This window comes from Haliotis rufescens, unplaced genomic scaffold, assembly GCF_023055435.1.
Source record: "Haliotis rufescens isolate VD_foot unplaced genomic scaffold, xgHalRufe1.0.p SCAF_52, whole genome shotgun sequence".
Taxonomy (NCBI): Eukaryota; Metazoa; Mollusca; class Gastropoda; order Lepetellida; family Haliotidae; genus Haliotis; species Haliotis rufescens.
The window spans coordinates 139,807-283,985 of record NW_025964246.1 but is presented as its reverse complement, the minus strand read 5'-3'; the positions used below and the strand labels follow the sequence as shown (position 1 = coordinate 283,985).

General features: G+C 41.4%; 5 protein-coding genes across 8 annotated transcripts; 3 read left to right on the top strand and 2 right to left on the bottom strand.

Annotated features, from left to right (window-relative positions):
* Positions 1–32,464: 32,464 nt before the first annotated feature.
* Positions 32,465–51,196, bottom strand: LOC124144035 (ribonuclease H2 subunit B-like). Of its 2 annotated transcripts, none has more exons than XM_046513250.2 (11): positions 51,059–51,196; positions 48,923–48,997; positions 43,552–43,659; positions 42,999–43,072; positions 40,426–40,540; positions 38,868–38,932; positions 38,068–38,176; positions 36,092–36,173; positions 34,964–35,018; positions 34,585–34,659; positions 32,465–33,519 (listed from the first exon to the last, which is right to left on the bottom strand). In XM_046513250.2, the coding sequence occupies exons 1-11, from the start codon at positions 51,165–51,167 to the stop codon at positions 33,421–33,423; spliced, it is 966 nt and encodes a 321-aa protein (XP_046369206.2). In that variant the 5' UTR covers positions 51,168–51,196; the 3' UTR covers positions 32,465–33,420. The 2 variants fall into 2 exon arrangements, with proteins under 2 accessions (XP_046369206.2, XP_048240887.1); XM_048384930.1 differs by having other exon boundaries at positions 43,008–43,072.
* Positions 51,197–51,252: 56 nt separating this feature from the next.
* Positions 51,253–70,275, top strand: LOC125374135. Its single transcript, XM_048384929.1, has 5 exons — positions 51,253–51,403; positions 52,423–52,473; positions 54,322–54,453; positions 54,994–55,213; positions 69,143–70,275. Exons 1-5 carry the CDS (start codon positions 51,279–51,281, stop codon positions 70,229–70,231), a joined length of 1,617 nt encoding a protein of 538 aa, XP_048240886.1. The 5' UTR covers positions 51,253–51,278; the 3' UTR covers positions 70,232–70,275.
* Positions 70,276–77,966: 7,691 nt separating this feature from the next.
* Positions 77,967–112,595, bottom strand: LOC124144034 (integrator complex subunit 6-like). The gene is made up of 19 exons (XM_048384948.1): positions 112,345–112,595; positions 112,161–112,238; positions 106,789–106,938; positions 102,421–102,510; positions 101,790–101,973; positions 100,874–101,005; positions 98,658–98,702; positions 96,293–96,516; positions 95,555–95,707; positions 93,684–93,816; positions 92,485–92,579; positions 91,484–91,594; positions 90,277–90,356; positions 87,144–87,293; positions 86,491–86,594; positions 86,021–86,160; positions 85,387–85,621; positions 82,376–82,621; positions 77,967–79,986 (listed from the first exon to the last, which is right to left on the bottom strand). The coding sequence occupies exons 1-19, from the start codon at positions 112,453–112,455 to the stop codon at positions 79,781–79,783; spliced, it is 2,667 nt and encodes an 888-aa protein (XP_048240905.1). The 5' UTR covers positions 112,456–112,595; the 3' UTR covers positions 77,967–79,780.
* Positions 112,578–131,096, top strand: LOC124144032 (GPI mannosyltransferase 4-like). 2 transcript variants are annotated; one of them, XM_046513245.2, is made up of 3 exons: positions 112,578–112,714; positions 124,831–124,970; positions 128,409–131,096. In XM_046513245.2, the coding sequence occupies exons 2-3, from the start codon at positions 124,835–124,837 to the stop codon at positions 130,037–130,039; spliced, it is 1,767 nt and encodes a 588-aa protein (XP_046369201.2). In that variant the 5' UTR covers positions 112,578–112,714; positions 124,831–124,834; the 3' UTR covers positions 130,040–131,096. The 2 variants fall into 2 exon arrangements, with proteins under 2 accessions (XP_046369201.2, XP_046369202.2); XM_046513246.2 differs by lacking the exon at positions 112,578–112,714 and adding an exon at positions 112,746–112,951.
* Positions 112,881–115,329, top strand: LOC124144033 (nyctalopin-like). 2 transcript variants are annotated; one of them, XM_046513248.2, is made up of 2 exons: positions 112,881–113,044; positions 113,613–115,329. In XM_046513248.2, the coding sequence occupies exon 2, from the start codon at positions 113,722–113,724 to the stop codon at positions 115,267–115,269; it is 1,548 nt and encodes a 515-aa protein (XP_046369204.2). In that variant the 5' UTR covers positions 112,881–113,044; positions 113,613–113,721; the 3' UTR covers positions 115,270–115,329. The 2 variants fall into 2 exon arrangements, with proteins under 2 accessions (XP_046369204.2, XP_046369203.2); XM_046513247.2 differs by having other exon boundaries at positions 112,945–113,157.
* Positions 131,097–144,179: the final 13,083 nt, after the last annotated feature.

The window sequence follows — 144,179 nt, the reverse complement described above, 5'->3', positions numbered from 1 at the left end:
TATAACGAACTAAAATTAGTAGTCCCTTTGAGTTCGTTATAACCGTATTTTACTGTATAAGATATAGTGATCTTCTTGTTCCTCTTTGTTTGTGTCGTCGCGTCCCTTAAGTTACATGTCTGATGGATAGGGTGTTTACTGTATGACTTGGTTCACAGCAGGGAAACAAGGCCGGGATTATAAAGGGGTAGAACATTAATATGCCTTTCTAAATCAGCTGTGAATTGGCCATGCATGGCACTCCTATTCAAGCTACGCTTAATAAAATTCTCTTTTTCAGACGGTAATATGTCTGCATTTGTATGCACATAGATTTTATGAACACGCTAATGTATATATCAGTATCCAATGAAACTACACAGGCCATGCACCTCGTCTTTTATCTAGTCCAATATGAGGACATCAACCAGTCAAGGTGACCCAGTCGTCTAAGGCGCCGCGATTCGCTGTGCAGAGTTGCGTCCCTTGGGCACGCCAGAAACCGATGATTGTTGGTTCGAATCCCGGTTCGCCCCGATTATGTTTCTAGGTTTGTCAGCACCATACCCGTGCTCATGGGTTTCACCGAAGTGGTAAACGTCCGAGACCTGCATCACTTCGGGCTTTCCTCCCACATTAAGCTGACACGCAGTGATATAACTGGAATACTGTTAAAAGCGGCGTTTTATTACTTGCCCGTGAAGAGATCACCCGTTTAATAAACATACAGCTGTATTACACTTTGTGTAATACCAAAACGCGTGCTTATGTAATCCCGGAACACGTTTCACGAACAAATATTGAAAGCTCTCAACAAATCTTGGCTTATTCAACGACATTGCGTGTGGGGATGATAAATCACTGAGAGGAGCTTATGCACACTCGATGACCCCAGCAACCTTGTTGCTAGGCTGACGTCACATGGCATTGTTTCGCCGATGGATCTTGCAACAAAATTCCACAAATTACGTCATCGGCTATTGTGACGTGATTGTAAACTTTGAGGTGCAAGGCCCCGTTCCACAAGGCGATCGTACTGTAGGGCAACGACAGTCGTTAGTCTAAGTTAAAGTATGTGAGTTGCGATTACCTGAGCGCCATGATAATTTTGTGGAACGGACGCCTGAATTCTAAAGGTGGACCGTTGTATGGTATTAAAATACGTTTCAACTTTTGACGTGTTTGAAGTATTATTCTGTTAAACTCAATTAGATTATGCCGTGGACCGTGTAGGTGTCAGCCTATTCACACTTAACAGTATATTTCTAAAAATGTTATAAATGACACGTAATTAATAAAACATAAACTCGCCCCCGTGTAAAACCAATTTTATGAAACTCGTGAATAGATCTGGGCCCACTTGCACAAAGCGATCTTCACTCGTTTCATAAAATTGGTATTACACGGGAGCTCGTTTAGTATTCTATATAAAACTCACTCACTCACTCACTCACTCACTCACTCACTCACTCACTCACTCACTCACTCACTCACTCACTCACTCACTCACTCACTCACTCACTCACTCACTCACTCACTCACTCACTCACTCACTCACTCACTCACTCACTCACTCACTCACTCACTCACTCACTCACTCACTCACTCACTCACTCACTCACTCACTCACTCACTCACTCACTCACTCACTCACTCACTCACTCACTCACTCACTCACTCACTCACTCACTCACTCACTCACTCACTCACTCACTCACTCACTCACTCACTCACTCACTCACTCACTCACTCACTCACTCACTCACTCACTCACTCACTCACTCACTCACTCACTCACTCACTCACTCACTCACTCACTCACTCACTCACTCACTCACTCACTCACTCACTCACTGAAGCAGGGCACGTACACCTGTCACTCTGGGCCCCGTTATTTAACGCTTTAATGAAGTGTCAGTTTTACTACCGACTGGTATCACGCTGTTTATGTATGGCCGTTACTGATTTGCGGCCTATACATATTTTTTTAAATATTTCCAATTTCAAATATTTGTTTATCATTTCCACAAAATGTTATGTAGGTAGGAACACATCTATAGGGGGGAACAGCTAAAGAAACAAGTGTCTAGATTCGATTGATAGATAATTGTTGTATTTCAATATTTTTATGTATATCTTGATAGCCTGATGAAGGAGTAAGCATAAACTCCGAAACGTTGTGTTCCTCAAAATAAAGTTGTATTCTCTTTCTATTGAAAGCGATAGTATATGAGTTTTTAAACATTTTACTTATTTCTGATCCTTGAAATTGTCTGGGGTTTTTTTGCCTTTCATTATATGGCGTATAACAGGCACACCACAACCTCTGCTGTACGCCATACATAATACCGACTACTTGTTTGAGTCAACGCACGCACAGTCAAGCGTGCATGAGATGTAAATTGAGCAATCGGTACATCCCACATGTAAACTAGTGCAGCCGTACAATTCCACATGGTGACTCTATCAAGCGTTTCGTCACGTGCTTCATGCGTGGTTCACAAACATACTCAATGAGTTAGTTAGTGTCGTTTTCGCCGCATTCCGTGATAAATAATTTAGGTCAAGGTGACTTGGATTCAGATCAACATAAACCCGAGAGCCTAAAAACCTGCTGTTTGAGTAGAGGAAAATAGGGTGACACTGTTGTATAAATAGAGGATCATAGTGTGAAACTGTTGTATAAATAGAGGACAACATTGTGACACTGTTGAATAACTAGAGAACAATAGTGTGACACTGTTGTATAAATAGAGGATCATAGTGTGACACTGTTGTATAAATAGAAGATCATAGTATGAAACTGTTGTATAAATAGAGGATAATAGTGTGACACTGTTGTATAAGTAGAGGATAATAGTGTGACACTGTTGTATAAATAGAGGATCATAGTGTGACACTGTTGTATAAATAGAGGATAATAGTGTGACACTGTTGTATAAATAGAAGATCATAGTATGAAACTGTTGTATAAATAGAGGACAACATTGTGACACTGTTATATAAATAGAGGATCATAGTGTGACACTGTTGTATAAATAGAGGACAATATTGTGACACTGTTGTATAATAACAGAACAATAGTGTGTCACTGCTGTATAAATAGAGGATCATAGTGTGACACTGTTGTATAATTAAAGGAGAATAGTGTAACACTGTTGTATAAATAGAGGACCGTGGTGTGACACTGTTGTATAAATAGAGGACAATAGTGTGACACTGTTGTATAAATAGAGGAAAATAGCATGACACTGTTGTAGAAATAGAGGAAAATAGGGTGACACTGTTGTATAAATAGAGGATCATAGCGTGACACTGTTGTATAAATAGAGGACAACATTGTGACACTGTTGAATAACTAGAGAACAATAGTGTGACACTGTTGTATAAATAGAGGATCATAGCGTGACACTGTTGTATAAATAGAGGATCATAGTGTGACACTGTTGTATAAATAGAAGATCATAGTATGAAACTGTTGTATAAATAGAGGACAACATTGTGACACTGTTAATTAAATAGAGGATCATAGAGTGACACTGTTGTATAAATAGAGGACAATATTGTGACATTGTTGTATAATAACAGGACAATAGTGTGTCACTGCTGTATAAATTGAGGATCATAGTGTGACACTGTTGTATAATTAAAGGAGAATAGTGTAACACTGTTGTATAAATAGTGTGACACTGTTGTATAATTAAAGGAGAATAGTGTGACACTGTTGTATAAATAGAGGACAAGTGTGACACTGTTGTATAAATAGAGGACAATAGTGTGTCACTGTTGTATAAACAGAGGACAATAGTGTGACGCTGTATAAGTAGGGAGGACAGTAGTGTGACGCTGTATAAGTACATAGGACATTAGTGTGACGCTGTATAAGTAGGGAGGACATTAGTGTGACGCTGTATAAGTAGGGAGGACGATAGCGTGACGCTGTATAAGTAAGGAGGACAATAGTGTGACGCTGTATAAGTAGGGAGGACAGTAGTGTGACGCTGTATAAGTAAGGAGGACAGGAGTGTGACGCTGTATAAGTAGGGAGGACAATAGTGTGACGCTGTATAAGTAGGGAGGACGATAGCGTGACGCTGTATAAGTACATAGGACAATAGTGTGACGCTGTATAAGTAGGGAGGACAGTAGTGTGACGCTGTATAAGTAGGGAGGACAGTAGTGTGACGCTGTATAAGTAGGGAGGACAGTAGTGTGACGCTGTATAAGTAGGGAGGACGATAGTGTGACGCTGTATAAGTACATACGACATTAGTGTGACGCTGTATAAGTAGGGAGGACATTAGTGTGACGCTGTATAAGTAGGGAGGACATTAGCGTGACGCTGTATAAGTAGGGAGGACAATAGTGTGACGCTGTATAAGTAGGGAGGACAGAAGCGTGACGCTGTATAAGTAAGGAGGACAGTAGTGTGACGCTGTATAAGTAGGGAGGACAGTAGCGTGACGCTGTATAAGTAGGGAGGACAGGAGTGTGACGCTGTATAAGTAGGGAGGACAGTAGTGTGACGCTGTATAAGTAAGGAGGACAGTAGTGTGACGCTGTATAAGTAGGGAGGACAATAGCGTGACGCTGTATAAGTAGGGAGGACAGTAGTGTGACGCTTTATAAGTAGGGAGGACAGGAGTGTGACGCCGTATAAGTAGGGAGGACATTAGCGTGACGCTGTATAAGTAGGGAGGACAATAGTGTGACGCTGTATAAGTAGGGAGGACAGAAGCGTGACGCTGTATAAGTAAGGAGGACAGTAGTGTGACGCTGTATAAGTAGGGAGGACAGTAGCGTGACGCTGTATAAGTAGGGAGGACAGTAGTGTGACGCTGTATAAGTAGGGAGGACAGGAGTGTGACGCTGTATAAGTAGGGAGGACAATAGTGTGACGCTGTATAAGTAGGGAGGACAGGAGTGTGACGCTGTATAAGTAGGGAGGACAATAGTGTGACGCTGTATAAGTAGGGAGGACAGTAGTGTGACGCTGTATAAGTAGGGAGGACAATAGTGTGACGCTGTATAAGTAGGGAGGACAGTAGTGTGACGCTGTATAAGTAGGGAGGACAGTTGTGTGACGCTGTATAAGTAGGGAGGACAGTAGTGTGACGCTGTATAAGTAAGGAGGACAATAGCGTGACGCTGTATAAGTAGGGAGGACGATTAATATATTGTATTCTCAAACCTTTTGTTATTTTTATTTGGTTACTGTTTTAATGCATACCTTATTGTGAATATTTAGTGAAGTTACCTGTTGGGTATTGAGAATTTGGAATGTGAAGCGCAACGTTCCGGGCTGTGTTTTCTTTGTTGGTTACCGTGTTGAGTAAATTTTCCCGACAGATCACATGTCAGAAGAATGGGAATTAAAGCACTAACTTTTTTGAAAACATTTTTCTCCGCCATTTAATCAGTTGTATGAGTAATTCAAGGTTGAACAAGGACGTGGAGGCACACGTACAAATGTGTTTTAGGATGTAAACACATTCCAAACTTGTTTCGACGGACAGACAGTCGGGGCGTCGTTTATATCACGCATTATATGCCGGGGGATGATGATGATGATGATGATGATGATGATGATGATGATGATGATGACGACGACCACGACAATGATGGTGATGATGATGATGATGATGATGATGACGACAACAACGACGACCACGACACTGATGATGATGATGATGATGATGATGATGATGATGATGACGACGACCACGACAATGATGGTGATGATGATGTTGATAATAATGATGATACAGCAGCGACAAAACCCTTTCCATATCCAATAGAGTCGATTTTACGATTCCGACTTTATCATTAGCATGTGTTTATAAAACACTATCAAATAGTGATTATACCAGGCGAGGAATGTGTGTAAATCGTAAAAGGAAAACACATTTGGTGTTTTCTATCTAAGGCCAGGTTCACACCATGCCGATTATAGCTCCCGTTTGAGATCAGACAGCTCTACGACACGAAAAGTCGGAGTACTATCCTCAATGATCTGGAATGTCCTATCATTGTCTGAACGCAGTCGTATGCGTTCGTAACAGAGTCCTACGGGTCGGGAAAGGTCCAGAGAGGTCGGCCAAGCACTCCCGACAGCATGGTGCGTCCCGTAACATTCGGGAAACCCAGCCGATTTTGTCTAGTCGGATTTCAATCGTGACTATGTCGTGACAGATTCTGCTGTATCGGATCACAATCGTAACAATGTCCTGTGTTGTCTGGACGGTGCCCTGTGGATCGGGACGCTGTCGTTAGGAAAGGGCATGAATTTCAAGGTCGTTTCTTGTCGATTGAGTCCAGACTGCGTCGAGATCTTGCCGAATGCGAACCGTCTTTGTCGGTTCACTGTCCGGTCACTGATTGATCTCTGTCGGATCGCATTCGGGAGAATCGGGACGCTGTCGGAACAGATTCGGGCGTTTTTTACCATGCGGAAGATACAAATCGGATCAGATTCGGATTGAGAACGGGAAAATCGGGACGAAATCGCCTGGAAATTCGCCTGGCTGAATCGGGACGCTTCCTAAACAATATCTGATTGTGTGTGAATTTCCCGCCACGAATCCAAGATCTTGATCAGACTTTTCACAAATTTTAATCGGGAATGGTCCTGTCAAGGACGGCAGTAAAAATCCTGAATGTGTGACCGAGCCCTTACATGTCAACGCTAGAGAACAACAAGCTCACTGGCGTGAAGGGGCGGTCGGGTAGCCTAGTGGTTAAAGCGTCCGCTCGTCACGCCGACCGAAGACCCGGGTTCGATTCCCGACATGGGTACAATGTGTGAAGCCCATTGCTGCTGTCCCCCGCCGGGATATTGCTGAAATATTGCGAAAAGCGGTGTCAAAACATAGCCACTCACTGGACGTGAAAGGCAAAAATAAAAAAATAAAAAAATAATTTTTTAATTTATCCCTCTTTATTCATCTCAGCAGGTACAGCATTTTTTTGTGCATTTTAACATTTTTCTGTGTTGAGTATTTCTCTATGTATACACTTTCAATAAAGTGGTCCAATAAAAAAAGGAAACAAAAAAGGTACAGCATTTTTATATGCATGTCTTGTGAATACAATTGTGGTACATGGTTTTCAAAAAATGTACATCTTTCCATACAATAAATTCTTGCCTGTAAAGTCCGTGTACTGTATCAGTTATCACTGTTCAGTTTTTAACAAAGTGTGGAAGGAAGACCAAAAACTAAAAAAGTATAATATAAAATATAAAAGGCAAAAATAATGATGAAAATCCCATGAATGGATCATTGGAAATAAGTGATGACACCAGGTGTTCGCGAAAAGGGTAAGCATTTCCTGCCCTGCCCTAAATATGTGATAAATCATGTATAAAGAAGATATTGAATCGCTGAAAGGTGAAGCGAAAATGTCAAAAACTAAAACGAAAATGTCAAAAACAAAAGCGAAAATGTCAAAAACTAAAATGAAAATACAGAAAACTATTTCCACCGCGGTTGGAATATTATCACCGCGGTGGAAATAGTTTTCTGTATTTTCATTTTAGTTTTGGACATTTTCGCTTTTGTTGTTGACATTTTCGTTTTAGTTTTTGACATTTTCATTTTAGTTTTTTGACATTTTCGTTTTTGTTTTTGACATTTTCATATTAGTTTTTGATATTTTCGCTTCACATTTCATCGATTCAATAGCTACTTGAAAGTACATTTTCCATGTTTTCGGTTGTTTTTATACATGATTTATTACATATTTATATGACAAATTGTGTTAATTTGCAAAAGGCTAGATAAAAGTAAGTGAAATATCAAAATATTGAAAAACAGACTCCATGTCCCTTATGGGCCACCGTACACACGATATTGCACTTACTGATTTTGTTGAAACTAAAAACGATGCTAATTTTGAATTACGTCTGCTGTGTCCAGTGCATTTGGGCTGGGACGAGTCCAAATTTACTACCCGGGTACCCACCCCCCTATTACCCGACCCTACACGGGTACCCACTGTAGGTCTCAGGAGATGTCTCAAATTGTCCGATTGGGAACATTTTTAGAATAGCCCTGGCAAAACGTATTTAGATATTTGTATTAAACAACCTGGTCATTCATACACTGAAGTTGAATTAAGTTATATCTTTATTCAACAATATGAAAAATCAGAAAGAATGGGTGCATAGTCAGAAAGAAATGCGAACATTAGTGACTTGTAGTGTAACCATAGAGTTCTTGATAATTTTTGTCAATAAACAATATATCACGTGATTAACCACGGGTCCGGGTAACCTGTGGGTACCCGGGTCCTATTCAGTACCCACCCGACCCGGGTACCCGAGTTACCCGTCCCAGCCCTACAGTGCAGGGATTCTGCTGCTTATGAGCAAAGTGAGTGAGTGAGTGAGTTTGGTTTTACGCCGCTTTTAGCAATATTCCAGCAATATCACGGCTGGGGACACCAGAAATGGGCTTCACACATTGTACCCATGTCGGGATTCGAACCCGGGTCTTCGGCGTGACGAGCGAACGCTTTAACCACTAGGCTACCCGACCGCCCTTATGAGCAAAGAAAAACGTTTAAGAATAAGTTCATTTTGCAACGCGGTAGGGGCAGGTTTAATGTCTCAGACAAAAGATTTATGTTGTAGTTGAATAAGCATGATTCATTAATGCTGCTGAGCTAATGACGAAACTCGGGGACTTCAGCCATGAAATGAGCTATCGTCTCAAAGCCTAAACACCACCTAAACACACATCCCAAAAATCTGAACATGTTTACGACCAAATGCATATCATTGTGTATTATCATCCGTGAGTGAGTGAGTATGATTTTACCCGCTTTTAGCAATATTCCAGCAATATCACGGCGGGGGACACCAGAAATGGGCTTCACACATTGTCCCATGTCGGGAATCGAACCCGGGTCTTCGGCGTGACGAGCGAACGCTTTAACCACTAGGCTACCCGACCGCCCGTATTATCATCTAATAATGTTTCGAAATTTTGTCATGTTTACATATAGTACATATAATTGGGAATTAATTTATTGATAAGATGTGTGATATATATTGAAAAGGGGTGTGCAAAGTGGATTCACAGTCAAATATTTCACCAGGGCCCCGTTCAACAAAGCGATCTTAGCGCTAAGTCGATCGTAACTCCCATTCTTTATCACTGACTTACGACAATCGTAGCGCTAAGATCGCTTTGTGGAACGGGTCCCAGGCCTTGCAACGAACTTAGTATGATATTAATAATGTACAAATAAACCAAGCTAGGATAATGGTCACTAGATACGGGTCTTTCACATATTTAGGCCCCAAAAACGTTTAGCTGTAAAACGCAATCATAAACATGTTTAGACCTTAAACACGTCAAACTTATGGTGAGGTGAGGTGAAATTGGGTTTAACGTCGCGTCCAAGATTATTGCACTTATATAGCGACGTGCATGTACGTGTATGTGTGTGTGGCTGCTTGTACTAGTCCGGACTGATGCCGATTTATAGTGCCAGCACACTGAGATACCATGCCGCAGTTTAACATGACTACCCCACTCAGACACAGTATACTGACTCCGAGCCGACCAGTCCTTGTTTTAGCCCCTTAATGCCGAGCGCCAGACAGGGTAACAACAAGTACCATCTTTTAACGTATTTTGGTATGACGCGGCTGGGGATCGAACCCCGGACTTTCCGCTCTCCGGGCGGACGCTCTACCATTAGACCACGGAGGCGGTCGTTAAACTTTTGGAACAAGGAACGCGGTTATGTTTGTATGAAGGATCTAAACACACTTTTTATAGTGTAGCTTGAAAAAGCACAAGGCAGCGACGAGAGACTGGAAGGCCAGCGGAGTTAGTGAGTTGGGTTTAACGCCGCTTTTAACAGGGACGCAACTCTGCGGCACATCAGACTGGACCACTCGTGCCCCAGGAGGCCAGAGGAAGAACACGTTAAGGAAATGCCAGTGGGAATTCTGAACGCCGACTGGTGAAGTGGCTCCACGTTATTAAGATTACATATCTACAAGGTCGCTCGTTAAATTCGTTAAGACAAAACAATCAGACAAAAAAAAGATGGACGCTCATCCGATGCCGTTTGTTAAATTACCTATAGTATAATGGTTTTTTAATACATTTTCAGCTATAAGTAGAGATGAGTGTGTCATCACGCAGTGTGCTGCCATGAAGGATGATTGTTGATGGCAATGGCTAGAGGTAGTTATTCCGAACTAACAACTGCTACACTGACAGTATGGGGTTTGGCATTCTTTGAGTGAGTGAGTTGGGTTTAACGCCGCTTTTAACACTATTCCAGTTAATGTGGGAGGAAAGCCCGAAGTGATGCAGGTCTCAGACGGGTATGGTGCTAACAAACCTAGAAACATAATCGGGGCGAACCGGAATTCGAACCCACAATCATAGGTTTCTGGCGTGCGCAAGGGACACAACTCTGCACAGCGAATCGCGGCGCCTTAAGGGGCATTCACACGGTACAACTAGTTGTATACAATTTGTTGCATGCAACACATTGCATCGTGTGAACGGGCAAGTCGGTCCAACTTTTGACGTATGCAACTTGTTGGACGCGAGTTGTACCAAATAGGACATGCTCTATTTTCATGCGACAAGTTGTATGAACGCAGCCAATCAAAACGCGTATGAAAATCATGTGACATTTACACGTCAATTTGTAAACAAAAATGGCGACTCCGATTCACGTCGGTAACCTCTGTTTTCGGTATCCTAAGTGTCACCACTCAATAAAGGACCTATGAAAAGTAGGTACGTAGAATACCACTGTACCAAATTATATATTTTGACATTTGCATCGATCTAATTCTCCTGGTTAACTGTTCATGGTGTTATCTGAAACGACGATGGCTATGTGACTGTTCGCTGTAGTGTAGACCAAGATGAGATCAGGTCCATAATACGTTTCTAAAACTTAAAATACATCATACACACAAATACACGTCACAGTTTTAGATTCTGTGGGAAAGTATCTATAATATGATGCCATTAACAACTATTTTAGCCAAAGCATATGTATTACTAACGACATCTGAAAATAGTGTACAACGAAAAAAATGCCATTTTCGCATTTTACCAATTCACTGTTCTAAATGTGATTATTTATTCAAATAACGTATAGCTACATGAGAAGTTCCATTACAAAACCATTGGGTGTCTGCTCTTTGTCAAAACACCAATCTGCATTCCGAAAAGACTCCAATAACCCTATATATTTGTTTTCGAAATATAAAAACTCTGGACCGAACCTCCATGTTGGATAGCGTTGCAAAATCACGGTTCTTTTCGCGTCAGGCGAGATGCCTGTCACATCACATGTATTTCACACTCAGCTACCATACATACATCTCTGAATTCATCATACCATTAAGAATCAATTGACATTTTGTCTAAGTCACTAATACAAACGGTCCAAATGAAATCAACCGCAATATTCAAGTGTGAAACCAAACCCTGCGCTCTGAAACCTACCAGTGGGCCTTCTCATTTAAAAATGTAAACAAAGCAAACTTCTAGTTTTACTTGACATTTTACTATTCCGAGAGATTCGATCGTCAATTTGTTGCATATATTAGCTCAGTTTATTACGAATATGCATGGGTCGATAATCGTTGCAAGAATTGAGGAATTAATAATTAGAGTCAAGATACTTATTTGGAAAAAGTCAACAGAAATCGTTCAACGTGCCGCCATGATTGACGCAAAATCACGCACACTGACGACGGTATTGGTCTGCCTTTCCACGTAGTATCAAGGCGAGAATGGAAACATAAAAACAAACAGAACTTGTTGATTTCAGATTGATTCTGATTACTTAACTTACATGACTCATTTATGTATGTATGTGATCCCAGTTACACGGTAAAACTACTCCAAACATTCCGCGTACTGCTATCAGTGAACTCGCTAAGTTATGACGTGAGGTTACCGGTAGTGATGTCATATTAGTATACGTCAAGCATCAACATCGTTGTACATATTTGTTATTTTCTTTGAGGTGCGGGTGAACTAGTACACAACGCATTCAGTTCATGAAGTAGTTTACTGTTTCAATCTTGAATTATAATTTGAATATCTCTTCAATATCGTTTCACCCAGCAAAATAATGCACTGTATGGAGTACTGTTATTAATATAATCTAAAATGCCATAGAATTTATAAAACTCATAATAATAATCAGCTGTTTGTTTGGTCATAGACATTCATCGTGTTATCCTTCCCATAAGATGCTTTGTAAATGTAACACACTGCAGCATATACATATTTCCTTTGGAGAATTGTGAAATATTCATTGTGGCAAATTTGTATAGATAGGTTAAATAAAACAGGCACTTCATTTCTTTAGTTAAAGTAAATGTATACCTGAAGGAAATTCGCCACGTTATATTTTTATTAATGTATAACTCAAGTGTGGACAACTACTTGTCTTACATTTGGATTTTAACGTTTAATTGGCGGAACATTGACAGCTAAAGATTGCATCAGGTGCGCGTTTCAAAATAGGGGCCGACCATTTGAGATTCATGGGTGGAGGTGGGTCATGGTCTGTTGGGGTTTTGGTGTGCGTTGCTGGGGGGTGGAGGGGTTGTGGAGCTGTTGTAGTGATAAGCCCAACATTCTGTTCTTTTAATCGAAATTTTCCATACTATACCCGAATATAATTGGTAATATACTGTTACTTTTTTGTGTTACCGATTCCAACGTTTCTTATAAATTGGGAAATAAGCTAAGGTATCTGATTTCAACTGGCCAAAGGGCACTTTCAGGATTTTTATAGTTCATTCTTCTATATCATAACAAAATCTGAAATATGTCTTCAGGACATTTTGGATGACAATCATTCAATGTCCCAGAAAAGGAACCGATGTGGTTATTAAAATCGATAGCTGTGTGGGAACTTTGTAGATACACATAAACAAAAAGATACTAGAATATATTGTCCTGAGCCAAAGCAGATGCTCACCACGGACATGACGGATACTGAGTTTTGCAATGACTAGGAATTGCGGGGTTTTTTTTTGTCTTTGTACATGTGGGTATCGCCCTCGTGTTTTGACGTCATGTAACGGAAAATTTGTTTTCGACACAAAACAAGTACGTTTTCGTATCGAATGTGTCACGTTATACATTTAATTTTCCATCATGGGGTTAAAAATTCAATATTATACAAGTCCGTTAAATTGCAAAGTCAGAGGTTGGTCCAGTACCGCGCGACCGCAATTCTCGCACAGCGTTGATTTTTCAAAGCAATGCGTCTGAACATAAACTCGGCAACCAAGATTCCAGCGATAGTGAAGTCAATCACAAGCTTTTTGTCAGAGATCTCGCGAGACCCGAGTTGTATGCAACTCGCCGCCGTGTGAATGCCGAGTTGTATACAACTTTAGTTTGTGCAACTAATTGCATACAACAAGTTGTATACCACTAGTTGTACCGTGTGAATGCCCCTTTAGACGACTGGGCCACCCGTGCCCCCTGGCAGACTGTGAGGGTGTTGTGGTACTAAGTTGATGACAGAAACATTAATACTGAAATCTTCTTCACTCGCAGACAATTGGTCGGCTCGAAGTCTTCAAGCCCTTACTATTTTGTCCTTTACGTCTTATGGAAACTGGGGGCGGTCGGGTAGCCTAATGGTTAAAGCGTTCGCTCGTCACGCCGAAGACCCGGGTTCGATTCCCGACATGGGTACAATGTGTGAAGCCCATTTCTGGTGTCCCCTGCCGTGATATTGCTTGAATATTTCTAAAAGCGGCGTAAAACAATACTCATTCACTTACTCACTCACTCTCAACTGATTCGTCAAACATTCGAGAATATTCTCTGGCGTTGACGTTTTGAATTATCTCAGTAAATCATGACCTCGAGTGAAACATTAACATGCTAGGACAATGGGTGAAACTGGAATGATTGCAAGGCAATATTGTAGCGGCCCGGACCCGAACTTCTGATAAACCTCGAAGTCTGGATGTAACTGAGAGTCAAAACACTTCTTTCCAATGAATAATTAGTTTTTATTCATGTGGGTATAACAATGCCTTATATGGACAACACAATGCTTCCAAATAAGTAGATCCCTCTGAGCTTTAAGGTTTATTTGTAAGGACCAGTGTCAGGGCAAAATAATTATTGCCTGTAACTATAATGGTAGTTTACTGCTATTAATATATATATATGGATGACTTTACAGTTACTCAGATAGCAATTTGTGTCTGTGTTCAAAAATGCAGTCTATTTATAGAAATGATTACATAAGGACAAGGGGAACTTTTGGGCTGAATTATCTGCCCTTTGATTGAAACTGACCTTTAGACTGCCAAAGTCAGAATGACCCAGAATGGATCTCATCGTATTTATAGGTGTGAGAAAATGGTCACATGTCTGTTATTGACCAATCAAATTACGAGAAATTACGTCTCTTTACGTCCTTATTCCTTTGAGGGATCTACTTTCACAATGTAAAATCACTGAAATAAAGAGGAAGGCAAACCATCTCAGGAGGTAATTTGGTATAAAAATGAGTATTTATACCAATCAATGAATTCTGTCTAATTGATTCACTAATTGCCTTCCAATATCACAAGATAAACAATTACGTCCTGCTACGTCGAAGCTACGTCCTTGCTGCCTGCCGAGAGGACGTAATAACAACAAGCAACATCGACTGGGAATTACGATGGACAATTCAAAGAGGAAGATTACAAATGTCAGGAGGCAATTGGAATTTATCTGATGCATAAGACGTTTAATAACACAAATTGGCCACTGGTATGCTTTGACAGAAGCACTGGATGTCATATTTATGAGAAACATGTTCATAAATAGTGACGCTAAATACTGCGCATGAATACATCAGCGAAGATTACATAGTTCCTGATGTCAGAATTAACAGTAACTTTAATACACGTCTTGACATATCATCAAATACGATTCTGGGTTCCTCTGGACATAGTTCATTAGATTAAATAAACTTTATAATGCAAATGCTAAGCATTAGCCAAATTCAGTAACTTCATCGCGACCTAGGCTAGCTGTCACAAAGTTAAAATGGCGGGCGTCGGCGAAACACGTAGCTCAGCCCTGATCACAAATTCACACAAATATGGATAAATATCAAGCTGCCAAGTGATTGTGATCTGTTTGTTGAAGAACAAAGGTATGATTAATCTGTATCTGATGGTTAATTTGCGTAACTGTGTGCTTAGAACGATGAATTCTTCAAAAGTTACGGTCAATGCAAAACTCTTGAAACAAGTAAACAAGATCGTTTTGACAGGCACGTTGTTGACATCGATGCTTATGAGGTACTGGCACATCCTAAACAATATGCGTAACATGATGGCATGGACATATGATTATTTTTACGAGATAACGGTGTGCCATGAAGCTCTATAAAAGCATGCTATGATCCTCTGATAGATTTCTTACCAAAACGGGATTCAAAACATTGAATTACGTGAAAACGAGGTTGGCAAAAGTATACTGATATATACCTGCAAAACTAATTACAGTTTACAGGATAATTATGATATAATTCGTGCACTGTCATATAACCATCAAAAATACAACAGGGAAATATTTAGGAAATATTTCTAATTTTTACAAGCTGTCATAACTTACATATTTTATAATAAAGACACATTAATATTTATATATTCTTCGTGATGGCCATCACAATATCAGACAATTATTCTAAATATTCAACCTTTATCTCAATGAGAACACGTGTTACACAGCAAAAAGACTCCGCGGTCTGGTGGTCAGGGATATTGGTTTAAACATATGTAACCAACCATATGCTAAGGTACGGAAGCCTTTTAGGGCCATTTGTTTATTTATTTTCTTTCAATACTATCTTGAAATTTCAAGATACTAAGTTGAAATTTCAAGAAACAGAAGTTGAAATGTCAAGATACAGAAGTTGAAATTTCAAGACATTAAGTTGAAATTTCAAGATACTTAGTTGAAATTTCAAGATAGTATCGAAAAAAACCAAAACAAAACAAATGGCCCTAAAAGGCCTCCGTACTAAGGGACTATTTGGGTGAAAAATCACATTTTGACTTTTCATTACAGTTTAAAACTACATCATCTTCGGAACACAATTCACAAGCTTCAATTCATATTTATGACAGCGATACTTGGCATCACACATTGAGAATCTCACCCGAGTGTCTTTTGAAATCAAACATATCAACGAGAGTTGATATAGTTGATATCAAAAGACACGAGGGTGAGATTGAATTTATCATCCAACATCATACTTTCAACTTTTTCATTTTGTAGACAGTAATGAGTAGTGTCTTAAGTTTTAAAAGTACTACTAACAGCTTCAGTACCAGAGCCATTATTGATGTCATTTCATTGTGACGTCATGTAACAATGACGTCACAATGGTCTGCAAAGCATTGTGATGCAATTAAGTTGATCTCACCCAAGCGATATCTCCTTTGAGTAAGTTGACGTCACAGCACAATTGTATCCTAGCACCTATAAGGTCCCCTTTCTCCGGGTGGGGATTTATATTTCACGAAGTAAAATAGATTGTGCAGAAATTTAAACAACTTCGAAAGCCATCTCGATATGAATTTAAAAATTATTAATGACATAGCTAGCAATGTTTACAGAAGACTAAATACAGGAAGGAAAAGGTACGGAGGCCCAAAAGGGACATTGAAATGTTTTCGCAATGTCAGTTTATCGATATAACTCCGTGTATTACACCTTTTTTTTTCCGGAATTCTACACTTTTGTAGACTTTTCAGCAATGTATTAGAAATATACTATAAAACCATTAAAACACTCCGTAAAGTCAAATAAAAAAGTAAATTATATAAATAATATTGATAAAATCTATTGAAAACCAAACTTGAAACAGAACAAAATAAAGTGAGAATCACAGAAAATACAATGAAAACACAACATATGCAGAAAACCGGGAAACCGGAAAGTTTCAACAGCATTGTAAACATTCCCACGGAGGTGAAAACATTTTATTTTTCTTCATACGAGGGGTGGTGGAAAAGTTCTGAGTCAAACAATGACGGACTGCGTTGGTGTAGTTGGTTGCTAGTGATGTTTCAACGCAATCCCCTGCGAGGTCAACGCACTTCTGCCAACGATGCGGGAGTGCGTCTATCCCACGCAACAAACCAGATAATCGTATGGATGGAGGGAGTCTATTCCAGCCCCGAATCCCCGGTCGCTTCAACCAAATTCCCCACCACACATAGCCTGATCAAATTAAGTAGTCAGGAATTGATCGCAAGAGATCTCCAATTATTACCCACACCGAAGTGGTGGAGAAACCTGACGTACACAATGAGTGGCGGACATCTGGACACTGGCCTGACTGGGTTAATCTGTAACAGCCGCAACATGACCATCTGAGTCGGCGGCACCGCAGCCCCGTAACAGCCTTGCTCCAAGTCTGTACTGGTTGGTTGGTTGGTTGGTTTGTTGTTTAACGCCGCACTCAGCAATATTCCAGCTATATGACGGCGGTCTGTAAATAATCGAGTCTGGACCAGACAATCCAGTGATTGATATCATGAGCATTGATCCACGCAGTTGGGACCGATGACATACATCAACCAAGTCAGTGAGCCTGACCACCCGATCCCGTTAGTCGCTTCTTACGACAAGCATAGTCGCTTTTACGGCAAGCATGGGTTGCTGAAGACCTATTCTACCCCGGATCTTCACGGGCCCCAAGTCTGTACTCAATAATAAAGGCCATGGATGTACATCCATTCTTTCTTTTTTAATAGCTAAGTTTACATAAGTGGACTTTTTTTAAAGGACCAATTGTCCGTATTATTTATATCTTCTTGGAATTATGATTTAAATATATTTATTTCCTTAGAGACTTGTGAAAGTCGAACTTCAGTACAGGCATGAGACTACGCCATAAGGTACTATTAATACAATGTAGTTCACTGGTCAATGGTATCTGTTTTGGTTTTCTGGTAAACTCCCCGGCTATAAATAACCTTGAATTGGTGCTATGTAATGGTTAATCATACACCATGACTGTGGAATACCTGCATTCAATTTCACATATAACTATAAGACGTCAACGCCAGAGAAGAACCAGTCTCGATTATCCACCGAAACAGATTCCAATAGGCGTAAAGAGGCATAATCGCGGTGAAAATTAAATGAATGGATCACTGAAAAACGGTGATGACACCAGGTGTTCCCGCAAATTTAATTTTGATAAAAATAGCCAAATCTAGCCAGATGTATACAACGGAACTTCCTATCTGCTATGGCAAACTATATATTTATCCCTCGCAATTTCTTGCCTTACGATGTGGAAAGACGCTCTTTCAAGTTTGTGGGCGTTACTTGCAGGGACACCACGATATGATGAGTGTTTGGTTTTTTTTCCGGAGGGGTGGGGTAGCATTGTGGTTAAATTGTTAGCTCGTCATGCCGAAGACCCGGGTTCGATTCCCCCCATGGTACAATGCGTGAAGACCATTTCTGGTGTCCCCCGCCGTGATATTGCTGAAATATTGCTAAACGAGGCGTAAAACCATACTCACTCACTCACTCTTGGTATTTATGTTTTATTTTCATATAAATATTACTAATTTCAGTAAAGATGCATACATTCCTTGCAATTTGAAAAGCATTTGTCCAAATGTTCGGTTCCATCTCGTCACGAGAAGGACAGGACATACTTGTACTGTCCCTACAACTTGTGCCCCAAGTCGTAAGAGGCGACTAACGGGATCGGGTGGTCAGGCTCGCTGACTTGGTTGATGCATGTCATCGTATCCCAATTGCGTAGATCGATCTCATAATGCCACTCACTGAATTGGCTGGTCCACACTCGATTATTTACAGACCGCCGTCATATACCTGGAATATTGCTGAGAGTGGCGTTAACAAAAAAACAAAACTTATCATGTTCGGCCTTAAAGACCTGACAATCAAGGTTAGTGTGAAAAGGTGAACTCTGCACTCCTATTGTGTGCCATTATTGAAGATTTGATTGATGTCGTGCTCTTAGTCATCTTCCCGAAGCAAGGGAGTTAACTGACTTTAAAACACGAACTAGGCTGGAATTCCTGGGCTCGATTATAGCACCACCAGTGGTTATTACGAGTTATGTCCCTTCTAAGCCTCTCCTATGAACCAATCAAATTCCACCTCTCGTACCACTTGCATTTGTTTCAAACAAAATGGCGGCGCCAAGTCAAGACGATCTGACCGATAATCAAGATCTATATTGTGATAAAACGAGTCTTACATCGCGAAGCGCATCAAATCACGTGAGCACCTTGATTAAAAACATGAAAAGATTTTTAAAATATCTGTTGACAACGAGTTGGCGGTGCAAATGATTTGCAAATCCTGCAATCTGCACGACAGTTTACGAACCGGATTCCGATTTGGTTGTGCGATTTTGATTGGACTATGAATAGACTTGTTAGTCCAGCCAAAATGAACTCGCTAATACCAGCCTATTTCGGCAAGGATGGAAACTGGACTTTTATAGTCAGTTAACTCCCTCGTCTCGGGAAGATGGCCCTTAGTGTACAATATGGGAAATATCAAGTTTTAGGGTATCTGTTATATGTCTAGCCTTTGGAGTGAGTGAGTGAGTGAGAGTGGTTTTTCGCCGCTTTTAGTAATATTCCAGCAATATCACGGCGGGGGTCACCAGAAATGGCCTTCACACGTGTGAGGAATCGAACCCAGGTCTTCGGCGTGACGAGAGAACGCTTTAACCACTAGGCTACCCCACTGCCCCCTCACGCCCAGTAGACTTCTTGTTCTCTGGCGTTGACGTGTTTAGATAGAACACCAACTGTGTTTTCCTTTTACGATTTACATACATGTTTAATGAAAGATGGGCCTAACATTATGTCGACACACCTTGTGAAACTATTGTCAGTTGAATGTATTCATGCATGTGCTTGTACTTGCCATGGCTTTTGCTACTGATAATTGATATCAATTTAAAGTCGGTAATAATGCAAGTTCTCTGAAGCAGACACTTCTAATAGTTGTCGAGAGTTTTTTCTCTGCATGAGTGACCAATTATGGTTACCGTGTCCTTTTTTAATAAACTCCACAATACTTTTAGGGACATTAAAAGATGAAGTGAGAACTATTATCACGTGAGAGAGCGATGCAGATTAACTCATCTTAGTCAGTCACAAACATGTCTCCGTTGTACCTATTTATGGTCCCGTGAAGATCCGGGTGGAATAGGTCTTCAGCAACCCATGCTTGTCCCCCGTGAAGATCCGGGTAGAATAGGTCTTCAGCAACCCATGCGTGCCGTAAAAGGCGACTATGCTTGTCGTAAGAGGCGACTAGCAGGATCCGGTGGTCAGGCTCGCTGACTTGGTTGATGCATGTCATCGCGGGGGACACCAGAAATGGGCTTCACACATTGTACCCATGTCGGGAATCGAACCCGGGTCTTCGGCGTGACGAGCGAACGCTTTAACCACTAGGCTACCCGACCGCCCCTTGTCCAAGTGAAACAAGGACCCATGCATGAATGACCCAAAGGTTGCTCCAGTGTATTAACCTTGCAAATCTAAATATCCTGTTTTTTTAGTATCACGTTTATTGACTGTACTGTTGTCGTTCACCTTTGTTTAAGACAAGCGAGCCTTGTTTTAAACTCACATTCACCACATACCAACGCGTACATGCTAGGAGCATCGACCTACCAAAATAGGATACGATTACATACATCAAGCAAGTCAGCGAACCTGCCCACCCGATCCCGCTAGTCACCTCTTACGACAAGCATGGGTTGCTGAAAACCCATCTTCCTGAGGAAAGGGAGTTAACTGACTATAGAAGTCCAGTTTCCAACCTTGTCGAACTAGGCTGGAATTTCGTGGAGCGATCATAGCGCCACCTGTGGCTATAGAGAGGATTTTATATCAGTGTTCATTGTCATACTATGTTTACGATACGAGTGTCTAAATTCAGGTATTTCATAAGCGAGGGAAGCACCGGAATTTAGGCACGAATGTCGTTTTTTTGTTATTTAACGCCGCACTCAGCAATATTCCAGCTATATTACGGCGGTCTGTAAAATAATCAAGGGGGAAATAACACTTATTTGCATTTATTTCATAATTCATTATATTATCTCAAGGCCATCATAGATCTGACAAAAGTTGAGGTCAGTTGAAATGGGTTTTAACATCGCGTTCAATATTATTGCATGGTTAGTAAGTGATTCAGTTATGCGTGTGTGCTTGCGTGGGACGGATTGTACTGGTCCGGACTAATGCACTTTTGATAGTGCTATCCAACTGAGTTTACACGACTCAATTAAGCATGGATACCCCACTCAGTACAGACACAGTATACTGACTCCGAGCCAACTAGTCCTTGTTTTATCCCGTTAATGCCGAGCGCCAGGCAGGGTAACAACAAGTACAATATGTTAACGTTTTTTAGGACGCGGCCAGGGATCGAACCACGACCTTCCACTCTCCGGACAGACGCTCTATCCACTAGACCACGGAAGCGATCATATCTGACATGAGGTCCTTCTTCAGCAGACTCGTGAAGATCCGGGGTAGAATAGGTCTTCAGCAACCTATGCTTGTCCCCCGTGAAGATTCCGGGGTAAAACAGGTCTTCAGCAACCCATGCGTGCCGTAAAAGGCGACTATGCTTGTCGTAAGAGGCGACTAACGGGATCGGGTGGTCAGACTCGCTGACTTGGTTGATGCATGTCATCGTGTCCCAAGTGCGTGGATCGATGCTCATGATGTCAATCACTGAATTTTCTGGTCCAGACTCGATTATTTACAGACCGCCCTCATATAGCTGGAATATTGCTGAGTGCGGCGTTAAACAAACAAACAATAAATCCTACTTCAGCAAGTTTGATAAATGCTTGCATTGCAGCTCATCCTGTCATTTTAATTATTTTCGTTCACGCACTGTCTGAAACTTGACATTGGAACGTGATCCGGCTGTGCCCTGATGATGTTGTTGCCCTGGTTACCGTTATAAAACAGCGCTTCAAGGTTAGACACTGACAATATGTTACAGTGGGATGTGTTACATAGCCGGTAGGGCCCACCAGGATTTATACAATGCAACAGACGGATATATATCAATTACCGTTAATAACTTCCTCACACCTATCCTCAAGTCTCGGGACGAGGTGCCGTTTCAAACCGGACATTGTGCAGCCGGCAGACACAGTCCTGCCAGAAAGCCAAACGACAGTTTTAAGACATAGCGGAGAGAACGATAGCGGCAAAAAGTATACTTCTCAACATTTGCTAAGGATCACATCTTTAAATATTACTATTTCCTTAGCAAATGTTGAGCAGTATAGTTAAGTGATGGGAAAGAGCTACCAGTAATGGTTAAAACCAGCAAACTCTGGCTACAGATCGGCAACCGCCCACGTAGACTGCGCGTTCACAAACACGAGGTTGAAGAATTGATTTTGACGATAACCACAGCTCAATACTGTTCCATTATTGAATTGCTATCTTCCTTGTAGGCACGCGGAAACAGAGGCAGGAAATTGGGTTAAGGTGGTACATTGACGACCTGGTAGTTTTGTCTTCACGGGGACGCTTGATTTAAGGCCTGGGTCCTTGTGTTGTCCGTTTGTGTCATTTCAAGGTCACTACGAAAGAAAGTGAGTGAGTATGGTTTTACGCCTTCACACGTGTGAGGAATCGAACCCAGGTCTTCGGCGTGACGAGAGAACGCTTTAACCACTAGGCTACCCCACTGCCCCCTCACGCCCAGTAGACTTCTTGTTCTCTGGCGTTGACGTGTTTAGATAGAACACCAACTGTGTTTTCCTTTTACGATTTACATACATGTTTAATGAAAGATGGGCCTAACATTATGTCGACACACCTTGTGAAACTATTGTCAGTTGAATGTATTCATGCATGTGCTTGTACTTGCCATGGCTTTTGCTACTGATAATTGATATCAATTTAAAGTCGGTAATAATGCAAGTTCTCTGAAGCAGACACTTCTAATAGTTGTCGAGAGTTTTTTCTCTGCATGAGTGACCAATTATGGTTACCGTGTCCTTTTTTAATAAACTCCACAATACTTTTAGGGACATTAAAAGATGAAGTGAGAACTATTATCACGTGAGAGAGCGATGCAGATTAACTCATCTTAGTCAGTCACAAACATGTCTCCGTTGTACCTATTTATGGTCCCGTGAAGATCCGGGTGGAATAGGTCTTCAGCAACCCATGCTTGTCCCCCGTGAAGATCCGGGTAGAATAGGTCTTCAGCAACCCATGCGTGCCGTAAAAGGCGACTATGCTTGTCGTAAGAGGCGACTAGCAGGATCCGGTGGTCAGGCTCGCTGACTTGGTTGATGCATGTCATCGCGGGGGACACCAGAAATGGGCTTCACACATTGTACCCATGTCGGGAATCGAACCCGGGTCTTCGGCGTGACGAGCGAACGCTTTAACCACTAGGCTACCCGACCGCCCCTTGTCCAAGTGAAACAAGGACCCATGCATGAATGACCCAAAGGTTGCTCCAGTGTATTAACCTTGCAAATCTAAATATCCTGTTTTTTTAGTATCACGTTTATTGACTGTACTGTTGTCGTTCACCTTTGTTTAAGACAAGCGAGCCTTGTTTTAAACTCACATTCACCACATACCAACGCGTACATGCTAGGAGCATCGACCTACCAAAATAGGATACGATTACATACATCAAGCAAGTCAGCGAACCTGCCCACCCGATCCCGCTAGTCACCTCTTACGACAAGCATGGGTTGCTGAAAACCCATCTTCCTGAGGAAAGGGAGTTAACTGACTATAGAAGTCCAGTTTCCAACCTTGTCGAACTAGGCTGGAATTTCGTGGAGCGATCATAGCGCCACCTGTGGCTATAGAGAGGATTTTATATCAGTGTTCATTGTCATACTATGTTTACGATACGAGTGTCTAAATTCAGGTATTTCATAAGCGAGGGAAGCACCGGAATTTAGGCACGAATGTCGTTTTTTTGTTATTTAACGCCGCACTCAGCAATATTCCAGCTATATTACGGCGGTCTGTAAAATAATCAAGGGGGAAATAACACTTATTTGCATTTATTTCATAATTCATTATATTATCTCAAGGCCATCATAGATCTGACAAAAGTTGAGGTCAGTTGAAATGGGTTTTAACATCGCGTTCAATATTATTGCATGGTTAGTAAGTGATTCAGTTATGCGTGTGTGCTTGCGTGGGACGGATTGTACTGGTCCGGACTAATGCACTTTTGATAGTGCTATCCAACTGAGTTTACACGACTCAATTAAGCATGGATACCCCACTCAGTACAGACACAGTATACTGACTCCGAGCCAACTAGTCCTTGTTTTATCCCGTTAATGCCGAGCGCCAGGCAGGGTAACAACAAGTACAATATGTTAACGTTTTTTAGGACGCGGCCAGGGATCGAACCACGACCTTCCACTCTCCGGACAGACGCTCTATCCACTAGACCACGGAAGCGATCATATCTGACATGAGGTCCTTCTTCAGCAGACTCGTGAAGATCCGGGGTAGAATAGGTCTTCAGCAACCTATGCTTGTCCCCCGTGAAGATTCCGGGGTAAAACAGGTCTTCAGCAACCCATGCGTGCCGTAAAAGGCGACTATGCTTGTCGTAAGAGGCGACTAACGGGATCGGGTGGTCAGACTCGCTGACTTGGTTGATGCATGTCATCGTGTCCCAAGTGCGTGGATCGATGCTCATGATGTCAATCACTGAATTTTCTGGTCCAGACTCGATTATTTACAGACCGCCCTCATATAGCTGGAATATTGCTGAGTGCGGCGTTAAACAAACAAACAATAAATCCTACTTCAGCAAGTTTGATAAATGCTTGCATTGCAGCTCATCCTGTCATTTTAATTATTTTCGTTCACGCACTGTCTGAAACTTGACATTGGAACGTGATCCGGCTGTGCCCTGATGATGTTGTTGCCCTGGTTACCGTTATAAAACAGCGCTTCAAGGTTAGACACTGACAATATGTTACAGTGGGATGTGTTACATAGCCGGTAGGGCCCACCAGGATTTATACAATGCAACAGACGGATATATATCAATTACCGTTAATAACTTCCTCACACCTATCCTCAAGTCTCGGGACGAGGTGCCGTTTCAAACCGGACATTGTGCAGCCGGCAGACACAGTCCTGCCAGAAAGCCAAACGACAGTTTTAAGACATAGCGGAGAGAACGATAGCGGCAAAAAGTATACTTCTCAACATTTGCTAAGGATCACATCTTTAAATATTACTATTTCCTTAGCAAATGTTGAGCAGTATAGTTAAGTGATGGGAAAGAGCTACCAGTAATGGTTAAAACCAGCAAACTCTGGCTACAGATCGGCAACCGCCCACGTAGACTGCGCGTTCACAAACACGAGGTTGAAGAATTGATTTTGACGATAACCACAGCTCAATACTGTTCCATTATTGAATTGCTATCTTCCTTGTAGGCACGCGGAAACAGAGGCAGGAAATTGGGTTAAGGTGGTACATTGACGACCTGGTAGTTTTGTCTTCACGGGGACGCTTGATTTAAGGCCTGGGTCCTTGTGTTGTCCGTTTGTGTCATTTCAAGGTCACTACGAAAGAAAGTGAGTGAGTATGGTTTTACGCCGCTTTTAGCAATATTCCAGCAATATCACGGCGGGGGACACCAGAAATGGGCTTCACACATTGTACCCATGTCGGGAATCGAACCCGGGTCTTCGGCGTGACGAGCGAACGCTTTAACCACTAGGCTACCCGACCGCCCCTACGAAAGAAAGGTCAGCTGGAGAAGCTGCTTACGTCGGAGGGAGCCTATGCGTGTGTTCGGGTGATTGTGTGAATGTTGTTTTAAGCCGTTGGCTGTGTACATTGGAAACCAGTGGCCGATGGCATGAGCTGCGATAAACGCCGACGGTGACGTAGTCAGCTACGTATTTGAATCGGCGAGACAAACTTTACGTAATGTTTTGTATATGATTTTATTTTTGGCGTAAATCTGAATCTGTAGACAAGTGAGTGAGTAGGTATGGTTTTACGGCGCTTTTAGCAATATTCCAAGGGTAGGAAGGGAGAGAGAGATAGGGGAGAGAGAGGGTAGGAAGGGAGAGAGAGATAGGGGAGAGAGAGGGGGGGAGGTAGAGCGAGAGAGAGAGGGTAGGAAGGGAGAGAGAGATAGGGGAGAGAGAGGGGGGGGGGGGTAGAGCGAGAGAGAGAGGGTAGGAAGGGAGAGAGAGATAGGGGAGAGAGAGGGGGGGGTAGAGCGAGAGAGAGAGAGGGGGGGGGGGTAGAGCGAGAGAAAGAGGGGGGAGAGAGAGAGAGAGAGAGAGGCAATTTAATAAGCCTTTCGTAATGGAGACTGGGGTGAATATGTTGCCTTCTATCTGCTCTACCGCCTCTATGCGGGGTTTTTTAAAACTTGAATAACCTGATATTAAAGGATGTATATATTTTAATATGTCTACTCTCGGAGGAATATGACCTGGTTTGCTGAAATTCTTGGTCAAGGTCAGGGTGAAAGAAAAGCTTGTGAACATGTTATCAACAATGTATTTTCAAGTCAGCTCAAGTTACGGTATGGGAAACCACAAATGGACTTCACGCAGTAACCATGTAAGGGAATCAAACCCAGGGCACGAAGTGCGAATGCTAAAACCAAGTGTTTTCTTTCATTTGACTTACTTACGTCAAGAAAGAGAGAGAGAGGGGGGGGGGGGGAGAGAGAGAGAGGAAGGGAGAGAGGGAAACAGAGAGAGGGGGGAGGGGAGGGGGAGAGGAAGGGAGAGAGAGAGAAAGAAAGAGAGGGGAGAGAGAGATAGAGAGAGGGAGAGGGAGGGGAGGGGGAGGAAGGAAGAGGGAGGGGGAGAGGAAATGAGCGAGAGAAAGAAAGCGAGAGAGAGAGAGAAAGAAAGAGAGAGAGAGGGGGAGAGGAAGTGAGGGAGAGAGAGGGGAGAGAGAGAGGGAGGGAGAGAGATAGGGAGAGGAAGGGAGATAGAGAGAGGGGGAGAGAGTGTGTGGGGAGAGAGAGAGGGAGATGGAGAGGGAGAGGAAGGGACTGAGAGAGATTTTGGACCCTTTATTCATTGTTCAACAGAGAAAGTGCATGATCTTATTTTAACTTATCAGACGTTTAAAATAGAAACAAGACTCGCCCTTGTATGTTTAGTGAAACTACTGCTATAGGAATTTGCTGCACCCCCGATTACCCAGCGTATCATATCGCCACTCTTGTATATCTATAATAGAGTCAAGACATGGCTACACTGGGTATTCGAGGGTCAATTATGTTAATCTCACCACTTCTCGAGGATGAAAAAACATTTATAGCCTATTTTAGTTTCAACATTCTTTTCTTAAGCGTCAACTTGGGTATTTTACGAATGCTTCATATATTCAATACAGTGCAATGTATTTGCAAATCAACGGCGAGTCAATTACATACATATTCGATTATTTAGTCAAGTTATCTGAGATTTAGATTTAAATCTATTTTTATTGACACGTCAGTCCGGAGTGTACAATACAACACGGTTTGCTCACCCCTGATAAACATAATCATCTTAAACGTAGATAATGTAAAAAACAAGGGTTTGGGGTGTGTTTGTGTGTGTGTGTGGGGGGGGGGGGGGAGGTGAGGTGAGGTGAAATTGGGTTTAACATCGCGTCCAAGATTATTGCACTTATATAGCGACGTGCATGCACGTGTATGTGTGTGTGTGGAAGGAGTATACTGAATAAAATCGATTACGTCATGGAAACTATTTATTTTTTTGGCTTGCAGACCCGTGAAGATCCGGTAGAGCAAAGGTCTTCAGCAACCTATGCGTGTTATAAGAGGCAACTAACGGGATCGGGTGGTCAGGCTCGCTGACTTGGTTGATGCATGTCATGGTATCTCAAATGCGTAGATCGATGCTCATGATGTCAATCACTGGATTGTGTTGTCCAGACTCGATTACTCACAGACCGCCGTCATATATCTGTAATATTGCCGAGTTCTATGACCCTGGTATGTAAATGGTTCTGGACCAGACAATCTTGTGATTGAGTTTGTGAGCAACGATCCATGGCGTTGGGCAGGATGACATGCCATCAACCAGGCCTGACCATCCCATCCATTTTGTTGCCCAGTATAGGTTGCTGGAGGCCAATTCTAACCCACAATCCCTTCCCAGTTAAACCTCTTGTGACAGATAGTACCACAGGCATTCACGAGTGAAGAAAAGTCGGTGTGGTGTTGAAGGTGCTGCAGCAGTAGTAGTAGTAGTAGTTGTAGTAGTAGCAGCACTAATAGTAGTAGTAGTAGTGGTAGTAGCAACACTAATAGTAGTAGTAGTAGTAGTAGTGGTAGTAGCAGCATTAATAGTAGTAGTAGTTGTGGTAGTAGTAGCAGCAGGAGCAGCAGCAGCAGTAGTAGTAGTAGTTGGTTTGTTTGTTGTTTAACTGCACTCAGCAATATTCCAGCTATATGACAGCGGTCTGTAAAAAATTGAGTCTGGACCAGACAATCCAGTGATTAATATCATGAGCATTGATGCATGCAATTTGGATTGATGAGTGGTAGTAGTAGTATTAGTGGTAAAATTAAGGGCTCGGTCTATCTGCACCCAACACATAACAAACATTTAATTCAATCTTTAGTTTTTGCAAACCATTTCATCATTACAATTTGAGAGTGAGTGAGTGAGTGAGTGAGTGAGTGAGTGAGTGAGGTTTTATGCCGTTTTTAGCAATATTTCAGCAATATCATGACCTAACTACTAGGCTACCTCCTCTTCCAAAGTAGAGGAGCCAGAAAGCGATCTTAGCGCTAAGATGATCGTAACTCCCATACTTTAACATAGGCTTACAATAGTTGTAGCGCTAAGATCGCTTTTTGCAAGTGGGCCCTGATGTTTTAAACAGCCATCACTATGGACAGATATACAGATATACTGACGGGGACTAAGACCATTCACTTCATTCTTACTACATCTGGCAAACTTCGCATGTTCATTGCAATGGATACAATATCACGATGCATTAAAATCAATAACTATAGGGTGCAGTTCAACTGTATGTACCCATTTTAGTGCCAAAGTTGAAATTGACCTTTGAACAGATCCAAGTAAAATATTTGGCTCCAAAATTGTAAAAAGGAAAAGCTTTTATCCAAATAAAGCAAAGCAGTAAAAACAGAGTCACCTCCATAAGAACATATTATATGCATAGATTTATTTCAATGACAACACTCTAATAATATTTAATTTGACAGTATTGATGTCACTGATCATTGTGGCATTTGAGCAGGTACTAGTACCTGGATAAGTGCAGTATATAAACGAATAATTTATTAATAATTAACAAACATGTCATGTAATTTATGATGTTATTGTTTCACTGAATATAATAAATAATACATAAACTGCTGATTTGTTATTGTAATTGTGAATTAATATTCGTATTCGATACCCAATATTCGTGATATGAATCGTATTCGCCTCACAGTGTATTCGTTGCATCCCTAGTACACGCACTAGTACACGCACTAGTACACGCACTTAGTTGTAGGAACACAACAGTATCGACGTTCCCGCTGGATTTTGAAACAGAGAGTCCTGGTGGACTAGTATCTCTATAAATTACCAGTCCCCTGTAATATTTGTCAGTCCCAACTACAGTGGTCCCTCTCTACAACGCTACCAATGGGGTCCAAATAATTGGTGGGCGTTATAGACGATGAGCCGTTTAACCGAGGCCGAGGCGGGGGAGCGCGCTCGGCAAATCTCAAATCATCAATATGTGTTTATCTCATGTCACATCAAAATAGTATATATGTACAATATAAAATAAAAAAAACCACATGAAAATTAAATAGTTTTAATTCTTTTAACATCATGTTCAATGCAATGACATCATCTCTGAAGAAACTAAATTAGATCTACACATCATTCACACAAAGTTCAGTCACAATTCTCTCTTCTTTTTTTCCAATATTTCGAGAATAAGTTGCTACAAATATATTTTTAACCTTGACGCAAAGTGAAATGTTATTTCCTTGCACTAGAAACAGACAAGGGGAAACCCTGATGGTAACAGACAAGCTGATTTCGTTTGAAAAATATACTCATATGAATATCACTGATGTTTTGTTCAACAACAAAGATTTATGAGGTACATTATTTGCCAGTCCACAGGGACTGGCAGTCACATGAATTACCTAATTTCACAAGTAAAAAACTGGTAATCACTGGTAAACGGGAACAATGAGTATCCATGGTAACACTTCCATCAATATCTCAACAAGGAGATGGTGAGTGTGATGACATGACCCGATTTCAAACATGGACACAGTTTAAAATTAAGGCCAACTGAAAAAAACCAAAACAAATCCAAACTTGTCTCACCCATGTTTCTTTTGCAATCAAATATATTAACATGAATCAATAAAAGTTTGAAACACCGAGGCTTCCCCAGGGGTTCTAAACTTTGATCGATGGGTGTTGATATATGTGATATCAAGAGACACTCGGATGAGATTCTATTTATCATCCACCATTAATCTTCTAACGATTTCAGCTTAAAATCAGTAATAATCTGTTTCCTTGATGGAAAGTGAGTGAGTGGGTATGGTTTTACGCCGCTTTTAGCAATATTCCAGCAATATCACGGCGGGGGACACCAGACATGGGATGGAAAGATTACAGCTAACCAGCTTCGGAGGCAGAGAGATTAGAGATGTCATTTGATTGTGACGTTCGGTAATTGACGACATCACAATCAATCTCATTAAAATCAGATCTTAGTTCTCGCTACCGCTAAACAAAGATCTGAGGACATCCCATTACAGGACACGTCAGACCGACATTGCGCGAACTTTGACCGACCAATGGAATGACCAATCAGAAGGCAGCTTTCTCGTGCTTTACGGCACTTATTTCAAATTGGCGACTACGCTTCGAAACATATTTTGACAAATTTCGATTACAAATTTGAAACCTGAAGAAAAGAACATTCTGGAATGGCCAATAGATAGTCTAGATTGTATGGATACAGTGGTTAAACCCGTAACTATCAGTCACTTTCATAATCTGGTAAGCGATGCTCTGATTGGTCGGATGAAAGGTCGTTCTGACGTGACCCGTAATGGGATGTCCTCAGATCTTTGTTTAGCGGTAGTGAGAACTGAGGTCTGATTTTTAATGAGATTGAGAGATTAGTGATGTCATTTGATTGTGACATTAGGTAATTGAAGACATCACAATGGTCTGCAAAGCATAGTGATTCAATATCATCCAAGCAATATCTTCTGTGGAAGCCAGTTTTGGAAGATAAGTTCAAATCAATGATCATTTGGAGGCAAATAAGTGATTAAACTAGTTGGCTTTAACACAACTGTTCATCATTTTATTGAAATGAGGGTATGGAGCTTTAAGGCCAAGGATAACATAACCAGCATGAACTCGGGACATCAGGCTTCAAGCTCCCCACAGCTCTCTGTCCTGGGAGGAGTTTCCCCAGCCCTGACCCAAGGGACACAACCCTGCTGTAACCCTCCCATGACTTCCTGGCCACATGTAAATGCGTGACTGAGTATGGTTTTACCCACTTTTACCAATATTCCAGCAATATCACGGCGGGGGACACCAGAAATGGGCTTCACACATTGTACCCATGACGGGAATCGAACCTGGGTTTTCGGAATGACGAGCGAACGCTTTAACCACTAGGCTACCCGACAGCCCCCCACATGTAAATGATCATAATAATATCCACTTGTTGTTTCAACTGAAATTCTTATAAATATTCTCTCAAAATACAACTGATTCTTCAAACTGTGTCAAAGCAACATTTAACAAATTCCAACCACCATAAATAACAAGACGTACAAGCAGGGATGAGGTTCTGGTACGTCCAGCTACATTTTTGCCTTCCATATATCCCGTCCGCAACCACGTTTGTTTCCAGCCATATGACATATCAATCCAGTGATTGATATCATGAGCACCCATCATCGCAATTTGGATATGATGACATGCATCAACCAAGTCAGCGAGCCTGACCACCCGATCCTGTTAGTCGCCTCTTATGACATGCAGCCACAGGTAAATTCAAACAAATTAGGGCTACGTTAAGGCATTAATATTCATATCTGGATTTGGAAAACCAGTGACTGAAAGCATGAGCACCTATCCAACCCATTAGGTCATGGTGACCTGCAATCAGTACACCCGATCCCCATCAAGGCGCTCTACTTACAAACCACCACAAAGACAAAGTAAACTTGTGATTTCATGACTGATCACAAAAATGTGATCTTTTTATCTAAAGTCAGCTGTGGCATGGGAAGGTTTAGTTTCAGCTGATTATCAGTAGCCATGACGACATTCAATATCAGTAGCCATGACGACATTCAATATCAGTAGCCATGACGACATTCAATATCAGTAGCCATAACGACATTCAATATCAGCACGAGGAAGACGGTTAATTCCCATCCCTGGCGAGGGTTCATCGCAATGCCAGGTTCGTAAGGGTGAAACGATTCATTGAAACTCTCACGCACCACAATACGTGGCCTTCAATACGATACAGAATACATACAGACATGTATCGCAAAACATAACACAAAATATGTCTGTTTATTTACTTAATAAAAGAATAAGCCGCTTGTTATACCAGGGAATCATAAAAAACAACCTTTGCGCTACGACTGTCGTAAGTCTATGTTAATGTATGAGAGCTACGACCACCTTAGCGCTAAGATCGCTTCGTACAACGGCACCCAGCTGTATACTGGTTATACATGTTCAACAGTTGTCTACTTCACATGCTATTCACTGGATCATGTTCATTCTAATCCCAGCTAACAGGAACACCTGGGCCTACTTGCACAAAGGAATCTTAGCGCTAAGATGATTGCAACTCCCATACTTTAACATAGGCCTACAATGGTCTTAGCGCTAAGATTGCTTTGAGCAAGTGGGCCCAGAAACTTAGGGCTTCACACACAGGCTAAACAATTGCAAATGATTGCAACTCCCATACTTTAACATAGGCCTACAATTGTCTTAGCGCTAAGATTGCTTTGTGCAAGTGGGCCCAGAAACTAAGGGCTTCACACACAGGCTAAACAAGGCAGAAGGCAGGGATAAATATGAGCTTTTGGCTTCCCCATTACATTTGGGATGGACAGTGAACAAGGAAGGTCCAGTTTGTTGGCATTGTTTGGCATGTTGAGATACGTATTGTATCGTGGCCAGTGTAACTTGATACATATTGTACCATGGCCAGTGTCTTTAGATATGATTCATATCATGGCCAGTGAATCCTGATGTGTATCGCATCCTTCCGCATTGTTGCACCCCTACATGCTGTCTGGAAGGTCAAGGTCAGGTTGTTGAAGGTCAAGGTCAGGTCTTGACCTTTGGTGAGAAGAAGCTTGAGATGCTCTTCATGCCGGACTTGTCGACCTTGCTAAGCTTCTTCTGGGCCACGGTCATCTTCGTCTCCTGAAACCACACACATGTGGTACCTGTTTATTTCATAGCCGGATAGATAGATAGATAGATAGATAGATAGATAGATAGATAGATAGATAGATAGATCACAAAGGCAATCCTGAATCCACCAGCTATAATTCATGAAAATTGGAATTACAGTATTCGCCAAAGTAGGCACCCAGGGGAATTAGAAAACTGCCAAAGTTGGGTGCTAATTAAAACCTTACACAACAATTTAATTCTGGTGTTAGAAAACGAATGTTACCATGGTTACTGAACAATTTTCGTTCAAATGTTCATGAAACTAAAAAAATCCATAATGGTTACAAGGCAAGTACATGTGCCTTCTACACTTATGTTTTCTGTGAAAAATATCTGTAATAAAGACACCAGAAAATATAGACTGTAATGCTAACTTTTAGTCTTTGAGCTTATAAAGAATATTTACGGACTGGTCTAGACGTTGTTCAGGGAGTGCTTATTGGAGCTGGCTGCTTCTTACAGTGAATACAGGGGCTTTTGCTGATTTTAAACCTACAGGTATGTTTCAACATTCGACATTTTTAAAATTCTGTTTCAGTGCATATTTTTGCTCTTTTTCATAAATTCCCATTTGAGCATGTTGAGTAAGTCTTCAATTCAAATCACAAAAGAGAGGTGGTCTTGTACAATATTACTCAATACCGTATCCGATGTAATAAGCACCCAGGGCGATATTTGCTAATATATTGGCTAGTGAACAATCCCAGTTAGCACCCCTTGCGATTGATCAATGTACACAAGACTTATTTATTCGTGTATTATACGCACTCGTGTGTTATATGCACACTTAATTATGGGCAATTAAATTCTGGAAAAATATATCTGTCGTGTATAAACATTTCAGGCTGTCAGCATAAACCATGAAATTTATCCTTTAACTGTTTTTTTCACCAAAATAATAGTCTAATAAGAGCCCCCTATTTCTAATTTTGAGCGCGACCTGGGCGCTTATTACGTCGAATACTGTGACAGCTTCCCGTGACAGCGCATGTCAAAATGTAAGAAATTGCGTCTAACTAACCAACCACTCACCTTGGAGGTTTGTTTTTGGACCCCATGGGTTTTGCTGTAGTCTTCACTCGGAGCGATGTCTTCCAGCTTGACCCTCTGAAACAAAGATTTCAGAAGTGACTTGGAGACCCTCCACACCGTTACTTTCGAGCTATGACATTTGGCAATCTATGCAAAACTGGGGGGGTGCTGGGGTGTGGGTGAAGAGGGGGTGGGGTGTGGGTGGGGGTGGGGTGTGGGTGGGGGTGGGGGTGGGGGGATCTTGGGGGAGATGGTGGTAGGTATATTTTTATTGTCAAAAGTGAGTACAATGACATGCCATTGACCAAGGACTGTCTGTTTTGTCAATCTTTTAAATAATGTAAGAATGCGGCCTAATTATTGAGCAAACCATCCCTACCTTGGCTGGCGGTTCCTCTGACGGACTCTTGATCGGGTCAGGGATGTCTGCGACTCTGTAACAAGGGGATTATTCATGACCAGACTTTTTTTTAACTGAAACTAGTGGCCATGTTAACAGTGTACTAAAATAATTAAGTCAAGAAAGATTCAGTTATGTCCCCTGGTCTATCAATGAGCAATAAAATCAAAGCCATATTATTTCCTTAATGATAAGTGTGGTGACGGACAGTATCTAACGAAGTCCATTCTAAGGCAATGAATAAAACATATGCTTCTTGCAATCTCAATTAATCTTCTAAACAAATGGTGAATATGATCTGGTGTTATTTTGTCAATTCAGCAAAAAAGACAGTTATTCTTTTACACAGCAACGTGAAGGGCTTGTAAATAATTGATCATAGACCAGACAATCCAGTGATTGACATCATGAGCATCGATCTACGCATTTGGGATACGATGACATGCATCAATCAAGTCAGCGAGCCTGACCACCCGATCCCATTAGTCACCTCTTGATGACAAGCATGGATTGCTGAAGACGTATTCTATCTCAGGTGAGGTGAAATGGGGTTTAACGTCGCGTCCAAGATTATTGCACTTATATAGCGACGTGCATGCACGTGTGTGTGTGCGTGGCTGCTTGTACTAGTCCGGACTGATTTATAATGCTAGCTCACTGAGATACCATGCCGCAGTTTAACATAAATACCCCACTCAGACACAGTATACTGACTCCGAGCCGACCAGTCCTTGTTTAAGCCCCTTAATGCCGACCCGAAAGGGTAACCAAGTACCACCTTTTAACGTCTTTTGGTATGACGCGGTTGGGGATCGAACCCCGGACCTTCCGCTCTCCGGACGGACACTCTACCACCAGACCACGGAGGCAGTCTATTCTATCCCAGATCTTCACGGGGTTAAGCTGGTTAACTTGATGTGGAAGGACAGAATGTCACTGGACGCCTTCCATGACAGCAATGTGAGATTTGAACCCACAATTATTGACTTCTACACAGCAAGCAGTGATGTTTTAGATCTCTGGACGGTGCCTGTCTTCCTACTGAGTGATGCGAGGCTGTGCCGTAGTCCACAACACGACATAAACCATGACAAAGTAACATCTTACCCGAGGTAGTCTCTGAGATCCTCGGCTATGAGCGGTGGAAGATAGTCTGACACCATGCCACAGGCATACTTGATGTACTGATCTGAAACAACAGTTGTCAGTTGTCTTCAACACATTGACAAGAAGCAGACATTGAAATGAATCACACCGTTCAGGATACAAAATTCTTAAATGTATAACTATAACAATCCATGTACTGGTACGGTTCATATTGTGTTCATAATGTGTCCGTACATGGTTCATATTGTGTTCAAACATGGTTCATATTGCGTTCATACATTGTTCATATTGTGTTCATACATGGACCATATTGTGTTCATACATGGTTGATATTGTGTTCATACATGGTTGATATTGTATTCATACATGGTTGATATTGTGTTCATACATGGCTGATATTGTGTTCATACATGAGTTTATATTGCGTTCATACATGGTTCATATTGTATTCATACATGGTTCATATTGTGTTCATACATGGTTCATATTGTGTTCATATTGTGTTCATATATGGTTCATATTGTGTTCACACATGGTTCATATTGTGTTCATACATGGTTCATATTGTGTTCATACATGGTTCATATTGTGTTCATACATGGTTCATATTGTATTCATACATGGTTCATATTGTGTTCACACATGGTTCATATTGTGTTCATACATGGTTCATATTGTGTTCATACATGGTTGATATTGTGTTCATACATGGTTGATATTGTATTCATACATGGTTCATATTGTGTTCATACATGGTTCATATTGTGTTCATACATGGTTCATATTGTGTTCATACATGGTTCATATTGTGTTCATACATGGTTGATATTGTGTTCATACATGAGTTTATATTGCGTTCATACATGGTTCATATTGTATTCATACATGGTTGATATTGTGTTCATACATGGTTGATATTGTGTTCATACATGGTTGATATTGTGTTCATACATGGTTGATATTGTGTTCATACATGGTTTATATTGTGTTCATACATGAGTTTATATTGTGTTCATACATGAGTTTATATTGCGTTCATACATGGTTCATATTGTATTCATACATGGTTCATATTGTGTTCATACATGGTTTATATTGTGTTCATAAATGGTTCATATTGTGTTCACATGGTTCATATTGTGTTCACACATGGTTCATATTGTGTTCATACATTGTTCATATTGTGTTCATAAATGGTTCATATTGTGTTCATACATGGTTTATATTGTTCATACATGGTTCATATTGTGTTCACATGGTTCATATTGTGTTCACATGGTTCATATTGTGTTCGTACATGGTTCATATTGTGTTCACATGGTTCATATTGTGTTCGTACATGGTTCATATTGTGTTCACATGGTTCATATTGTGTTCACATGGTTCATATTTTGTTCGTACATGGATCATGTTGCGTTCATTCATGGCTTTCATAGGTGTTTTCAGATATGGTTCACACAAAAGTTAAACATACAAAGAGAAGGGGTGAATTTTGGCTAGCCAGAGAGGCCCTCTACTTTATGATTACAGCAAGTGCTTCGCAATTTTAACTGGCCACGGTCCAAAGGGCCAGTGGTTTATTCTACTCCTGAACATGGTTTTCATACATGGTTTAACACATAAAATATCCACAACAAAGCGCAGCACTTTTTATTCTCCATTAGGAACTGCACGTCGATGTTGACTTTCGCATTTAGGGATACAGAAGTCAGGTACACTGATCCGGATGAATTCGCTCACTTCATGTTGATCAGCTGGCAAGGATATTCACCTCCTAATTGAGGGTTTGTCAGACCTTGATGAAGTGATATGTAGAGTTTAGTCGTTAATCCACGTTCATTCACCAGAGATGGGACACTTCTGGCTACTAGCCTGTGTGAGTAATGCTTTACTCTTTTCTAAACCTGGTAGTACCAAGGAGAATGTTTGACAAACAAACAAACAAACAGGCTAACTGGCCATGTTCTCTCCCCTACCTTTGTCGACAGCTTCCTCCTTCTTGCTGCGGATGAATATAGAACTGTGGGCACCGGAGGAGCTGACACTGACGTCCTTCTGCTGGAGGACATCGGCCACAATCTCCGTCTGTAACCATGGTAACAGTTCATGGAATATAACAACATGATTTTTCTTGTGTCAAGATGACAATGTTGTATTACAGCAGCCATGCTTCGTAAGACGTACGATGTTTAGTACAATTTTCATAGCTGACAGATCTCCAAACGAGATACGATTTAAGGCCAACTTTCATCACTTGCAAATCTCCAAAGGAGAAACAATGTTAAGGCCAATTTTCATAACTGACAGATCTCCAAACGAGATAGGATTTAAGGCCAACTTTCATCACTCGCAAATCTCATAAGGAGAAACAATGTTAAGGCCAATTTTCATAACTGACAGATCTCCAAACGAGATAGGATTTAAGGCCAACTTTCATCACTCGCAAATCTCATAAGGAGATACAATGTTAAGGCCAATTTTCATGCCTGACAGATCTCCAAACGAGATACAATTTAAGACCAACTTTCATTACTTGCAAATCTCCAAAAGAGCTACAATGTTAAGGCCAATTTTTTTAAGTGACAGGTCTCTAAACGATATAAGATGTTAAGGCCAAATTTCATTCCTCACTAATTTCAAAAACAACATACAACATTGTACACTATTAAGGCCAATTTTCATAACTGGCGGATCTTTAACAGATGTCAGTTTCAGACAAGCATGGGGTAATATGATCAGAGGGATACAAAAAGAATTAATGAAAATGAATTCCAACCTTTAGCTTCAGCCATGATAAAGTTTTGTCCTTGTCGAACCTGTAGGCTCTGAAGTCATCATCCCCTGCAAGACATGTAGTGTATATTTCACAGAGTGTTACCATGGTAACATTACATTGTCATGGTGATATAACATGATGAAATGTTACAAGATGTATAAAGACGAAATCTGGCTTTTCTTGTCATATAACTAGCGATAGAAACTAACATTTTAGTCCACTAGTCCTTATAATGATAACGCCCCATGAAGATCCGGGGTAGAATAGGTCTTCAGCAACCCATGCTTGCTGTAAAGGGCGACTATGCTTGTCGTAAGAGGCGACTAGCAGGATCGGGTGGTCAGGCTCGCTGACTTGGTTGATGCATGTCATCGCTCTCAATCGCATGGATCGATGCTCATGATATCAATCACTGGATTGTCTGGTCCAGACTCGATTATTTACAGACCGCGGTCATATAGCTGGACTATTGCTGAGTGCGGCGTTAAACAACAAATAAACAAATTATAATAATAACATACAGCAAATCCCTTAAAACATTGTAAAAATGGCAAAATTCTACTTGTGCTTATGATACCTTAACTATTGGCCAGTTTGGCAAGGACAAGAGGACAAGTGCCAATTTCTAACGCTGTTAAGATGTTAACCATATTATTACATCTATCTTAGTGACTCATATTTTTACACTTACTACATTATGTGTGGGTTTCTCAGAAGGATAAAGCCAGTGGATTAAGACTGTATCCGTTTGGGTCATTTACGAGAAAATATACAGACATGAAAGGTCAGGTAGGGTCTACTTTGAGTGTTTACAAACAAGGCGTCACCTATGTCTATCAGCCAGAGACAGAATTTGTCATTGGGGATCTGGACAAAATACTGGGAAAATTGTTATCATTATAAAACTAATACTCAAAAGTACCGAAAATCAGTGTCTCACAGGGGTGTCAGTGAGGCCATTTACAACACTTGAGCTATAAATTGTTAAGGTTCGCTAAACACATTTTCCTGGGATATTTCCATGGGATATTTACCATCCCAAAACACACACATGAAAACCACTAGAGTGAAATGGTAAACAACGTTACAGGTCACAGATGAAATAAACATGTCATTTGACAACAAGCTGGGTTTAACACTGCTTTTAACAGTATTCCAGTTATATCTCGGCGTGTCAGCTTAATGTGGGAGGGAAGCCCGAAGTGATGCAGGTCTCGGACGTTTACCACTTCGGTGAAACCCACGAGCACGGGTATGGTGCTGACAAACCTAGAAACATAATCGGAACAAACCAGGATTCAACCCACAATCATAGGTTTCTCGCGTGCCCAAGGGACGCAACTCTGCACAGCGAATCGCGGCGCCTTAGACGACTGGGCCACCCGTGTCCCCCATGGTCAGAGTAACCATGGTAATGTTTGTTGTCAAGCATATTTCTTCTGCTAGCATGCGAGTCCATGCAGACAGCATACATTATATACACAGTGTTACTTGCATCCACAAACTATGAAAAACTTAAAGTGACCTTGATCCTAAAAAATGTTGCGAGAAGAAGTACCTTTGACCTCTGTGATCTGATGCAGCTCACTTAATCCTGAGCAGCCATGCAGTCTGTTGCATTCTGGGTAATCCTCATCAATCACAATCTGGTCCAAAGTCATGAATTTCCCAGACTGCAACACAGAATATCACTTATTAAAATGCAGTGGCTTACAGCAGAGAGACGACCTCCGCTAGATTTACACATAAACTTATCATGACTCGATCTAGCAATCTAGAGAAATAGAGGAATTTATTATATTGTCTACACAAAATATTGTTTCATTGAGCAAATTTTGAGAAAAATGCTGTATTTGAATTGTTTTGTAAAATTTAAATTAAAAAATAATTAAAGGAAATTAATCTCTGATCAATATTGACAGTTTTTCATTTAATTATAACTAATGCTTCCTGGAATATTGACTCAAAAATACAGTTAAGCAAAGAAATTATTGGAGTGGCTTTAATTTGGGAGGGGGGGGGGGGGGAAGCGGGAGTGGGGGGGGAGGCAAATCAAAAGTTCACTATGTATTAATATTTAAAAATATTGGAAGGTTTAAATGGAGTAGACTAAAGGACATTATAGCTAAAATGGATAGAATTATTATTAAACCGCCCCCATGTTATCAGAAATGAGCGGCCACTGTAACTTGATAATGCCCTCGGGCCATTATCACGCCCGTTGTTAGGTGACGTCATAGGATAGGGATAGGTGATGTCACATTCAATAGTGACGTCATCTGGTTTGTTCTATGCCGTTTCCATATTTGTAAAAGTTGGTCAGTGACATTCGTGTTGATTGCAGTAAATGTTTCAAAACCCGATATTGGTGTTTCGTTATATTTGATAATAAATTCCATCCATTTTAGCTATAATAACGGTAACGCTATTTTTCAGGGCATTATGGAAGACCTCAGGCTTCTGCAAATGATAATTCCCTGAAAAATAGTGTTACTGTTATAATAACAGGATTTTACCTTGACCTACAAACCAGGGGTCCAGGGGACCTCCCAATAATTCCTTGAGGAAATATGAGGGTCCTATAAAGAAAGGTACTGTAAACATGGACAGGTGAGGTGAAATGGGGTTTAACATCGCGTCCAAGATTATTGCACTTATATGTGACCTATGTGTGTGTGTGTGTGTGTGTGTGTGTGTGTGTGTGTGTGTGTGTGTGTGTGTGTGTGTGTGTGTGTGTGTGTGTGTGTGTGTGTGTGTGTGTGTGTCTGCTTGTACTAGTCCGGACTGATGCCGATTTATAGTGCTAGCACATGAATACCCCACTCAGACACAGTATACTGACTCCGAGCCGACCAGTCCTTGTTTTAGCCCCTTAATGCCGAGCGCCAGACAGGGTAACAACAAGTACCACCTTTTAACGTCTTTTTGTATGACGCATCCGGGGATCAAACCCCGGACCTTCGGCTCTCCGGGCGGACGCTCTACCAAAAGACCACGGAGGCGGTCATAGGCATGGACAGAAATAAGCACTAACCTGCTAGTCTGATGCAGTTTCACATCTATTAAAGATACTAAGGTCTGGTTGAATTTTGAACATTTTAGAGATGTTTGATTTGATAATTACATTAATTACCAGACAGGCCTCAAAGTTTAATTTTAATCAAGTAGCCATATGTCTACAAGTATTTTTTGTCCAGGTAGCCAGTGGTAAAATCAAGAAGTCAAGCCAATATTGTAGGTAGCCAAAAGCATTTGAAATCTTTTATCAAATAACTATTATAATATGTACAAGTCATAGCACTACTCTTGGAATTGTATATTAGTGGAAACTGTACTTGATTTTTGTTTTTTGTGACTCGAACAATGATGCAATTTATGTTACTAGATTATATAGGTATATCCTTGCTTATCCAATGAGCATTGTCAAATAAAATAAAATACTATTTACATTAACATTTATGTATTTTGGTTCACTGTCGACTTTAGGAGGAATTATTCGCGAGTACAATTATTAGCAGACATGTTTTCCAAGATCAGCTATTTTTGTGTCTACATATGTGGTAGCCATTTGGCTACTTCTGAATTTTAGACCGTAGAAATTAAAGATCCGGGGTAGAATAGGTCTTCAGCAACCCATGCTTGCCGTAAAAGGCGACTATGCTTGTCGTAGAAGGCGACTAACAGGATCGGGTGGTCAGGCTCGCTGACTTGGTTGATACATGTCATCGATTCCAATTGCGTGGATCGATGCTCATGATGTCAATCACTGGATTTTCTGGTCCAGACTCGATTATTTTACAGACCGCCATCATATAGCTGGAATATTGCTGAGTGCAGCGTTAAACACACAAACAATCAATCAATCATATTTCTTGTCAAGAATTTGGATCAATGAACATATATGTACGTTCCTTGTATTTTGATTCTGCATCTATTCTAGACATTTTGAGTACTGGTCGTCCATTTCTGTGACGTGTCAAAACTCTGGTTACCATATGTTAAAGCTCTGCACGCAACAAGTTTACACCTCATTTAGGGGGGTTGAGAGAGACAGCAGGTAATTTTTCTAGATTTCACTTGTTTCAGAATTAGCGGACTCCTGGCATCGAAGCCGGAAGCCGTGCCACCCACCTGCCCCACCTTCAATAGGTACGGCATCACCAGGAACAGCGGGTCCACCGTCGTCAGCATCAGCATCCCTCCGTCTGAAACACCAATGTTTGTTGTTAAATCTCAGTCAGCAATATTCCACTTATCTTCCCGAGACAAGGGAGATAACTGACTTTAAAAGTCCAGTTTCCACCCTTGCCGAACTAGGCTGGATTTCTAGGCTCGATCGTAGCGCCACCAGTGGCTATTATGAGTTATGTGTCTTCTATGTCAATCCTATTGACCAATCAGAGTCACTTGCATTTGCTTAAAATAAATGACGGTGCCGAGTCAAGACATTTTGATCGACAATAAAAATCTATGTTGTAGGTAATAACTGGGGTCTTACATCCCGAAGTGCATCAAATCTCTTAAGCACCTTGATTAAAAACTTGAAAAGATTTGGAAAATATCTGTTGACGCAATGTTTGAGGTACACATGCTTTGGATTCTGGCACACCTAAGGGACACAACTCTGCACAATGATTAGCGGTGCTTTATCTAAAATAAATTTATCTCCGTTTTGAAGACCCACCATGTTGAACTGTATCTCCAATAAACCAAGATCTGAATTCCTCTTTATATTGTATAGCTTCATACACGTCTCGTCCTCCATTGGCGAACAAGAACAGGCAGCCAGAATCTGTGATTAAAGGAACATAAAAAATATAGAAGTACATGCAAACAAACAGAAATATGAGATTAGACACAAGAAGATAGGGTCACCAATATCCCCGCCAAATTCAAGTAAAATGTATTTATGGGTATTACGGAGAAAAGTTCTTCTCCCATGTCTGAAAGACCAAGCTCCTCACAGCGATAGCCCAGTCTGCGGAGCTCTCTATACTATCACTGCCACCAGTCAAAACTCCCCACTGTGAAGCCCCCGCGGTTTTTCCCGACCCCCAGGGCATGCTCTGTCTACCAAAACCGAGGGAAACTGTTTTTCCATACTTATTAACCGAAAAAACTTAAAACAACATTTATCAACATTTTTATGTTTCGGACATACTTTCCATGAACCTTAGGAACCGCGCGTAAAATATCTGTTGCTGGTGTACGGATCTTCCAAAAAACATTCTAAAAACCACTGTGGCTTATCAACACCTCTGTAGCCTCGTGGTACACTCACTGGGCTACAGATATGAAGGTTGCGAGTTCGATCCTCCGGAATATAAAGAAAACATTTGTCATTTGATTTTACATTTCATTACATGTTACAATCTGAACGGAAGTTACATTAATAAAATACCCAGGACATAATATAAAATCCCTGGGATATAATAGCAAATATGACTTGAATATCCTTTAAAATCCTAGGGACATTACAACGTCCCTGTTTATGAGATTTAACCCGACTGGAAAGTAAAACCTCACAATAGGTTTTAATGCCTATAGAAAGAAGTCTCTTACTTAATAGCGATCCCAATGAATAGGTTTATAAAATGATAACATATAGCAAAAATGGGCCAATTTCTACTAGTCCTTATGATACCTTTACTATTGGGCAGTTTGGTAAGGACTACAGGACTAGTGCCAATTTCTAATGCTGGTAAGCCAGTTTCTTTTAAAAAGCACAATAATACAACATAGTAATGGCATGATTCAAAGATGCACTGGGGTATCATAGGCAAGCTTTGCCAGATACAGTACACTTGACTTGACATAAATTCCATTGATTAATATTTTGATCCAAGATTGATTGTCATTTTGAAGAATGTTCAAGTAAGTTACCACTGCACCACTGCTACTGGTACAGAAAAAAAAAAAAAATTCTCAGAAATCCACATACAGTGATCCCTCGCTACAACGCTACCTTCGGGGTCCAAATAATTGATGAACGTTATAGATGATCAGCAGTTTAATGAAGGGCGAGTCGTAGGTGGTAGATGACCAACAATACAGTATACATGCCCTGCCTACCTAACACATTCAAAAAAGATTAGAATAGAAGTTATTTATGATTCATAGTGTAGAAAAAGATTTATCGAGTATTAATATGCGCTTTCAAAAAAACAAAAACATCGTATCCCTTCAGGTGAATAAACAGGTAGATCGGCAACAAACTTGGTCAATAAAAGTATGAAATTTGATATAAAACATCACTAGACATGATGATTTACCATTTACAATGTATTTACTGCTCTCTAAGGTATTCTTTTATATGCAGAGATTAAGATTACCGTGTGTATTTTCTCATAAACTAGGCCGGAAATAGCAATCAGCTGTGCACACTTTTATTCCCAATCTACCGGTGATTCAGTTAACACGTACCCAGTGATCCCACTTTAAAGAAATTTGATGCAATGGTCGGAAGATATGTATCTGATATTATTATTTTATCAGGAATAATATATTCCAATATCGTGTTATTTTAGTTGCAGCTTCCACCATATATTCTTAAAATTAGAAGAACGACAAGTGTAGCTTGCAGGACATTTTTTGCCGTATGAAACGATTTTGATCAGTCAACGTAGGGACTTCCAGCGCTATATGTATTTTGATAGCGAAAACGTTATGTTGACGTTTAATTGTCAAACTGCCTCAAATATGACTTTTACCAAGTCATGGTACGGCATTTATGGTATGTGTATCCATTCTCTTGCAACTAAAGTTCGTTTCAAGGCGTCAATGGCGGTAATCTGACCGTGGTTGCTGTTAATAACTGTGAGTTGTGCGATCGAGCGATCTACCGATCACTTCGCATACGACTTCGACGAAATTATTGCAAACATTATTATAGAATCTAATAATTGAATGAAATTTTAAATATAATTAAAATTTATATATTGCAACATTAGTCCAGATAAACAATGAACTTTTTTTTATTACCAGATATTATAATGATAGGAATAAATTGCATACTTCGGTTCGGATTTGTTGACTGGCATTTCCGGTGTTACGTGATCGTGATCGCGGTGATCAACTGATAATGTTTTCTGAGATGGGGGAAAACATCGTGTCATTGGAAAACTTGAGTTTATTGAAAATGTTAGTAAATTTGGGGAGCCATGCTTTACCACGCGCTATAACCGAATTAGCGCTATATTGAGGGCGCAATAACGAGGGAACACTGTATCAAAATCAAACTCTGCACTGCACCTCTTCTATTAGTATGGAATCTTTAAACTAAATTTAAACTAAATTTGAACAAAATCCACAAGTAGGGCACACAAAAGTTTCAGTAAAAATGGAAGAGTTTGACTTTTTAGGTCAGGTGCACAAATAAAAAATGTAAATGATGGTTTTCAAAGTTGTTCTTCATATTTGTGAGTGAGTGAGTGAATGAGTGAGAGAGAGCAAGCGAGCGAGCATAACATTGATGACTCTTGTACTTAATCTTTGACAAGGATAATTAACAAGTTGAGGCCTGCATGTAAATGTGACAAGCCCAAGTGGTTTGTTTTGCTGGGCTGTTTTTATTTCTTATCCTGTTATTGCCTTGAACTGTTTACTCAGAGCAGGGCTTTACCAAGGCCCGATATTGGGCCAGGCCTCAGAGTTGCAACTAAAACGGTTGTCAATGTGACCTATATTTTAATTTGTCTACTGTCTAAAATTCAGAGGGAGCCAAATAACTTATATTAACTACCTTGAAAAATATCTTGTGGCGACTAAATTCTATTGCTACACATATGTAGACACAAAAATAAACGTGTTTGCTGCTAACGGTACTCGCAAATAATTCCTCTTAAAGTCAACAATGAACCGAAATACATAAATATTAATGTAATTAGTATTTTAATTTATTTTAGTTGATAGTTTATTGGATACCTAGATAATCTTGTAAAATAAATTGCATCATTGTTTGAGTCACAAATAACAAAACTCAAGTACAGTTTCCACTAATATACAATTCCAAGACTTGTGGTATGACTTGTATTGTTTGTTTGCTGTTTAACGCTGCACTCAGCAATATACCTGCAATATGATGGCAGTCTGTAAATAATTGAGTTTGGACCAGACAATCCAGTGATTGACATCATGAACATCGATCCATGCAATTGGGACCGATGACATGCATCAACCAAGTCAGCGAGCCTGACCACCCGATCCCGTTAGTCGCCTCTTATGACAAGCATAGTCACCCTTTACGGCAAGCATGGGTTGCTGAAGACCTATTCTACCCCGGATCTTCACGGTTTGCAAATGACTTGTACTTATAATAGTTGTTTGATAAAAGATTAATACAATGGCTTCTGCAGTGGTAGAAACTAACAGTTTTAGTCCACTAGTCCTTATAATGATAACATATAGCAAAATCCTTAAAAATGGCAAATTTCTACTAGTCCTTATGATACCTTAACTACTGGGCAGTTTGGCAAGGACTACAGGACTAGTGTCAATTTCTATCACTGCTTCTGGCTACCTACGCTATTGGCTTGACTTCTTGATTTTACCACTGGCTACCTGGAAAAATTACTTGAAGCAATATGGCTACTTGGTAAAAAATTAAACTTTGAGGCCTGTGGACCCAAGTCTACAGCATGTTGGTAAAATTCCCAAAATGCATAGCTCCAGATAAGCTGCGTATCTGCGTAAAATACGCATCAGAAATGCAGAAATATGCAGTAAAATAAATTCCAAGCATATCAAATGCGCAGCGAACATTACAGATAAGCTACAAAAATAAAACTTGTGCATATCTTCAAAATATTGTGAAGTAACCCTGTGTATTCCATTAGCAAATCAGCAACTTGTTTGGAAATTATAAACGGCCATTCCGTCAACCTTGCCAAATTCCACGATGACAGTTACATCATGATCATTTGCCATCACACTTTCTTGTGGAAGTATCGTGGTATTTTTGAGTCCTATAAAGCTCTCGAACCCACACAACACCAGTTTGCAGGGACTAGATGAATAGTGTTTTTAAATATTTAACTTAAATACCCACATGTGTAAAAACTAGTGGGTAACAGAAATTTGAATACGCAGATAGAATTACTGATACCCAATGATTTTAAAATGCATGGGTAAACTACCCACAACACCAAAAGCTTATCTGGAGCTCTGTTAAATACCCACATGTGTAAAAACTAGTGGGTAACAGAAATTTGAATACCCAGATAGAATTACTGATACCCAATGATTTTAAAATGCATGGGTAAAATACCCACAACACCAAAAGCTTATCTGGAGCTCTGCAAATGGGAATTAAATGTTCGCAAGTCATGTTGAAATAGTTGTGATCACTCATAACAGGGGGGCAATCGGGTAGCCTAGTGGTTAAAGCGTTCGCTCGTCACGCCGAAGACCCGGGTTCGATTCCCAACATGGGTACAATGTGTGAAGCCCATTTCTGGTGTCCCCCGCCGTGATATTGCTGGAATATTGCTAAAAGCGGCGTAAAACCAAACTCACTCACTCACTCATAACAGGCCCAACAAGGAGGAAGAGGATTTGATTAATTAAGAAAATAAGAACTCGAAAAACAATCCCAATTTTGAAATATTTTACAATTTGTTCCAAATTTGTCTGCTAATGGTGTTTAGTTTGGATTAATCCCTGAATGTAGATACCGTATTCGACGTAATAAGCGCCCCGCTCCAATAAGCGCCCACAGCGATATTTGCTAATATATTGGCTCATGAACAATCCCAATTAGCACCCCTTCCGATTGATCAATGTTCCCAAGACTCTTTTGTTTGTGTATAATACGCACTCGTGTGTTATATGCACCCTTAATTATGGGGAATTAAATTCTGGAAAAATATATCTGTCGTACATAAACATTTAAGGCTGTCAGCATAAACCACGAAATTTATCTTTCAACTGTTTTTTTCCCACCAAAATAATATTCTAAGAAGAGCCCCCTTTTTCTACTTTTGAGAGTGCCCTGGGCGCTTATTATGCCGAATACGGTATGTGCATGTTGTAAATAGCACTACCCTAAAAACACTTACCAGATTTGGGGTGTCTCAATTTGCACATGACAGGCCGACTTTCTTCATTTCCACCATCATCGTCCAACACACAATCTGCAAGTGGAACAATCAAGGCCAGATTGAATACAACACTTGCAACAGGTCGATAATAAACTTAAATTGGAACATTTAATTAAAAGCATACTCCCATCATAGCATGCAGTGCTTACTTGGAGACCCATGAAGATCCGGGGTAGAATAGGTCTTCAGCAACCCATGCTTGCCGTAAAAGGCGACTAACGGGACCGGGTGGTCAGGTTTGGTGACTTGGCATGTCATCCAGGGTTAGAAACTAACAGTTTTTGTCCACTAGTCCTTATAATGATAACATATATAGCAAAACCCTTAAAATGAGCCAATTTCTACTAGTCCCTAGGATACCTTTACTATTGGGCAGTTTGGTAAGGACTACAGGACTAGTGCCAATTTCTAACGCTGTCATCGATCCCAATTGCGTGGATCGATGCTCATGATATCAATCACTGGATTGTCTGGTCCAGACTTGATTAATTACAGACCGCCGTCATATAGCTGGAATGTCTTTACTGTATAAGTCTTCTTTTAGAGCATTAGTCGTTGGGCTACCTGTGCTGTGAAAACCATGGAAAACTATCTTTTCAACTTCCTCTTAGGGCCATCTTTACTATCAAAGATCCATCTTCGATCCTTGGGTTAAGGATGGTTTGTGTTTGGGTATTGGGAGATGCTATTGTAGCAGGGCGTGGAGTCGTCCCACAGATGACATCCTTACTTGTCAGCTTACTGACGGGGTTAACCTCTTTGGTCATGTGGACAAGGCGTCCAACCTCGGATCAGAAGGTCCGTGGTTCGAATCCCATCACGGGACTCGGAAAATTTTATGGCCGCTACACTATGTTCACCACTAGTTGTATTCAAGGATCCAAGGGCTAAGGATAGAGTTAGGGGACAACCCACACTAATCCTAGGATCGTAGAGACACGCGCAAATACTTACTTTCCGAAACTAAACAATATTTTCTTGAGATAGATCTACTTTTTATCATACCAATGGGTGTGAACCAGGTGTTGATATTTTCGTTAATGTGACTGGTATCTCATTGACAAAGGTCACCAGTGAAGACCCATGTAAGATTTGGTCTTCAGCAACCCATGCTTCTTGAGGCGACTATGCTTGCCATAACATGTTCATAAGGGGCAACTAATATTATTGGGTTATAGATGCAAATTCCAAAATACAAAACCTTATTTTCATGTTTATAAAAAGGAAGCTTTTTCACGATACAACATTGAAAAAGATATTGCTTTCAAGACAGGTAATCAACAGAAATTCTATGGTGCTTGGATGCTGTATCATCAACTTTTCGAAAATGAGGCGCAGCTTTCAATTTAATTTTAGTTTTGTACGTAAGATTTTAATGTTTGAGACCATGTACTTTCCTAAACTGCAATATGATATATAAACAAGAGTGAATGTGTGAGTGAGAAGTATGTTATTTTCTGTAAAAAAAACAACAAAGTAAGATGTACTGATAAGTTGTGCTTTATGTCATGGGCTTTCTGCTACCCTGGGCGGAAGCCCATTTATGTAACAGGTGCGTCTTTCTAAAAACAATAAAAGAAAAAAAAGAAAAATATTATTGGGTGGTCAGGCTGGCTGACTGACGCATGTCATCTTATCCCAATTGCACAGATCGATGTTAATCACTGGATTGTCTGATCCAGGCTTGAGTTTTTTACAGTTTCATATAGCTGAGTGTGGCGTTAAAAAAAACAAAAAAAAAACAAACATATTGACAAAGGTAGATGGATAGGCATAATTGTAACTCGGCATGAAACAGCAAACTCTAAGGTATGTGTGCACAGTCAGTTATGGTAAACAGTGTGTAAGAAACGTTGCGACAGTGTTCGGAAGTCAAGACATGATTTCGTAAGTTTATCAGGCGGGTCCATAAATAGTGAAAAAATATCTTTCCTAAAAATGATATCTTATAATATGTGATTAATACTTATGTAAATCCCTAAACCAATACCCTTGATGCACTGGCAAATTCGATCCATAAAAGTAAGACATCGCGCAGTCTAAATTTAAACTTCTTATCAACTGTGTTGTGAGTGTCATCTGTTGCATACGCACCTTCAACCATCATAATCCATTGAGATTGTGCATCGTTAGACTTCTTCGTTCCAGGTGATGTTGATTTTTCTGAGCTCGACTGTTTCGAGGATCGTCTGCTTGGCGGCATGTTTATGTTATTTCAACTATCAACAATCTTCACCCTTTCGCAAGGTGGCGGGAAAAACTCACGAACAAAATCGGAAGCGATTGGAAATATTAGAGTGACCTCCCCTACAAAATGGCCGCGCCCATGCTTTCAAAGGGTGAAACTAAATCAACTTTAGGAGAGACGGTGAAACAGAAGCAAAAGAAAGAAATAAAGAAGCACAAGAATGTCTTATTTAATCCCTTTGCATACAAATGGCATGTCACCTTTATCTATTGTTTTTAAAATATCTTAAGAGAGCTCGCAATACGTGAAAAAATGACCGCTTATTTTTATTTTGTGTTGTGTCGGCAAACAGTAGTGCCCTGTGAATAGTGTCAGTACAATAATGCAGGACAATTCCGGATTCCATGCCAGGTGTATTTGGCTTGGTCGTAAACTGATCATGGCGACCAGCATTTATATATAACAGACTAAAGTGTCTTCCATTCGGTACGAAATCTGGTGTCTCGTAATTTTTAGGGGTAGGACATTACCGCAACCACACTAATACCGTATTTGACGTAATAAGCGCCCTGGGCGCTCTCAAATTAGAAATAGGGGGCTCTTATCCGAATATTATTTTGGTTAAAAAAACAGAGTTGAAAGATAAATTTTGTGGTTTATGCCGACAGCTTGAAATGTATATGTACGACAGATATATTTTTCCAGAATTTAATTCCCCATAATTAACGGTGCATATAACACACGAGTGCGTATTATACACGAATAAATAAGTCTTGTGTACATTGATCAATCTGAAGGGGTGCTAATTGGGATTGTTCACTAGCCAATATATTAGCAAATATCGCTGTGGGCGCTTATTAGAGCGGGGCGCTTATTATGTCAAATACGGTAATACCAATAGTAACAGACAGGAAATGTGTCAGTTCAATTCTGCCATGGCACCATCAGTAACATGACCGTGTCTGTTCCATCTGTACATGTAGATGTTTCCACATGATAAGGCTAAACAAAATAATAAAAATAGTCTTGGTTCTCAGGCACCTACCGCATCATCATAAAGTCTGCCGCACGTTTTGCTTTTATATCCGTTTAAAAAAAATATAAAAATCCTAATACTTAAACACAATGCACACAAAAATTAGAAAATTGTAACAAAAACAAAACGTGAACTGAACTTTATGATGATGTGGGCAGAGCCTGAGAACCAAGACTACAGTTATTTATTTTAGCCTAAAACCTGTACAGTATTACATCTTATGTTTTATTTCAGGCCAGTGATAGACAAATATTTTGAAGGAAGAATCCTGGATGAGCTGCAGAGGTATGGTACTGCAATAATTTGAGTTAATCATTGACTTAGGAGACAGTTTTGTTTAATGTAGCAGTCAGCTGTATCATTGCTTTATGTGACTGATCAGTGCTCTGTGGGGACCCTTTCAAATTACTGGTGACGATTCAGGTTGGTCTTCAGCAACCCACGCTTGTCATAAGAGGGGATTAACTGGATCGGGTGTAGATTGATGATCATGATGTCAATCACTGGATTGTCTGTTCCAGCCTCAATTATATACAGACTGCTGTCATATAGCTGGAATATTGCTGAGTGTGGCATTAAACTACAAACAAACCATTTAAAATAGGCCCTAGGCACTCCATTGCTAGTTGTAAGATTTGTATTTGGATAAGAGAGTCTGTAAAAGTGTATCACACTCAGTGACTTGTCATCGCCAGTTCGCCAGGTTTAGACTCATAGACAATCTCTCCCTCATATCTTTTGATATGAAACACATATGAGACACAAGTCCATAAGTTCCAAGGCGCGAGGGTGGCCCAGTCGTCTAAGGCGCCGCAATTTGCTGTGCAGAGTTGAGTCCCTTGAGCGCGCAAGAAACCCATGATTGTGGGTTCGAATCCCGGTTCACCCCGATTATGTTTCTAGGTTTGTCAGCACCATTACCATACTCGTGGGTTTCACCGAAGTGGTAAACGTCTGAGACCTGCATCCCTTTAGGCTTTCCTCCCACATAAAGCTGACACGCTGCGATATAACTGGAATACTGTTAAAAAAGCAGCGTTAAACCCAACTCACTCACTTACCATAAGTTCCAAGGTGCGAGGGTGAGATTGTATCTATCATGCAACATCATTCTTCCAAATTTTTCAGCTTGTAAACATTAATAAGCAGTGTCCTGTTTGTAAAAAGTACAGCTGGGCAGGTTCTGTGGCAGAGAGTTTTGTTGGTCATTTGATAGTAACATCAAGGTAACTGATGATGTCTCAATGGTCTGAAAGGTCTTCAGCAACCCATGCTTGCCGTAAAAGGCGACTATGCTTGTCGTAAAAGGCGACTAACGGGATCGGGTGGTCAGGCTCGCTGACTTCGTTGGTGCATGTCATCGATCCCAATTGCGTGGATCGATGCTCATGATGTCAATCACTGGATTGTCTGGTCCAGACTCGATTATTTACAGACCGCCGTCATATAGCTGGAATATTGCTGAGTGCGGCGTAAAACAACAAACCAACCAACCAGCCAATGGTCTGAAAAGCGTTGTGATACGATTTCATTGTAGCCATATCTCTCCCAAGCTATATCTCCTGTGGAAGCTAGTTTGCGATTATTTACAGCAGTATTTCCTCAACCCAAATAAGGTATTTCACTATGTGGCAATAGTTTTGTGAGAGATGTACACACTTAAGCACTGAAGAACTTGATCATCTATGAGAACAGGTAGCCTGTTCATACAGTGATCGCTCGCTACAACGCTACCTTCAGGGTCCAAATAATTGATGAGCGTTATAGATGATCAGCGGTTTAATGAAGGTCGTGTCGTAGGTGGTAGATGACCAACAAAACAGTATACATGCTCTGCCTACCTAACACGATCTACGTTGCATGTTTTAGAGTTTAAAAAAAAAGTTCTAGAATAGAAGCTGTTTATGATTCATAGTGTAAAAAAAGATTTATCGAGTATTAATATGCTCTTTAAAAAAACCCACATCGTATCCCTTCAGCAAATTCAGGTGAATAAATAGAGGTTATCACGCGAGTGTGTTTGGGGATGGTAAATATCCTGCATTAGGAATAAACATTGTATTTAGCGAGCCTTGGCGAGAACTAAGATCTGATTTTAATGAGATTTTTGTACATGTTGTATTACTGTTTCAGCGTGCTGAAGTCTGTCCCTATCAAATTGCCAAGGAGACCTGCATCATACTTTAAGGGGAAGAAGCAAACAGATAACGAACAGCAGTTGTGTGATGAAGAAAAGAATGCTGAAAATGAGAGACGGAAACTCAGGTACAGGGTCATCCTGTGTAAAATCAATTCCTCGTTAGGATTTGGTCAAAAGAGGTGATGGGGGCACGGGTGGCCCAGTCGTCTAAGGCACCACGATTTGCTGTGCAGAGTTGGGTCCCTTGGGCACGCCAGAAACCTATGATTGTGGGTTCGAACCCCGGTTCGCCCCAATTATGTTTCTAGGTTTGTCAGCACCATACTTGTGCTCGTGGGTTCTTGATTTTCTTGATGACAATGTTGTTAAATTTATTTGTATAAACTACTGAAATGAAAGTTTGTCTGAGATTTTCAAGGTGTAAATAAGTTTTTGTATTTTGATCAAGTAGGAGTGTCATTTTGATATTTTTACTTTGTCCATGTGATGTCAACTTGTGTGTATTTACTTGTTAAGCTGAATCTTGTTGACTCTAAGAAAAAAGGCCACTCATAAACTTGGACTCCTAACGACTGTCTTCGTAAGTTAATTTCAGTAACGCAGTCAGGCTACAAGCCCATGGGACATAATGTGAGGATAAGAATAACGTTGTCATGTGTCCACAGATCGCAGATTGTGTGTGGTGTCAGGGAGGTCACACGAGGCTTGGAGAAGGATGACCTCGACCTTATTATAGTATGCCGATCTACGAAACCCTCTCTCATCACCAAACACCTCATCCCATTGGCTGCCAGTCGAGGATGTCCAGCTCTCTGTATCCCAGAGTTCAATTCCAAGATTTCCCCCCTGCTTGGCGTGACCAGTGTGGTGGCATTGGGGTTTAAGGTGAGGATATACTGGACGTCAGTGATGTACATAATGCTTGGCGTGACCAGTGTGGTGGCAATGGGGTTTAAGGTGAGGATATACTGGACGTCAGTGATGTACATAATGCTTGGCGTGACCAGTGTGGTGGCATTGGGGTTTAAGGTGAGGATATACTGGCCGTCAGTGATGTACATAATGCTTGGCGTGACCAGTGTGGTGGCATTGGGGTTTAAGGTGAGGATATACTGGCCGTCAGTGATGTACATAATGCTTGGCGTGACCAGTGTGGTGGCATTGGGGTTTAAGGTGAGGATATACTGGCCGTCAGTGATGTACATAATGCTTGGCGTGACCAGTGTGGTGGCAATGGGGTTTAAGGTGAGGATATACTGGCCGTCAGTGATGTACATAATGCTTGGCGTGACCAGTGTGGTGGCATTGGGGTTTAAGGTGAGGATATACTGGCCGTCAGTGATGTACATAATGCTTGGCGTGACCAGTGTGGTGGCATTGGGGTTTAAGGTGAGGATATACCGTATATGACCGCGGATAAGCCGACCCCGTAGATAAGCCGAGGTGTTAATTTGACCATTGAAATACGAAAGAAAATGATATGATCCGCAGATAAGCCGAATCAGGAATTGAAAGACAAAAAACACTGCGAAGTCAGACTGAAAGACATGTGCCGGTACTCGCAGATATTAAAAAATATAAGATGAAAAACGTTGTGATTATATTGAAAAAGTCATTATTATTTCTAATAAAGATTTAACAAACCATTCATCCACTTTCATAATGTGGGAAGCTGTTTCTCGGGGGGTTTTTTAATCTCATAATGATCGTTATATGTTGCCATCAACAACGAAGCGCCATTTTGTGAGTCGGTGTATATAGAATTATGAACCCGTGAGAAAATATATCAGCTGGAGCGAAGACTCGCAGTTCGAATTCAGCATCGTAAGCATGGCGTTTCGTTTAAAACTCATGATGAAAACGTCAGTCAGTAAAAATATACCAACTTTTATAACCCCCTTTACACCAATATTGTATGTTAATCCAATTGAATTAAATAAACTATCATACTATGAACACATTGAATGACCATCACTTACTCACAGGCTTTTCCAGTTTATTAAACTAATCTCTCGAAAACAAAGGAATTAAGCCCCTACTCCCAACACGATCGCTAAGCACCCACAACTTGAAAATGTTTGTGTAAACAACCTGACAATACCAATCGGCCCTGTTATTATCAATGCTCATTTCCTTGTGTACCGTGTTGCTTTAAACAACAGGAAGCAATCACAGTGGTCACCGTTTGTGACGTCACAGGAAACAGCTGATCACATGTTTTTGCAAATGGCGAACGGAATAACTCGCCGATACAGTTGTTTATTTGCCTCTTTCAATAAAGGTAGACACTTGTTCACTATCAATTTATGAACTTTGAAAAACGTACGTAATAGCTATTGGCGATTTTATCTGGGGATTATATATTATAGCTGTGAATTACATATATTGTTACATGTAAAGATTGTGGAGTTTACGAAGAACGATAAACTTTGAACATTCAATTGAAAACTTATTATCGGAAGTAGCAACATGCATAACATTTTTTTAATAATGACAACATTGGTGTATAATAATAACTTTATTGATAATTTATAACAATAATGGCTCTAGTCGTGGCAACTTCCAAACTTTCGGGAAGTTGTAATCTATCGGACCGTCATTCAGGCGATGTTTCTGACAGATCACGATCTGAAAAATACTATCATGAAAGTATATCCCGTGGATAAGCCGACCCCTTTCTACAGAATCTTTTTTCTGGTCCTCAAAATTCGGCTTATACGCGGTCATATACGGTACTGGCCGTCAGTGATGTACATAATGCTTGGCGTGACCAGTGTGGTGGCATTGGGGTTTAAGGTGAGGATATACTGGACGTCAGTGATGTACATAATGCTTGGCGTGACCAGTGTGGTGGCAATGGGGTTTAAGGTGAGGATATACTGGCCGTCAGTGATGTACATAATGCTTGGCCTGACCAGTGTGGTGGCATTGGGGTTTAAGGTGAGGATATACTGGCCGTCAGTGATGTACATAATGCTTGGCGTGACCAGTGTGGTGGCAATGGGGTTTAAGGTGAGGATATACTGGCCGTCAGTGATGTACATAATGCTTGGCGTGACCAGTGTGGTGGCATTGGGGTTTAAGGTGAGGATATACTGGCCGTCAGTGATGTACATAATGCTTGGCATGACCAGTGTGGTGGCATTGGGGTTTAAGGTGAGGATATACTGGCCGTCAGTGATGTACATAATGCTTGGCGTGACCAGTGTGGTGGCATTGGGGTTTAAGGTGAGGATATACTGGCCGTCAGTGATGTACATAATGCTTGGCGTGACCAGTGTGGTGGCATTGGGGTTTAAGGTGAGGATATACTGGCCGTCAGTGATGTACATAATGCTTGGCGTGACCAGTGTGGTGGCAATGGGGTTTAAGGTGAGGATATACTGGCCGTCAGTGATGTACATAATGCTTGGCGTGACCAGTGTGGTGGCATTGGGGTTTAAGGTGAGGATATACTGGCCGTCAGTGATGTACATAATGCTTGGCGTGACCAGTGTGGTGGCATTGGGGTTTAAGGTGAGGATATACTGGCCGTCAGTGATGTACATAATGCTTGGCGTGACCAGTGTGGTGGCAATGGGGTTTAAGGTGAGGATATACTGGCCGTCAGTGATGTACATAATGCTTGGCGTGACCAGTGTGGTGGCATTGGGGTTTAAGGTGAGGATATACTGGCCGTCAGTGATGTACATAATGCTTGGCGTGACCAGTGTGGTGGCAATGGGGTTTAAGGTGAGGATATACTGGCCGTCAGTGATGTACATAATGCTTGGCGTGACCAGTGTGGTGGCATTGGGGTTTAAGGTGAGGATATACTGGCCGTCAGTGATGTACATAATGCTTGGCATGACCAGTGTGGTGGCATTGGGGTTTAAGGTGAGGATATACTGGCCGTCAGTGATGTACATAATGCTTGGCGTGACCAGTGTGGTGGCATTGGGGTTTAAGGTGAGGATATACTGGCCGTCAGTGATGTACATAATGCTTGGCATGACCAGTGTGGTGGCATTGGGGTTTAAGGTGAGGATATACTGGCCGTCAGTGATGTACATAATGCTTGGCGTGACCAGTGTGGTGGCATTGGGGTTTAAGGTGAGGATATACTGGCCGTCAGTGATGTACATAATGCTTGGCGTGACCAGTGTGGTGGCAATGGGGTTTAAGGTGAGGATATACTGGCCGTCAGTGATGTACATAATGCTTGGCGTGACCAGTGTGGTGGCATTGGGGTTTAAGGTGAGGATATACTGGCCGTCAGTGATGTACATAATGCTTGGCGTGACCAGTGTGGTGGCAATGGGGTTTAAGGTGAGGATATACTGGCCGTCAGTGATGTACATAATGCTTGGCGTGACCAGTGTGGTGGCATTGGGGTTTAAGGTGAGGATATACTGGCCGTCAGTGATGTACATAATGCTTGGCATGACCAGTGTGGTGGCATTGGGGTTTAAGGTGAGGATATACTGGCCGTCAGTGATGTACATAATGCTTGGCGTGACCAGTGTGGTGGCATTGGGGTTTAAGGTGAGGATATACTGGCCGTCAGTGATGTACATAATGCTTGGCATGACCAGTGTGGTGGCATTGGGGTTTAAGGTGAGGATATACTGGCCGTCAGTGATGTACATAATGCTTGGCGTGACCAGTGTGGTGGCATTGGGGTTTAAGGTGAGGATATACTGGCCGTCAGTGATGTACATAATGCTTGGCATGACCAGTGTGGTGGCATTGGGGTTTAAGGTGAGGATATACTGGCCGTCAGTGATGTACATAATGCTTGGCGTGACCAGTGTGGTGGCATTGGGGTTTAAGGTGAGGATATACTGGCCGTCAGTGATGTACATAATGCTTGGCGTGACCAGTGTGGTGGCATTGGGGTTTAAGGTGAGGATATACTGGCCGTCAGTGATGTACATAATGCTTGGCGTGACCAGTGTGGTGGCATTGGGGTTTAAGGTGAGGATATACTGGCCGTCAGTGATGTACATAATGCTTGGCGTGACCAGTGTGGTGGCATTGGGGTTTAAGGTGAGGATATACTGGCCGTCAGTGATGTACATAATGCTTGGCGTGACCAGTGTGGTGGCATTGGGGTTTAAGGTGAGGATATACTGGCCGTCAGTGATGTACATAATGCTTGGCGTGACCAGTGTGGTGGCATTGGGGTTTAAGGTGAGGATATACTGGCTGTCAGTGATGTACATAATGCTTGGCGTGACCAGTGTGGTGGCATTGGGGTTTAAGGTGAGGATATACTGGCCGTCAGTGATGTACATAATGCTTGGCGTGACCAGTGTGGTGGCATTGGGGTTTAAGGTGAGGATATACTGGCCGTCAGTGATGTACATAATGCTTGGCGTGACCAGTGTGGTGGCATTGGGGTTTAAGGTGAGGATATACTGGCCGTCAGTGATGTACATAATGCTTGGCGTGACCAGTGTGGTGGCATTGGGGTTTAAGGTGAGGGTTTAATGGCCGTCAGTGATGTACATAATGCTTGGCGTGACCAGTGTGGTGGCAATGGGGTTTAAGGTGAGGATATACTGGCCGTCAGTGATGTACATAATGCTTGGCGTGACCAGTGTGGTGGCAATGGGGTTTAAGGTGAGGATATACTGGCCGTCAGTGATGTACATAATGCTTGGCGTGACCAGTGTGGTGGCAATGGGGTTTAAGGTGAGGATATACTGGCTGTCAGTGATGTACATAATGCTTGGCGTGACCAGTGTGGTGGCATTGGGGTTTAAGGTGAGGATATACTGGCCGTCAGTGATGTACATAATGCTTGGCGTGACCAGTGTGGTGGCAATGGGGTTTAAGGTGAGGATATACTGGCCGTCAGTGATGTACATAATGCTTGGCGTGACCAGTGTGGTGGCATTGGGGTTTAAGGTGAGGATATACTGGCCGTCAGTGATGTACATAATGCTTGGCATGACCAGTGTGGTGGCATTGGGGTTTAAGGTGAGGATATACTGGCCGTCAGTGATGTACATAATGCTTGGCGTGACCAGTGTGGTGGCATTGGGGTTTAAGGTGAGGATATACTGGCCGTCAGTGATGTACATAATGCTTGGCATGACCAGTGTGGTGGCATTGGGGTTTAAGGTGAGGATATACTGGCCGTCAGTGATGTACATAATGCTTGGCGTGACCAGTGTGGTGGCATTGGGGTTTAAGGTGAGGATATACTGGCCGTCAGTGATGTACATAATGCTTGGCATGACCAGTGTGGTGGCATTGGGGTTTAAGGTGAGGATATACTGGCCGTCAGTGATGTACATAATGCTTGGCGTGACCAGTGTGGTGGCATTGGGGTTTAAGGTGAGGATATACTGGCCGTCAGTGATGTACATAATGCTTGGCGTGACCAGTGTGGTGGCATTGGGGTTTAAGGTGAGGATATACTGGCCGTCAGTGATGTACATAATGCTTGGCGTGACCAGTGTGGTGGCATTGGGGTTTAAGGTGAGGATATACTGGCCGTCAGTGATGTACATAATGCTTGGCGTGACCAGTGTGGTGGCATTGGGGTTTAAGGTGAGGATATACTGGCCGTCAGTGATGTACATAATGCTTGGCGTGACCAGTGTGGTGGCATTGGGGTTTAAGGTGAGGATATACTGGCCGTCAGTGATGTACATAATGCTTGGCGTGACCAGTGTGGTGGCATTGGGGTTTAAGGTGAGGATATACTGGCCGTCAGTGATGTACATAATGCTTGGCGTGACCAGTGTGGTGGCATTGGGGTTTAAGGTGAGGATATACTGGCTGTCAGTGATGTACATAATGCTTGGCGTGACCAGTGTGGTGGCATTTGGGTTTAAGGTGAGGATATACTGGCCGTCAGTGATGTACATAATGCTTGGCGTGACCAGTGTGGTGGCATTGGGGTTTAAGGTGAGGATATACTGGCCGTCAGTGATGTACATAATGCTTGGCGTGACCAGTGTGGTGGCATTGGGGTTTAAGGTGAGGATATACTGGCCGTCAGTGATGTACATAATGCTTGGCGTGACCAGTGTGGTGGCATTGGGGTTTAAGGTGAGGGTTTAATGGCCGTCAGTGATGTACATAATGCTTGGCGTGACCAGTGTGGTGGCAATGGGGTTTAAGGTGAGGATATACTGGCCGTCAGTGATGTACATAATGCTTGGCGTGACCAGTGTGGTGGCAATGGGGTTTAAGGTGAGGATATACTGGCTGTCAGTGATGTACATAATGCTTGGCGTGACCAGTGTGGTGGCATTGGGGTTTAAGGTGAGGATATACTGGCCGTCAGTGATGTACATAATGCTTGGCATGACCAGTGTGGTGGCAATGGGGTTTAAGGTGAGGATATACTGGCCGTCAGTGATGTACATAATGCTTGGCGTGACCAGTGTGGTGGCATTGGGGTTTAAGGTGAGGATATACTGGACGTCAGTGATGTACATAATGCTTGGCGTGACCAGTGTGGTGGCATTGGGGTTTAAGGTAAGGATATACTGGCCATCAGTGATGTACATAATGCTTGGCGTGACCAGTGTGGTGGCATTGGGGTTTAAGGTGAGGATATACTGGCCGTCAGTGATGTACATAATGCTTGGCGTGACCAGTGTGGTGGCATTGGGGTTTAAGGTGAGGATATACTGGACGTCAGTGATGTACATGATGCTTGGCGTGACCAGTGTGGTGGCATTGGGGTTTAAGGTGAGGATATACTGGCCGTCAGTGATGTACATTATGCTTGGCGTGACCAGTGTGGTGGCATTGGGGTTTAAGGTGAGGATATACTGGCCGTCAGTGATGTACATAATGCTTGGCGTGACCAGTGTGGTGGCATTGGGGTTTAAGGTGAGGATATACTGGACGTCAGTGATGTACATAATGCTTGGCGTGACCAGTGTGGTGGCATTGGGGTTTAAGGTGAGGATATACTGGACGTCAGTGATGTACATAATGCTTGGCGTGACAAGTGTGGTGGCATTGGGGTTTAAGGTGAGGATATACTGGCCGTCAGTGATGTACATAATGCTTGGCGTGACCAGTGTGGTGGCAATGGGGTTTAAGGTGAGGATATACTGGCCGTCAGTGATGTACATAATGCTTGGCGTGACCAGTGTGGTGGCAATGGGGTTTAAGGTGAGGATATACTGGCCGTCAGTGATGTACATAATGCTTGGCGTGACCAGTGTGGTGGCAATGGGGTTTAAGGTGAGGATATACTGGCCGTCAGTGATGTACATAATGCTTGGCGTGACCAGTGTGGTGGCAATGGGGTTTAAGGTGAGGATATACTGGCCGTCAGTGATGTACATAATGCTTGGCGTGACCAGTGTGGTGGCATTGGGGTTTAAGGTGAGGATATACTGGACGTCAGTGATGTACATAATGCTTGGCGTGACCAGTGTGGTGGCACTGGGGTTAAAGGTGAGGATATACTGGCCGTCAGTGATGTACATAATGCTTGGCGTGACCAGTGTGGTGGCAATGGGGTTTAAGGTGAGGATATACTGGCCGTCAGTGATGTAATAATGCTTGGCGTGACCAGTGTGGTGGCAATGGGGTTTAAGGTGAGGATATACTGGCCGTCAGTGATGTACATAATGCTTGGCGTGACCAGTGTGGTGGCAATGGGGTTTAAGGTGAGGATATACTGGCCGTCAGTGATGTACATAATGCTTGGCGTGACCAGTGTGGTGGCAATGGGGTTTAAGGTGAGGATATACTGGCCGTCAGTGATGTACATAATGCTTGGCGTGACCAGTGTGGTGGCATTGGGGTTTAAGGTGAGGATATACTGGACGTCAGTGATGTACATAATGCTTGGCGTGACCAGTGTGGTGGCAATGGGGTTTAAGGTGAGGATATACTGGCCGTCAGTGATGTACATAATGCTTGGCGTGACCAGTGTGGTGGCAATGGGGTTTAAGGTGAGGATATACTGGCCGTCAGTGATGTACATAATGCTTGGCGTGACCAGTGTGGTGGCAATGGGGTTTAAGGTGAGGATATACTGGCCGTCAGTGATGTACATAATGCTTGGCGTGACCAGTGTGGTGGCAATGGGGTTTAAGGTGAGGATATACTGGCCGTCAGTGATGTACATAATGCTTGGCGTGACCAGTGTGGTGGCATTGGGGTTTAAGGTGAGGATATACTGGCCGTCAGTGATGTACATAATGCTTGGCGTGACCAGTGTGGTGGCAATGGGGTTTAAGGTGAGGATATACTGGCCGTCAGTGATGTACATAATGCTTGGCGTGACCAGTGTGGTGGCATTGGGGTTTAAGGTGAGGATATACTGGCCGTCAGTGATGTACATAATGCTTGGCGTGACCAGTGTGGTGGCATTGGGGTTTAAGGTGAGGATATACTGGCCGTCAGTGATGTACATAATGCTTGGCGTGACCAGTGTGGTGGCATTGGGGTTTAAGGTGAGGATATACTGGCCGTCAGTGATGTACATAATGCTTGGCATGACCAGTGTGGTGGCATTGGGGTTTAAGGTGAGGATATACTGGCCGTCAGTGATGTACATAATGCTTGGCGTGACCAGTGTGGTGGCATTGGGGTTTAAGGTGAGGATATACTGGCCGTCAGTGATGTACATAATGCTTGGCATGACCAGTGTGGTGGCATTGGGGTTTAAGGTGAGGATATACTGGCCGTCAGTGATGTACATAATGCTTGGCGTGACCAGTGTGGTGGCATTGGGGTTTAAGGTGAGGATATACTGGCCGTCAGTGATGTACATAATGCTTGGCGTGACCAGTGTGGTGGCATTGGGGTTTAAGGTGAGGATATACTGGCCGTCAGTGATGTACATAATGCTTGGCGTGACCAGTGTGGTGGCATTGGGGTTTAAGGTGAGGATATACTGGCCGTCAGTGATGTACATAATGCTTGGCGTGACCAGTGTGGTGGCATTGGGGTTTAAGGTGAGGATATACTGGCCGTCAGTGATGTACATAATGCTTGGCGTGACCAGTGTGGTGGCATTGGGGTTTAAGGTGAGGATATACTGGCCGTCAGTGATGTACATAATGCTTGGCGTGACCAGTGTGGTGGCATTGGGGTTTAAGGTGAGGATATACTGGCTGTCAGTGATGTACATAATGCTTGGCGTGACCAGTGTGGTGGCATTGGGGTTTAAGGTGAGGATATACTGGCCGTCAGTGATGTACATAATGCTTGGCGTGACCAGTGTGGTGGCATTGGGGTTTAAGGTGAGGATATACTGGCCGTCAGTGATGTACATAATGCTTGGCGTGACCAGTGTGGTGGCATTGGGGTTTAAGGTGAGGATATACTGGCCGTCAGTGATGTACATAATGCTTGGCGTGACCAGTGTGGTGGCATTGGGGTTTAAGGTGAGGGTTTAATGGCCGTCAGTGATGTACATAATGCTTGGCGTGACCAGTGTGGTGGCAATGGGGTTTAAGGTGAGGATATACTGGCCGTCAGTGATGTACATAATGCTTGGCGTGACCAGTGTGGTGGCAATGGGGTTTAAGGTGAGGATATACTGGCCGTCAGTGATGTACATAATGCTTGGCGTGACCAGTGTGGTGGCAATGGGGTTTAAGGTGAGGATATACTGGCTGTCAGTGATGTACATAATGCTTGGCGTGACCAGTGTGGTGGCATTGGGGTTTAAGGTGAGGATATACTGGCCGTCAGTGATGTACATAATGCTTGGCGTGACCAGTGTGGTGGCAATGGGGTTTAAGGTGAGGATATACTGGCCGTCAGTGATGTACATAATGCTTGGCGTGACCAGTGTGGTGGCATTGGGGTTTAAGGTGAGGATATACTGGCCGTCAGTGATGTACATAATGCTTGGCATGACCAGTGTGGTGGCATTGGGGTTTAAGGTGAGGATATACTGGCCGTCAGTGATGTACATAATGCTTGGCGTGACCAGTGTGGTGGCATTGGGGTTTAAGGTGAGGATATACTGGCCGTCAGTGATGTACATAATGCTTGGCATGACCAGTGTGGTGGCATTGGGGTTTAAGGTGAGGATATACTGGCCGTCAGTGATGTACATAATGCTTGGCGTGACCAGTGTGGTGGCATTGGGGTTTAAGGTGAGGATATACTGGCCGTCAGTGATGTACATAATGCTTGGCATGACCAGTGTGGTGGCATTGGGGTTTAAGGTGAGGATATACTGGCCGTCAGTGATGTACATAATGCTTGGCGTGACCAGTGTGGTGGCATTGGGGTTTAAGGTGAGGATATACTGGCCGTCAGTGATGTACATAATGCTTGGCGTGACCAGTGTGGTGGCATTGGGGTTTAAGGTGAGGATATACTGGCCGTCAGTGATGTACATAATGCTTGGCGTGACCAGTGTGGTGGCATTGGGGTTTAAGGTGAGGATATACTGGCCGTCAGTGATGTACATAATGCTTGGCGTGACCAGTGTGGTGGCATTGGGGTTTAAGGTGAGGATATACTGGCCGTCAGTGATGTACATAATGCTTGGCGTGACCAGTGTGGTGGCATTGGGGTTTAAGGTGAGGATATACTGGCCGTCAGTGATGTACATAATGCTTGGCGTGACCAGTGTGGTGGCATTGGGGTTTAAGGTGAGGATATACTGGCCGTCAGTGATGTACATAATGCTTGGCGTGACCAGTGTGGTGGCATTGGGGTTTAAGGTGAGGATATACTGGCTGTCAGTGATGTACATAATGCTTGGCGTGACCAGTGTGGTGGCATTTGGGTTTAAGGTGAGGATATACTGGCCGTCAGTGATGTACATAATGCTTGGCGTGACCAGTGTGGTGGCATTGGGGTTTAAGGTGAGGATATACTGGCCGTCAGTGATGTACATAATGCTTGGCGTGACCAGTGTGGTGGCATTGGGGTTTAAGGTGAGGATATACTGGCCGTCAGTGATGTACATAATGCTTGGCGTGACCAGTGTGGTGGCATTGGGGTTTAAGGTGAGGGTTTAATGGCCGTCAGTGATGTACATAATGCTTGGCGTGACCAGTGTGGTGGCAATGGGGTTTAAGGTGAGGATATACTGGCCGTCAGTGATGTACATAATGCTTGGCGTGACCAGTGTGGTGGCAATGGGGTTTAAGGTGAGGATATACTGGCTGTCAGTGATGTACATAATGCTTGGCGTGACCAGTGTGGTGGCATTGGGGTTTAAGGTGAGGATATACTGGCCGTCAGTGATGTACATAATGCTTGGCATGACCAGTGTGGTGGCAATGGGGTTTAAGGTGAGGATATACTGGCCGTCAGTGATGTACATAATGCTTGGCGTGACCAGTGTGGTGGCATTGGGGTTTAAGGTGAGGATATACTGGACGTCAGTGATGTACATAATGCTTGGCGTGACCAGTGTGGTGGCATTGGGGTTTAAGGTAAGGATATACTGGCCATCAGTGATGTACATAATGCTTGGCGTGACCAGTGTGGTGGCATTGGGGTTTAAGGTGAGGATATACTGGCCGTCAGTGATGTACATAATGCTTGGCGTGACCAGTGTGGTGGCATTGGGGTTTAAGGTGAGGATATACTGGACGTCAGTGATGTACATGATGCTTGGCGTGACCAGTGTGGTGGCATTGGGGTTTAAGGTGAGGATATACTGGCCGTCAGTGATGTACATTATGCTTGGCGTGACCAGTGTGGTGGCATTGGGGTTTAAGGTGAGGATATACTGGCCGTCAGTGATGTACATAATGCTTGGCGTGACCAGTGTGGTGGCATTGGGGTTTAAGGTGAGGATATACTGGACGTCAGTGATGTACATAATGCTTGGCGTGACCAGTGTGGTGGCATTGGGGTTTAAGGTGAGGATATACTGGACGTCAGTGATGTACATAATGCTTGGCATGACAAGTGTGGTGGCATTGGGGTTTAAGGTGAGGATATACTGGCCGTCAGTGATGTACATAATGCTTGGCGTGACCAGTGTGGTGGCAATGGGGTTTAAGGTGAGGATATACTGGCCGTCAGTGATGTACATAATGCTTGGCGTGACCAGTGTGGTGGCAATGGGGTTTAAGGTGAGGATATACTGGCCGTCAGTGATGTACATAATGCTTGGCGTGACCAGTGTGGTGGCAATGGGGTTTAAGGTGAGGATATACTGGCCGTCAGTGATGTACATAATGCTTGGCGTGACCAGTGTGGTGGCAATGGGGTTTAAGGTGAGGATATACTGGCCGTCAGTGATGTACATAATGCTTGGCGTGACCAGTGTGGTGGCATTGGGGTTTAAGGTGAGGATATACTGGACGTCAGTGATGTACATAATGCTTGGCGTGACCAGTGTGGTGGCACTGGGGTTAAAGGTGAGGATATACTGGCCGTCAGTGATGTACATAATGCTTGGCGTGACCAGTGTGGTGGCAATGGGGTTTAAGGTGAGGATATACTGGCCGTCAGTGATGTAATAATGCTTGGCGTGACCAGTGTGGTGGCAATGGGGTTTAAGGTGAGGATATACTGGCCGTCAGTGATGTACATAATGCTTGGCGTGACCAGTGTGGTGGCAATGGGGTTTAAGGTGAGGATATACTGGCCGTCAGTGATGTACATAATGCTTGGCGTGACCAGTGTGGTGGCAATGGGGTTTAAGGTGAGGATATACTGGCCGTCAGTGATGTACATAATGCTTGGCGTGACCAGTGTGGTGGCATTGGGGTTTAAGGTAAGGATATACTGGACGTCAGTGATGTACATAATGCTTGGCGTGACCAGTGTGGTGGCAATGGGGTTTAAGGTGAGGATATACTGGCCGTCAGTGATGTACATAATGCTTGGCGTGACCAGTGTGGTGGCAATGGGGTTTAAGGTGAGGATATACTGGCCGTCAGTGATGTACATAATGCTTGGCGTGACCAGTGTGGTGGCAATGGGGTTTAAGGTGAGGATATACTGGCCGTCAGTGATGTACATAATGCTTGGCGTGACCAGTGTGGTGGCATTGGGGTTTAAGGTGAGGATATACTGGCCGTCTGGCCGTCAGTGATAAATAAATAAGCCTCCAACAAGAAGGGTATCACCAAAGGGGTAAATGTCTGAGACCTCACTCACTCACTCACCCACCCACCAACCCACCCACCCACCCACCCACTCACCCACCCACCCACTCACTCACTCACCCACCCACCCACCCACTCACTCACTCACTCACTCTCTCAGCCAGCCACCCACCCACCCACCCACTCACTCACTCACTCACTCTATCAGCCACCCACTCAGTCACACTCACCCACCCATCCACCACCCCACTCACTCACTCTCACCTGCTGTGCAGAGTTGTGTCCCTTGGGCACACCAGAAATCTATGATTGTGGGTTCAAATCCCAGTTTGTCAAATCCATGCTCGTGGGTATGGTGCTGACCCAAGCAGTGTAAATTACAAAGAAAGTCTTTGTTTTCATCACTTATTTATAAATATTGAAGTGTTTGATTTTATTTGCTTTTCTAATGGACAAAAGGTTTTGTTAAAATAGACAGACACAGGTTGGTTCTTGATATATGCAATTGTTGACACAATACACTTCAGGCACTCGCACGTGTTGTCACTTACTGCCTGCTTAAAGCAATACAAGATGGCTGCCGCAAAGTCATTCCCAAAACATGTAGGGCAGTTTCGTATTCGAGGGGAAGTTTCGCATCCACATATTAACAGGTTTTGAGAGAAACAATATCTGTAAACCAAAAAATAGAAGGGTCTCTATACATCATCACTGGAGGTTCCAGGGATGGGGGTGGGATTTGACACCCCCTCATCTTAAAAACTTCCTGCGAAACACCTTTCACTCACTGCTGTTTTTCATCCATGTTTTACAGAAGGTTGCAGCAGGCAGTGAGTCGAGCTTCCACGAGTTCGTCACATACAGCAAGAGTAAGGCTCCTCCCATCAATACGCCCTGGTTAAACAGGTCCCTGGAAGTGAACTCCTTTGACGGTACAGATCCGACAACGTTGCTGGAGTCTTCCGCAGACGGTGGGGCTGGTGATACCTCTGCCGTCACAGATGATGTGTCCAAAGACAGAAGTAGTCGGGAGAATTCACAGTGTGAAACTGACCTCGTATCCCTCCAAGACAGTTTGCTCACTCCAGTGATGTCCAGTGGGTTTATTTCACTTGAGTCCGACTCAGACAGAAAACTGTTGGAAGATTCAAAGAATAAGTCCCAAGCTAAAAACTTTGCAGATAATTTAGAGACAGGTTTTTTGTCTTTGTCACCAGACTCCCACAATGATCCAGATGAAGATGCAAGTCCATCACAATCTCAGCTTTCATTCTCTTCAAAAGAGGCTGGGAAATCCCCGACCAAAACATCTGCTGATAAAGAGGCTGGGAAATCCCCAACTAAAAACACTGCCCATAAAGAGGCTGGGAAATCTCCAACTAAAATCACTGCCCATAAAGAGGCTGGGAAATCCCCAACTAAAAGCACTGCCGATAAAGAGGCTGGGAAATCCCCAACTAAAATCAGTGCCCATAAAGAGGGTTGGAAATCCCCAACTAAAAACACTGCCGATAAAGAGGGTGGGAAGTCCCCAACTAAAAACACTGACGATAAAGAGGCTGGGAAAGGTGTACGTTTTGTCTTTCCCGTTGACGGACCTCCACCGTTTGTTCCAAAGAAGGACTACTCACATTTATATGTGTATAAGAGTGGTGGTTCATTTGGGGATAACTTTATCCCTCTCTCGGGCTCAAAGGGCCATAAACGCGTCCTCTCACCACAACGCTCCACATCCGAGTCCGAGTCTGCTGATGAGGAAGTGCTTGGCATTCTGGGAATGGAACAGCCAGTAGCCAAGAAACCGAAACATTCCTCAAATGTCGACAAATCGGGATCCTATCGACCTGCCGTTGTTCGGACAATGATTCCGAATTTGAATAAGAAAAGGAAAAGGAAGAGATAGTGTATGGATATTGTGTCCCAAGAATAAAAGCTCAATAATCTGTTTCTGCTCGTTTGCGTTTTATTCAATATGAATTCTTGTGTTCAGAAAAAATTATTAAATACAGTAATGAATGTGGTTATTGTATATCTATGTTTCAAATTTGATAAATTTATTGGACCAGGATGCAACTTGGTTTGGTTTGGTGCGACTTGCGTTTCATGTCAACATGCGCCTGGTGCAAGATGGAGTTCTGTAAGTCGAGCCCTGCTAGTTTTGTCTATACAGTATGATTGAACAGATTTAACTGTGTCTTGGGTATATTTTTAGATGCAAGACATGTAAAATCAAAAATAATTACTGAGGGATTCTTTGACGAAGAACTTGAAATCATACTCGCATTCTGATTGGTTTGTCGTATTTTCGCACATAACATACATCGATAGGGGGATGAGTCTTCTTGCAGGTTACGGAAAGGGGCGAGTAGTGTCGAATGTAAAATATGGTGGCTAAAATGACTAAATTCTGTGGTAAATTCAGCAGTAAGAACCATTTCTCCCTCAAAAATTTATGAAAACTACTTTTTCGAAAAATAGAAATGAAATAACTCCCCAAACTGTCACTATAAACACTTATCACTGGATAAGACCATACAATTATGCAAACAAATATGCATGGTGTCACCAATATTTCTTTTGGGTTAGATGTGAACATTGTTTATGTAGTCATAATATATGTACCACAAGAATGTGTAAAATTGAGAATTATTTATTTCAAATTTCCTTTTATTGCAGAATTAATATTTGGTATGTTGTTAGGAAAAGGATAAATAATGCTTGCAAATAATGAAAATTGGTGTATTGACTGTTAAAAATGGCAAATGCCCGAACTGTCTGCAATTCTGCGGCGAGTTACATTTTCTGCAAATCTTTCCGCAAATTGCAGAATTCGTCTGGAACTGCATTTATCTCCCTACTATCATGAGAGAATCATATTTTAAAAGAAAACAAAAGCGTATGTTACTTTTAGATTTATTCACTTGTAAAACGGACAATTTAATTGTCAACATGTTTTAATTCAACACAGCTTTTGATCAAAATGGACACTGTCCTGGTCACCACAAACATTCACGGGGGATCATCCAAGCATTTGCCCAACATCAACTCAGGAGAAATAACTGCAACTTGTTCGAACGAGACATTATGGCTTCTTTGCTGCCAACGTACATACTCAAAGCTCCAGACCATTACGCAACGATGATTTAAACATGAAACAGAAAAACAGCTACCATCTTCACTGACTTGATTTTTCACAATGTCAAAAGATGCACACTCAGCACGTCTTCTCATGTATTAGTGAGTTAATATTTAACGTCACATCGGCAATATTTCAGCCATTTCGTGAATTAAAGTCAAGATTTTTTTACGACTTTAAACATCCTCAATTATCAAGTGTATTCCGCCCCCATTCTACACTGAACTAAAAAAAAAGTTAGAAATAAACATTTAGGGGGATATTTTTATGAAATTGTGTATTCAGTCTTCACTACAAAATATTTATGATCCCTAACGTTTTGGGTTCGGTATATTCTGATATTCTTTTGTTTGTTTGCTGTTTAACGCCACACTCAGCAATATTCCAGCTACATGACAGCGGTCTGTAAATAATCGAGTCTGGACCAGACAATCCAGTGATTGATATCATGAGCATTGATCCACGCATTTGGGATCGATGACATGCTTCAACCAAGTCAGCGAACATGACCACCCGATCCTCTTAGTCGCCTTTTACGACAAGCACGGTTGCTTTTTACGACAAGCATAGTCGCCTCTTACGACAAGCAATGACGCCTCTTACGACAAGCATAGTCACCTTGAATGTATGCTACCCAACTTTCAACAGACTGAATTCATACAGCTGGTAAAAAGTAAAGCACCGCACCTTATTTTCATATTTCTTGAATCATGTATTGTTTGGAAATATATCAATGACATTGAGATAATTTAGATAAACATCTAATACATGCTTAAGGTAAGAGATACCTGCTGAAAACATGGCTCAAGAACACTACCTCCATAGGATGCAGATGAAACAGAACTACGGAATCACTCCTGCCACTGAGCAGTTACAAAACAGGTCATTAGATTTCGGTTTCTCTATATCAATGTGTCACCTTATAAACAAAAACACATGTATTTTGTCAGAAAATTACTAAATGATAAAGTGAGAATGGTTTTATGCTGCTTTTAGCAATATTCCCTCAGTGTCATGGCAGGCAACATCAGAAATAGGCTTCGCAAATTTCACCCATGTGGGGAATCGAACCAGGGTCTTTTGCGTGAAGAGCGAACACTTTAACCACTAGGTTACCCGATATGATTTATATAAATATATACCATTTTACATGGAAGTATATATACTGAACCCAAAATGTCTGGGATCATGAATATTTTAAAGGATCTTTTTTTAAATTGTGTCGTCTTCACTACAAAACCATATCCCCAAAATATTCAGGATCCCGGACTTTCTTGTACAGTACAGTAGTGAGTGAGTGAGTTGGGTTTAACGATGCTTTTAACATTATTCCAGTTATATCGCGGCATGTGGGAGGAAAGCCCCAAGTGATGCAGGTCTGACGTTGACCACTTCGGTAGAACCCACGAGCACGGGTATGGTGCTGACAAACCTAGAAACATAATCGGGGCGAACCGGGATTCGAACCCACAATCATAGGTTTCTGGCGCGCGCAAGGGCCGCACCTCTGCACAGCAAATCGCAGCGCCTTAGACGACTGGGCCACCCGTGCCCCCATAGAGTACAGTAAGCAGTTCTTACCATTGTTCCAGGGTAATGCTATCTAACCGTGACCCACCATGAGACGAGGGACCTTCTGGTGAACAATCAAAATTTGCCTTCTCACTACAGTATGCTAGGACCCCAAAAATAAAATTCATAACCATGATAACCTTCCATTCATATTTATTACAGAGATACATGACATTAAACATTTGGGCTCATTTTTTTGCAAAGTCCCATTTTCAGACTTGTAACTGATTATGTAATGATTCCAGTTTTCAGACATAACATCTGATTTATTGAAAATAGACGTGTATGCTGAAATGTTTTGAAATAATGTTTTTATTACATTACGAGCTGATGAGAGAAGAATAACATTATTGTAGTCTGCACACATGGCGATTTATACGGAAGTAAGTTGACAAACGTCCTCATGACGTGACGACACAATTGTATCCCAGTACCATGAGGTCCCTTTAATCCTGGTGGGTCACGTTTGTCATTGTTGAATGTATAAAAAGAAGCAAAATGTCCATCATGAACCCATCATAACAACAACTATAATCATAATGGTTGACTCCGTGACTTCCTAATGTGTCCATGAGTGGCTGAGTGAGTTGGGTTTAACACTGCGGCGTGTCAGCTTAATGTGGGAGGAAAGCCCAAAGTGATACAGGTCTCAGACGTTTACCACTTCGGTGAAAACCACGAGCACGGGTATGGTGCTGACAAACCTAGAAACATAATCGGGAGTGGGATTCGAACCAACAATCATAGGTTTCTGGCGCGCCCAAGGGCCGCATCTCTGCACAGCGAATCGCGGCGCCTTAACCTCCACTCAGATTGTCCAGCCAACGGTTTGAATGTTTGGAACAACACACACAATGGGAAATGGTTAGCACTTTGGATGCACAAGTATTCACAAACACAAATTGTAAGGAAGCCTTCAACTACAAATGTGATCTGAATTTGAAAATGAGACTGGGAAGACTCGGTGTTTGTGAGTGATTGAGTGAGTGAGTGAGTGAGTTGGGTTTAATGCCACTTTGACCATTGTGTAATGTAAGTGCATGCCAGCGTATTAGGTGATTGGGCCCGGCAATGACAGCAAATGAGAAAGGTTTGCCCTAAACATGAAAGATGAGTGAGTGAGTGAGTTGGGTTTAACGCCGCTTTTAACAGTATTCCAGTTATATCGCAGCCTGACAGCTTAACGTGGGAGGAAAGCCCGAAGTGAAGCAGGTCTCGGACGTTTACCACTTCGGTGAAACCCACGAGCACGGGTATGGTGCAGACAAACCTAGAAACATAATCGGGGCGAACCGGGATTCGAACCCAACATGAAAGATGAGGATGATCACTTGGTGAGTTCACATGTCAGTGAGTGAGTGAGTGAATTGGGATTAAACCACATTATATTCAGTATACATTTGGGAGGAAAGTCCAAAGTGTCGAAGGTTCTACAAATCTACATGGGTGAGACTGACCAGTTCAAGTATGGTGAGAACAAACCATACTCGGATTAAATCTAGGATTCAAACATGATCAAAGGAAATTCAATGTAAATTACATATATTTTGACCTTGTTAAAATGAGAGCTAGCATGGATTGTAATGTTAATGCCCCACTTAGCATCAATATTCCACCTATATCACCTCAGTCTTTAAATAATTGAGTCTGGACCATACAAATCAGTGATTGATATTATGAGCATCACTCCATGCCAACACATGATCAAGCAAGTTACTACCACGATCTATTAAGATGCTTCTGTCTACAAGCATAGGTTAGTGGGGATCACATCCCAAGCTATAATACCCATGGACAAGGGCAGGGACTAGTCTAGAACCGCTACCCGATAAACCCAAACCCCTATTTCTCGACCTACCGGGTACCTCCTGTAGGTCTCAAGTTGGGTACAGAATGTCCAATTTGGAATTGTTTTATCAGATCCCTGACAAAAATTATAGACGTATAAAAAAAATCTGATCATGCATACACTGAAGCATTATCTTTACTCAAACATATAAAAGTCAGAAGGAATGTGTGCATGGTCAGAAAGAAAAGCAACCATTAGCAACTTGTAGTGTAGTCATGGCATCATTGTTATTGTCATTCAACAATACGTCATGTGACTAACCACGGGTCTGAGTATCTGAGTTAACTGCCCCAGCCCTACCAGACATGCACACTTGGGATGGAATTCAAAATCAAAAGTATTCACCTTAATGTTCTGTCAGTATGTCCAACAACACAATGTCAGTTAACCCCAGCACCCTGATGTTGGAATGGCTCATCCTACCTCTACAAGTGTAGGGATAAAAATGGCTACAGGTTGAAAACCAACTTACTTCCTGTTTCATGGAATACGATTCAGTTCAATAATTCCCAAAGATTACTGGTTCTCATTTCAGTAGTAAAAATGAAAAATGAAAAATGAAAAATTGAAATTCTCAATACAGTTTACAAGTGCAATAGGACTGCTACAAAATAGTTTTTTTCTTATGTAATATGCTGTTCTGATTAGCTCATATTTAAACAAATATTTGAAACTACGATTACGTAGCCGACAGGGACAAGTAATGATTAGAGAGATTCATTTTGTGCCTTCTTCATATCAGATTTCCTGTTTGAACTTTTTAAGTAAAAAGTTTTACTGGCCCCACTAGAAAACTACTGGCCACGGGATAGCGGTTATTTCGAACGCTGGCTGAGACCACACGAATGGAATGTCACAAGACTTGCTCTCACTCAAGCACACAGGTCTTGAAGCACATGTTTCAGTCACACACAGGTCTTGAAGCATGTGTTTCAGTCACATACATCTCTTGATGCATCTCTTTCAGTCACACAAAGTTCTTGAAACACCTGTTTCTGTCATACTCAGCTCTTGAAGCACCTCTTTCAGTCACACACATCTCTTGAAGCACCTCTTTCAGTCACACACAGGTCTTGAAGCACATTTCAGTCACATACAGCTCTTGATGCACCTCTTTCATTCAAACAGCTCTTGAAGCACGTGTTTCAGTCACACACATCTCTTGAAGCACCTGTTTCAGTCCTACGGGCTAGCTTAATGTTCTATCTTGTGACCTATTCTGGTTCAAAATACAAGTTTGAGACTAAAAGAATTCTTTTTAATGACCGATTTCCACCATGTCTGGGATATTCTGTAACACTTCCTGCTTATGGCTCCTTGTCACTAGTTCTGCAAGGGACAAAAACCTGTCTGATATGGACTCAGAAAGAAATTCGGAGTTGCTGAAACCGGAAACAATTTTACTCTACATACTACCAGATTTCTACTTGTATACAGAAGTCAAACAATCTGGCTACTCAAGTCTTAAACTGGCTAGCAAAACAATTCTCTTGATAGCCTGGCTAGTACTTTTGAAAATTATTTCACACGCTGTACACGGCTAGCCGGCACGGTGAAGGATGCTACGGCATAAATATGAAGGTCGGAAAGGACAAACTGGACATATCTAGACTCAACGACAGGTTGAAGTTTTATTAAATGTCAAATGATTTAGAAATATATGTTTGAATATCATACGCAGCTTGTTCACTATACAAATACAATCTGTAAAATATTTTCGGAACTGGTCGAGTATTCTTCAATGAACCATATCAAATTTTAATTCAATTTTTCGCCATTGTTGGAGATCATATTTAAACCTTCATTCCAACATTACCTACTCTTCTGAAGCCCTTTGTATCTTGCAGTATTGTAGATGGCAATATTTACTTGTAGTTCTTGACACAAGAATGGTAACAGCAACAAAACAATAAAAGAAACTAGGACTGCAGGATATTACCAGTATACTGAAATACACTTTTCAAATGGTATGTTTTGCAATATTTTTCTGGTTCTGGTATATAAGGTAAAAAACATCAAATTTGTCACCATTTGTGTTGTTTAACCTAAAATCTACACAGAAATATATTCCCAAATTGTTTCCCTTCAAAATTCATTGACACAGTGGCGAAAATATGGAAGTGGCTGACTGACCATGCTTAGTAATATTTACTACTATTTATGTAGAAATAGGATCTGCATGTACAATCAGTGTCAGTGTAAATCACTTGAGTTCCCAATATATCACAATACATATCGTAATAAAAAAAATTTCAATACACAGGCCTATGAAAAAGTCAACATAACGTAAAGTTCTCCAACTTACAACACCAGCTACAATATAGTCCATTTCAGGAGGATGATTCTTCGAGATTATTGGATTAACATGTAAGATCAAGTGATCAGATATTTCATCAGATATTTCATTGTTAAACTGACCATCAATGATATCAGGTTATAGTCCAGTCTGAAAATAATACCTTTGAATTTGATCTAGCATGATTTTATTTCTTCACCGTTACATACATTTGACAATAATTCCAATTTTGATTTTATGGCAGGATACGCCATGACCACCTTTCTTCTAGTCCAAGACAAAACAATCTGGATGGACTAGCTTCTCTTACAATCTTGTTACTAAACCACAAGTCAAAGAATGACCAGTGGATTAACTGGTTTTAACACATAGCATCTGCCTATTTATTTCATATAGACATATTTCATAGGGAAAAGTTGTGGCAACATTGTGACAGTCTGAATTGTAAAATGGGCGTTTCTAAGTGGAACCTCATAAGAGTCTAAATTTAATCTTTCATAGCTTTGATGGACAAAACATCTGGCAATCTTATTACTGGCCATAGTGATCTGGTGGGAGATTTATCTATCTACTTTGCTACATGGAAACACGCTCATTCGCATCTGATTGGTATTCCGATTTGATACCTCTCTCCATCTCAATCTGACAAACCAGGTCACATTAGGCGAGTGAGTGAGTTGGGTTTAACGCCGCTTTGAACAGCATTCCAGTTATATCGCGGCGTGTCAGCTTAATGTGGGAGGAAAGCCAGAAGTGATGCAGGTCTTAGATGTTTACCACTTTGGTGAAACCCACGAGCAAGGGTATGGTGCTGACAAACCTAGAAACATAATCGAGGATAACCGGATTCGAACCCACAATCATAGGTTTCTGGCGTGCCGAAGGGATGCATCTCTGCACAGTGAATTGTGCTTTAGAATAATTGGCCACCCCGGGCCACCCCGGGCCCCCTCACATCAGGTGAACCCGAACAAACTGACCATGCAATAAAAATGAATGATGACGGATTTTTCAGTCGATGAAAAGTTTCTAACTAATGTGGCTTCATTTCCATACTAGCGGCCTTGGACAGTGCTTTTTAAGCAAATTTACTAATTTTTGGTGCTGGAGAAATGAAATTCTTATGTCATTGAATGTAGGACTGAAATAACAGGGTCTAAAATACCCACGCCACGGTGCAGCCTTTATTGTTATCCATTTGGAACTGTTCATTTACATTCATTTTCAGAAGCTGCTCCGAATGATTCACACACACACATACCAAGAGTGTGTGAGCAATATAAGCAGAACTGCAGCTGTTTACATGAAGAAGAACCAGCTGATCTAATAAATCCACCTGATGTCACCTAGTGACGGTTTATAACATTTTGATAGACGGGTATTAAATTGGAGTAAACAATCAGATATTAATGAGATTGTGGATGAAACACAGCCTCATACTAGTACCTGACAAAGCGACAAACTTGAACTGACAAAAACCGTAAACTGGGTACAAGCACTATTGGAGTGAGGGATACCATAGAATTATTTCCATATGGGGATTGAACCCATTGCTCAAGTGGGATGAGAGAACACCCTACCAACTGCATGCTCTAGGTCTTAGATCTGACCATTTACGTTGGCTGTGTTGGCATGGACTACACATATCCAGGGTCAATGATCCGAAACAAAAACGAAAAACTGAAACCCAAAAGCACGGGTATGGTGCTGACAAACCTAGAAACCATCATGACACATCTGGGACTCGAACCCTGATCATACGTTTGTTTCACTTAGACTGCTGGGCCACCACTAGCCCCGTTTCTTTAGGCGAAGCCTGCAGCTGTGATATGTAGCACAAAAATTTCTTAAAAATAGAAATCCCGAGGTGAAATATGATTCAAGCATTTTTTACCCATCTGATCCTGTTTGACTGTAATGGATATTGAAGCCTATTGGATGCTCATGCAGGCTTGATTTACCAGAAGCAAAATTCTTTCGTATTAATGTCGTGATTCAAGTTTTTAGCTGGATGAATTGTGATTCTTGTTTATGAATGATGGGATTTACAATGTTCTAATGGCGATGATTGTTTTGTATCAAAGGGGAATCCACAGGGTCCGACAACTGAAATATTTCAATAGGACAAGTGCCAACTTGAAATCACAGAAAGTTTGCAAGACAACTGCAAATCACAAACTTGCAAGACAACGGCAACTCACAGAAAGTTTGCAAAAAATTTACAGCTTTGTATAGCAAATATTCTTATCACAAGCCAAATGAGAAGCATGACATTTCATAATTTCTCATAACCAGTTGAAAAGAAATAAATGTTTTACAAGCAGTTGTCTTGGAAACCAGCATATTCGTCCAATCCAGGGCACCCCTGAATCTAGCAATGTGTCTTCTTGTCATGTGTTTAGTCCTCCTGTGAAGCATCGTCCTCTTGCGATGATTTCCGTCTTGATTATGATTATGATGAAGATGGCAGACAACACAAAAACATTCGATCACAAAATTCACGTAACGAGATCCATCCATAAAGGGAAAGAATTCCTAGAATTGCATGTCTTTGCTAAAATATCACAGGTAAATGTTGCTATGGCAACCACAAAATCTGTCACCTTGCATGAGGTACAGATAACGAGTTCATTCTCTCCCTCTTTGGTTCGCCTTGCACCATGGTGTCCACAAACTGTTCCAACATCTTGATTAGCACTTTCTTCTTAAATCTTGCCGCTTCGTGAATCACGTCCCTGACTAACGAGCACCGAGCATCCAGCCCTCCCTGTATTGTGTTCAGCAGAGAAAATATACCATCGTAATCTGAAACACAACATACACAAATACTATAGAACTGCTGCAGACCAAGAATCATGACGTTAGGGGTTGATTTATCGTATTCGACGTAATAAGCGCCTAGGGCGCTCTCAATATAAGAAATAGGGGGCTCTTATTAGAATATTATTTTAGTGAGAAAAAAAACAGAGTTAAAAGGTAAATTTCATGGTTTATGCTGACAGACTGAAATGTTTATGTAAGACAGATATATTTTTCCAGAATTTAATTGCCCATAATTAAGTGTGCATATAACAGATGAGTGCGTATTTTACGCAAATATATAAGTCTTGTGTACATTGATCAATCGGAAGGGGTGCTAATTAGGATTGTTCACTGGCCAATATATTAGCGAATATCGACGTGGGCGCTTATTAGAGCAGGGCGCTTATTTCGTCAAATACGGTAACTGCTGGCCCATTGGCCCGTGGAAACTGGACTTTTAAAGTCAGTTATCTCCCTTGCCTAGGGAAGATTGATCTCCAGCAGCAGCGATTCACCCGAAACATTTTCCACACCTAAAATGATATCAAATAAGGACATCGCTAAAAGCCTGACATTCTAACTAGCCCTCAGGATACCTTTAACATGAGACGAACTAAGTCAGTCTAAACGAATTTCAACCCTGCCAATCTCAGTAAAATCAGACCTTAGTTCTCCCTACCACTAAACAAAGATCTGAGGACACCCCATTATGGGTCACATCAGAACGACCTTTCATCCGACCAATCAGAGCATCGCTTACAAGATCATGAAAGTGACAGTCGGAATGTGATTTCTGATCATGCAGCCTCGAAAACTTTAACTCCGAACGATAGTTACGGGTTTAACGACTGTATCCATACAATCTAGACCATCTATTAGCCATTCCAGAATGTTCTTTTGTTCAGGTTTCAAATTGTAATCGAGAATTTGTCAAAATATGTTTCGAAGCGTAGTTGCCAATTTGAAATTACTGCCGTAAAGCACGAGAAAGCTGCCTTCCGATTGGTCATTCCATTGGTCGGTCAAAGTTTGCGCAAGGTCGGTCTGACGTGACCTGTAATGGGATGTCCTCAGATCTTTGTTTAGCGGTAGCGAGAACTAAGATCTGTTTTTAATGAGATTGGAACCCTGCTGAATCAATCAAGTCTTAGAGCTCACTTTGAGGACATCCCACTACAGGTCAGGACGACCAACCAATGAATGACTGAACAAGAAGTCTACATTTACCAATCAGAAAGCAGCTTTCTCAAGCTTCAGGGTGCTAGTTTCAAAATGGCAATTTCCATTCCAGATTAGCTTTGAAAAATATTTTGACAAAGTTCGCAATACAACATTTGAAAACTGAACAAAAGAAATTCAGGAATGTCTAAACGATGGCAAAGATTGTATGGCAGTTCTTCCCAAGAGATATGGAAAGTCTCTTTCTTTTCAAATGTCTAGCATTTGGAATCAGTCGTACAGCCCATAGCTGTCATTCAGAATGTTAACCTAATCGAGATTGCATGATTAGGTGTGATGAGGTGAAATGGGGTTTAACGTCGCGTCCAAGATTATTGCACTTATATAGAGACGTGCATGCACGTGTGTGTGTGTGTGGCTGCTTGTACTAGTCCGGACTGATGCCGATTTATAGTGCTAGCCAACTAAGATACCATGCCGCAGTTTAGCATGAATACCCCACTCAGACACAGTATACTGACTCCGAGCCGACCAGTCCTTGTTTTAGCCCCTTAATGCCGAGCGTCAGACAGGGTAACCAAGTACCACCTTTTAACGTCTTTTGGTTTGACGCGGCCGGGGATCGAACCCCGGACCTTCCGCTCTCTGGGAGGACGCTCTACTACTAGACCACGGAGGCGGTCTACATGATTAGAAAACACATTCGGACTTTCATTTCAAAATCTCGCAAGTGACACACTGATTGGTCACATGAAAGGTTGACCTGATGTGTTTTGTTTGTTGTTTAACGCCACACTCAGCAATATTCCAGCTATATGACTGTGGTCTGTAAATAATCCAGTCTGGACCAGACAATCCAGTGATCGACACTGTGAGCATCAATCCAAGCAATTTGGATCAATGACATGCATCAACCAAGTCAGCGAGCCTGACCACCCGATCCCGTTAGTCGCCTTTTACGACAAGCATAGTTGCCGTTTACAGCAAGCATGGTTTGCTGAAGACCTGTTCTACCCCGGAATCTTCACGGGTCTGACCTGATGTGACCTGTAATGGGCCATCCTCAGATCTTTGTGCAGCGGTAGCGAGCACCAAGATCAGATTTTAATTAGATTGTAGCGTAACAAAACAAAGGACTTTTTAATTTTGCAGCCAGACAATCGTCATAGATCAAAATATTTCAACAAATGCGTAAAGAAATCCCAGATCTTACTTTTCCCTGGCCGTTTGACCTCCCTCACCAGGGAGATACGGAGCTTGGAGTTATGACTGCACACAGCGGCTTCTCGCCGGGAATTTCCAATCTTGTTTCCATGATCGATATTGTTCGTCACTTTAGCGTCCACATTATTCGAATGATTGTGGTCTTCACCCACATGATTGTTTGTTTTTTCAGCACTTTTGACTTTCTCTGGGGAACCATCATCACTATCAAGCACTATCTGCAGGGGCCGGTCTTCTGCACACAAAACAATCACATCAATATTCCACCACCAACAAAGCTCTCTGAGCATTCATGTTTGTTTGTTTGTTTAACGCCGCACTCAGCAATATTCCAGGTATATGACGGCGGTCTGTATATAATCGAGTCTGGACCAGACAATCCAGTGATCGACACCGTGAGCATCGATCCACCAATTGGGATGCGATGACATGTATCAACCAAGTCTGACCACCCGATCCCGTTAGTCGCCTTTACGACAAGCAGGTCACCTTTTACGACAAGCATGGGTTGCTGAAGACCTATTCTACCCCGGATCTTTAGGGATGAGCATTCACTCAAGTAATGACGCTATGCATGCACTCTACACAGCTAGGTCCAGTTGTTCAAAAACCCAGTTATCACAAAACATCCTTGAAGTCTAAAAATCTTAACCATAGGTTTGTTTTTGAATAATGTGTTGTTGTTTTTTACAGTTTCCCCGTGTTATGAGTTTTTCGGATGCTTAAGAAACACACAGTTTTCTCTCTAATCACATGAACAACGGTAAAACATCTCACTCAATTATAAAAAACAATTTTATCTTAAAAAGAAGCCATCATCTGAGTATTAAGAATGTTTGTGTGATGCACAACCCCCGTTATAGCTTGAGTAATCGTCTGAAAATCTGTTATCCAACAGTACGTTAAATATTATGACTGTTACCTCATGTCCTGACGTGTATTTTGTTTCAACATCATGATTGTACGGTTAAAGACTTGGCCAAGTATTTAGCATCTACTGTCGTATGAACAAATTAATCACAATCAAATTGTAACATTCAGAGTTACTTCCCTTGAATGTGTGTGTTTAAAAGCCATACAGGAAATTACATGGAAACAGATTTAAAAAAACATTTTTATCATTCTGTTGATTGTAAAAATTTTATCCACTAATTTCAATTTAATTAAATTTGATTCATCTTATTAAGCTGGGAATTCACATGAAACAAATCCAAACAATGAAGAGCTAAATATACATAATCCAAATCTACCGAAAAAGTAATCATTAATTTTACAATGGAAGACACTGTTTTTGAAGAACTTTAGATCATGAGTGTGAGTTGTGTTTAACGCCGCTTTTAACAGTATTCCAGTTATATCGCGGCATGTCAGCTTAATGTGGGAGGAAAGCCCGAAGTGATGCAAGTCTCGGACGTTTACCACTTCGGTGAAACCCACCAGCACGGGTATGGTGCTGACAAACTGACAAACCTAGAAACATAATTTGGGCGAACCGGGATTCGAAACCCACAATCATAGGTTTCTGGCGTGCCCAAGGGACGCAACTCTGCACAGCGAATCGCGGCACCTTAGATGGCTGGGCCACCCGTGCACCCCATTAGATCATGAAACAAGCACTGTACTTGATGTAGCTTGATACAAGAATTTGCTTAGTAACGCCTCCTACAGAGCAACACACCTGTCGAAATGGATTCAACAGCTCCAACAGTTGTTATACACAATACCTAACACGTAATAATTTTGAATATTGTATCAAATTTTGAAACCTTCCAAATTTTATGAAATTGAACCAAGACAAATTCTTAAACAAAGTCAACAGGACATCATGTAACGATATCTGTAAGGTCAATAAGATTCCTACTGCTCAGCCTCAATATTTTCCATGGTATCAGGCCAACAGGTCGGGCACCTGCTGGTTTCCCTCTCGCATGAATCGCTTGATTCACTGGTTAAAAATAGTGCCAAAAGAAAAGCTGAATCATGTGTTCACTATTCACAAGTGATGGGGGAACATAATAATAACAAAAATAATAATAAAAATAATGCTAAAAATAATGATAAAATAATTAAAAAAATAAAAATAATCATCATCATAATCAGCCAAATTCATTGGTTAAAAATGTGCTCACTATTCACATGTGATGGGGGAACATAATAACAAAAATAATGATAAAATAATAATAATAAAATATTAATAATAATCATCATAATTCACCAAATTCTCACTATGAAGCATGCTCAAAGCACAACATTATTACCCCGTCAATGGAGCAGTGTACACTTGAATTTCATTCTCAGCTCCCTGGGGAGTATGCAACCCAAGCTACCTGTGAGGCGCTAGAAGGTTAACAGTCATTACCATATCATCCTACCGGGTACCCATTCACTGCTGGGTGAACAGAGGCACATTTCGAACAAAGTCAATGGCCAAAGGACACACATGCACAACAAGTGCTTCAGTGTGGGGCAGGACCAAAGCCCTAGAAACTCTCCGGAGTCAAGCTGCCGAACACGGTCACCCATCCAACTACTCTCTGCGACCAATGTGGCTTAACGTCACTGATTTGTAGGTGAGGTGAAATGGGGTTTAACGTCGCGTCCAAGATTATTGCACTTACATAGCGACGTGCATGCACGTGTGTGTGTTTATGTGGCTGCTTGTTCTAGTCCGGACTGATGCCGATTTATAATGCTAGCTCACTGAGATACCATGCCGCAGTTTAACATGAATACCCCACTCAGACACAGGTTACTGACTCCGAGCTGACAAGTCCTCGTTTTAGCCCCTTAATGCCGAGCGCCAGACAGGGTAACAACAAGTACCATCTTTCAACGTCTTTTGGTATGCCGCGGCTGGGGATCGAACCCCGGACCTTCCTCTCTCAGGGCGGATGCTCTACCACTAGACCACAGAGGCGGTCCACTGAATTGTAACCTGTGCTGTGTATAGTGTGAAATATTGACTATCTCACAGAGACCCATTATTTCTCTGGCACCTACCCAGCATTTGTTCCTGTGTTTCATCCGTCTCCATTTTCTCTTCTTCCGGGCTATCCGGGACCGGTGATGGTGGTGGGGTTATCAGTTGCCGGACCGACAGTTCTCGTGGCAACGGGCCCGCCTTTCTCTTCTTGGGCCCGGGTGATGGAGGTGGGCTCTCGGACGACCGCTTGTTTCGTGTCTGAGTCCCGAACATGGCTTCTTCTGCCTCATCCACCATGAAAGTGTTCTGGTTCTGAAAGAACAAATGATAGGCACTCAATATTCCGGCAATATGACTGCAGTCTGTAAATAATCGTATCTGGACCAGACAATCCTGTGATGGACATCGTGAGCATCGATCCACGCAATTGGGATACGATGATATGCATCAACCAAGTCAGCGAGCCTGACCACCCGATCCCGTTAGTCGCCTCTTACGACAAGCATAGTCGCTTTTTACGGCAAGCATGGGTTGCTGAAGACCTATTCTACCCCAGATCTTCACGGGGGACAAGCATGGGTTGCTGAAGACCTATTCTACCCCAGATCTTCACGGGGGACAAGCATGGGTTGCTGAAGATGAGTATTTACGGGTCATTTCATCTCTAAATACATACTGTAAGAAGGTTATTTTCCTGTATTTGTTACTCACTGATTTATTGACTTTAAATGGATTTCCAAACATGTGTAATCTGACAGGCGAACTCTCCAGCTCTCGCAGGGCGGGGGGCTGCCTCTTGAGATACTCCTGATAGTTCCCCATCTGGCCGACTGGCACACTGTGTAGATTGTCTGAAGCATGGGAATGCAAGCAATGTTATCATCATCATCATCATCATCATCATCATCATCATCCAATATTCTCAAAGTCCATCACACTGGTAAACTGTGAATCATCATCATCATCATCATCATCATCTCAGATGCTGAAAGATAATCACAAAATTACCTTGGTCAACAGATCAGTTTATTCCAATTGCATTCTCAGCTTAGGTGCTAGAAAGTTTTGAATTCACATTACCAATTCATCCAACTGGGTACCCATTTCCAGCTGGGTGAAGAGGTGCAAATGCACTGGTATTTTTAATGATATGAGTTTTGTGTTGGTGTAGGACCACTCACCTTCATCACAGAGTTTTGTGTTGGTGTAGGAAGACTGAAGGAAGTTTGTTCTCATCCGCGTCACCTGATCAAGCAGACTTTTCCTTGGAATATCGTATGGGTTCCTGAAACACAAAACATGTACTAGTCGATGTACTACTGATGCGGATTTTGTAGTGCTAGCTCACTGAGATACCATGCCACAGTTTAACATGAATACCCCACTCAGACACAGTATACTGACTCCGAGCCGACCAGCCCTTAAATGCCGAGTGCAAGGCAGGGTAACAACAAGTACCATTGTTTAACGTCTTTTGGTATGACGCGGTCGGGGATCGAACCCACGACCTTCCGTCCTCCAGGTGGACACTCTAGCACTAGACCAAGGAGGCGGTGAGTGAGTGAGTGAGTGAGTGAGTGAGTGAGTGAGCGAGCGAGTGAGTGAGAGTGAGTGAGAGTGAGAGTGAGTGAATAGTTTGTTACAGCTTTCAGCAATATTTGGCATATCACGACAGGTGACACCAACCATGGTCTCCCACATTGTACCCATGTGGGGAATCGAACCCAGACCTTCAGTGTGACAATCAAGGGCTTCCACCACAAGGCTGCACATTGCCCAGGATTGAGTGCATCACTTGACCTCACATCACACCCCGGTGGCAGTGATCACTCACCTGTAGAACTGAGGTTTGATGCCCCGGTCGGGCACGGCGATGCTGAACGTGGTGTACTCCTGTAGGTCCTGCTTCAGCCACGCCATGTTGCCTCCCAGGTTCTGCATCAACTGGTTGAAGTCCTTCCTCTGTAGCACTGACGTCTGACTCCTGAAACAGAAGCATCAACGTGACCCAATGTCAGCGTCTGAAATAACTGCCTGCCCGTGGCTGGTAACTTTTCTACCGGGCTGCAATAAAAAAATTCTCCACCGGCCCGACTGTCTGGCATTTAATCTTAAGACTACTTACGTTTTCAATTTTATTATACCTCCTTTTAGATTCTCAAGTAATTGTTTACATTATTTATCTCTTACTTTTCAATAGTTGTCTCTTACTTTTCAATAGTTGTCTCTTACTTTTCAATATTTGTCTCTTACTTTTCAATATTAGTCTCTTACTTTTCAATATTTGTCTCTTACTTTTCTCTTACTTTTCAATACTTTTCTCTTACTTTTCAATATTTGTCTCTTACTTTTCTCTTACTTTTCAATATTTGTCTCTTACTTTTCAATATTTGTCTCTTACTTTTCTCTTACTTTTCAATATTAGTCTCTTACTTTTCAATATATGTCTCTTACTTTTCTCTTACTTTTCAATATTAGTCTCTTACTTTTCAATATTAGTCTCTTACTTTTCTCTTACTTTTCAATATTAGTCTCTTACTTTTCTCTTACTTTTCAATATATGTCTCTTACTTTTCAATATTTGTCTCTTACTTTTCAATAAATGTCTCTTACTTTTCAATATTTGTCTCTTACTTTTCTCTTACTTTTCAATATATGTCTCTTACTTTTCAATATTTGTCTCTTACTTTTCAATATATGTCTCTTACTTTTCAATATTTGTCTCTTACTTTTCTCTTACTTTTCAATATTAGTCTCTTACTTTTCAATATTTGTCTCTTACTTTTCTCTTACTTTTCAATATTTGTCTCTTACTTTTCAATATATGTCTCTTACTTTTCTCTTACTTTTCAATATTAGTCTCTTACTTTTCAATATTAGTCTCTTACTTTTCTCTTACTTTTCAATATTTGTCTCTTACTTTTCAATATTTGTCTCTTACTTTTCTCTTACTTTTCATTATTAGTCTCTTACTTTTCAATATTAGTCTCTTACTTTTCTCTTACTTTTCAATATTTGTCTCTTACTTTTCAATATTTGTCTCTTACTTTTCTCTTACTTTTCAATATTAGTCTCTTACTTTTCTCTTACTTTTCAATACTTTTCTCTTACTTTTCAATATTAGTCTCTTACTTTTCAATATTAGTCTCTTACTTTTCTCTTACTTTTCAATATTTGTCTCTTACTTTTCTCTTACTTTTCAATATATGTCTCTTACTTTTCAATATTAGTCTCTTACTTTTCTCTTACTTTTCAATATTTGTCTCTTACTTTTCTCTTACTTTTCAATATTAGTCTCTTACTTTTCAATATTTGTCTCTTACTTTTCAATATTAGTCTCTTACTTTTCTTACTTTTCAATATTAGTCTCTTACTTTTCTCTTACTTTTCAATATATGTCTCTTACTTTTCAATATTAGTCTCTTACTTTTCTCTTACTTTTCTCTTACTTTTCAATATTTGTCTCTTACTTTTCTCTTACTTTTCAATATTTGTCTCTTACTTTTCTCTTACTTTTCAAAATTTATAATGTCTAAATGTGGGCAGGTAAATTTGAAGATGGGCAGGCAACATTTATAGGTCTTGTTGGGTTTTAAAATTATTTTTAAACACTGCCCCATGTCATCTTCAGGTCACCTGTCGCCATTACTTCTCCTTAAAATGATCTCAGCTCTCAGCTCGCAGCCCTCAGCTCTCAGCTCGCAGCTCACAGCTCACAGCTCACAGCTCTCAGCTCTCAGCTCACAGCTCTCAGCTCTCAGCTCTCCAACTCCAAACACTTATTTGGAACCTGTTTTGCAGTTTTACCCATGAGTGTGTGAGTTGGGTTAAACATCACTTTGTACAGTATTCCAGTTATATCACAGCCTAATATGGGAGGAAAACCCGAAGTGATGCAGGTCTTGACGTTGACCACTTTGGTGAAACCCACAAGCAGGGTATGGTGCGGACAAACCCTGAACATAATTGAGGTGAACCAGGATGTGAACTCACGATCATAGGCTTCTGGTGTGCCAAAGGGACGCAACTCTGCACAGCGAATTGTAGTGAATTAGATGACTGGGCCACCTGTGGCCCATATTACCTATAGTGCTGAGGTGTGTTAAAGAGTTGGGAATAGCACAACTTTGAACCATTTTTCAGCTATATGACAACAGTTTAGCTGTAGGAGTGAGTGAGTGAGCGAGTTGGGTTTTACGCCACTTTCAGCATTATGCTAGCAATATCAGAGCAGGGGACAACAGAAATGTGGCTTTAAACAATTTACCTAGGGGTACTGAACCCAGTGTCTTCGGCGTGACAAGCCAACGCTTTATCAACTTGGCTACTACACTGCCCCTTAACATGACACAGGACGTAGTTGTTAACCGCTTCGGTAAAACCCCAAAACGGGCATGATAGTGACTAACCAAGGATAATGACCCCACAATCAGTGGATCCTCCTCCAGACAAGGGATACAACTCTACACATTGCTCCCATGATAGCTAAGTGCCATGATCTTGAAAGAGCTTCATTTCCTTTGGGAAGAAGTACATTCTGCATAGATAATGGACGGAACTCATTGTTGTATTTAGAGCCCGAGTCCGCAGCAAATGCACATAAAAATTCCCAAATAGGTATAAAATTCATGTCAGAGTAATTCTAACTAACATAATGTCTTGGTCGAGGTGATTTGATTTTCACTGATACAGGGCAAATAAAGAGGAAAAAGGCTTAATTTAACATTAGTGTTAAAATACCTATGAAATTAAGAAAATATGAACTTTCTAAAAATTCGATTTTGAACTAAGTAATGATTTTTCCTAATTTACCTGCCAAGGGCACTTTGTTTGAAATCCTTGAAAAAATCTTGGAACTTGATACAACAGTTCCATTGGCATTCAAATTTCTTCACAGTAAATTACAGACCTCAGACCACCAGGTACTATTAAAAGTTTGGCAACATGTCCTGCAGTAAATAACTCACCTGGAGCTGACTTTGATTCCTTCATTGTGTTGCGGCTTCTGACCCACTGAGGCGATCAGCCTGTCCATTTCTATCTTGGCCTGATGGGATAAGAGACATACAACCATTAACAACAACAACAACAACAACAACGAGTGAATATGGTTTTACGCCGCTTTTAGCAATATTCCAGCAATATCACGGCGGGGGGCACCAGAAATGGGCTTCACACATTGTACCCATGTCGGGAATCGAACCCAGGCCTTCGGCGTGGCGAGCTAACGCTTTAACCACAAGGCTACCCGACCGCCCCTACAACAACAATGACAATAATAATGGGCATAATCATAAAGTGCCAAATCCACACCAAAAGCATGCTCCAAGTGCTTTATTGTTACTCTGGTCAATGGAGTACACAACCAAAGCTGCCTGTGAGGTGCTAGAAGGTTGGTTGGTTTGTTGTTTAACGCCGCACTCATCAATATCCCAGCTATATGACGGCGGTCTGTAAATAGTCGAGTCTGGACCAGATATTCCAGTGATTGATATCATGAGTATCGATCCACGCAATTGGGATCGATGACATGCATCAACCAAGTCAGCGAGCCTGACCACTCGATCCCGTTAGTCGCCTTTTACGACGAGCATAGTCGCCTTTTACGGCAAGCATGCTCAAGATGGATTCTAACCCGGATCTTCATAGGTATCGTACAAAGAAACTTACCAAAAGAGACATGTGTTAAAACAGTGCTTAACTTCACTGATAATGATCTGAGTAACCTTGTGAGAGGTCCTACTTTCAAGTGAGACGTACTGAAAAGGTTTTACAGCTGAACTGTATAAACAGCCTTTTGATATGCTCCTAATTTTAATTTTTAACATAAAAATTCCATGATGTGAATTGAACCTGCAACCTCACAAGTCATGTTTAGTATTATAACCCAGTTTTTCCCACTCAGCCCCTGGGGCAGGTGATGAAAGAGTTTAATCTTACATGTCATGACTTCAGTTGATTGCTTGCTGCACATGATCTTTCTCTCGCTCGCTGTCATCAAATTTGATTTATACTGTGACTATTGTATTGTTTCACTGTAAGGTATCCAGATATTTTCTTATACTTTTGGTACTTCCAGCTTATAGATGGTTAATAAGTTAGTTACAGTCCGCCTCGGTTGTGATTGACAATAAAAATGTCAAAATTAGGACATCGTATGTGCGTGCGAAGTACCTGGTTTTTAAGTTTCTTGAGGTAGGTGATGACGCTGTAGCTGAGGCAGTTGTCCATGTTGTCAGGGACGAGGTTCGCCGCACCCATCCTGGCCATCGCCCGGCGTAACGGCTGCAGAGGACACACATCATGAAGGAATTACCACAAACACTGCAACTTCCTTACTCTAGGATCTCTACTCTAGGATAGTTACACATAGTCAGGATCTCTACTCTAGGATAGGTACACATAGTCAGGATCTCTACTCTAGGATAGGTACACATAGTCAGGATCTCTACTCTAGGATAGTTACACATAGTCAGGATCTCTACTTTTGGACAAGAATTATGCATAGTCAAGATCTCTACTTTCGGACAATAATTACGCATAATCAGGATCCCAACTTTCGGACAATAATTATGCATAGCCAGGATCTCTACTTTTGGACAATAATTACGCATAGCCAGGATCTCTACTTTTGGACAATAATTACGCATAGCCAGGATCTCTACACTAGGATAGTCACCCGAAGCCAGGATCTCTACTTTGGGATAGCTACAGAGTCAGGATCTCTACTCTAGGATAGTCACCTGAAGCCAGGATCTCTACTCTAGGATAGTCACCCGAAGCCAGGACCTCTACTCTAGGATAGTAACCCTAAGCCAGGATCTCTACTCTAGGATAGTAACCCGAAGCCAGGACCTCTACTCTAGGATAGTAACCCTAAGCCAGGATCTCTACTCTAGGATAGTAACCCTAAGCCAGGATCTCTACTCTAGGATAGTAACCCGAAGCCAGGACCTCTACTCTAGGATAGTAACCCTAAGCCAGGATCTCTACTCTAGGATAGTCACCCGAAGCCAGGATCTCTACTTTTGGATTACTATACAGTCAGGATCTCTACTCTAGGATAGTTACACTAAGCCAGGATCTCTACTCTAGGATAGCTACGCAGTCACTCAGCCAGCATGTAGTACAACAACCAACCAATCAGCCAGCATGTAAAATAAAGAGACACTCACCCCAGCATAGTAACCAGGCATAGTCTTGAGGTAGTTCTCAAACTGTTGCCTCCATTTTGGTGTTGGTTTTAATTTGTGGACTTTAAACAGCTCCTCTGTTGATGAAAACATTTAAATATTTATAGAAGCATAAAAGAAACAGTTGTATTTCACACAAAATCAACATAGCTGCATGACTGAAATAATAAAAAGTGGAAAATACATCTGAAAGCATCATACCGTATTCGACGTAATAAGCGTCCCGCTCTAATAAGATCTAATAAGCACCCACAGCGATATTTGCTAATATATTGGCCAGTGAACAATCCCAATTAGCACCCCTTCCGATTGATCAATGTACACAAGACTTATTTATTCATGTATAATACGCACTCGTGTGCTATATGGACCCTTAATTATGGGCAATTAAATTCTGGAAAAATATATCTGTCGTATATAAACATTTCAGGCTGTCAGCATAATCCACAAAATTTATTAAGTCGAATACGGTATAGTAAATCTTCTGGGTGCAAACATAAATACTCCCCACTAAAACATTGTGCCTACAACAGGTGAAACAGCAAGACAGGTGTGACGACATATTCATATTGAATATGTCGCTAACACTATCTCTACCCTGTGTGAATAACTTGTAAATAAATACTCAAACCTCCCTGATAATGGAATACATTTTTCTATTATAAATTCATGTTCGCAAGGTTACATAAAGTTACATTTTGGCTGGACTAACGTGTCTATGCATAGTCAAATTTAACTCGCGTAACTAAATCGACATCCGGTTTGTAAATTGTCGTGCAGATTTCGACGATTGCAGGAATTACAAAGCATCTGTACCGTCAACTCAGTGTCAACAGATAGTTTCCAAACTTTTTTATGTTTTACACGTGATTTGATGCACTTCGCGAAGTAGGAACCGTTTTATTACAATACAGATCTTGATTATCGATCAGATTTGTTGACTGGGCGCAGCCATTTCGTTTGAAGCAAATGCAAGTGATATGAGATGTGGAATCTGATTGGTCAATAGGAGGGATATAGAAGGGACATAACTCGTAATAGTGACTGGTGGCACTACGAACCAGCCCTGAAATTCCAGCCTAGTCGTCAAGGATGGAAACCGGACTTTCACAGTTAACTCCCTTGCCTCAGGAAGATGTCATAAATTGTGAAATGAATGGAGAGCGAGGTTGAGGACTCACCCAGCAGAGGCAGCAAGATGGGGTAGTTGTACGGCATCACGAACAGGTTGACACAGCTCAGCACGCTACTGGCCTTCAGGTAGCCGAACGGATGACATATATCACTGTACTTAGCACTGTTACCTATAAACACCTGCAACAAGACAAACAGATATTTGATAACAGAGCTCGATTTAAGAAAACTGATTTAACATGAACCAGGTGCTTATTCACATGAGTGAGTGAGTGAGTATGGTTTTACGCAGCTTTTAGCAATATTCCAGCAATATCACGGCGGGGGCACCAGGGAAATGGGCTTCACACATTTGTCCGGGTCTTCGGCGTGACGAGCGAACGTTTTAACCACTGGGCTACCCGACCGCCTCTTATTCACATGAAAACAAAACCATGTTGTATCCTGGTCCCATTAATTTATCAAAGAAACATAGATGCATTTTAAACTAGTCTAAAGAAATAAAATCTCAAATCTCTGATGACTGTCATAATTTTTCCTAAACTAATGAAGTATTGCTGCATGAGAGGAACATATGTACATAATCTTGCAGTTTGTTTGTTTGTTTGTTGGTTGTTTAACGCTGCACTCAGCATTATTCCAGCTATATGACAGCGGTCTGTAAATAATCGAGTCTGGACCAGACAATCCAGTGATTGACATCATGAGCATCGATCCACGCAATTTGGATACGATGACATGCATCAACCAAGTCAGCGAGCCTATCCACCCGATCTCGTTAGTCGCCTCTCACGACAAGCATAGTCGCCTGTTACGGCAAGTATGGGTTGCTGAAGACCTATTCTAACCCGGATCCTCTAACCAGGATGACACCACCATGGATGACACCACCATGGGTGACCGACCGGGGTGACCAACAGGGGGGACTGACCAGGATGACACCACCATGGGTGACCAACAGGGGGGACTGACAAGGGTGACACCACCATGGGTGACCGACCGGGGTGACCAACAGGGGGGACTGACCAGGATGACACCACCATGGGTGACCGACCGGCCTGACCAACAGGGGGGACTGACCAGGATGACACCACCATGGGTGACCGACCGGGGTGACCAACAGGGGGGACTGACCAGGGTGACCAACCAGTGTGATCGACAGGGGGGACCGACCAGTGTGATCGACAGGGGTGACCGACCGGGGTGACCAACAGGGGGGGCTGACCAGGGTGACCGACCAGTGTGATCGACAGGGGTGACCAACAGGGGGGGCTGACCAGGGTGACCGACCAGTGTGATCGACAGGGGGGACCGACCAGTGTGACCGACCAGTGTGACCGACCGGGGTGACCGACCAGGGTGACCAACAGGGGGGACTGACAAGGGTGACACCACCATGGGTGACCGACCGGGGTGACCAACAGGGGGGACTGACCAGGATGACACCACCATGGGTGACCGACCGGGGTGACCGACAGGGGGGACCGACCAGGATGACACCACCATGGGTGACCAACAGGGGTGACCAACAGGGGGGACTGACCAGGATGACACCACCATGGGTGACCGACCGGGGTGACCAACAGGGGGGACTGACCAGGATGACACCACCATGGGTGACCGACCGGGGTGACCAACAGGGGGGACTGACCAGGATGACACCACCATGGGTGACCAACAGGGGTGACCAACAGGGGTGACCAACAGGGGGGACCAACAGGGGGGACTGACCAGGATGACACCACCATGGGTGACCGACCGGGGTGACCAACAGGGGGGACTGACCAGGATGACACCACCATGGGTGACAGACCGGGGTGACCAACAGGGGGGACTGACCAGAGTGACCGACCGGGGGGACCAACAGCGGGGGACTGACCGGGGGGACCGACCGGGGTGACCGACCGGGGTGACTGACCTGCCAGCAGGAGTTTGGCTGTCGTCTCTCTAGGATGTACTGAGTGAGCGGCGATGGTTCCAGCTCGTACTTGTCGAAGGGTAGGTTCTCGATGACCATGGGATCACACGGAGAGCAGGAGAATCGCAACACAGGGTGGGCTGACCGCGGAGGCTGGGGACACAATACACATTTATACATCGTCTAAACTCAGAACTGACCTTAACATTTACTTGCATTTATGGAGGTATAAATGTAAAAAACGTAATAAAAAATGTGTACGTACTGACCTATACAACGAGTGCACAGCATTTTGTAAATTTATACCTCCATAAATGCAAATTCATATTGAAGTTAATTATTATAAATAAATACATCAACAATAATAACTTCAAAGACAAATTTAATTATTAACCCATTAACTGCAGAAAACAATACAAAATCAGTAACAATAAGTCAGCACTAAAATTCAACACAAGCCCTACCCATTCCATTATCAGCCAATTAGGAAAAAGTAGTCTGTTTGTGGGCATGGCCTATTTTGTTTTCCATTTATGGAAACAATTTTTTTTTTCAATAATTAAATTCCGTAAATGATATTCAATTTATATCTTCTTTGTGGGCTCCTACTTACTACCAGTCATTGAGAACCATCATTGGATTCTTAACTGTCCTCAGCCAGAATAAGTGTTGGGCTAGTAGGCTGGTATTAACTTTAAAGACTGTCTAACCCATATTCCAAACAAGCTGTAAACTCACCAACTGCGGACTACTGACGTCAGGCCAGTAAGCCTCAGGGATCGGCCAGTGTCCGACGGAGTACCCCTTCTGCGCTGATCGCGGGACGTAGATGAGCTTGCGGCAGTTGTGCCATGCTGCATTCAGCTGAGATTGCTGCAAGTTCAACTGTTTCTTATCTTCATTGCCATTCTCACGGTCAGAGATGATCTTGTTGGCGTCTTGATTCTCAGTGAGCGCCGGGCCTGGAAGGAATCGACATTGTTTTGATACTTTAGACAATCAAACTGACCACACATACTTTCAGGTTTTATTGGTTGAAGTGAAAAGATTACTTCTTTGTGCGAGAGAGTTTAGTTCACAAAAGAGTGAGTGAGTGAGTTTAATGCCGCTTTTAACATTATTACAGTTATATCGCGGCGTGTCAGCTTAATGTGGGAGGAAAACACGAAGTGATGCAGGTCTCAGACGTTTACCACTTCGGTGAAACCCACGAGCACGTGTATGGTGCTGACAAACCTAGAAACATAATCGGGGCGAACCGGCATTCGAAACCCACAATCATAGGTATCTGGCCTGCCCAAGGGACGCAACTCTGCACAGCAAATCGCTGCGCCTTAGACGACTGGGCCACCTGTGCCCCCTGTTCACATAAGGAATATTCCACATGTCAGATCCTGGGTACCAAGAATCCAGCGATAGAAACTAACTGTTTCAGTCTATTAGTCCTAAAACAAATAGCAACCCCTTAAAAATGGCAAATGTCTACGAGTCCTTGTGATACCTTAACTATTGGGCAGTGTGGGGGGACTATATGACTATGTCTGTTTGTTGTTGTTTAACGCCGCACTCAGCAATATTCAAGCTATATGGCAGCGGTCTGTTAATAATCGCGTCTGGACTAGACAATCCAGTGATTGATATCATGAGCATCGATCCACCCAATTGGGATCGATGACATGCATCAACCAAGCAGGCGAGTCTGACCACCCGATCCCGTTAGTCGCCTCTTACGACAAGCATAGTCGCCTTTTACGGCAAGCATGGGTTGCTGAAGACCTGTTCTACCTCGGATCTTCATGGGTCTCACTCATTTGTAGACCTAGGGGAAACTATTGACAGAGTATATCCATCTTCCTGAGGCAAGGGAGTTAACCGACTTTAAAAGTCCAGTTACCACCTTTGCAGAAATAGGCTGGTATTCCGGAGTTTTTTTTAGCTGGACTAACAAGTCTATGCATCGTCCAATCCAAATCGTGTAACGAACTAGACATCCGGTTGATAAACAACATGGACTTCAATGTGCCGATTTCGGATGACTGCAGAATATGCACAGCATGTGTACCGTCAACTGGGCAACGACAGATATATTAAAAATCTTTTCATGTTTTTAATGAAGGTGCTCAACTCAAGTGATTTGATGCACTTTGCAGGATAAGACCCATTTTACTGGTATTATCAAAAACTTTTGCCAGACTGTACTGGTATTATCAAAAACTATGCCAGACTGTACTGGTATTATCAAAAACTATGCCAGACTGTACTGGTATTATCAAATACTTTCGCCAGACTGTACTGGTATTATCAAAAACTATGCCAGGCAGTACTGGTATTATCAAACACTTTTGCCAGACTGTACTGGTATTATCAAACACTTTTGCCAGACTGTACTGGTATTATCAAAAACTATGCCAGACTGTACTGGTATTATCAAAAACTATGCCAGACTGTACTGGTATTATCAAAAACTATGCCAGACTGTACTGGTATTGTCAATCTCAATGAACAGGAAGGTGGCAAACAATCTTAATAATTGCTGTTTATATTCTAGCTCACCTTGAAACACATACACCGAGTTCTAAGATGCATCAAAAGTATTCGTCTTGTGGGCAGACTACAATTCCAAATGGAGCGTCCAAGCATCTTAATGCATGCCTGAGGCACACTTTGGAATAACACATTTCTATCTGTGTCTGTGGCGTGATGATGATCCAACACTTTAACTACCAAGTTACCCCCACCACCCTGTTTCTCTACACTACCGATAGTACATTAAGCAGTTCAGGGAACCCGTGAAGATCCAGGGTAGAATAGGTCTTCAGCAACCCTTGCTTGACGTAAAAGGCGACTATGCTTGTCGTAAGAGGCGACTAACGGGATCGGTGTGGTCAGACTCGCTGACTTGGTTGATGCATGTCATTGTATCCCAATTGCGTGGATCGATGCTCATGATGTTAATCACTGGATTATCTGGTCCAGACTCAATTATTTACAGACCGCCGTCATATAGCTGGAATATTGCTGAGTGCGGCGTTAAACAACAAACCAAACCAACCAAAACAAGGAATCTGTACCACTTGGGCGCTTTATCAAATAAACACTTTACCTTTCAGAGTCCCATTTAGTTCTGAGCTGCCGTCTGCTTTAACACCTGAAATGAATAACAACGTAATAATATCTCACAGAACCTGCTGAATTCCGCTGTATTTTGCAGAAATATGTCTATCTTGCAGAAAATTACATTTTGTGCAGAACCCTAGCAGAATTTTGCATCTCTCGAAGAATTTGTCAAATACACTGCAGAATTTTAACATGTGAGTTGAAAGGTGGTTTTATTTCATTTCAAGTTGACATTTGTATTATTGCTTACCGAAAGTGCCATTTTGTAATGTTGTGTACAACATTTTTATTTGCTCATAAATAACCACGGATTGAGGCAAATGGAAGCCAAGATTTAATCTCAGAGTGCAGGAAAAGGCGTTTTAGGGTAGAGAATTCTAAAATCTCAGTGAGTGAGTGAGCGAGTGAGTTGGGTTTAATATCGCTTTTAACAGTATTCCAGTCATATCATGGCGTGTCAGCTTAATGTGGGAGGAAAGCCCGAAGTGATGCAGGTCTCAGACGTTTACCACTTCGGTGAAAACCACGAGCATGGGTATGGTACTGACAAACCTAGAAACATAATCGGGGGAGCCGGGACTCGAACCCACAATCATAGGTTTCTGGCATGCCCAAGGGACGTAACTCGCACAGCGAAGCCCGACGCCTTAGACTACTGGGCCACCCTTGCCCCCCTAAAATCTTCAGAGCCCTGCTAGGTAGCTATGCGACCTCAGGTTCAGCTACTTCACGACCTTCACCATTTACTTGTAGGCCAGATAGAAGAGCCAGTAACTTTTAAAAGGAGCAAGCAAAAATTCCTTGTCAATGAGTCCTTGTCATAACCATTATAATTAAAGTGAGTGAGTACGATTTCCGCAGTTTTTCCGCAATATTCCAGAAATATTACAGTGGGCGACACCACAAAGGGGCTTTACACATACTATCCACGTGGGGAATCGAACCCAGGTCTGAGGAGTGAAACGTTCTAACCACAAGACTATCCCCCCGACCCCCACTCATATCAATGTATGATTTAGTACAGGAGGTCTCTCATGCATAACCTCCCATTAGTTTAATATCTTACAACAGAACAATTTATGGTTGAGTGCACAGCAAATCAACAGACTGTTACCTTAGCTACCTATGGGATAGTCCATTAATGAAAAACAATTAAAGCTTTTAATTACGCCACACTCAGCAATATTCCAGCTATATGATGGCAGTCTGTAAATAATCGAGTCTGGACCAGACAATCCAGTGATTAATATCATGAGCATCAATCCACGCAATCAGGATCGATGACATGCATCAACCAAGTCAGCGAACCTGACCACCCGATCCCATTAGTTGCCTCTAACAACAAGCATAGTCGCCTTTTGAGGCAAGCATGGGTTGCTGAAGACCTATTCTACCCTGGATCTTCATAGGTCTAATTACAAGAAGACATATCAGAGAAGAAAATCCCAGCATAAACAAACTTGAAGATCGAAAAGATTAATTTGTGGTTTGAAAAAGGCCTTCCTTGAATAAGGGAATAAACACAGTCTGTGATGACAGTTAAACTTTCAATTACAAGTGCACACATCTGCACATAGACTGCGATCACACTACACCGCTCTGAGATGGGCTGTAGGCATTATCCTACCGTATTTTCTTGAGTATACTGCGCACCCAAGTGTGATGCGCATCCCACTCTATAGGATTCAGTATTTTTTAAATCAAAGATTTCCTTGAGTATTATGTGCAGAAAAAAATACACCGTACCCCTTCAGCAAATTCAGATAAAAAAACGGGTGATAAGAAACTTGATCAGTAAAAAATTTAAATTTGAGATAAAAAAGCACCAGATGTTGATTTACAGTTTAAATTGTATCTTCTGTTCTGTAATTAATCCCTAGCTCAATGTCTGATAAGTGGGTGTCTAAGGCTAAAAAAAATAATAGTCTTGGTTCTCAGGCACTGCCCACGTCATCATAAAGTTCATTACACATTTCTTATTTTTTTTCCATTTTCCATTTTTTTTGTGCATTGTGTTTTAGTATTTGGAGTTTTATATTTTTTTGAAAATGGAAATAAAAACAAAACGTTTGGCAGGCTTTATGATGATGCGTGGTGCCTGAGAGCAAAGACTAATATTTATATTTGCCTGACTAATGACACGTCATCATTTCATGTCTCACTCTTTCTACATAGTGTGTACATGTTGCAGGTGTAACCTACCCTCGGTGATTAAAGGTGGTGGGTCGTTTCCAATTTTTTCAAAGTTTATCACCACTCCACTTTGCACTTTCTGCACCAGAGATTCTAGAGCTCCATTCAACATCTTCTGAGTGAAGACAGCATACGACCGACCTGAAACATGTCATGATAGAAGTACTGCTGACAGTGAGTTGTTTATGCTGCACTTGCAATATTCCATCTATACAACGACAGTGTCTGGACCAGATTCTCCAGTTGTTAAATGTTGAAGTTTGTTTGTTTGTTTGTTTAACGCCGCACTCAGCAATATTCCAGCTATATGACGGTGGTCTGTAAATAATCGAGTCTGGACCAGACAATCCAGTCATTGACATCATTAACATCGATCCACGCAATTGAGACAAATGACATGCATCAACCAAGTCAGTGAGCCTGACCACCCGATCCCATTAGTTGCCTCTTACGACAAGCATAGTCGCCTTTTACGGCAAGCATGGGTAGCTGAAGACCTATTCTAACCTGGATCTTCAAGGTCATTAAATGTTAAAAGTTAGTTTGTAAACACATAACGAGATCTCATGAGAGCAAGACTACGTTCAAGATGGCGGCGCCCAGTGGGTGATATTGTGAGCAATGATCCACCACATCAGTGTATTATTAAACACAATCAGCGAGTGAGTGAGTATGGTTAAACGCCGCTTTTAGCAATATTCCAGGAATATCACGGCCGGTGGCACCAGAAATGGGCTTCACACATTATACCCATGTCGGGAATCGAACCCAGGTCTTCACTGTGACGAGCGAACGCTTTAACCACAGGGCTACCTAATCGCCCCTAAAACACAATCAAGTCATCAATGTATTTGCCAATAATTAAAAAAATTTGAAACTGATCTACCAAATGGTGCGTACAAACGTAAACAATATGGCCTCTCACCTCCTGTCACGTCACACATGGCGTCTATAGGGTGGGACTCCGCGGGCAGGATAAACGGGAAGGCATTTTCTGGCGGCACACTGCCAGGCATTCTGAGAACAATGCTGAATATTCTTTGGTCCCACCGAAATGGTTCCTTTGTCAACTCGGTGCCAGGAACATTGTTATTCATGGGCAGGTTCAACTGGAACAAATATTGCCTTGTCTTAGACTTGAAGCACCATTGAATAACAAATTTAGTCTTGTCCTATCATTGAAGTATTATAGAATAATGCTTGCCAAGGGTGACACCACACGTGTTTACACTTGTGTTTCGGGTGTATGTACGTATTTGTGTTTCCACCATCTGGTCATCTACCATTGGATGAGTGGGTTCTTTTGAGTGCACAGGGTGTATGTACGGTACACTAGGGGTAGTGACAACACTGTGAGGACCTGTAAACATTGTTGGCCCCAAGGCTGATTAACAACCTGGTCACTAGCGGGATACGATCTCAGCACCTGGCGCTTGCTAGCCTGGACAATTATCTGCCTTGTCACATAGGGAATTAACAGTACTCCCCAATATTAATGTCCGAGCAGAACCTGTTTATGGACAAAACACAAACATTCAACCACGGCAGAGTGTTACCTCAGCTTGCACGCCGTTCATGGTTGTGAGGTAGCCGCCATCAGTAATCACGATAATCACAGCTGGCTCCAAGAAGAATGGACTCCGCCCCTGCAATACACAACAAAATATGTATGGAATGTGCATTACAGTTTGAACAAAACTCATGGCCACAAATAGCCGTGGTTGATATTTTTGAGAATTCTGCATTGGGTTCTCATTGGTGGGAACAGATTCATTGGTTCAGTGATTTCTGAGGAGGTGATGTTTATAGTGCTAGGAGGTGATGTTTATAGTGCGAGGAGGTGATGTTTATAGTGCGAGGAGGTGATGTTTATAGTGAGGAGGTGATCTTTATAGTGCGAGGTGATGTTTATAGTGAGGAGGTGATGTTTATAGTGAGTAGGTGATGTTAATAGTGAGGTGATGTTAATAGTGCGAGGAGGTGATGTTTATAGTGCGAGGAGGTGATGTTTATAGTGAGGAGGTGATGTTTATAGTGAGGTGATGTTAATAGTGCGAGAAGGTGATGTTTATAGTGCGAGGAGGTGATGTTAATAGTGCGAGGAGGTGATGTTTATAGTGAGGAGGTGATGTTTATAGTGAGGTGATGTTAATAGTGTGAGGAGGTGATGTTTATAGTGCGAGGAGGTGATGTTTATAGTGCGAGGAGGTGATGTTTATAGTGAGGAGGTGATGTTTATAGTGCTAGCAGGTGATGTTTATAGTGCTAGGAGGTGATGTTAATAGTGCAATGAGGTGATGTTTATGGTGCTAGGAGGTGATGTTTATAGTGCGAGGAGGTGATGTTTATAGTGCGAGGAGGTGATGTTTATAGTGCTAGGAGGTGATGTTTATAGTGCGAGGTGATGTTTATAGTGAGGAGGTGATGTTTATAGTGAGTAGGTGATGTTAATAGTGAGGTGATGTTAATAGTGCGAGGAGGTGATGTTTATAGTGAGGTGATGTTTATAGTGAGGTGATGTTAATAGTGAGGTGATGTTTATAGTGCTAGGAGGTGATGTTTATAGTGCGAGGTGATGTTTATAGTGAGGAGGTGATGTTTATAGTGAGTAGGTGATGTTAATAGTGAGGTGATGTTAATAGTGCGAGGAGGTGATGTTTATAGTGAGGTGATGTTTATAGTGAGGTGATGTTAATAGTGAGGTGATGTTAATAGTGCGAGGAGGTGATGTTTATAGTGCGAGGAGGTGATGTTAATAGTGCGAGGAGGTGATGTTTACAGTGAGGAGGTGATGTTTATAGTGAGGTGATGTTAATAGTGCGAGGAGGTGATGTTTATAGTGCGAGGAGGTGATGTTTATAGTGCGAGGAGGTGATGTTTATAGTGAGGAGGTGATGTTTATAGTGCTAGCAGGTGATGTTTATAGTGCTAGGAGGTGATGTTAATAGTGCAATGAGGTGATGTTTATAGTGCTAGGAGGTGATGTTTATAGTGCGAGGAGGTGATGTTTATAGTGCTAGGAGGTGATGTTAATAGTGAGGAGGTGATGTTGATAGTGCAAGGAGGTGATGTTTATAGTGCGAGGAGGTGATGTTTATAGTGCTAGGAGGTGATGTTTATAGTGCAATGAGGTGATGTTTATAGTGCAAGGAGGTGATGTTAATAGTGAGGAGGTGATGTTTATAGTGCTAGGAGGTGATGTTTATAGTGCGAGGAGGTGATGTTTATAGTGCTAGGAGGTGATGTTTATAGTGCAATGAGGTGATGTTTATGGTGCAATGAGGTGATGTTTATAGTGCAAGGAGGTGATGTTAATAGTGAGGAGGTGATGTTTATAGTGCTAGGAGGTGATGTTTATAGTGCAATGAGGTGATGTTTATAGTGCTAGGAGGTGATGTTTATTGTGTGATGTGATGTTTATAGTGCGAGGAGGTGATGTTTATAGTGCGAGGAGGTGATGTTTATAGTGCTAGGAGGTGATGTTTATAGTGCTAGGAGGTGATGTTTATAGTGCGAGGAGGTGATGTCTAGTGAGGTGGTGATGTTTATAGTGCGAGGAGGTTATGTTTATAGTGAGGAGGTGATGTTAATAGTGCTAGGAGGTGATGTTTATAGTGCGAGGAGGTGATATTTATAGTGCGAGGAGGTGATGTTTATAGTGCTAGCAGGTGATGTTTATAGTGCTAGGAGGTGATGTTTATAGTGCGAGGAGGTGATGTTTATAGTGCGAGGAGGTGATGTTAATAGTGCGAGGAGGTGATGTTTATAGTGAGGAGGTGATGTTTATAGTGAGGAGGTGATGTTAATAGTGAGAGGAGGTGATGTTTATAGTGCGAGGAGGTGATGTTTATAGTGAGGAGGTGATGTTTATAGTGCGAGGAGGTGATGTTTATAGTGAGGAGGTGATGTTTATAGTGCGGAGGTGATGTTTATAGTGCGAGGAGGTGATGTTAATAGTGCTAGGAGGTGATGTTTATAGTGAGGAGGTGATGTTAATAGTGCGAGGAGGTGATGTTTATAGTGCGAGGAGGTGATGTTTATAGTGCGAGGAGGTGATGTTTATAGTGAGGAGGTGATGTTTATAGTGAGGAGGTGATGTTAATAGTGAGGTGATGTTAATAGTGCGAGGAGGTGATGTTTATAGTGCGAGGAGGTGATGTTTATAGTGCGAGGAGGTGATGTTTACAGTGAGGAGGTGATGTTTATAGTGAGGTGATGTTAATAGTGCGAGGAGGTGATGTTTATAGTGTTAGGAGGTGATGTTTATAGGGCGAGGTGATGTTTGTAGTGCGAGGAGGTGATGTTTATAGTGAGGACGTGAAGTTTATCGTGCAAGGTGTTGTTTATAGGAGGTGATGTTAATAGGGCGAGGAGGTGATGTTTATAGGGCGAGGAGGTGATGTTTATAGTGCTAGGAGGTGATGTTTATAGTGCGAGGAGGTGAAGTTTATAGTGTGAGAAGATGATGTTTATAGTACGAGGAGGTGATGTTTATAGTGTGAGGAGATGGTGTTTTTGTGCAAGGTGGTGAAGTTTATAGTGCGAGAAGATGATGTTTATAGTACGAGGAAGTGAGGTTTATAGTGTGAGATGTTAATTGTGCGAGGAGATGATGTTAATTGTGTGAGGAGGTGATGTTTTTAGTGCTAGGAGGTGATGTTTTTTGTGCGAGGGGGTGAAGTTTATAGTGCGAGGAGGTGATGTGTATAGTGCGAGGTGATGATGTTTATAGTGCAAGGAAATGCAGTTTGAGAGAATTTGAGGGCAAGTGTTTGATTGGCATTCTAGAAGTTGGTGAGTAAATAAGAAAACACAACTTTATGGATAACAACTTCTGATTTATTGCATTTCACTCCAGCTTGATAACGGTGGAAGAATCAACATCGAAATGTCACTACATGCAATATACCAGAAATTGTTATCCATAAAGTTGTGTTTGCTTATTTGGTCAAACCAAGGTGAAAGTTTCAATATCACTTAAAAAAACAAAACAAACAGAACAGAATGGCTTCATTAATCACGATGACCAATGATTATTTTTTGTATTTGGGGGGACGGACAACTTGCAATGACATTCATTCTGTGAGTGAGGTTGTGAGGGTGATGAGTGATTATGGTTTTACACCGCTTTTAGCAACATTCCAGCAATATCATGGCGGGGACACCGTAAATGTGCTTCACACATTGTACCCATGTCGGGAATAGAACCTGGGTCTTCGGCGTGACGAGCGAACACTTTAACCACTAGACTACCCACCTGCCCTCAGTTGAAGTTGATTGAGTAAGCCTGCCCTCAGTTGGGTAAGTATGTGAAGTTGATTGAGTAAGGTTGGGTTAGGGAGTCTTTTTGAGTGAGTGAGTGAGTGAGTGAGTGAGTGAGTGAGTGAGTGAGTGAGTGAGTGAGTGAGTGAGTGAGTGAGTGAGTGAGTGAGTGAGTGAGTGAGTGAGTGAGTGAGTGAGTGAGTGAGTGAGTTGGGTTTAACACGACTTAAACAGTGAGTGAGTATGGTTTTACGCTGCTTTTAGCAATATTCCAGCAATATCACGGCAGGGGACACCAGAAATGGGCTTCACACATTGTACCAATGTCTGGAATCGAACCCAGGTCTTCGGCGTGAGCGAAAGCTTTAACCACTAGGCTACCCGACCGCCCCCGACTTAAACAGAAATTCAAAGATAATCATGGCAAGTCAGCTTGATGAGGGAGAAAAGCCTGAATTGATGCTGATGTTAGCTGTTTACCACTTTTTGTGAAACCAGCGACAACATGCATGGTGCTGTCTACATAAATCAGGAGGAATCTGGAATTCAAACTCATCATCGCAGGCATTCTAAGGGATACAACTCTCCATAGAAATGAGGCACCACAGCCAAGTGGGCAATCCCTGTCCCCTCCAGACATGTTAAAGGCACACGATACATACCTGTCCGTATGTGTCAATCCCCGACTGCATGCGGTTGATGTTGAGCAGGTCAAACGCATTCTTCAGGGCAGGGCCGAGTGTGGACAAATCTCCAGCCTTCAGATTCTTCAACTCAGATATGAATGTAGCATGGCTCTCTTTCCACCCCGCCTGTAAAAATAAATATATATAATCATAAATGTCAATGCCATTCCACCCTGCCTGTAAAAATAAATATATATAAATATAAATGTCAACGCCATTCCACCCTGCCTGTAAAAATAAATATATAAATATAAATGTCAACGCCATAAGATTCGGGGTAGAATAGGTCTTCAGCAACCCATGCTTGCCGTAAAAGGCGACTATGCTTGCCGTAAAAGGCGTCTATGCTTGCCGTAAAAGGTGACTAACAGGATCGGGTTGTCAGTCTCACTGACTTGGTTGATGCATGTTATCGATCCCAATTGTGTGGATCGATGCTCATGATATTAATCACTGGATTGTCTGGTCCAGACTCGATTATTTACAGACCGCCGTCATATAGCTGGAATATTGCTGAGTATGGCGTTAAACAACAAAGCAACCAACCAACCACCCCGCCTGTAAAAATATATATATATAAATATAAATGTCAACGCCAGAGAATAATCAGTTTAGATTATATGCCGAAACAGATTCCATTGGCCATAAAAGGGAAAATATTGATGACAGTTATATGAATGGATCACTGAAAATCAGTGATGACACCAGGTGTTCACAAAAAGGAAAGCAAGTCCTGCACCCTCCACTCATACAATTTTCTAAAAATGTATCCTGTATCAATTTTCTTATCAGATACATTTTGGGGGTTCACAAAGTGGTTTTTGTTTAACACTGTTCTCGGCAATATTCCAGCTATATGACGGCTGTCGGTAAATAATCTGGGCCAGACAATCCAGTGACTGACATCATGAGCATCGATTTCCACAACTGGGATAAGATGACATGCATCAACCAAGTCGGCGAGCCTGACAGCCTCTTACAACAAGCATGGGCTGCCAAGACCTATTCTAACCCGGATCTTAACAAAGTGACATACTCGTATTGAAATATCACTAATATATCTGATGACATGATTGTAATTGTTACATAGCAATAGTTATTGGATTCCTCTTTCAACTGCTTCTTCCGTTCCTTATCAACTTAGATATGACTCCAAACTTGCAACCATCCGGAGTAACTTTTTAAACAAAATCTCATCTTTTCTTCATCAGACAGATCTGGGATTTATTCAGAATTCCAAACTAAGAGCAGTTGTCACTTGTCAGTAGGGCTACGACGAGTCCAACTTTACTACCTGGGTACCAGACCTACCGAGCAACTGCTATCTGTAGGAGAAACCATGTCTCCGAGGGATTCCTGGAGATTGTGAACCCTCACTTGAGGGACGTTCCCGAATATGAGGGTTTACAATCTCTAGTAATCTCGAGGAGACATGGTTTGTCCAACTTAAAAACCGACTCATCGCATAGACAACGTTTTTAATTGAATAACTGTAATAAAAACTCTCAAATGTATAACCTGTATCGGAGATGAAATATCGGCTGCAGTCGTGAACTCGGTTCAATGAAACCGGTGACCTCAGCATGTGGGATTCGCAACGGTGCGAAATCTGCACGTGAGTCTCGCAATGGCACGAAATCTGCACGTGCGTCTCGTAGGCTGTTCGTAGTTTTTGTTCTATCAAGGGTTTACAATGATTGTAAGCCCTCCTGCGAGGTGTTACCACAATTTCAAAAACTCCATATCGAGTTACACAAACAGCCAGTAGGTTTTTAAAAATCTCAAGAGATTGGGAATTGTTTTACCAGAGCTCTGGCAAAAAGTATTTAAATTCATGTATAAATTGATCTGGTCATGGACAACAACATACCACGCCATGGCTACATTTACACTGAAGTTGACTGAAGCCTTATCTTAACTCATATATAAAAGTCAGAAGGAATGCGTGCAGTCAGAGTGAGAGAGTGAGTATGGTTTTGCGGGCTTTTAGCAATATTCCAGCAATATCAGCGTGACGAGCGAACGCTTTAACCACTAGGCTACCCGACCGCCCCCCGCGTGCAGTCAGAAAGAAATGCAAACATTAGCTACTTGTAGTGTAACCATGGTGTTAATTTCCATCCTGCTTTGGACTATTTGGACTACAGTTACAGAATGGGATATACGTACAGAGCTCCAGATAAGGTGCATATCTGCGTGAAATACGCATCAGAAATGCAGAAATACACAGCAAAATATAATCCAAGCGTATCAAATACGCAACGAACATTACAGATACGCTACAAAAATAAAACTTGTGTGTATCATCAAAATATTGTGAAGTAACCCTGCGTATTCGATTAGCAAATCAGCAACTTATTTTGAAATTATAAACGGGCATTCCGTCAACCTTGCCAAACTCCACGATGACGGTTACATCATGATCATTTGCCATCACACTTTCTTGTGGAAGTATCGTGGTATTTTTGAGTCCTATAAAGCTCTCGAACCCACACGACACCAGTTTGCAGGGACTAGATGAATAGTGTTTTTAAATATTTAACTTAAATACCCACATGTGTAAAAACTAGTGGGTAACAGAATTTTGAATACGCAGATAGAATTACTGATACCCAATAATTTTAAAATGCATGGTTAAAATACCCACAACACCAAAAGCTTATCTGGAGCTCTGTACGTATAAAGAATCAACTTGCATACTATGCACAGACTATCATCATGTCTGCCTGTATAATCTGTAATCTGCATATTTACAGCTCCAATTTGCTGCTGGTGGTTTGTGATAGGGTCCCACCAAATTCAGAATGTAAAAACAACAACATAGAAACGAGTGTGGTTTTTCAACTATCAACTTTATCAAGAATTATTCATGATTTGATCCTTCATTATAATGTGGTAGTGCTGTAATTTATTATAATCTGCTCCAGAGAATACTCTCTACCAGTATTGTGTTACTGTAATTACGATTTGGGTTTTACTGGATGCAAAATATTACATCTTATATGCTGCAAGTTATTATAGTGAGTGAGTGAGTGAGTGAGTGAGTGAGTTGGGTTTAACGCCGCTTTTAACAGTATTACAGTTATGTCACGGCATGTCAGCTTAATGTGGGAGGAAAGCCCGAAGTGATGCAGGTCTCAGATGTTTACCACTTCGGTGAAACCCACGTGCCCGGGTATGGTGCTGACAAACATTGAAACATAATCGGGGCAAACCGGGATTCGAACCCACAATCATAGGTTTCTGGCGTGCACAAGGGACGCAACTCTGCACAGCGACAGACAGACGACTGGGCCATCCGTGCCCCCACAAGTTATAAGAATGGACACAAACAATTCACATTGCAAGTCTTTGAGGTATAAAATAGGATGGCTGTTTAAATTATTAGATTTATCAAAATTGTGGATTGCAAGTTTCAAATAAGTGATAATTCTATTCTAGTTAGAAATAAAAGAAATTTCAGGGATTTAATGACGGATTTTCTTATATCTTACGAAACAGGTTCAGAGGTCCAGATAAGCTGCATATTTCAGTGCTTGACACTGTCCAAAATGTTCAGTGGTCCAAAGCAACAGGACAAAAATAAATCTGCTAGTCGTGTTGGATCTCTACTAGACAGTGTGTATGGTTTTATGTCGCTTTTAGCAATATTCCAGCAATATCACGGCAGGGGACACCAGAAATGGGCTTAACACATTGTACCCATGTGATGAATCGAACCCAGGTCTTCGGCGTGATGAGCGAACACTTTAACCTCTAGGCTACCCGACTGCCCCTCAACTAGATACAATGATGCAAGGAAGTTAGACTTGGTCTATCATTGATTAAAAGTCATCGATGAATTTAAGTCATACAAACTTAAATTACTTTGTTCGTCCCCAAAAGAACACCAGACCACTGGACCACCATTTAATTTTACTGGTCTATAAGAAAATATACTAGACACGGTTCAGTGTTATTGTTAGTGTTGAGCACTGTGTTTGCGTAAAATGTGCAAAATATATGACGATTAGTGGCATTAACCCATTAATATTTAACTGCTTGCATACAAATTAGCACAAAAAATGTCGCAAACCTTCTTTTAACACCGCACTCAGCAATATTCCAGCTATATGACGGCGGTCTGTAAATAATCGAGTCTGGACCAGACAATTCAGTGATTGACATCATAAGCATCAATCCATGCAATTGGGACACGATGCCGAGCATCAACCAAATCAGTGTGTCCGACCACCTGATCCTGTTAGTCACCTCTTTCGACAAGCATAGTCACCTCTTACGACAAGCATAGTCACCTTTTACGGCAAGCATGGGTTGCTGAAGACCTACCGTAATCGACGTAATAAGCGCCCCGCTCTAATAAGCACCCACAGCGATATTTGCTAATATATTGACCAGTGAACAATCCCAATTAGCACCCCTTCGGGTTGATCAATGTACACAAGACTTATTTATTTGTGTATAATACGCACTCGTGTGTTATATGCACCCTTAATTATAGGCAGTTAAATTCTGGAAAAATATATATGTTGTATATAAATATTTCAGGCTGTCAGCATAAACCACGAAATTTATCTTTCAACTCTGTTGTTTTTCACCAAAATAATATTCTTATAAGGGCCCCCTCTTTCTAATTTTGAGAGAGCCCTGGGCGCTTATTACGTCAAATACGGTATTCTATCCAGGATCTTCATGGGTCTAGAGGACTGTGACTGGTGTTTGATAGGAGGATTGTTTCTTAATCTGTGCAAAATCACTAACATATGGAGTTAGTTCTTTATGAACTTTTCTAATTTGTTCAGATGTGTGCACATGACCTGGATGCTTGTCACATCATAGCTGTGGATGCATTGTGTATACATATTCATTCAGTATCTTTAGACAAATTTCACAAAATATTCTTTTGAATGATTTGTTCATATAACTTTCCTTGGAGAAAAATAATATAATTACTAAGTATATATATAGCATTATATTACATTAAAAACGCTACTATGTGGTCATACTATGTATATTGCATGTGAGATGGCTGCAGAATTCAGTAAGGAATTATAATTCATTTTTAAATCTTTGCAGTCATTTTCATACTATTTCCTTCATAGTGACCCGGGCGATTTGAATATGCTAATTAGACCTTGTTGCTTAGCATACCCAGAGTGCATTGCGTCAGAGGAGCAGGAAAATGGCGGGTGTGCAGCTGGAGAATTTACCTCTGCAGTTTGTGCCTGCTTTTAGCTTCTCGTTGGGGGTGGGGTAAAAGAAATGTGGCTTTGTCCACTGGCCCAATGCAGAACTAATCGACCATATCAATTTCAAAGGGAACGTACTGCCTGACACTTGGATTTTACCTTAACATTAGCAGGAGGATCTTCAAATGTCAGTAGCATGTATCGGTCCCATCGGCTATTCGGATCGCGGGATCTTATCTGAATAAAGAGAAAGAAAACATTGATTTAGCGAGGCTGTCACCACATATGGTCATTCCTCAAAACATCCGATTACCGCGATTTAAGCTGATTTAGTCAGCTTTACCTTCATAAATGTCTCAACTGCTGCTTTAGCGACATCGATAAGGGCTGTTCCCATGTACGTGCGTTGATTCATCGACGCACTAGTGTCAAGAAGAAATAATATGATCGTCATATTTGTTTGATATCGGGGAATGAGGCCTATATCTTCACCAGCCGCATGAAACGGCGGATTTTGTCGGAACCCCCAACAATCCCCCTTCCCTCGAACAATGGCGCACCTCGACTAGCTGCTTTCGACAGCTCGAGCACGCCACGAACACTAACCACGTGACTAGAACGCCATTATATTTTGATTGGTTGATTATTTTGTATATCGGGGTCAATTCGTAAGACTAAAATTCTTCGGCTGCATCGGCACGATCAGTTACCACGTATGTAAATGTTTTTGTTTTTCATATCGATTTCTTGTATTTATTTAAGAACGCAAGATATGTCTCAGATGCTGTTAATCTGTCTTTCCTGCATAATTTCGCGTCTAACCACCGCTTTGAAAAACGGGTCAAAGAAGCCTCCCTCGCGTCGGTACCCACGCGTTTAGAGTGATTGTTGCATGGGAGATGGGATGCAAGCGTATTTGAGGGTTGTCTCGTTAGAACATATCCACAAAGGTACAAACAGCACAAATAATACATCATACAGAAGACTACAACACCATTTTAAGGAAGATATTAACAGTAAAGCCCGGATGTCCTCGTATTAAGGTCAATCGCAGCTATTTATAGCGACAGGTGCTCCCCTTGTGTTGACAAAACTCGCCGGTTTCACTGGCGAGGTATCTCCACATTAATATAATTGTTTTGCTCTGTCTTACCAAGTAAGTTATGTCGAGACGAGGTGTTTATGTCATAAGATGAAGTTTAGCAATTTGAACACAGCATTCGAATCCATGCCTACTGACAAGCAGTAGCTAACACGTAGCTTCAAGCCGTATGTGAAGCCAAATTTAATTTCAAATTTCCGGTATCTGAAATTATGATGCTCTTTGAAAGGATTCTTTTGTTTGTTTAAACCACCATGAATTTTATATATATCTAAGTAATGTCAAAATGTCCTGTTTGAAATATCTTTGAAGTGAAACAGGTTCTTAATTTTTATTGAGTTGAATTCTCTTGAAAAAGATTCTGCTGATCTAAGACATACATTAATGGTTTATTATTAAAGTTTTTAAGTATTTCAGAGTTAACTGATATTTTGATATGTTTGTATTTAAGTAAAATGAAATTATTGGATCTATGAGACAACTACTAGAAAAAAACAACTGTCTTTCAGAATGAAATAACAACATTGATGATAAGACGTGGGGATGATCGCTGGTCCTGCTATAAACTAGTTCTGGTCCTGGTGATATCAGCATCCGTGTCCAATATTGCATGTCACTATGGAAATAATGGGCTTATACCACATTTTAACACTTGTAATAACGACATGTCACATGACCTCTACATGTCCTGATGGATGTCAGTGTGACGAAGGACAAGAGAACCAGCTAATGCATGTAACCTGTCAAGGTAGAGATACTATTCCCCTCATGAAGAATGTTCTGTCTATCAACATGAGTGCAAACGGCATCACAGTTATGCATGGAAAATCTTTGGAAAAATCACCAGCTCTGAAAATGCTTGACTTGAGTTTCAACAACATAAATAGAATTGAAATTGATGCAATAGCGGCTAGTGTTGTTCCCGAGCTTGTTTCACTAAATCTTTCTCATAATCATTTGACTTCTGTGCCCCAAAATATGACGCCAAGCTTGCAGTATATCAGACTGAGTTCAAATGATATTGACATTGTTCGCCTGAGTGATCTGTGTCATTTGAAAAATGCTATTCATGTTTATCTGGATCGTAACAAACTAGGGGAGATAATCCCAACTGGGCAGCATGACGAAGACTGTGATGTTGGTTTGGAGAAACTTGAAATCCTCTCATTTCGCGACAACCTCATCGAGAAAATAGACAGGACGATGTGGAAACATGTTAGGGGTGTGAGGTATTTGTCTTTCGCTTACAATGGAATAAAAACACTCAAAGAAGATACTTTCAAAGGACTGAGAGGTTTGAGGTATCTTGATTTGACTGGAAATAGAATTAAAACTATTCACCCTAAAACTTTCAAACATTTGCAGGATTTGAAATTTTTATCACTATCCCGGAATTACATAGAAGATATTCCTGACGACCTCCCCATGATAGAATGGTTTGATATCTCCAACAATAGAATCACTGTGGTTCCTGAGAAAAAGAAAAGCTCACTTTATCCACAAGAAGTATTTCTGTTTGGCCAAAACCCTTTGAATTGTGTGTGTGAAATGCTGTGGTTAAAGGAATTGTTTGATACGAGAGAATATCAGCTGAAATACATTGACGTAGAAACGGAAAAGTTTATTCCAGCGTGCTCGACTCCTGACCATCTCCATGGGGACACATGGGATGTGCTGGCCAATGAAGCATTTGGTTGCAATCAGCCTCTTTCTGGAACAGCCAATGAAGATGAAGATGACAATCTGTTGTGGAGACTGAAAGATCTCTCGGTCCGAGTTGCTGAGATAGGGGATACGTACCTGAAGGTTGAATGGGATTCTGTGAATATTGGTGTGCCTTCAAAGGAAAAGCATGTCGTTGTGTTTAACATTCATAAATTTGGTAGAAAGAAGCAACTGACATCTGTGTCTGTTCATCCTCAGATAGGGAGGTATGTTTTGAAAGCTTTGAGTCCTGCCTCTGGGTACATTATCTGTGTGACCGTTGTGTCCGAGAAATTGCAGGAACCAAGAAATGTGTACAGTTCTGATAACTGCTTGGAGATTGTGACAAGGGAGACAACTGTGACAGAGGTGTATTGGGTGTGGCAGATGTTGATGAATCCTACATTTTATCTTTCTGTGATAACTTTGTCAGTTTTTGTCCTGTATTTTAACGTGTGGTGACAGTATGGCCAAAATATAAGTTTTTTGTTTCTTGTTGGGATAACAAGTCACTGTTTTTTTTATAAATAAACACAATTTTTTTGGTGTCCAGAATGGTGATGAATCCAACATGTTATCTTTCCAAAGTAACCTTGTTTTTTTCTTGTATTGAATGTGTGATTGGCCAAAATAAAATAAAAATTCTTGTTGGTTTAAAATTGATGTAAAACGTTTTTCAAGTATTGTGTCTAGACTCCCTTATGGCCTAAGGGGCGGTGGGATAGACTACTAATTGAAGCGTTCGCTCATCACGCTGAAGACCCAGGTTCGATTCCTGACATGGTCACATTGTGTGAAGCCCATTTCTGGTGTCCCTCGCCGTGATATTGCTGGAATATTGCTAAAACCATACTCACTCACTAATGCCATAAATAGAACATGTATGACATGACACTGCACAACCATACAAGAAACCATAGTTACCAAATTGTCTTAATTTATTATAAAATGAGTTTCAACATTTAATTGCTATGTGATCCAACAGGGACAGCCCGTTTCAGAAACAGGGCAAGAGATCCATGGAGTGAGTTTGGCTTTAAGGTCATGAAACATTGGACTCTGCAGGATTCCACAGATCTCCGGATAACCTTTTAAGCAATTGAGTTTTTTCTTGAAAGTTTGGGTTATTATATTTTTCATTGGGTTACCAATATTTTTCCACACATCTATTCATCACTCTACTGGGTTTTTCCATAAATGAGTTAACATTTTCAGATTTAAAACAAAGGAAATAATGTTTTAGATGTAATATGACGGTTCTAAATATAGGCTTGACTCGGAAAGTAAATTAACTTGTAATTGTGTTTCGGAAATAAGCTCTGTTGTACGCATGCTGAAAAAGCTTCATTGCGTATTTACGCGTGCTGTTTTCGAACAATTGAGTTTTCCATCTAATGCACCGCTTCTGTACGCAAGTTAATTGAAAGTTACTGGGTTTTGAATTGTTTTGGGGAGTATTTTATGAAAAAACGCAGCTTTTCTGTATCTCTGATTCCATTTGAGAAACTTGCTCAACTTGCACAAGGTGCATGTTGACATGAAAACAAAGTCGCACCCACCCAAAAAAAACAGGTTGGTCCCGGATCCCATAATTTATCAAGTTGAGACATGGGCCATCTGCTGTCAGTGTCATATAAATAAATGACGCATTGCTGTAAAACACAATAAGAACATGCAGCGGTGGAAACTAACATTTTTGGTCCACCAGTCCTTATAATGATAATACCGTATTCGACGTAATAAGCGCCCCGCTCTAATAAGCGCCCACGGCGACATTTGCTAATATATTGGCTAGTGAACAAGCCCAATTAGCACCCCTTCCGATTGATCAATATACACAAGTTTTATTTATTCTCGTATAATACGCACTCGTGTGTTATATGCACCCTTAATAATGGGCAATTAAATTCTGGAAAAATATGTCTGTCGTACATAAACACTTCAGGCTGTCAGCATAAACCACGAAATTTATCTTTCAACTCTGTTATTTTCACCAAAATAATATTCTAATAAGAGCCACCTATTTCTAATTTTGAGAGCGCCCTGGGCGCTTATTACGTCGAATACGGTATATAGCAAAACCCTTAAAAATGGCAAATTTCTACTAGTCCTTATGAAACCTTAACTATTGGGCAGTTTGGCAAGGACTACAGGACTAGTGCCAATTTCCAACCCTGACATGTGCACATAATCTGAAAATATAGCCACTGTTTGATGGCGTCAATCCTAAGAAAGCATGACAAATTACACAGGGGTTGGTAATGAAGTATGGTACATAAACCTTAGAGGTATTGAGTGTGTTCAAGGATAGATTTTTGTGTGGACAAGTTAGGGTTAGGCAGACTAATGAAAGTTTTTGACATGCACTGTGAAAGTCCAGTTTCCACCCTTGCTGAACTAAGCTGGAATTCTGGAGTTACATTTTGGCTGGACTAACGAGTCAATGCATTGTCAAAGTCGCGTAAACTAGACATCCGGGTCATAAACAACACAGATTTCAACATGCAGATTCGGTCGAGTGCAAGATTTGCAAAGTATGTTTACCATCGACATTGCGTCAACAGATATTTTGCAAATCTTTTCATGATTTTAATCAAGGTGCTCAAATGATTTGATGGACTTTGCAGAGAAAGACCCGTTTTTTTACGATATAGATCTTGATCTTCGATCAGATCATCTTGGCTGGGCGACTCCATTTTGTTTGAAGCAAATGCAAGTGATATGAGAGAGATGGAATCTTATTGGTCAGTAGGAAGGACATAGAAGGGACATAACTCGTAACAGCCACTGATGGCGCTACTATCGAGCTTGGATATTCCAGCCTAGTTCGGCGAGGTTGGAAACTGGACTTTTAAAGTCAGTTAACTCCCTTGCCTCGTGAAGATGACGATCTTTGGGGCATTTCAATGATTTGGAAGACAGCCAGTGCCCTAGAAAATGAACCAATCTCAAACCCTGTTTGTAAGGCTCGCATTTCTTGTATGCTCAATAGATCGTCTATTTTTACAAGGTTTGAAAATGAGCTTTTCTTTAACAATTTGCTTGTTTGGAAGATATGCATTCTAAGGAAGGAAACATACTGCCTTTTGGCTCTGTTGTATGAGGGTCCTGATGGGTGGGTGGGTCCCATAAGCAGTAAGCAGTAAAATTTAGGGAACTTTTTCATTAAGCAGTAATTTTTCTTCTTGTTCACTAAAATCGTTGTGACAAATTCCTAAATCAGCCATGGTAGGACATGGGACTTTTAATTCTTCTTTCGTTTCATCCTGACAATTCATATATCTAATACCAGGTAAAATCTCAAATCGCTAAACATTCTAGACTGGTCCCCTACGTCAGTTGCGCAGCCTGCTTTCTGTGGCGAAGCATTTGGATCTTGAAGACAGACTGTTTTTGACCATTTTAATCATTTTACGATAAGCAGTAAATTATTTATTTACGTTAAGCAGTTATTTTTTGGTATTTTATGATAAGCATTTATGTTAAAAAAAGATGACTTTTTACGTTTACGATAGTGTTTGAAGGGTGTTTTACGTTAAGCATTAAAACCTATGAGATTAAGGAGTTGCGGCAAAGGCGGCCCAGTCGACCACAGGCACCACAGTTGGCAGTTCAGAGTTGTGACCCTTAGGCATGCCAGGAGCCTGTGAATCTGGGTCCATGTTGTTATGTTTGTCAGCATCATACCCGTGTTTGTTGTTATTATGCCTCAAAGTGAGATTGACCAATCAGAGACCAGAACTACTGACCCACATGAGCCCGTATACCGTCAGCAAAATCCAAGATGGTTGATACTGACCTAATATGAGACCGTATAATGTCAGTAACAGCCATTTTGGATTTTCCAACACCCACCTCACATATTTCTGGTACAGAAATTCGTTATTTGACACTGTTTTGTGTTTTAATATCATTATTTTTGATGTGCAAGGGTGTTAATGTTTTTTTATATCACGTTCGTGACTTTAATAAAGATTATATAAAGTTAAAATTATCAACAAGGTTTGGCCTCTGAGGTTTGAAGAGTAGTCTCCCTTTGACCCTGAACGTCTTAGGTTGTAAGTGTTAGGTTTTGAGTTTTAAGTTTTGACATGACATGTGAGACAAATATACCAAATAGTGTAAACCTTTCTGCATAATAAATTCGTTATGGTGTCTTTAGTTGCTGTATAGGGTGCCATATTAGGTTAACAGAAACATATTGGACGAGGCTCCTCGCCCAATATTTTTCTGCTAACCTAATAAGACACCGTATACGGCAACTAAAGACACAATAACTAATAATATCACCACAGTAATAAATGTTAAATATTTGCATCAGGCTTTCCTTCAACATTAAGCTGACATGCCTTGGTATGAGACCCATGAAGATCTGGGGTAGAATGAGTCTTCAGCAACCCATGCTTGCCGTAAAAGGCGACTATGCTTGTCGTAAAAGGCGACTAACGGGATCGGGTGGTCAGGCTCGCTGACTTGGTTGATGCATGTCATCGATCCCAATTGCGTGGATTGATGCTCATGATATTAATCACTGGATTGTCTGGTCCAGACTGGATTATTTACAGACCATCGTCATATAGCTGGAATATTGCTGAGTGCGGCGTTAAACAACAAACCAACCAACCAACCTTGGTGTGACTGAAATGCTGTTGAAAGCAGTGTTAACCTGACACTCAAATTCCTCTCAGTTGTACATACTGACCAAGAAAAGAATCCACAAAACAAGAAATATTTTGGTCTGGCCTACATTTCTAAATACCATGTGCACTAATATGCACTGTTGTGCAACACAAAAACACGTTTTAGTTCCTCTAGCAAACAGGATGTAAGATGACCTACTTTCCAGCATGTTGTTACTGTCATCTTAACAGTAGGGACTAGTCATGTATTATAGAGGGGAGCAGAGTTTGGTCTTGGGACTGACTATCTTATTTTGATATAAATTGATTTTGATACAACAGCAAGCTTCATGCAACAGCCATTACTTCCTGGTGCTATGTATATGTGTGCTGATAGCACAGTCGGCCTTGAGTAGCATGTCCTTACAGATGTGTGGTGGGTAGCATGTCCTCAACAGACATGGGCTTGTTGGTACTTAGAAGTTACATTTGTAAAACATTTGATGGGATTGTTTGATAATTACTGGTCTAATACCTATGCAGTTGAAGTGAGGGGTTGGTTGGTCATGGAAACAATCCCTGGTGGCTGGTTCGAATCCCAGATTTGCCTTGAACATGTTGGATGTACAGGGGTCGATTTAACAGCTGGCATATTGGCCCATGGCCAGTTAAAATTACAAAGGGCTTGCTGAAACGTAAAGTAGATGGTCTGTCTGGCTTGTCAAATTTCACCCCTACTCCGTGTATGTTTAATTTTTTATAAAATTAGACACTGCTCGTGAATTGTTTAATTTCTATAAAATATTTAGAGGGGATGAGGTCACATGAATGGTTAACTCAAAGAAAAATATATATCAATCATCTTGGTAGAATGACAACCGGCGGCCATATTGTAATGTTGTGTATGACAACATTTTTATTTCCTCATTAATCATGACGCAATGAGGCAAATGCAAGCCAAGATTTAATCTCAGACTGCAGGAAAAGGCATGTTGGGGGTGAGGGGTTTTAAATGTTCAGAGTCCCCAGTCTCCGGTTCAATTAACATGCGTAAAGAAACATGCATTAAATGAAAAACTCAAATGTATAAAAACATCATGCGCAGCTTTTTCAGCATGAGAACAAAAGAGCTAATTTCCGAAACACAATTACAAGCTAATTTACTTACCGATCCTTGCATTTAATTAGAACCGTTATATACTTCTAAAACATTTCATTTTTTTTAAATCTCAAAATGTTTCTCATTTAAAAAACAACAAGAGTGATGAATAGATGAGTGAAAAAATATTGGCTACCCAATGAAAAATGTAATAACCCAATTAAACTAGTAACCTTCGAGTAAAAACTCAAAAAATTATCTTGAGCTCTGCCTTAATGACCACATGAAAGTTTAACATGTTTAAGAGCATGTCTAACATCCCTCAACAATTTGAAAGAAAAAACTTTTAATTCGGAAAAAATAAACTCGCGAAGGATCGTTATAGATCATTTTTGAAGAATTTGTAGCACTGAATAAAAACAGTCATGTGGTCCTGTCATTGGATTAAAACTGTTTCATTCTCACATGTAATAAATATTTCAACAAATACATCATCAATTATTATGTCATTGTCTTTACGTTTTCTTTGTAATTGATCTCAAATCAAGATAAGAGCAAATTTTGTAAAAAAGAAAGAAAGAAAAATAGAGTAATCTCAGAAACCATGGAAACCACTGATAATGATGATGGAATGTTTCATGTATATTCTTTGAGAAAACTTCATCAGCACCTATATTTTGCCACTATTCACAATTTTGCAAAAATAACATGAGGCTTCTCAAAGACAGTTGTACCAAATGACCTGAAAATATTTTCTACTCAAAAGAAGTAAAAGAACACTCAATTTTTTTCAAATTCGTACAGTTAATCTGTCATGGCCATAAGCTTTCTTTGAATATTACATTGGTGCCAGATGTTTTCGTGCATTAAGATGATGACATAACAGTCGGTTGATATTAGACGTGTTGAAACTCTCGTAACGGCCAAGCATCCTATACCTGCCAGCTTATCAATGCATGCAGCTCCGCTGATATTGATGGTGTAACTGAAAATACACCAGATGGCCTTTATTACTGAAATTTTAAAACAACCTCATCATTTTTATCTCCCTCTTTATTTGGGAAGTTTTGGTGGACCAATTAATTAGTGATGAAGTGCTGTATCTGGGTTAACGTCCCACCTTGTTCAGGCCAGTCAATGACCAAGTCTCACATGATCTACATGCTTTTCAGTGCTGTAGTCCATTCGTTCTGTCCACTTGATCTGGCAAATAATTGATACCAACATTTACCTGACAGTTGATGCATAACAAATAATTGATGCAGGCTGTCGTAGGTGTGGACGGAAAGATCCATTGATTGGCTGCTTTAAAGGAGTGAGTGATGTGCTGCAGTCGGAAGTATTCATGATATCTGTGAGGACCCGGGATGGGATAGGCCCCCAGCTCTCTCTCCCTCGGTTATCCAGTGGATTTTATCTCTGTTGTTTTACTCTGTTCTGTTAAGTCCTCTTGACCAATGAAGATTTGGGATAGAATAGGTCTTCAGCAACCCATGCTTGCCGTAAAAGGCGACTATGCTTGTTGTAAGAGGAGACTAACGGGATCGGGTGGTCAGGCTTGCTGACTTGGTTGATGCATGTCATCGTATCCCAATTGGGTAGATCAATGCTCATTATGTCAATCACTGGATTGTCTGGTCCAGACTAGATTATTTACAGACCGACGTCATATTGCTGGAATATTGCTGTGCAGCAACAAACAAACAAACAAACTCTGGATCCATTTGCTTCCACAGCTTCTTTCTGAGTCAGATTCAAATGACACAATGCTCATGTAGAAATCAGGAAACAAGCTGACTGAAATATACCTAGTGGGACAGATCGAAGTCAGGATTCGAAATTCCTTCTATTACCAACGTCACTCTTTAAATCCTAAGGGAATAGTTCAAATAAGTTCCTTGCACCCAATGGGCACACTTGGAAATCCAATTCAGCATTTTCGAAAAACATTTTGTGATTTGTGTGATTTATACAGATCCATTGATAGATGTTCCTTCGCAGGAGTCATCTTGAAAAACATGTAAAATGCACTGTTGGATCCATGACCTGGTGATTCAGAAATTGTTACATTCTCAATGAAAAGGAACGTGGCAAACTTTCTTAACAACCGCAGCTGGGGGCTGGGACGAGTACAGATTTACTACCCGGACACCCGAACCCCTATTGCCCAACCCTTCCGGGTACCTGCTGTAGGTCTCGAGAGATCGGCACCGAATGTCCGATTAGGAATTGTTTTACCAGTTCTGACAAAAAGTATTGAAATACACATATAAAACAAGCTGGTCATACATACACTGAAGTTGGCTAAAGCTTTATTCAAACATATAAAAGTCAGAAGGAATGCATGCATAGTCAGAAAGAAAAGCAAACATAAGTGACTCTTAGTGTAACCATGAAGTTTTGTCATTAAAGAATGCATCACGTGACTAACCACGGGTGCGGGTAGTCCTGTGGGTTCCCAGGTCCTACTCAGTACCCACCCAATCCGAGTACACGAGAAACCGGTCCAAGCAATAACGACAGCTTGTTGAAGCCCATGGTGGGATGACATTCACGGAGGCGGAAGATGGAGGAAAAGTGTTCTCCTTATAGGCACACCTGAACCAATCTCATTAAAATCAGATCTTAGTTCTTGCTTCCGCTGAACAAAGATCTGAGGACATCCCATAAGGGTCAGGTCAGAACGACCTTTCATCCGACCAATCAGAGCGTCGCTTACCAGATCATGAAGGTGACAGTCAGAATGTGATTTCGAACCATGCAACCTCGAAAACTTTAACACTGGTTGTTCCGAATGATAGTAACAGGCTTAACAACTGAATCCATACAATCTAGACCATCTATTAGCCGTTCGAGGTTCTTTTGTTCAGGTTTCACATTTTTAAACGAGAAATTTGTCAAAGTATGTTTCGAAAGGTAGTCACCAATTTGAAATTAGTGCCGTAAAGCATGAGAAATCTGCCTTCTGATTGGCAAATGTCGACTTTTGTCAGTCATTCCATTGGTCAGTCAAAGTTGGCGCAAGGTCAGTCTGAAGTGAGCCCTAATAGGATGTCCTCAGATCTTTGTTTAGCGGTAGTGAGAACTAAGATCTGATATTAATGAGATTCTAATCTTTCTGAATGCCCAGGGACACACTTAAAAAAACATACATTTCTATCACTGGAAGTAATATATCTGAGAATGTGTTTGTATTTAGTTTGGCCCTCTGGCTTTCCTCGCTCGCGGTTTTACATTTTCAACCAAAACCCTGGAGGTGTGTTTTATCCAACTTATAAACTGTCTAAATGCAAGAAATATCAGAAAAAAATAAGAAAACTTTGACATACCTTATAATGAAACAATACAGTATATCACAGTATAAAAGGAATTCGCCAAAACCATGTGCAGCATGGACTAGCTGGAGTCATGACATGATAAATTGAACAACTTCTCATCACCTGCCCGGTAGCTCAGTGGGGAACAGTGTGTTGCAAGGTTTGATTCACGTCATGGAATTTTCATGTGAAATTTTTGTGTGACTTTTAACCAATCATCAAACACACTTGTGTTCACATCAAGTTTATAAAACGTTAATTGTATTACAATTGAAATGTAAATCCTCAAAGCAGGTTAAGAAGTGACCCATTTCAAAAACCTTTGGAAGGGAACCGCTTCAAAACCTAGGTTAGGAAGATGAGCTGGTTACCAGGTTTACCCGAGGTTGTCAGGAACCTAATGCAATATGGGGTAATACGGTGATAGGTTTATAATAGATCAGATCAAGTGTTGACTGTTTTCTGAATGATTCTGACCAAACATTGAAATGAGTGAAAAAATACTTTATGAATCAAAACGCTGTTTGATTTGAGATACTGTTTTTGCCATCATAAGCATGCTGGCCGCTTAAAAAAATGACAAGGAGGGACTTTATCAAACCATATACAACACGTTAAATTTGTTTTCAGAGATCTAACAGTAGTTCAAAGGGCGATAAAACAAACACGTTTTTCATAGTTATTAGGCAGTTATCTCCTCTTTTGACGCTGCTGCTTTTGTACATGTATGTAAAAAGTCTGTAATATAAAAAAAAAATAAGGTTTTGGTTCTTACAGACTGGTTTTGAAGTTGATACAGTGAATTCGGTATTCTTCATTTGGACATATTTTCTTTTGTATCTCTGTCACATAACTTTTCCCATGAGGTTTTTTTAAGAAATTAACCTCAATCCAACCACGACAGGTTTGATGTTTTGCCTACTTTTTTACCTGATATTGATCTGGTGCTGAGGATGAAAATGGACTGAACAAAGTTTGTTTGTTTTAGGTTGATGATCTCTCTGGCCAAGATGGATGCTACCCAAGTGTGGCGGATCCTGGTGGTTGTGCGTCTGCTCAGCGTCTTCGTGCCGCAGTCCGGATATCTCCACCCAGATGAGTTCTTCCAGACCACGGAAGTTGTCGCAGGTATGTACAGAAATGGTGAGGTGAGGTGAGGTGAGGTGAGGTGTGGTGAGGCGAGGTGAGGTGGGGCGAGGCGAGGCGAGGTGAGGTGAGGTGAAATTGGGTTTAACATCGCGCCCATGATTATTGCACTTATATAGCGATGTGCATGTAAGTGTGTGTGTTTGTGTGGCTGCTTGTACTAGTCCGGACTGATGCCGATTTATATGCTAGCCCATTGAGATACCATGCCACAGTTTAACATGAATGCCCCACTCAGACACAGTATACTGACTCCGAGCCGACCAGTCCTTGTTTTAGCCCCTTAATGCCGAGCGCCAGACAGGGTAACAACAAGTACCATCTTTTAACGTCTTTTGGTATGAAGCAGCCAGGGATCGAACCTCAGACCTTCCGCCTCCGGGCGGACGCTCTACCACTAGACCACGGAGTCCTCTCATGAGTGGTGATGTGAATGAAAATACTTTCATCCATTGCTTCGTACTTGACACTGCCAACTGTAAATCGGCAGTGTGCCAGGTATTTGACTACCCAGGGGCAGACGGGTAGCCTAGTAGTTAAAGTGTTCGCTCTTCACGCCTAAGACTTGGGTTCGATTCCCGACATGGGTACAATGTGTGAAGCCCATGTCTGGTGTCCCCCGCCGTGATATTGCTGGAATATTGCTAAAAGCGGCGTAACCCAACCATACTCACTCACTCATCCTGTCTATCCTGTCAATGAAAAATATGGCTTACACACCACAGATAAGAGTGCATTCCATGCAAGTATCGTGATACGTATTGGATTGAGAACAAGGTATCATGATAGCATAGTTGTCGTATCGCCCAAGCCCTAAGAAATGTGTGGCAAGTCAGGGACATATCTAGGATTGCAGACTAAGTGTCCTTAGCAGGCAAATTGGCATCTTCCCGAGGCAAGAGAGTTCCACCCTTGTCGAACTAGGCTGGAATTCCTGTGCTCGATTGTAGCCTCACCAGTGGCTGTTACGAGTTATGTCCCTTCTAAGCCTCTCCTATGGACCAATCAAATTCCACCTCTCGTATCACTTTCGTTTGCTTCACACAAAATGGTGGCACCCGGTCAGGACGATCTGATCGATAATCAAGACCTATATTTTGATAAAACGAGTCTTACATTGCATCAAATCATGTGAGTACCTTCATTAAAAACATGAAAACTTTTGGAAAATATCTGCTCACAATGATTTGGCGGTGCACATGCTTTGCAAATCCTGCAATCGACCGAAATCTGCACGAAAGTTTACGAACAGGATTTCGATTTCGGTGCACGATTTTTATTGGACTATGCACAGACTCATCAGGCCAGCTAAAATGTAACTCCATAATACCAGCCTAGTTCAGCAAGGGTGGAAACTGGACTTTTATAATCAGTTAACTCCCTTGTCTTGGGAAGATGGCAAAGTGGGGAAAAATCATAATGGGTTCAAAATTGGATTCTTCTATTGTTCTCGTTTTTGTAAATTGTGATGAAATTTGACATACTAGGGGCTGAATATCGGTCTCTGGGCAGGTCGAGATAAATCCCTGTGTTACGTTGATGAGATCAATGTTGTTTCCAGAGGATTGTCAACCTGGGTGCCGTTTTAGAAAGCAATCTTAGCACTAAGGTGATCATAAGTCCCATACCTTAACATTGACTTATGACAGTCATAACGCCAAGGTTGTTTTGTACAGCGGCCCCAAGGACAATAGGGAAACCAACCTGGGTGTGTGACGTAAGTGAACACTTGAACTACTAAACCACCCGTTTTCAACTGTATATCTGTCATGTCACGTCCCTAATGTTTAATGTTGGCAGGAAGTGCAATGTTATTATCAATGTCTTAGGATGTGTCTTAACTATGCTGGGGGCATGGGTGGCCCAGTCGTCTAAGGCGCCGCGATTCGCTGTGCAGAGTTGCGTGCCTTAGGCACGCCAGAAACCTATGATTGTGGGTTCGAATCCCGGTTCGCCCCGATTATGTTTCTAGGTTTGTCAGCACTGTACCCGTGCTCGTGGGTTTCACCGAAGTGGTAAACGTCTGAGACCTGCATCACTTCAGGCTTTCCTCCCACATTAAGCTAACACGCCGTGATATGACTGGAATACTGTTAAAAGCGGCGTTAAACCCAACTCACTCACTTAACTATGCTTGGTCGTCATGATATGGCTGAAATACTGCTGATGTGACGTTAAATATTAACTCACTCACTCACTTACTATGCTTGTCGTAAAAGGCGACTAACGCAATCGGGTGGTCAGGCTAGCTGATTTGGTTGATGCATGTCATCAATCCCAATTGCGTGGATCGATGCTCATGATATCAATCACAGGATTGTCTGGACCAGACTTGATTATTTACAGAACGTCGCATATAGCTGGAATATTGCTGAGTGCGGCGTTAAACAACAAACAAACCAACCAACTTAATTTGGTAATACCCACAGATATAGGTGTGATTCCAGGGATTTATCCTGACCTTAGACAAATGTTAATGGCCGATATTCGAACACAATTTCAACTTGATTATTTAAAGGCAGCCATTATATAGTTGGAATATGGCTGACTCCAAAATGAAACAACAGATGCTTGTCATGAGAAGAGATGAAACATGTCGTTGTTCATGATATCACCCACTGGTTTGATTGATCATAACTTGATTAATTAAAGGCAGCCATTTTATAGCTGGAATATGGCTGACTTCGAAGTTACACAACAGATGCTTGTCATAAGCTTTGGTGAAACATGTAGTTGTTCATAATATCACCCACTGGTTTGATCATGATTTGATTAATAAAATCACCAATTATGTAGCTGGAATATGTCTGACTTCAAAAAACAACAGATACGTGTCAGAAGAGACGATAAAGAATGTTGTTCATGATATCAACCACTGGTTCACTTGATCATGACTTGATTAACATAAGGCAACAATTCCATACGGGTAGCTGGAATATTGCTGGCTGTGAAGTTGATGAATGTTGAAGATCAATGAACCTATTATGCCATAAGGGGTGGTGGGGTGGCCTAGTGGTTAAAGCGTTCACTCGTCACGCTGAAGACCCTGGTTTGATTCCCCACCAGGGCACAAAACGTAAAACCAAACTCACTCACTCACTCACATGGCCCATGAAAATCCGGGGTAGAAAAGGTCTTCAGCAACCCATGCTTGTCGTAAGAGGCGACTATGCTTGTCGTAAGAGGCGACTGACGGCATCGGGTGGTCAGGCTCGCTGACTTGGTTGATGCATGTCTTTGATCCCAATTACATGGTCCCATTACTCATGCTCATGTTGTCAATCACTGGATTGTCTGGTCCAGATTCGATTATTTACAGACCAACGTCATATAGCTGGAATATTGCTGAGTGCGGCGTTAAACAACACTCACTCACTCACTCACTCACTCACTCACTCACTCTCCCACTCTCCCCTACAGGTGATATCCTTGATGTCCAACACCACAGAACTTGGGAGTTCACTTGGGAGAATCCAATCCGCTCTATCCTGCTCCCCTACGCTGCCTATGGACCGGTCCTGTTCCTGTTGCGTCTGCTGAATCTGGCCACCCCGTGTCTGGTGCTGGTGCTGCCGAGGCTGGTCATCTCCATCGCCGGCATCATCGTCGACTGCTGCACCTTCGACCTATGCCGCAAGTACAACAACAACGGCTACACCAGCATGTTGCTCTACTCGACGTCCTACGTGGCCTGGACCTACATGACCCACACGTTCTCCAACTCCATTGAAACCATCCTGTTTGCAGTCTTATTGACTGTGACGAGTGGAGCGTGTCCAATCATGTGCAAACAGAGGCGGGGAGGTCAAAGTTTGTCCCGAGAAACTGCTCTAATTGCCACGATCATGACTGTCGGGACGTTCAACAGACCAACGTTCCTTATATTTGCATTTGTGCCCGTCACTCATTGGTTGTGGAACAGTGTTATTTCTGAAAGAAAATTTTCTGATAGAATCAATTTTGTTGTTAATCAGCTGTCACTCATGTCCATTGTTTGTGTCCTAATTTCAGTTGTGTTTGTAGTTGTGGATACGATTTATTTCCGATACGAATCTGTCCGACATATCCCGAAAGATATGGAAAATTGTGTGGTCAGTGACAAAAAGATTGAGTGTCTTAGGAAAATGTACACTACGTACAAGCCATCGGTAGTTATCTCCCCTTACAACTTCTTAGCGTACAATTCCCAGTCCAGCAACTTGAGTCGCCATGGCAACCATCCTTTCTACTTCCACACACTGGTCAGTCTGCCTTTGTTGTTTGGGCCGATGGTGATCTTCGTCTTATGGCGAATTCTCAAGAACGTGTTGAATGTCATGCTTGGCGGGTCTCTCAAAGTGAACAGCGACTTTCATCTCGATGATGTCTACATTGTGTCCTGTTTCTCCTTCCCGCTTGTCGTGTTTTCATGCATATCGCATCAAGAACCCAGGTTTCTACTGCCGCTGTTTCCATTAGGTGTTGTCATAGCGACAAAAACAATGGCGTCATTCAAGATGAAGAAGTTGATTTTTATGAAGTTCTGCGTGGTCAACTTGCTGGGGCTCCTGGTCTTTGGGTTCCTGCATCAAGGGGGAATTGTGCCGGGGATCTCGCAACTGCAGAAGAAGATCGCCTCAAACAAAGGCGATAGTCACGTCGTTTTCTACCACACCTACATGCCGCCAGAACATCTCTTCCTCCATCCAGAAGAGTCGGAGTCGAAACTGTACATCTACGATCTCGGAGGGGCATCGTTTGAAAAGCTGGAGAAGAAAATGGAAAGTATCAGAACCATTGCTGCGGACAAACCTCAAGATGAAAGGAGTGGAATTTGGGTCGTGGCGCCGAAAACGGTGGTAGCAGACGTGAGAAAGCTGAGCGTCAAGTATGGCACTGTGGACAAATATTGGCATCTGAGTATGGAAAATCCGCCCAGGATGGTAGAATGGTTTAAACGGGAGCTGTCGTTTTCGGAGATTGTAGGTGATTTTAGTCTTGTTGTTGCCGAAGTCAAGTCATGGAAGCTGTTTAAAGATGGTGGCCAGACTAAGAAGAAGAGTTCTGGTTGATCTTTTTGAATTACCGTGATGACATCATTCTCGTCCATCAGAAAACATACTGTTTGTACCACATCTATTTATTATCACTGGAGAGATTATTTGGATATTAGGTGATATATATTTTTTTAGTTCGTTTACGATACCAACCAACACAAAAAACTGAATTAGGAAAAAAGTAAATATCCGTCTCTATTTTACAATTAGGTGAAATGAAAAACACACACAAGATTATATCACTGCTGTGAGTTAGAAATTGTCAATTATACACACAGAAATTGTGATTATTAGTTGAGAAAACAATTGCTCTCGTATCTTTCCATATCATTTTGCAATCACTTCCATGATGATGTGACCTACGAGTTTGTTTTTTTATTCATTACTATCAGTAGTAATCTGGAAGATTTTTTATATATTTTTTCGACCAGCTACATTGAATTTTATTCTAAATGTTTTGTAAACCAAATAAAATGTATTATCTTGTGTTGGAAGAGTTTTGCCTGATGATATCTCATGCAACGCAGAGATCATGTCATACGTCCATTTCGTGAACAATTGTGCTGTTAGGATTGGAAAAGTCTTTATCATTGAAGGATTATTATTGTGACTGAAGGGGCAGTCGGGTAGCCTAGTGGTTAAATCGTTCGAAGAAGACCCGGGTTCGATTCCCCACATGGGTACAATGTGTGAAGCCCATTACTGGTGACCCCTGCCGTGATATTGCTGGAATATTGCTAAAAATGGCGTAAAACCATACTCACTCACTCAGTGTTGTGATTGAACAGTGTTGCTAAGATGTCATGAATAGAATACTGTGAGCATTGTCTCAGTTCCTTACCAGATAAAAAAAACATCTTATTTAATCATGTTTCTCAAATAATATTTTAGATAAGAAATTTTGTTGGTCACACAATTGTTTACAGAATAGATTGGATGTCATTTCCACTAGGGCTGGGACGAGTCCAAATTTACACCCCGGGTGCCCACCCCCTATTACCCGACCCTACCCAGGTACCCGCTGTAGGTCTCAAGAGACAGGTACAAAATGTCCTATTGGGAAATGTTGACCATAGCCCTGGCAAAATGTATTTAGATACATGTTAAAACGATCTGGTCATGCATACACTGAAGTTGACAGAAATTTTATCTTTATTCAAACATATAAAAGTCAGAAGTAATGGCTGCATAGTCGGAATGAAATGTTGAAACGATCTGGTCATGCATACACTGAAGTTGACAGAAATTTTATCTTTACTCAAACATATAAAATTCAGAAGTAATGGCTGCATTATGGCTGCAAATGTGAACATTAGTGACTTGTAGTGTAACATTATAGTTCTAGATAATTTTTGTCATTAAACAATATATCACATGACTAACCACGGGTCCGGGTAGTCCTGTGGGTTCCATGGTCCTTCTCAGTACCCACCCGACCCGAGTACCCGAGTTATGTGTCCCAGCCCCAATTTACATGGTGGATTTGATTGATGTTGAGAATTATATATGAAGGCCATCTGTACTGTGTTATCGTACATGTTTGTCTAATTGTTGATCAGAAAGATGGGGCTTGTATTAGATGTGTTTTGCGTTCTGTTTATTTTCTAGGACATTGGCGGATTGTCATCCAAAACCAATTTTCAAATTTGTTAATTTGTTAACATTACTGCCACCTATCAAAAGTTGCTAAAATCGTGAAAATGTTCTTATGCCATTTGCCTCATGCAACAATGCTAGCTATGGAATCTGAAGTATTATGGGGTGTGGTTGTGTGGCCGGACCTCACGAGGCTTACAGGCAGCTAATGATATATAACATGGATATATTTACATGGTATATAGACATGTTATAAAGACATGATATATTGACATGGTATATAGACATGTTATAAAGACATGATATATAGACATGATACATTGACATGATATTTTTACCATCTTCCTGAGGCAAGGGAGTTACCAAGTCCAGTTTCCACCCTTGCCGAACTAGGCTGGAAATTCTGGGCTCACTCATAGCACCACCGGTGGTTATTACGAGTTATGTCCCTTCTTTGTCCCTCCTATTGACCAATCAGATTCCACCACTCATATCACTTGCAATTGCTTCAAACAAAATGGCGGCACCCAGTCAAGACGATCTGATCGATAATCTGTGTTTGTTTTGTTTGTTGTTTAACGCCGCACTCAGCAATATTCCAGCTAAACGATGGCAGTCTGTAAATAATCAAGTCTGAACTAGACAATCTTGTAACTGACATCATGAGCATTGATCTACGCTATTGGGTTATGATGACATGCATCAACCAAGTCATCAAGCAACAAGCATAGTTACCTCTTACAGCAAGAATGGGTTGCTGAAGACTTATTCTCTACCTGGATCTTCATGGATCGATAATCAATATTTATATTGTGATAAAACAGGTTTTACTTGGTGATCAAATCATGTGAGGACGTTGATTAAAAACATAAAAAGATTTGGAAAATATCTGTTGATGCCGAGTTGGCGGTGCACATGCTTTGCAAATCCTGCAATTGACTAATATCTGCACTGCAGTTTACAAACTGGATGTCAATTACGTTTTGTAATTTTGATTGGACTATGAACAGACTCGTTAGCCCAGCTAAAATATTACTCCATAATTCAAGCCTAGTTCGGCAAGTGTAGAAACTGGACTTTTATGGTCAGTTACATTCCTTGCCTCAGGAAGATGTATATAGACATGATATGTTGACATGATATATAGACACGATATATGGTATTTTATATCCATGACATGCTGGCAGCTGGCAGGGACCAGTCATTAATTACAGAGGGGGTCCGAGGGAGTGCGAGGAGTGCCATACGAACTTGGACACTTTATAAAAAAAAATAAAGTTCTGCAATTTTTTAATGGAGGGTCTTGAAAAAAATTGTACAAGGACATGGGGAGGGTCATGCAAAAATATGACAAACATTAGGGAGGTCATTATTTTCTGTGTTTTAGTGAATTAAAAACCCACCTACCCCTGTAATCAATGACTGGTCCCTTATTTGATCTTTTGTTCATGGCTCTGCTGCCATAGAGACGTATTTCATGAGAGAATGACACTCTCTCATCTCCATGATTTTGTGTTAGTGACGAAACCTCAGTTATATTTGTGAGCCTATTTAGTGATGCAATAGTGGTTAAAGTGTTCGCTGGTCACGCCGAAGACCAGGGTTCGATTCCCTGAATGGGTACAATGTGTGAAGCCCATTTCTGGTGTCCCCCGCCGTGATATTGCTGGAATATTGCTAAAAGTGGCTTAAAACAATACTCACTCACTCATTGTGCATTATGATACATTAGGGGGGAGGGGTCCTCAAGTATATATCTCCATTCTATTTTGAGAAATACTCAACATTTCTCTTGCTGATATCAAGAATAAAAAATGGGAGTTTTGTATTTTGTACTCAAATACAATTTCCTTGCCGTTGTATAGAGCGATCTTAGCGCTAAGGTGATCGTAACTCCCAATTAACATAGACTTACGACAGTCGTAGAGCTACGGTTGTTTTGTACAACGGCACCCTTGTGTGTGCTTGGGGAGGGATGTCCTGACCAGGTTATCAGTTGTGTGGGAGACGGTATGCAACAATGCTTGTTTTAATCATTGAAAACAGGGCGGCTATTTTTAGCAGCCTGTCATCCGGACTCAAAGCTAGGATGATGAATGTGTCCATTGTATTTACCAAAATAGAATGGAGATCTAAAAAATTAAAAATCAGGGATGGAGGTAGGGAAGATATCTTTTATTTCTTGGCAAAAATGAATGAATTAAGACAATGCTGTCATAAGGTCTACTGGTGTCAATGATTGAACATATGCTTTTTTAACATGTTTTTTGAAAGGTTTTATTGTATGAGTTATTTTAAGGAAACACCCTAAACAGTGGCATTTTTTAAATGTTTTTTTTTCTTCTGCCTCTTGGCATATTGACCGTGAAAAGTGATTAAATAAAATAGAAGCCCTCCTTCAATCATATGAATAAATGTTATTATCCATGATGTCAACATCATCATATTTATAAACAGGAGCATTAAAGAGTCTAAATATATTAGGAATTAATGTCATTCAATGGGAAGTATATTTTGTCGAATGACGATGATACGGGTCATATTGCACTTGGATGGTGTCACTGTTCACAGTGTTCACTGTTCATGGGATATTTTATCTCTCATCACAATGCCTCCCACTGCCAAGTACATATGAACGTAGCAAATAGCATGAGCTATGCTCAGTCTTTTCTAATGTTTTATTCCAAATACCAGAGACCATATTCTGTTGCTGTTAGATTCAGTGCCCGGGATAGGTGATATTTAGGCCAGACTGTTTGTTTGGCGAAGGATCCAAAGAAAGATCAGTTTGTAGTCATAAAAGATCAATTAGTAGGTTAATAAAAATATATTGTTTATATATGTCTCAAGCTTTCTAACGGTGTTAGAACCTACACCGAAACGTCGCTCTTAATTGTAATAAAGAAGTTGTTCATCCATAAATTCCTATCCTTACTTATATATGTATATTATTTAATGAACGCTTTTTATAAACTTTAGGGGGCACAGGTGGCCTCGTTGTAAAAGTTGATTTACTTTGTAGTGCAGAGTTGTGTCCCTTTGTAGTGCAGAGTTGTGTCCCTTTGTAGTGCAGAGTTGTGTCCCCTTGAAGTGCAGAGTTGTGTCCCTTTGTCATGCTAGAGTTGTGCGATCCCATGTTTATTTGTTAAGATTGTCTCCATTGCTTTGTGCATGTGGGTCTTACCTAGGGCGGGGACGAGTCCAAGTTTACAACCCAGGTACCCACCCCCTATTACCCGACCCTACCCAGGTACCCGCTGTAGGTCAAAGAGTTGGGTACATTGTGTCCGGTCGGGAATAGTTTGACTGCAGCACTGGCAAAAACTATTTGCTTCACGCATAAAACTATCAGATCATGCATACACTGAAGTTGACGGAAGTTTATCTTTATTCAAACAAAGTCAGAAGGATTGGGTGCATAGTCAGAAAGAAACGTGAACATTAGTGACTTGTAGTATAACCATAGAGTTCTATATAACTTTTGTCATTAGACAATATATCACGTGACTAACAACGGTTCCGGGTAGTCCTGTGGGTACCCGGGTCCTACTCAGTACCCAACTGAAAATGGTCCATGTCTGCTTCTCGGGACATAACGGAAAATAAGTTCAAATGGGCATCAAACTAAACTCACTTATAAACTTCATATTAATAGAATTAATGTATACCACAGTTAAGATAATATGTCACCTAGACCTACAAAGCTCATCACAAGAGGGGATGCTCAACGACCATGACATCATTACCTGATCCATTCTCAGCTCCCTGGGGAGTATGCATATCGGTGGTATACAATGATTTGTACTGGTTATTGGGTATGTATTTTACTCAAGTCATTTGTTTAGACTAGTGAAGAGCAAATCTTACCCTCTGCTGCTGTAGACATTCACAATAATGTCGTGTAACTGGTGCTATTTGAACACAGTTTTGTACCCCTAGTTGATTGTAATAATTCGGAATAGTGTGCTTTTTCATGTTTATTTATTGCATTTAACATTTACATGTAGAACAACTGTCTTACTGGTTTGGGCAATTCATATTGCTATGGATACATGTTTGAGTATTTTTTTTCATTTAGAAAATGTTCGTAAAAGGAGAAATTATTAAAAGATGAAAGAATCATGAAACTACTGTATGTCTAATGTCTCAGACAAAACTGGTTGTCTTGGCACTAAGATAGCTTTGTGGAATTGGTGAAGGAAGGATACCGGTTGTCTTGGCACTAAGATAGCTTTGTAGAATTGGTGAAGGAAGGATACCGGTTGTCTTGGCACTAAGATAGCTTTGTAGAATTGGTGAAGAAAGGATACTGGTTGTCTTGGCACTAAGATAGCTTTGTAGAATTGGTGAAGGAAGGATACTGTTTGTTCTAGCGCTAAGATAGCTTTGTGGAATTGGTGAAGAAAGGATACCAGTTGTCTTAGCGCTGAGATAGCTTTGTGGAATTGGTGAAGGAAGGATACCGGTTATCTTAGCACTAAGATAGTTTTATGGACTGTGGCCTTGTAGAAGATATTAAAGATGATGAAAAACAACAAATTAGTTCATGTTTTCACGACTTCACAGGCTAACCTTGAGGTGAAGGCATTGGCTTAAAATGCTGAAAACAAAGGTTTTTTCTTCACATGTGTACAGTGTGTGTCCCCCATTCTTGGAGTGCCCCCCTTTTGATGGAAGATTGCTAATAGCAACATTCTCCCTTATTCACTTCACTCCCCTCTGCCTTCTCAGAGTGAAGTTGGTATTAGCTTCTAAAATTTGCTTTGCAGAGTTGTGTCAACTAGTTGTGCCAGACTGTTTCTAGGTTCTCTCATATCAAGGTGCAGTGTTCAAGTCGGCTTTAGCCAAACTCACTCACTCACACTTAGAGTGAAGCGTACACGCGAGGGAGTTTCATACACAGTTACCTCCCTTGCAAAAATGTGCAGGGTGCACATGTCAAGCTTGTAAGTGCCTGCAATGTTTTTTTCATTGAATCAGATGACTACATATGACAATAGAAAGTGTGTTTTATGAAATTGCTTTAAGAATATTGTTATTTCCGAAAAATAATGACAAGATAATTTGTTCTCATGTCATTTTCCTTGCAAGTGGAAATATAATTGGCTGAAAAGTGTAATTTATTTGTTGTAGCTTGCGTGAAACAAACACAAAAACATTGTGACATATATTATTTTATTTCTATACAAGTTAAAATACAATGTTACAAAAATACATGCTTTGAGTACAACAATGAACACCAAGATCGTGGCGTGTAGATCTTTTGTTTGTAATACATGTATACACACGGTGAGAAATAAGGGAACGGATATGAGATAACGAGAGATAAGTCGGCAAGGAAATGAACACGCAAGACCCATGTCACACCAGACATATTTTACACAAAACACCAATCTGCGAATGCCTGTCCTTAACTTATTTCCATCAGGATTGTTCACGTGTTGTGTTGTCATGCTATGTAGGTTGTGAAAAATATCATATATTGATGCTTAGGGACTGGTAATTTATTATGGAGAGGAAAAGAGATTAAGGGTTTTGGGGATGAAGAAAAAATATTACCTAAGGCTTAAAAAACATATAAGAATTAGTTCTCAGGCAATGACTTTTGAAAATATAGTGCGGGTGGGCGGTGTTTTTTTTGTTTTTTTTTGCTTGTTCAAACAAATATGAAACCAAATAAAAGTTGTGTACCATCAACCTGGGAAAGGGCCTCCCTACATAAACAAGCATACAAACTCCTATTGCCGCCATGACCATAACACAAGATGTACAGTAAAGCAGTGCACATGTGAAGGGAAGTAACTGTGTGCTATATTGGATCGCATTGTTTTTAAGTTTTAGCATATTTTTTTTTGAAAATGGAAATAAAAACGAAACGTGCAGCGGACTTTATGATGATGCAGGCAGTACCTGAGAACCAAGACTATTTTTTTAAGCCTAAATGGGGGGTGGGTGGATAAGCGAAATATGTGACACTCCTAAGACCAATCCCACCGGCCCATCACCCCCTATAATAAATGGCCAGTCTTTCCCTTGCATATAGTTTAATAGTACTGGGTGCTGTTGTACAAAACAACCTTAGCACTACGACTGCCATAAGTCTGTGTTAAGGTATGGGAGTTACGATCACCTTAGCGCTACGACTGTCGTAAGTCTATGTTAAGGTATGGGAGTTACAATCACCTTAGCGCTACAAGTGCCATAAGTCTGTGTAAAGGTATGGGAATTACGATCACCTTAGCGCTAAGATCGCATTGTACAACGGCACCCTGATCATTTGCACAATTTTAGTTTGCGTTGTCTTGAAAGTTTTAGTTTGATTTTCTGTGATCATTTTGGAATATCATAAAAACTATTTTTGTATCAGCACCCCAGTCACGGTCAGTCGTGATATTGCTTATGTTTAAGGTACTGCTTATGCTAGAGCTATTTCACTTTTAATTACAAAACAATTTCAAAATAAATTTATGTAACCTTTCTTACATTGTTTGTTATTTATTAATTGACAACAATATCAAAACTGGGTGAAATGTTTTCAATTTAGCCTAGTGGGTAAGGTGTTAACCCGTCGATCCCAAAAGTCGGGTTTTATTTCCCATATGGGTACAATGGGTGAAGCCTATTCTTGGTGTACCCTGCAGTGACATTGAAGGGGGGCACAGGTGGCCCAGTCATCTAAGGCGCCGCGATTTGCTGTGCAGAGTTACGTCCCTTGGGCACGCCAGAAACCTATGATTGTGGGTTCGAATCCCGGTTCACCCCAATTATGTTTCTAGGTTTGTCAGCACCATACCCGTGTTGTGGGTTTCACCGAAGTGGTAAATGTCTGAGACCTGCATCACTTCGGGCTTTCCTCCCACATTAAGCTGACACGCCGCAATATAACTGGAATACTGTTAAAAGCGGCAGTAAACCCAACTCACTCACTCAGTGACATTGATGGAATATTGCTGAAAGTGGTTGAAATGTCAACTCACTCACTCACTCTCAAAAGGACGAACATGTCAGTTATATACTACTCAACACTTGGTAAGAGCCAAAAGTCATCGTAAGTCGAAGGTGTTTTCCTTAGCAAATGTTGAGTAGTATAGAGCTACCAGTGTGCTGCAAGGAATAAGATTACCTGTTCATGAGCTGCTAAAAAATGGTATTCATATTACCCATTGTCATTCAAGAAAAAACATGAGTTTGGGTGTTTGAATTGCCCCAGCAACCCATGCTGGTCACAAGAGGAAACCAAATAGTGGTGACTTGGTGATTGCATGTCATCGTACCCTTGAGATAGTTGCTCACAATATCAATCACTGGATTGTGAAGTACAGACTTGATTATTTACAGGCTGCCTTCATATAGGTGGAATATTGCTGAGTGACAACAAATAAACAAACATTTAAAAACAGAAAAAATTGTGAAATGTCTAAACTTCACGGAAGTCAGTCCATTGTTCTGGACCTGTTTCACAAAGCAATCTTTGCACTAAGACGATCGTAACTCTCACACTTGAACACCCCCCTTACGATCATTTTAGCGCCAAGATTGTTTTGTGGAACAGGACCCTGATAATGTCACGATATCAAGGACAATATCACATTGTATTCTTCTCAACAACGCACTAGTGAGTAAGAAAACGTACAACTTTACCGATAACAACGTCTGGTTTATTGCATTTAGCGACGTTTCGATGTCGATTCTTACGCCGTTATCAAGCTGGAGTGACGACAACCAAGTGATGAGAAGTATATATGCACAATCTCATTAAAATCAGATCTTAGTTCTCGCTATCGCTAAACAAAGATCTGAGGACATCCCATTACGGGTCACGTCAGAACGACCTTTCATCCAACCAATCAGCGCATCGCTTACCAGATCATGAAAGTGACAGTCGGAATGTGTTTTCTGATCATGCAACCTCGAAATATTTAACGACAGTTTTATGATAATATCCATACAATCTAGGCCATCTGTAAGCCATTCCAAAATGATCTTTTTATCATCTTTAAAATTTTTAACCGAGAATTCCTCAAAATATGTTTCGAAGCGTAGTCACCAGTTTGAAGCTAGTGTCGTAAAGCTCGATAAAGCCGCCTTCTGATTGGTTAATCTCAATTTCTTGTCAGTCATTTCATTGATCGGTCAAAGTTCGCGAGAGGTCGTTCTGACGTGACCCGTAATGGGATGTCCTCAGATCTTTGTTTGGCAGTAGCGAAAACTAAGACCTGATTTTAATGAGATTGTATATATATGCATGACATGTTGTGATAAGCAGCAGATTAACATTGACAACAATCTTCTAAACCAGAAGTTGTTATTCACAAAGTTGTACATTTTCTTACCAACTTCTAGAATGCCAATCAAACAGTTAATGCTCAAGTATAACATTTGTTTGAACATTGAATATGGTGAGACTGCAGATGTCCAAATATCGGAAAGCTACTTGCTCAGGATTTCAACCCTGACCATATTTGCCACCATCTTCCCGAGGCAAGGGAGTTAACTGACTGGTGGCGCTACGATCGAGCCTGGAAATCCCGGCCTAGTTTGGCAAGGGTGGAAACTGGACTTATATAGTCAGTTAACGCCCTTGTCTCGGGAAGATGATTTGCCACATCAAGGGCCCTGCTGTAACAGGTACCTCTGATCACCATTTAGATAGTCTGAAAGTAATGGTTATAAGTGCCTTGTACAAAGCTCGAAAATATTCATGACGGTCCATATTTTCTTTTGTATATAGATATTACATATTCTTTTACAGACCAAATTTACAGTCCCGATGACATTCATTTATCATAAAACAAAATGTGTCTAATCTGGCTTTCCTTCACTCCCGATTCTGGACAGAAACAGGGACAATGGACCAATTAATCCTGACAGTTTACTTGAGATACCAAGAGATGTAACTCTTAGCTAGAATGGGATTTCTTTCTGATCTTCTGTCTATGCCAGACTTGAATCGATGAGGAAATGGCTTAAATTGTTCCGATTCTGGTCACCATAGAACATTTCTCTAACAGTTTCATAAACATTTCATTTGTATGCAAAAGATATGCCTTCGTTAAATCTTTTAATGTCATCATCGATGCAGTTAGGGTTGCGGCCCAGATAGCCCAAAACATCTGATATCAAACGACCATATTTCCTCTATTTGATGCTATGCCGTCTATTAATTTCGTGAGAGCCCTTGACTCGGCATGTATTAGAGACCTGGTTGGTAGAAGAAATATAGATACATTTTACAGTTCATATGGGGGTGATCGATCGGCAGCCATTTTTTATGAATCGATATGTAGGCTATGTATTCATACGCACGTTTTTTGTGAAAAGGCTTAATATATTTGAAAGGGGTTTCCGTAGCAAAAAGGAAACCTCTTTTTAACCAATCAGAATCAAGCATTCATCAATGTTATGGTAGAATGTAAGTTGTAGCAAGATCACGAGGGGTACATGGGATTTTATGCAAGCCGGAGGTACCCCAAGTCGTCCTGCTACGAATTAATCTTACTGACATGTTTTAATGTGACTTTGTAAAAGAATTAACACAAATTCAAAATTGATAGAAAACAGCTGTTCAATTGACCTGAGGTTAACTTGTGCTATGTCACGTGACTTCCATTGAGTCGGAAAAAGCGCGCAGCTTTTTGCTTTGAATCGGAATACAAAGGAAATCCACGTGCAGCTTGTATTGCTCATGGCGGGGTATAAGAGATTTATGCCTCCGCTGAGAAATGTATTACCCTCCAAGGCGGGTTACACAGTATTTTATCAAGATCACGTGGACCAATCAGATCTCATCATTCTGACACTGGGGTATAATAAAACAAGTTCTACTCCCAGAAGTGTAGTAGAGGGGCGTATACACAGCTGAATGTTCGTGTTACTGGATTGTGAGACAAAAACAGACGGATACAGTATTCGTAAATAGAGATATTTCATAATTTATATTTAATATTTAAATATTTCGTAAGATAAACTTGGTAAATATGAGATCAAACTACCTTTGCCAATACAATTAATAAAATATTCGTTATATTAGATACAGTAATAAGGTGTTTTTATATATTACTTGGTTAATCAGACACAAAGAGTGGAATATAATCAAAAAAATATTTTTCATAACTGACATTATTAATTTAAGCAAATTCCCCATATAGGGGAAGGGAAGTAACTCTTTTTCAAATATTTAACAAAACACTTGTTTTCATTAAGTTTTTTACCTTCTTTGCCTGGCAATCACTACTTTTCAGATCTCACTTTTCAGATTTCATTTTTGACCACCAGTCCCATTCTTTTCTGAAGAAGGGGACACGGGTGGCCCAGTTTTCTAAGGCGCCGCGATTTGCCGTGCAGAGTTGCGTCCCTTGGGCACGCCAGAAACATATGATTGTAGGTTCGAATCGGGTTTGCCCCGTTTATGTTTCTAGGCTTGTCAGCACCATACCCGTGCTCGTGGGTTTCACCGAAGTGGTAAACGTCTGAGACCTGCATCACTTCGGGCTTTCCTCCCACATAAAGCTATCACGCCGCGATATAACTGGAATACTGTTAAAAGTGGCGTTAAACCCAACTCACTCACTCACTCACTTTCTGAAGAAGAAATGTAAACCAAACAATTAAAATATGTGCCATAATGTATGATCTTGATATGTAGTTAGGAGGATAGTATTTGCAACATGGCGTGAGCTGGGAAACCATATACTTGATTACTGTTGATACTGCCACCAAAATTTGGCATTGAGGTTCAATTTTGAAACCATACATGAGACATATTTTCTAAAAATATTGCTTAAAAGTGGTTAAAATGTAAAAAAATAAACTCCATTAAGCAGTTATATGTTACCATATATGGTAGTGTAAAAGTATGGGTAAATTTAAGATGTATAAATGAGAAACATAGAGCCAAGGTAAAGTAGCTCACCTATATTCTGAGTGAGCTGAAAGTTACTTGCAGTGAAATCGTAACTAACCCAATAAGGCAAATGTGCTGGTCTCAGATCATCTTCACAATGATCGTCTGAGCAATATTGCCCACTTGATTTTTTGGAAAGTTTGTAACAATCTAATATTCAAATAAACTTTAAGAACAAAATTACTTAAACATTATTTCACGTTTGATTACAATTGTAAAGCCATGTTTTTAGACGTATACTGAAAAAAGTTCGCTATCATTCTTTATTTTTTAGATTATTTTTTGTTGTGAAGACTGAGCACACAATGTCATAAAAAATATTCATGATCCCTAACTTCCTTTGCACAGTATAAATATTTTCCGAACATCGTTAACAATATCAAAGTTGATGCCAACACTGCTCTGTGGATCTGTTGGTTATCGCGTACAACAGTAGTTACCTCCCTTGCTTAATGAAACGCATCAACACTTCAGCTGCCTAACCTGTGTATGTACGACACTCAACTTTTCAAAGGAATATTTTTTACCATTCCATGATACACAGAACTCATTCTCATCACATGTCAAGTGTATATTTAAATATTATGATGTGTCTTATTATCACTCAGTACAATGAGAATCATTATGGAAGGGCCACCTCGGTAGGGTGTTAAACTTGAACATATGCCAACAAGCACCAACAGGTCTGAGTACCGTATTCGACGTAATAAGCGCCTAGGCCACTCTCAAAATTAGAAATAGGGAGCGCTTATTAGAATATAACTTTGGTGACAAAAAAGTTGAAAGATGAAAATTTCGTGATTTATACTGAAGCCTGAAATGATATAAAAGAAAAGTATGAGCGTATTATACACGAGATATATTTTTCAAGAATTTAATCGCCAATATTTAAGGGTGCGTATAACACACAAGTGCGTATCTTACACGAATAAATAATTTTTTAGTCTTGTGTCAATCGGAAGGGGCGCTTATCGGGATTGTTCACTTGCCGATATATTTGCAAATATAGACATGGGCGCTTATTAGAGCGGGTCGCTTATTGAGTCCAATACGGTTTGTTGACGATGTGATTAACAGTGAAGAACATGTTGTTTATGCCTATGTCACACAGATCAGAAACTTTTATGGAACTGGAAAAATGTAAGACTATTAAAAACAATGAAAAGTTCAAGATTGATGGTAATGGATGAGATATCTGAATCACACACCGTTATGCAAACAGTGGTTTAACCTAAGCAAGAGAAAGGTAACAGTCAATGTGGGAATAAAATGGTTCATTACAGATGCAACTGAACTGCACTCTAGGAAGCTGAAAATTGAACATTTTTTCAATACTTTTATCTCTTATTATGTGCGTGACCCCTCCATAATGACGCTAAATATTTATTTCCCCTAAATTGTATGAACAACAAAAAAAACATTTCAGTTATCAAAGTGAAATGTTGGTGTTGATACCACTGTAAGATTTATCAATGGAAGGCGATATGTATCAGGTTTTATAGCTAAAATGGATAGTATTATCATTAAACCGCCCGTATGTTATCAGAAATCAGCGGCCACTGTAACTTGATTAAGCCCTCATATTGCTTGACGACAGGCGATTATCATGCCTGTTGTTAGGTGACGTCTTAGGATGGGAAAGGTAATGTCACGTTC

Bases quoted from the DNA above. Each gene is read 5' to 3' on its own strand.
- LOC124144035 (XM_046513250.2), bottom strand. From the start codon at position 51,167: ATGCCGCCAAGCAGACGATCCTCGAAACAGTCGAGCTCAGAAAAATCA. The intron at 43,660-48,922 runs GTAAGTGTTTTT...CTTTAATCACAG, and splicing joins ATTGAGACACCCCAAATCTG to ATTCTGGCTGCCTGTTCTTG. The intron at 36,174-38,067 runs GTAGGGGAGAGA...CTGTTGTTTCAG, and splicing joins GGAGGAAGCTGTCGACAAAG to ATCAGTACATCAAGTATGCC.
- LOC125374135 (XM_048384929.1), top strand. From the start codon at position 51,279: ATGGCCGCGCCCATGCTTTCAAAGGGTGAAACTAAATCAACTTTAGGA. The intron at 51,404-52,422 runs GCATGTCACCTT...GTTTTATTTCAG, and splicing joins AATCCCTTTGCATACAAATG to GCCAGTGATAGACAAATATT. The intron at 52,474-54,321 runs GTATGGTACTGC...TTACTGTTTCAG, and splicing joins ATCCTGGATGAGCTGCAGAG to CGTGCTGAAGTCTGTCCCTA.
- LOC124144034 (XM_048384948.1), bottom strand. From the start codon at position 112,455: ATGACGATCATATTATTTCTTCTTGACACTAGTGCGTCGATGAATCAA. The intron at 92,580-93,683 runs GTGAGTCCTCAA...TTTCATCAACAG, and splicing joins CATCTTGCTGCCTCTGCTGG to AGGAGCTGTTTAAAGTCCAC. The intron at 91,595-92,484 runs GTGAGTGTCTCT...TGTCCTCTGCAG, and splicing joins TGCCTGGTTACTATGCTGGG to CCGTTACGCCGGGCGATGGC.
- LOC124144033 (XM_046513248.2), top strand. From the start codon at position 113,722: ATGGAAATAATGGGCTTATACCACATTTTAACACTTGTAATAACGACA.
- LOC124144032 (XM_046513245.2), top strand. From the start codon at position 124,835: ATGATCTCTCTGGCCAAGATGGATGCTACCCAAGTGTGGCGGATCCTG. The intron at 124,971-128,408 runs GTATGTACAGAA...TCTCCCCTACAG, and splicing joins GACCACGGAAGTTGTCGCAG to GTGATATCCTTGATGTCCAA.